The sequence below is a fragment of the Pleurodeles waltl genome, chromosome 1_2 (assembly GCF_031143425.1).
Source record: "Pleurodeles waltl isolate 20211129_DDA chromosome 1_2, aPleWal1.hap1.20221129, whole genome shotgun sequence".
Taxonomy (NCBI): domain Eukaryota; kingdom Metazoa; phylum Chordata; class Amphibia; order Caudata; family Salamandridae; genus Pleurodeles; species Pleurodeles waltl.
In genome coordinates this window covers 420062847-420207025 of record NC_090437.1, presented here as the reverse complement: position 1 = coordinate 420207025, position 144179 = coordinate 420062847, and positions in this window count along the sequence as shown.

The window sequence follows — 144179 nt, the reverse complement described above, 5'->3', positions numbered from 1 at the left end:
GTAAGCCACCCTGTTGTTACAGTATAGTCAATTGATGCGGCCCAGCTATGGTGATTTGCACCAACCATGGGGATGTGAGACCATGTGCATACACTTGGACTGCCATCCATATTTGGATTGTGGCTCAACTAATTCCAACAAACATCTTAAGATGTTAGCTGAGGGCACCTTACACCTTTTCACAATGTTTTCACATGTATCCAAAAAGATCAAGGAACACAATAATCCCACACATTCATAGTACTTCTGTGAACGCTTTCCTTCCACACTCACCAGACTCACATGAGACATATGTCTGAGCCACTTTGCTATTATCAATTTACGTGAAGGCATAGTGCATCAATGATCCCCTTATATTTCCCCAGCATTACACACAGTCAGCAAGTTAGCTGGCAGACATTGCACTAATCCTCTGATGTCACTACAGGGCATTTAATCGTGCACATTAACATAAGTCGTACTCACCAACAGTGCCACCAATCATGATTCCCAGGTGGTCCAAGAGATCCTGCTCCCTGGTGATGAGGTCAACCCACCGGTGCTTCAGCTGGTGGTCACTCCTCTGGCTGGCATGCACACGCCGCAGGTGATGCAGCACCTTTCCCCACCGGATTCTGCGCGCCTCTGTCGGATACCCCTAATTCACCCTGCCTGGATCCTGAGCAGCAAGAAATGCGTCACCAGCCAGATGAAGCCCCCCAACTCCTCTTCCCCCATCCTGCCAAGACGTGGTCTACCAGACATACTTATAAGTGATGATATGGAATAGGGGTAAAAGAAATAGAAAGGGGAAAAGGGGGAAAGTAGGGGTACGAAGACAGAAAAAAAGTAAACCTAAACACTAAACTAACAATACCCACAAGAGACTCCCACAAACAAGAAAAACACAAGATAAATGGACAAATGTAGACAAAACACAGTACTACAGTATACACAAACAATATTTATTTCACAATGGACTTTACAGATAGCACACAGGACAAAAACAGCACAAAATCTCAGGACAACACTCTCTACACAGCCACACAGTCTAGAAGGATCATAGACTGCAAAGTGAAAGTGAAAGTACACCCACTGTACATGACCTGTAAACAGGATATCCTATTACATCACTTCCTGTATGAAAAGTCCTGCCTTTTTTGCGTTATGCGTCATTTTTTGTTTACCAAAACTGTATTTGCGTCATTTTTTTTGGCGCACAGACGTGAATATTAACCTGCATCCACATAATGATACATGGACTGTACAAATATCTGGATGCAGGCTAAATTTCACTCCTGTGCGTAAAAAAAATGACGCAAATACAGTTTTGGTTGTCAAAAAATGACGCACAATGCTAGGGACGTCAAAATTACAGTGCATTAACTGGTTTGGGGCATTTTTACTTGTTTTTTGGTTATTTTACATTTGGAACACATCAGAGATTGGCTAATTGAAGACAGTATGGTGTTGATGGTGTATGTTCACATGTGTGACATCATACTGCAGCGGAACATCATCCACTACACCCTTCACAGTATTTTTACAGTTGGCTGACGCAATAGATGGTCATAAGTGTGGCCTACATATACGTGTTGCACAAATTGTGCATGTTTGGTATAAGGAGAGGATAGCAATGTGACACACATGTGTACAATACCTAAATGCCTTTGGCTCAAAGTGTGTGCTTTGACAACTAATGTGTTGGTTGACCAAGTGTGTGTGTATCACATGAAGCATAATTGTACATATGGTTGTATGAATGTGACGTCCATGTGTCCAATCCTTAGATGCAAGTCAAATTGAAAATGAGCGAGGGCATGTGTAAGTCGTACATGTAACAACACCCGTAAAGTGTACTTCCAGGTTTTAGGGTCACGTAGACACCACATGTGACATAGCATGCACCAGATGGATGGCAGACGCTTGTTCATGTCAATGGTCCACATTTTCTACATCCTATGTCCTAGAGTATTGGTAAGAGCTTCCTAGGCACTACTTGGAGAATCCCACAGTGAGTCATACACATGCATTGAGGAAGTGGGTACCATGTTGTTTGCACAGACAGACAAGGGTGAATCTCATATGTATGATGACACCACAGTTGAGGCCATAGAAGTGAGCCCCAACTATCAAGTGGCTGTGGTGGACCAGCATACAAGACAGCACGTGTCCACTTATTTCCAGTGATAAATTGCACATAGGTGTCTTGTTCATGTGTGTGGTCCAATGATGATCCTGTAGATTGTTTGGGGTGTAATTTGTCACAGTTCGGTCCAGGACTCATCATGAGTCAGTGGCAGCTATTCCTGTATCTACTGAGTATCCTTGGTTGATCAATGTGAGTAAAGTAGATGTGGACATGTGAACCAACATGTGGATGGTCCCACCCTGTCACTAAAGACGTGTAATGAGACAGTCAACAGGGCAACCTTGGTGTGCTGAGTGAGATAATGTCTCAGGTGTCATGTTCCGGCAGGTGTCATTACAACATTTGTACACAGGTTGGCCTCTGCACTTCCCACTGCATCTGGGAACATCATAGCCTCTGTGGTGATTATTCTTGCAGCTATTCACCACACACGGCCCATCACTATGTTGTGCGCACTGTGATGCTGTTTGTGAACTGTCATGGACCTGACATTTGTGTATTATTCATGGACATTATCAGAGGTTCTGGTTGTGCTGAAAGCCCCGTACCCAATCCCTGCCTACGGACCTGGGACACTGTCACACTTTGTCATTCATCCATAAATGCAACCCAGACAAGGGATGGGCCATGAATTTTGCTTTTCCAAGAGGATGTAACTCAAATGGTACAGTTAAAAGGCAGATGATGCTATACAATGTATTTGTGTATGCATGGAAGAAGCCCATGCCCAATGACCCCTGATGAATGGGAGGTTTGCTAACGCAAGTGTGGTACATATGTAGACACAGGGATACTTTAGTGTGACGCACAGAGTGTTGCCAGTCAGGCTGACAGAATGCAAGGTGATTCAGGATCCAGTTACTTGACAAGTTACGTAATCAGTGGTCTGACTGAGACTGTTTTGAGGACAAACTAGACAGTTGACATGTCAAACTGTGTACGTCCTGTGTTTTTGAAGGTGACAAATGAACCCAAGGGCTGTGTTACACGGCTTAATTAGTATCAATGGTTGACGGTGTATTTGACATAATGGCAACTCCTATGCTGTTCCAGGCATCATCAGGGGCAGTGCTTTTTGAAATGGGTGGTGTGCATGGAGGTGATCACAGGTGTGGGCTGCATCTGTTTCTCACCAGTCCTGTAGGTGAGACTTGCATTCTAAGGGCCAACAGACATTTTCATAAGGGGAAGCAATCGACATGTGCTAACAGGGCTTTGAAACTAGAAGACAGTGTATAAATTGACCCGACGTCATTGCAGTCAGATGTTCTATGACAATGGCATACCATAGGAAAGGGTGTAGCACACTGGTTTGCTAATGTTGGTCTGTGTGTGTAGAGGAGGTATTATCAGGGTACACATCTTAGTATTCCAGGGACCTCTTCCGACAGTTGGGTTGTGACCAGGTGCATGGGTGTGTCATTAGTTAGGAAATGGGCTGACGTACATGGAATGTCATGTGCGCAATGCATGTCATATGTGTGGCACTTGTGCTGTCTATGTTCTGCTTCTAAGGAACTCTAGTCACAGATAGTCCTTACAAATATTGGATGCAGTTGGACTTACTGCTGTCAATGGTCTGGTCAGGCATTCCTGTTAATGATGCCAAAGCACATTGACTGCCTCATGTATGAGGCTTGTTTTCCCCTTATTGAGTGATGGTGTCTTAGTTGTGTGCCATATGCTGCGTTGGATCTTGCTTTCAACATTTATGTGTGAAATAGTTGTGGTCCTCTGCTATTGGCCTTCAAAGGAGATATGTACATGATATATGCCATTAAGAGTATGTGTGTATGTGACCATTGTATGTTAGGCATCACATTAGGTCTGGGATGTTTCGTGTCCTACTCAGTATCTCAGCAATGCTCCATGAGGCAACACTCTTATTCTGATAAGTAGAGATGAAGGTGTGCAAAAAGGAATAGCCAGACCATGATATGGTGATTAGAATAGGTGTTTATTTCAATTTGTTAACTAAAGTGGTGAAGGTGATCATATTCAAAAGAAATTATTTACAATCTGTTGTCGCCTGCGTATACCAGCGGCTGTGTTCTGTTGTTACCCCTCCTGTTGCAGGCCAGCATCCTCCTCTTCCTCCTCTTCAGGCATGTCTGGCTCTGGTTCCAGGAGGGGAATGTTTCTTTTGATACAAATGTTGTGCAATATTGCACATGTGAGGATGATCCTACAGACCATCTCGGGGGAATATAGGAGGCTACCACCAGTGATGTCGAGGCAGCGGAACCTTGACTTGAGGATGCCGAAGGTCCGCTCGACAATGCTGCGTGTCCTCCTATGGGCGTCGTTGTATGCACGCTCTGCAGCAGTACTTGGGTTGCCAAATGGTGTCATAATCCATGGCTGGATGCCATACCCCCTATCAGCTACAAGAGAAAATGAATAGGATCAAGTTGATGTAGCTGGCACTATTGAAAAGATCTTTCATGGCAGTAGTTGTCTTGTGTTGTCTGTGACTTCTGTGTACTAATGTGGCATCCTATGCTTGTAGGCTGTACCATCTGAATTGTGTTGTTTCCTTGGCTGAAGAGTGTTTGTCTGCTAACCAGTTGTCAGCAGTATGTTTTGGGATTTGCAGTACAGTGTGCCCTCCCTAGCATTGTGACTTGTGATACAGGTGTCCGTGTGTCTTCACTGGGGGTGAGATGATAGTTCCATACACAGTTAAAATTGAAAGTGTTGTTAACACGTTCATATCAAAGTACCCTGGACATCCCATACCTTGAAACTTATGCAATGTATTAATGTAAAGGTCATTGGGACACTTACAATTTGCAAGGTGACATTTAGGCAACCTCACTCATTGACGTCTTAACATTAGGCTGTACAGTAATTTCCGATGTGTGACAGGTTCAATGGTGACTTAAGAAACATGGCTAGCGATGTCACGACCTCAGTGTGTTCCTGTTCACATGTTGCTGTTGTGGTGTATGCGTTGTGTGTCCTAGAGGGTTGCTATGCAGTGTGTATATAAGTAGGTTTTTGTACTTACCAACAAGTAGTCCATTGCCATACCGTCCATCCTGGAAGTGTTCATTGATGGTGCAGTGACGGAAGATGTATGAGTCATGGACACTCGCAGGATATTTTGCCAGGATGTTGGTGATCAATCCCTGGTGATCGACTATGGCCTGCACGTTGATGGAATGTGTGTGCTTCCTGTTGCGGTAGAGGTGTTTAGTTGAAGCAGGTGGCACAAGGCGTACATGTGTGCAGTCAATTGCACCAAGGACGTGTGGGAAGCCACTGATGAGGTAGAACCCCTGTTTTGTTTCCTGCTGCTTCTGCAGTGTGTTAGGGAAGTAGATGTGGTGGGGTGTCAGTCGAATGATGGCATCCAGTACTTTGGGCAAAAAGGCGGAGAATGATGGTTGTGATATTCCGCCAACCAGGGCACCAGTTGTTTGAAAAGAGCCACTTGCCAGCATGTGAAGTACTGCAAGCAGCTTTGTTTCTGTTGGGATGGTGCGGGGTGTCACCAAAGTGGGGGCCAACTGCTGTTCAATGTTGCACAGCAGCTGCTGAATGGCCTGCCAGTTCAACCGGTACCTCTGTATGATGTCGTGTTCCCTGAGGCCCTGAAGGGTGGTTCTTGGGCGGAATATCCTCTCCTGCCTTCTGTGCTGCCTTTGGGGTGCCTGCAGAGAATGGGTGAAGACATTAAAAGCACAGACAAGAGGCAATTCAGACTAGGCCCTATCACTGTGGAAGTGGGTCAGTTCCCCAGAGGGAACGACCTGAACAGGAGGATGTAAGGCAGAGTAGGCCCTGCAACAAACCAGCCTATTTCCTCAACCCTTCCTCGCCTGACAGACTAGGAAGACTCTCCCAGCTTTGGCTGAGTCTCCTGGCCTGTGGGCTAAGGGGGGGGGGGGCTTGTGTAAGGAAATGGCTCCCTGTTGCAGTTACCCCCCACTTTTTGCCTGATACTGATGCTGACTTGACTGAGAAGTGTGCTGGGACCCTGCTAACCAGGCCCCAGCACCAGTGTTCTTTCACCTAAAATGTACCATTGTTTCCACAATTGGCACACCTCTGGCACACAGATAAGTCCCCTGTAAAAGGTACCAGTGGTACCAAGGGCCCTGTGACCAGGTCCCTAAGGGCTGCAGCATATGTTGTGCCACCCTAAGGGACCCCTCACCTAACACATGCACACTGCCATTGCAGATTGTGGGGGTTATTCTAACTTTGGAGGAGTGTTAATCTGTCCCAAAAGTGACGGTAAAGTGACGGATATACCACCAGCCGTATTACGAGTTCCATAGGATATAATGGACTTGTAATACGGCTGGTGGTAAATCCGTCACTTTTCCGTCACTTTTGGGACGGATTAACACCTCCTCCAAAGTTAGAATAACCCCCTGTGTGTGTTGGTGGGGAGAAAAAGGCAAAGTCGACATGGCATCCCCCTCAGGATGCCATACACAGAAAATACTGCCTGTGGCATAGGTAAGTCACCCCTCTAGCAGGCCTTACAGCCCTAAGGCAGGGTGCACTATACCACAGGTGAGGGCATAGCTGCATGAGCAATATGCCCCTACAGTGTCTAAGTCTATTCTAAGACATTGTAAGTACAGTTGTGGCCATATTAAGTATATGGTCTGGGAGTTTGTCAAAAACGAACTCCACAGCTCCATAATGGCTACACTGAATACTGGGAAGTTTGGTATCAAACGTCTCAGAATAATAAACCCACACTTATGACAGTGTTGGATTAATTAAAAAATGGACACAGAGGGCATCTTAGAGATGCCCCCTGTATTTTACCCAATTGTGCAGTGCAGGACTGACTGGTCTGTGCCAGCCTGCTGCTGAGAGACGAGTTTCTGACCCCATGTGGTGAGGGCCTTTGTGCTCTCTGAGGACAGAAACAAAGCCTGCTCTGGGTGGAGGTGCTTCCCACCCCCCCTGCAAGAACTGTAACACAGCAGTGAGTCTCAAAGGCTCAGGCTTCGTGTTACAATGCCCCAGGGCACTCCAGCTAGTGGAGATGCCTGCCCCCTGGACACAGCCCCCACTTTTGGCGGCAAGTCCAGGAGAGATAATGAGAAAAACAAGGAGGAGTCACCCACCAGTCAGGACAGCCCCTAAGGTGTCCTGAGCTGAGGTGACCCCTGCCTTTAGAAATCCTCCATCTTGATTTTGGAGGATTCCTCCAATAGGAATAGGGATGTGCCCCCCTCCCCTCAGGGAGGAGGCACAAAGAGGGTGTAGCCACCCTCAAGGACAGTAGCCATTGGCTACTGCCCTCCCAGACCTTAAAAAAACCCTAAATTCAGTATTTAGGGACACCCAAGAACCCAGGAAATTAGATTCCTGCAACCTAAGACGAAGAAGGACTGCTGAGCTGACAATCCTGCAGAGAAGACGGAGACACCAACTGCTTTGGCCCCAGCTCTACCGGCCTGTCTCCCCACTTCAAGAAAAACTGCAACAGAAACGCGTTCCACAGGGTCCAGCAACCTCTGAAGCCTCAGAGGACTACCCTGCATCTAAAAGGACCAAGAACTCCAGAGTACAGAGGCTCTGCTCCAAAGAAGAAACATCTTTGCAACAAAGAAGCAACTTTTAAAGAACACACGTTTCCCGCCGGAAGCGTGAGACTTTGCACTCTGCACCCGACGCCCCTAGCTCGACCTGCGGAGAAACAACACTACAGGGAGGACTCCCCGGCGACTGCGACCCTGTGAGTAGCCAGAGTTGACCCCCCTGAGCCCTCCCAGCGACGCCTGCAGAGGGAATCCAGAGGCTCCCCCTGACCGCGACTGCCTGCTTCAAGGAACCCGACGCCTGGTAAAGACACTGCACCCGCAGCCCCCAGGACCTGAAGAATCCAACCTCCAGTGCAGGAGCGACCCCCAGGTGGCCCTCTCCCTTGCCCAGGTGGTGGCTACCCCGAGGAGCCCCCCCCTTGCCTGCCTGCTTCGCTGAAGAGACCCCTGGGTCCCCCATTGAACTCCATTGCAAACCCGACGCCTGTTTGCACTCTGCACCCGGCCGCCCCGTGCCGCTGAGGGTGTACTTTTTGTGCTGACTTGTGTCCCCACCGGTGCCCTACAAAAACCCCCTGGTCTGCCCTCCGAAGACGCGGGTACTTACCTGCTGGAAGACTGGAACCGGGGCACCCCCTTCTCCATTGAAGCCTATGTGTTTTGGGCACCACTTTGACCTCTACACCTGACCGGCCCTGAGCTGCTGGTGTGGTAACTTTTGGGTTGCTCTGAACCCCCACCGGTGGGCTACCTTGGACCCAACTTTGAACCCTGTAGGTGGTTTACTTACCTGCAAAACTAACAAACATTTACCTCCCCCAGGAACTGTTGAAAATTGCACTGTGTCCAGTTTTAAAATAGCTTATTGCCATTTGTGTGAAAACTGTATATGCTATTTTGCTAATTCAAAGTTCCTAACATTCCTAAGTGAAATACCTTTCATTTAAAGTATTGTTTGTAAATCTTGAACCGGTGGTTCTTAAAATAAACTAAGAAAATATATTTTTCTATATAAAAACCTATTGGCCTGGAATTGTCTTTGAGTGTGTGTTCCCCATTTATTGCCTGTGTGTGTACAACAAATGCTTAACACTACCCTCTGATAAGCCTACTGCTCGACCACACTACCACAAAATAGAGCATTAGAATTATCTCTTTTTGCCACTATCTTACCTCTAAGGGGAACCCTTGGACTCTGTGCATGCTATTTCTTACTTTGAAATAGTACATACAGAGCCAACTTCCTACAGCATGTCTACACAAACATTCACTCATGTACTGTGTTACACATGGCTCATCCCTAATCATCAGGGGTTGCTGTCAAAACCTAACACATTCACTTGGCAGTGTGACAGGCAGGATTATGCACTGTACTCACTCCCTTGTGGCTGCTGCCCTGTCCTCAAACGCCCATCAAGGTCTGGGTAGGCCACCACCAGAATGCGGGCCATTAGGGGGCTCATGATCTGACATGAGCCCCACCTACGTTGGGAGGACAGCCCCAGCTGGACCACTGCGATCTTCCGGGCCCAGCATCTCAGGTCCTCCCACCTCTTCCTACAGTGGGTCCTCTGCTGTCTGTGTACCCCCAGTATCTTCAACTTCCAGGTGATGGCTCTCCATAGCTCCTTCTTCTGATGGACGTTAACCTGCATGGATGCAAAAGACAGGTCAAGAGATTACAATCACAAGTTTTTACGCAAGTGGTTGAGACACATACATGTCAGAAACACCAAGCTAAAACTTTTCCGTTTACTAACACCCCACATGCCATTAAGTACAGGGACATGACTACAGGCAAATATATTTCCATCTGCTGACTAACCCACTACCCTGCTCAGGGCCTACAATGACTAAGCAAGCTTACTGATATCAGGTAGCCCATGCTCCAACAACATGTACTGTGATGTGAGCCACAATGAAATACTACACACCTGTGTGGCTCCTGAAGGGTAAACTCTTTAGGCCTGGATGGACCAACACATTCACACTCTGTGAGATTGACTCAATACATACAGTCCCACTGGCAACCAATATATTATAGACTTCACCATTACACTTGAGTGATTATTAAGGGGCTGGCATGGTAGGTACATAAAGATAAAGGTGATCATTACAACCCTGGCGGACGGTGATAAAGCGGCGGTAAGACCGCCAACAGGCCGGCGGAATTTTTTTTGCTATTACGACCGGGGCGGAAACCGCCAACAAAGACAGCCACTTTAACACTCCGACCGCCACGGCGGTACAAACAAACAGCATGGCGGTCACCGCCAACAGACAGGCGGAGGACAATGTACCACCCACACTATTATGACAGGCCAATCCGCCACCTTTTCCGGGGCGGATTCACTGCGGATAAAAACACGGCAGAAACAGGAATTCCGAAGGGAAAACGCTCACCTCTACATACCCTACGAGGAACGAGGACACCATGGACCCGGAACTCCAAATTCTACCTGCGATAGTCTTCCTGCTCCTCTACCAGGAGCACGAACGCCGGCGGCGAAGACCACGGTGAGTACTGCACCTATGACACAGGGGAGGGGGGAGGGAAAAGAGAGTGACACTGACACGCAGCACGCAACACCCCCACCCCCACCCACTACAACACACACACTAATGCATATTAATACATCACAGTTACCCCCTCCAAACCCCCCGGAAGAATACAAAGACAATAGAAAATGAGTGTAACCATTGTAATATATCAAAATCAAGTAGGCAGAAATATATATATACACCATGTACAAAATATATACCAAGCATAGTAGTCCAGGTAGTGCTCTAATTAAGTCCGTGGAACACTTGGACCACACGGTATGGGCGAGGCCCACACAAGATCCCCGACCATGACGGAGAGAACACTGCAGGGGCATCAGAGAGCAACTAAACAGGCACCTCAGGGGGAGGGAAAGGGGGGGCACCTCAGCCGCTTGAGTGCACGACGCCAAATCCACGAGGGGGCCACATGCCCACTGTTACATCCTGGGGAGTGCAAATCCACAGTCTCTCAAGTCTCTACAGTGGGTGGCTTGCCCACTGTTACATCCTGGGGAGTGCAAAGCCACAGTCTCTCAAGTCTCTACAGTGGGTGGGTTGCCCACTGTTCTATAAGTCTCTACAGTGGGTGGCTTGCTCACTGTTACATCCTGGGGAGTGCAAACCCACAGTCTCTCAAGTCTCTACAGTGGGTGGCTTGCCCACTGTTACATCCTGGAGAGTGCAAAGCCACAGTCTCTCAAGTGGATGACAGTCTCCACTGGTTCTGGAGGGGGCCTTGTGCCCAGAGTGCTTCATCCTGCTACGGACAGAGGTAGTGGATGGATCTCTCCACTGGTTCTGGAGGGGGCATGGTGCCCAGAGTGCTTCATCCTGCCAAGGACTGAGGTAGTGGATTGATCTCTCCACTGGTTCTGGAGGGGGCATGGTGCCCAGAGTGCTTCATCCTGCTAAGGACAGAGGTAGTGGATGACAGTCTCCACTGGTTCTGGAGGAGGCATGGTGCCCAGAGTGCTTCATCCTGCTAAGGACTGAGGTAGTGGATGGATCTCTCCACTGGTTCTGGAGGGGCCATGGTGCCCAGAGTGCTTCATCCTGCTAAAGACTGAGGTAGTGGATGGATCTCTCCACTGGTTCTGGATGGGGCATGGTGCCCAGAGTGCTTCATCCTGCTAAGGACTGAGGTAGTGGATGGATCTCTCCACTGGTTCTGGAAGGGGCATGGTGCCCAGAGTGCTTAATCCTGCTAAGGACTGAGGTAGTGGATGGATCTCTCCACTGGTTCTGGAGGGGGCATGGTGCCCAGAGTGCTTCATCCTTCTAAGGATTGAGGTAGTGGATGACAGTCTCCACTGGTTCTGGAGGGGGCATGGTGCCCAGAGTGCTTCATCCTGCTAAGGACTGAGGTAGTGGATGGATCTCTCCACTGGTTCTGGAGGGGCCATGGTGCCCAGAGTGCTTCATCCTGCTAAGGACTGAGGTAGTGGATGGATCTCTCCACTGGTCCTGGAGGGAGCATTGTGCCCAGAGTGCTTCATCCTGCTAAGGACTGAGGTAGTGGATGGATCTCTCCACTGGTTCCGGAGGGGGCATGGTGCCCAGAGTGCTTCATCCTGCTAAGGACTGAGGTAGTGGATGGATCTCTCCAATGGTTCTGGAGGGGGCATGGTGCCCAGAGTGCTTCATCCTGCTAAGGACAGAGGTAGTGGATGGATCTCTCCACTGGTTCTGGAGGGGGCATGGTGTCCAGCGTGCTTCATTCACCCCGTGACGGACTTAGTATTGTCAGTGCCCTTGCTGCTCATGGGCCAGCGGTGCTTGAGACGGAGGTGCCCTGTTCAGCGGTGCTTGAGCCGCCTGTTCAGCGGTGCTTGAGACGGCGGTGCCCTGTTCAGCGGTGCTTGAGGTGGCAGTGCCCTGTTCAGCGGTGCTTGAGACTGCGGTGTCCTGTTCAGAAGTTCTTGAGGCGGCGGTGCCCTGTTCAGCGGTGCTTGAGACGGCGGTGCCCTGTTCAGCGGTGCTTGAGGCGGCGGTGCCCTGTTCAGCTGTGCTTGAGGCGGCGGTGCCCTGTTCAGCGGTGCTTGGGGCGGCGGTGCCCTGTTCAGCGGTGCTTGAGGCAGCGGTGCCCTGTTCAGCGTGCTTGGGACGGCGGTGCCCTGTTCAGCGGTGATGCCCTGTTCAGCGGTGCTTGAGGCGGCGGTCTCCATTGCAGGGGCTCAGCTGCTGGCGGTCCTTCATGGCCCAGCGGGGCTTTTGCTGGCGGTCCTTCATGGCCCAACAGGGCTTTTGCTGGCGGTCCTTCATGGCCCAGCGGGGCTTTTGCTGGCGGTCCTTCATGGCCCTGCGGGGCTTTTGCTGGCGGTCCTTCATGGCCCAGCGGGGCTTGTGCTGGCAGTCCTTCATGGCCCAGCGGGGCTGGTGCTGGCGGTCCATCATGGCCCAGCGGAGCTGGTGCTGGCGGTCATTCATGGCCCAGCTGGGCTTGTGCTGGCGGTGGCCTCCTGGGCTTGTGTTGGCGGTGGCCTCCTGGGCAGCTGGGCTGGTGCTGGCGGTGGCCTCCTGGGCAGCTGGGCTTGTTCTGGCGGTGGCCTCCTGGGCAGCTGGGCTGGTGCTGGGGGTGGCGTCCTGGGCAGCTGGGCTGGTGCTGGCGGTGGCCTCCTGGGCTGCTGTGCTGGTGCTGGCGGTGGCCTCCTGGGCAGCGGGGATGATGGTGGTCTTCTCCGCCGTGCTGCTCTTCCCAGACTTGCCGGGTTTCTTGTGGCCCTTCCCCACCTTGGAAGGTGTCACAGCTGACTCCACACTCCCACCGGGACCCCTGGGAGCGGCTTTGGTGGCTGGAGTCTTCCCCCTCTCCCGCCGGGCACTGGCCAACTTCTGATGCTTGACAGGTGGGGGAATGTCTGTGCTGTGGCTCCGTGCCACACTGGCTGCCCTGGTGGCCGGTGCACTCCAGATTCCGGTGACTACAGGCACCACTGGTCCCGGAGATGTTGTGGCTGAGGTGCTAGTTCGGGACCTAGGAGACGGATGGGGTGGGGGAGGTGTGGGAAAGAGGCCAAGGTTGGACAGGAAAAGTTTTTGGGACACACTGGGACGGGTAGCTGGTGGGGGTTTGGGAGTGGAGGAAGAGGTGGTGGTTGTAGGAAGTGTCCGTTTGCTGACTTTGGGTGAAAGTGCATGCGCTGGAGGCTGTCGTGAGGTGGATGGCTGTTGGGTGGGTGTGTGCCTGCATTTGTGTATCTTGGGAGGGGGCGTCACAGACACAGTGGGAGAGGACACAGGGGACGTGTGAATGGTAGTGGGGGGGTGACTGCACGTGAGCTGGGTGTGGTGGTGGGTGTGCTGGAGAGGGACTTAGTGGCTGTAGAGGTAGTGCATGCAGGTGTGAGTGTAGACGAGACAGGGAGGGAGGAGGGAGATGAGGAGGAGGGGACACAGTGGAGGCAGTGGATGTCGGTGTGTCTGCATGTCTGTGATGCTTGCGTGAGTGCCTGTGGGATATGTGGTTCTTATGTTTGCCTGAGCTTCCCTTGTGTGTTGACGTGTGTGCATGCTGGTCTGTAGGTGTGCTTGGGATAGGCTGAGGTAGAGGGGATTGGGTCTGGGTGGAGGAAGTTGGAGGGGGGAGGCTAGAGACAGGGACGATGGCTGCCATCAGTGCTGAGGCCAGAGTCTGAAAAGCTCGCTGAAGGGCCGCCTGACCAGAATGAACGCCCTCCAGGAATACATTTGTTTGTTACAACTGCCTTTCTACACCCTGGATGGCATTCAAAATGGTAGACTGCCCAACAGTGGGGGACCTGAGGAGGGTAATGGCCTCCTCACTGAGGGCAGCAGGGGTAACTGGGGCAGGGCCTGAGGTGCCTGGGGCGAAGGTGATGGCCACCCTCCTGGGTGAGCGGGCACGGGACGAAGGCTGAGGGGCTGCTGAGAGGGCGGTGCTGCAAGGGGGGGTGGTGGCTGTACCTGTAGATGGGGGTGGCCCAGATGTTGCCACCACCACAAGGGAGCTCCCATCAGAGGACAAGTCATGGTCACTGGTCTCAGCTCCTGTCCCCGCCGTGGAGCTCCCCTCCATCCCACTGGTGAACTCCGAGACCGTAGTGTGGCCCTCCATGGCCATGTGGGATGCAGCCCCCTGGTGCTCCGGTACCACTGCTCCTCCACCTGATGATGCTAATGCACACAAGAACAGGGAGACCACAAAAAGGTGGGGGACGACAGAAGAAAGACATGTTGAGTGCATGCATTACCGCTACCATTGGCGGACACAACAGACACAGAAGCCCCCTGCACTACGCCGCGCTCTTGGGCTCCACTGTTCAATTCCTGGGAAATGGCCTACAAGGCTATGGACAACATCTGCACACATAGATGACACAGGGGCATGACTAGGTGTACTTGACACTCTACAGAGGTGGGGTGGGGTGCCACATGGCCTGCCTTACGGAGGGACCTTGCCTACGGAACTTGCCCTGGCCTAGGGAAACCCACAGCCCACCTCCCCCACCCAGACCCCTCCACTGCGCGCAAAGTCAGCAGAATGAGAGTGTACTCACCCCCTTGTTGCTGCTGTGATGCCCTCAAGCGCCCATCCAACTCCGGGTAGGCCACCGCCAGGATCCTGAACATCAGGGGGGTCATGGTGCGACGGGCACCCCTCCCACGTTGGGAGGCCATCCCCAGCTGAGCCTCCGCCGTCTTCTTGCTCCAGCGGCGAATGTCCTCCCATCTATCTGTGGTAGACCCCCAGGGTCTGGACGTCCTTGGCGATGGCACGCCAAATATGTTTTTTCTGATGGGCGCTGACCTACATGAATTGTACAGGGGGAAGAGAAAGTTATTACCAACTGCACCGTCAAAGTGATTGGCCCCCATCCCTAACCTTGCCATGTGGCACATTCATTCACCGTAGTTTCATGCACGCCGCACTCTCCCCCCTTCCTTCTTACATCCAGCCCTCTCCACACAGGCATAGCCCATACATCATTCTCCCAGTGTACTTACCTGTTTGTCTGGAGGACTGTAGAGTAGCGTGTACTGGGGGAGGACCCCATCCACGAGTTTCTCCAACTCCTCCGATGTGAAGGCAGGGGCCCTTTCCCCAGACACTCGAGCCATTGTCTCTTCCAGACAGAGGTCACAGCAGCACTTGCAGTGTAGGTCCTCTCCTGTCGAAGATCAGGTATTGAGTGATTGAACAGATAGAAAATGGCGGTCACGTCCGCGGCGGTGTGTACTGTCACCGCCGGCGTACATCGTCATTGGCTCCTGGGACCCATAGGGTCCAATGTTAACCAATGCAGCATTGCACCGCGGCCTTCGACCGCCTACCGCGACGGTGTACAACGCCAGCGCAGTTACCTCATATCCCATTGTCCCACTTTAGAGGTCAGGCAGCTGCCATTTCAGGGGCCCACATGGCTTCATTTTCAACTGCGTCACACATACCTAGGCCTAGACTCAACACACATACAGGCCACTTTTTGAGTATGAATGGTGTTCTGTGTAAACTGTGGGTACGTACCTCTGAGTTGTTTGACTTTGTGCTCGCTGTTGTCCTTCATAGGCACCGTCCGCTGGGACATGTGAGGAGATGGCGGCATCCTCAGGTGTACCGACCATTGGTGGACCTGTCGACAATGGAGGAAAGACATGTGATTATCACATACAGGCTTGACCGTTCCACAATCCAGGAACTGTGTACCCAGTTGGAGCCAGACCTGATGTCAGCTATCCGCCATCCCACAGGAATCCCCCCTGAAGTGCAGGTGCTGTCAGTGCTCCATTTCCTTGCAAATGGGTCATTTCAAACAACAGTGGCCATAGCATCAGGGATGTCCCAGCCTATGTTTTCCAACGTGTTGTCCAGAGTGTTGTCTGCCCTTCACATGCGGAGCTACATCGTTTTCCCTCAGGTGGAGGATTTGCCTATAGTGAAAGGTGATTTCTATGCCCTGGGACATATCCCCAACATCATAGGTGCCATTGATGGGACCCATATGGCTTTGGTCCCCCCCCACAGGAGTGAACAGGTGTACAGAAACCGGAAGAGTTATCATTCGATGAATGTACAGAGGGTATGTTTGGCAGACCAGTACATCTCCAATGTGAATGCCATGTTCCCTGGCTCAGTGCATGCCGCCTACATCATGCGAAATAGCAGCATCCCTTATGTGATGGGTCAACTCCAGAGGCACCGTGTGGCTATTAGGTGAGCACCTGGAAACTAGTCAGTGGGAATGGTTGTCTGGGTCTGGGGATATCCCTACAGGTTAGTACGTGTCTAACAGTTGTCCCTCGCCATTTGCAGGTGACTCTGGTTACCCCAACCTGTCATGGCTACTGACCCCAGTGAGGAATCCCAGGACAAGGGCAGAGGAACGCTACAATGAGGCCCATGGGCGAACTAGGAGGGTGATCGAGCAGACCTTTGGCCTCCTGAAGGCCAGGTTCCAGTGCCTCCATATGACAGGTAGATCCCTATTCTACTCACCAAAGAAGGTGTGCCAGATCATCGTGGCCTGCTGTATGCTTCACAACTTGGCTTTGCGACGACAGGTGCCTTTTCTGCAGGAGGATGGTCCAGATGGCGGTGTTGTGGCAGCTGTGGAGCCTGTGGACAGTGAAGACGAGGAAGCAGAGGAAGAAGACATGAACAACAGGGACTCAGTGATCCAGCAATATTTCCAGTGAGACACAGGTAAGAGTACAGACCTGCCTACTACATGTACTTAAACACTACTGCCTCTCTACTGTCTGTCGTTTTCACCCAGTGTATGGTCACTGAGTTGTCACTTTCCCTTAAGATTTCACAGATGTGGGTCCCACTGTGTGACATCTGCTTTGATTCCTCATGGACTAGAGCTGTGTGACGTAGGTATGTTGACATTACATTTGAATGAACATTTTGCCACTGTAATTGCTAATACACTATTTCGAAATCACCGACAGACTCCAGATTGTTTTGTGCTTTAAGTGTGTTTATTTAAGTGCTCAATATTGGAGGGGGTAGTAAAATGGTGAGGGGTGATGGTGGAGGAATGTCCATGGCAGAGTCCAGTCTATTAGTCTCACAGGTGCATTGTCCAAAGGGGCATAGGAAGTGGAGCTGGGGCAGTTTAATTATGGACAGGGTGACAAAGTGGGACAGTAGGATGACAATCAGGGTGGTCTCATTTCTTGGCGGGGGTCTTGGCATCGTTCTCTGTCTTGTTCCTGGATCTCAGGGACCGTTTGCGAGGTGGTTCTCCCTCTGCAGGGGGTGGGGTGTTGGTGTGGTGGTCCTGTGGCGGGGCGTCCTGTCCACTAGTGCCAGCAGAGGTGGTGGGCAGTTAATCGTCCATGCTAGTGTCAGGGGCCCCTTGTAGTGCCACAGTGTCCCTCCTGGTGTTGAGTACTTCCTTCAGCACCCCTACGATGGTGCCCAGGGTGGAGTTGATGGTTCTGAGTTCCTCCCTGAAGCCCCTATACTGTTCTTCCTGCAGGATCTGGGTCTCCTGAAACTTGGCCAGTACTGTTGCCATCGTCTCCTAGGAGTGGTGGTAGGCTCCCATGATGGAGGAGAGGGCCTCGTGGAGAGTGGGTTCCCTTGGCCTGTCCGCCCCCTGTCGCACAGCAGCCCTCCCAGTTCCCCTGTGTTCCTGGGCCTCCGTCCCCTGGACCGTGTGCCTACTACCACTGCCCCCAGGTCCCTGTTGTTGTTGGGGTGGTGGGTTAGCCTGGGTTCCCTGTAGTGGTGGACACACAGCTGAGTGACGTGTCCTGGGGACTGAGGTATGGGCCCGCTGGGTGGGTGCTGTGCTGGTGTTTCCAGAGGGGGGAAACTCTGTAGTGGCCTGTGACTGTGTCAGGGGAACCGACTGTCCAGAGGTCCCCGATGGGCCGGGCTGGTCATCTAGATCCAGTTGGACAGAGGTGCTGTCATCACTGTGGGCCTCTTCTGTTGGTGGTGTGGACATGTGTGGACCCTCCTGTCCGGTGACGTTGGGTAGGGATCCTGCAGGGGTATAAAAGGATGTTTATTACATCTGTGTGTGTCATGGTGTGCAATGGGTGGGTGACCGTGTACCCCAGTGCTTGCATTCCTGTGTGGGACATCATGTGATGATGGTTTAGGGGGGTGTATGGGTATGTGCAGTGGGCATGCTTTAGTGATGGGTGTCCATACTTTGTTGTTGCATGCAGGGCTTGGTGTTGGGATGTGTGGTTTGTGATGTTGGGACATTTGTGAGGAGTTGGAGTGCTGGGGGTGAGGGTGAGGGTGGGGGTATGTGCTGGCATGCAGGTAGGGTGGGGGATGTAATAGTTAAGATTTGTCTTACCAGAGTCTATTCCTCCACCTACTCCTGCGAGGCACTCAGGATGCAGAATCGCCAAGACCTGCTCCTCCCATGTTGTTAGTTGTGGGGGAGGAGGTGTGGGTCCGCCGCCAGTCCGCTGAACCGCCAGGTGGTGTCTTGAGACCACGGAACGCACCTTCCCCATAGGTCGTTCCACCTCTTCCTGATGTCCTCCCGATTTCTTGGGTGCTGTCCCACTGCGTTGACCCTGTCCACTATTCCTCTCCATAGCTCCATCTTCCTTGCAATGGAGGTGTGCTGCACCTGTGATCCGAATAGCTGTGGCTCTACCCGGACGATTTTATCCACCATGACCCTGAGCTCCTCCTCCGAGAACCTGGGGTGTCTTTGCCGTGCCATGGGGTGGTGTAGGTGATGTGTGGGGTGGAGTGTGGGGTGATAAGTGTGCTGATATGTTGCGGGGTGTTGTGTGAGGTGCGTGGAAGTTCTGTGGGTGATGGTGTTGTGTGCCTGTGGATGCTGTTGTTCTTTGTGGTGCTGTCTCTCTCTGGCTTTCGTTCGTGAATTGTTGTCGTAAGGGTTTGTGGGTGATGTGGGTGTGTGTTTTATATTGTATTGGGTGTGTGGGAGTGGTGTGTGTATGTGTATCAGGTGTGTGTATTTTGAATAGTCCAATGTGGTTGTGTTTTGTAAATGTGTGTGTATTTTGAGCACGGCAGTGTGTACCACCAATGGAATACCACGGTTTAAAGAGCGCCGCGTGGATTTGTGTGTCGTGATAGTGTGGGCGTGACGGTGGAGGTTTTGTTTTCACCAGTTTATCACTGACCTTTGGTGTTGTCGGACTTGTGTGGGTGTCTAGATTTTGGCGGATTCAGAACTGTGGGTCATAATAGCAGTGGCGGAATCCCGCGGCGGTGTGTTGGCAGTCTTCTGCACGGCGGTAAGCTGGATTTACCGCCAATGTTGTAATGAGGGCCAAAGTGTCTGCTTGTCCATGTGTGGACATGTGTCTTAGCAAATGTAGACTCGTCCCACTTCAGGGGGTGGGTTCTGTGGTATGTACCAGTACAACAAAACACTCATTTTGACAAATGTGTCCACCCTACAGAGGTGGCATCCAACATACAAATGCATGCCTTGTACAACTTCTGCTATGTGACCAAGCCACTGACTCACATATCATAGCCTCCCAGGAATTAACACACTGTCTGAACTATGGGACTGCCATTTGTTCAATAAGCAAGTAGGGAACAAATATGACCTGTGTGAAGGTGACAACAGAGCTGTGGGAGTAAGGGACCTGTCATGAGTCAAAGACACACATTGACAGTGATGCAAAATGCACATATGGGCTAATTTAATGATGTACCTCAGTACCCATTCCTAATCTAGTCAATGGTCTGAAGCATTCAGGGCAAGGTGTGCCACTAGAGGACCATATTGTCCACAAGCCAGGATCTGCTGGTGTACAGGGAGTTGGCACAGTGCCAGCGGTGCTTAGCCACAGTGACTCTCCCACAACCTAGACAAGGTCCTATACTGGGAGATACATTTGACAGGCCCTGGTCTCTGCAGGCTGAGCATACAGAACCTTCATGACACTCCATTTCCATCACTTCCATGCATGACAGTACAGCATGTGGCCATCAGTAATTTGTCATGTGGTATGTGTGGCAACCTGAAGGACAGAGTGAGTCAGGATCTAGATTCCAGACAGCAGTTTGGCAAGGCCAGATGTGGGTTGAAGGACTCGTGGCACTATACACGTTGCTTACAAGATCCTCAAATGACTCATACTAGATGCATACACAGCTCATGCTGTCATGCACATACATGTTGTCAAACATTTAGAATAATCATGAAGAATGAGATGTCATTGGATGGCAGTAAAGTCTCCTTACCTAGTTATGTGCATCCAACACAGGGAGTATCTCGGAATGCCGGACCTCAAAAACCTCACACAACACAATGTGACTGAACTTAACATATGGTACTGGCCACCAATACCTGCACATTGTACATCACACAGACTGCAACAACAGGCACACAAGAAGTCCAACTGGCACACAGGGGCACACTGTAGCCTGTGAGGAGGGAAAGGACGGTGAAGTACAGAGACAATTGTGCACATGAGCTACTTATCTGCCCCTCTGGTGAGCCACAGAGCTTTCCATACAGGAGTATGACCTCATTGACGTGCCTATCCAGCTCCTGTGGAGAGATGGTAGGGGCCCTGTCACCTGCTGGACGTGGCATGATTGCTTCCAGAGGTGGCACACATTAGCTCAGGTCATGGAGGTGTTGCTGGCTGCAGTGTCAGGAGTCAGGTGAGTGAATGTGCACAACATGGTGGTCACAGCGATCACATATGTGGTCGGCACTGCCGGAGGACACAGCCACTGGGCTGCGATTGCCAGAGGCAACAACATTAGTCTGTGGGTGTGTTTGCCACGTACCGTCAGTGCAACTTCCGCTGGTGGTTGTGGGTGGTCCTAATGTCCAGTGAAGTAGGTCAGGCATCATCCATTTTGGTGGCCTGAAATGCTGTATTGGGCGTTCTAAACTGTGTCACGCCTACAATACATGTTTTGTTGCATTACAAACATCCTTATCATGAGTTGTCATGTAGGTCCTTCTATTCAACAGCCATTGCAGTATGTTGCAGGGCATGGATAGCATTTTACAGCGGTGCATGGTCCACCACTGCAGGTGGTAATTTTGGACGTCGGAATATACAGTCACATTTTGAGGGGCAATTGTGCTGCACATCTATGAGTTTTGTTGAAATCCATATTTTGGACACGTGTTGAAATCCATGGGGGTCACATGTGACCCTTGTGTAGTTGGCAGCTGTGATGTGCACAGGGTTTCATGTCTATCCAGAAAGAAATGCTTTGTGACATGATATCATTGTCATGCATCATGTATGTTGTTGTGGACACACTGATTAATGTCACAAATCGTGTCTTGTCACACATAGGTACCCTGGGAAAGGGGAGGATGAGACAACCTCATATCTACTGTCCACTGCCAGACCTTCAGGCCGTGAAAAACACCATGTCATCATGTACTACCACCTGGATAGGAAAACAATAGTGGAGCCAGATGTGATACAAGCTATTAGTTATCCAAACTGCATACCACCCATTGTACGAGTTATGTCAGTATTGCACTTCCTAGCCACAGGGTCATTCCAACATATAGTGGCCTTATCTGCTGCTATGTCCCAACCTATGTTCAGTCTGGTGTTGAAGGATTTCCTCTCAGCAATGTTGAAACACATTGACAGCTTTATCAGGTTTCGTTGAAGGTTTAGCCAATGTGAAGCCTGACTTCTATGGTTTTGGGCACCTCCCACATGTGGTGGGGACCATTGATGGAACACATGTTGGATTTGTGCCACTGCAGGCCACTGAACAAGTCTACCAAAAAAGAAAGAACTTCCATTTCATCGACCTGCAAGTTGTCTATTTGACTGATCTCCACATTTCAAATGTCTGTGGTTGTTATCTGGGTTCAGCCCATGATTCCTTCATTAGGTGGAACAGCACCATACCGCAGCTGATGTCACAACTACACCCAGAGGTGGCCTGGCTGGTTGGTTAGTCATGTCTGTATTTGTTGTGTGTGAGCAATGTCAGGTGCTACATTCATGAAGTGAGTGACTAATTGTTGCATTTCTGTCCTATTCCTTGACAGGAGACTCAGAAATCCAAACCATCCTTGGTTGTTGATGCCACAGAGGAATCCAACTATGCCAGGGAAGGTCTTACCCAGGGGAAGTCAGTGATGCCCATGAAAGAACACGGAGGGAGACAGTGGAGTGGGCTTTAAAGGTCAGATTTCACTGCCTTGACTGGATTGGTCGAGCCCTCCTCTACTCACCCTTGAAAGTGTGTCAGATCACTGTTGCATACTGCATGCTCCACATCATCACCCTGTGGAGGAATATCCTATTCATCTCAGAGAAAGGGGAGCCTGCAGTGCCTCCAGGTGAGAGTCCTGAAATGCCAAATGAGGGTGACAGTGGTGAAGAGGAAGGAGCTGACTTACGGGAAGATCTCATCAAAAGCTACTTTTCATGATTGGAAGTATGCCTCATGTGATGTCATGACTGTGACTGTATAATGAACTGTAGTTGTGAGAATGTATGAAGTTGAGTATTTTAGAAATACCTAGGTAGCTGATAGTCTGCAAACTTCAGCCAAAGGCTGCTTGATAAGATAACTTTTGATACATCCCCACCCTGATGATGTTGCTTTATGTCAGTTTCCCTGCAATGTACTTTGTTTTCCAGTTGCTTGCTATGCGACTTGAGCCAAAGGTATGGTTTTAAGCCTATACTTCTTCTTTTGTTCTTTGCACATGTACCTTCACCATGTCATCTTCAAGTGTAATTTCAGAGTTGTGACACTGGCAGGTATCTGATGCTGCTCTTACGTACAAAGCGGACAGGGATTGTTCCAGGTAATGTAGGTTGCAGAGTTTGGATGTATGAGACCTGTACCAAGAGAGTTTGCACAGTGTTTGGGTGGAGGTACAGAAGTGCATATTAGTCATGTTTTGTTTCTTGTGGTAGGCCTGATGCATCATTTGTGTCATCATCTGGTCATACGATATGTAGTCCTAGCTTTTGACCAAGTCATTTCACCTTGACATTGGCTAAAGACAGTTTTTTCTCTGACCAATATATAGCTATAGATGTGTGTCATCATTGCACGCCAAAGTGCCTGAGCCCCAACACTGACATATGCTTGTATCATACCACCAGATGCATAAGCATTGGATTATGATGGGTTTGTGATCAAGGATGGTTGTACTGCCATCTGTATTTATCTTGGATACTGTGATGTTGGATTACTTTGGTGTGGTGTATGATAAGGCTCAAGCTGGTGACATCAACCACTTTAATGTGTCTGACAAATCCCTTCTTTTCCTGGTCTGGGGGTCTGTACCTTGAAATATGTACTTTGACTCAGCATGAGTCACACATTTTTGTTTCTAAAAGTCCTGACATATTGATAGTCCATGTGCTGTACACTGGAGTTCAATTTTTGGTTTGATCAGACACTTGTACTAATGTGTTTGTATGTAATGGTTGTAATACTGAGCTGTACACTGTGTACCTGTAACATATCCCTCCTTGCGCAAGTAGCTTGTGTCTTCATCTTATGGTTCACATGGTCTCACATCTCAGCATAGAAAATAATTGAAAATTAAGCACGCAGACAATGAGTTTGAGATAGATGAATTTATTACAATGCTAATGCAGAAAATACATTTGGGACAAGAAGAAACAAAAAAGTAAAGTGAAGGGCTCAGTCATGGTGAATGAATTCATTGGAGGAGATGCCACACCATTGGGAGTCCAAAGTCAAGAGTACCTCTCCCATTAGTCAACAGAGTGAATGTGTGGCACGCAAAAGAGGTCCTTTTAGGAAGAGGTCACTTGCTGGCAGTGATGGGTGTCTTGCCATTCGCATTTCCTGGATTCTTCGCTAGACATCCCCACTTGTGCACTGGAGGGGATCAGCTGCTACAGATATGGGTATCTGGGGCTGGTTCTTCGTCTGGCAGGGCCTCTCTTCTAGTGGCTGGCACCGATGTAGATGTGCCTGGTGTTGATAAGCCAAAGGAAGGATTAGACTCTTGTTGAAAAGCCCTGCTCAGGGTGGTGCAAATGTCCCTCAGCACCCCTGTTAGGGAGGCCATGTTGGTATTGTGGGCATCCATCTGTTCTCGCATATCTCTGTGCATGTCCCTATGTAGCTGCTTGAGTTCCCAGAATTCAATCAAAACCTGGGCCATCACGCCTTGATATTCCTGATAGACCCTCAAAATGTGGCTGATGGTGTGCTGTCTAACCATGAGAGGGACAATTAGATTATATGGTCCAATGTACAGCCTTTTTACAGTTCAATAACTACAACAGTGCTTTCCAGATACTTACGAAAAAGTACCACAGTACATTGTGAACTATTTAAAAATATATACATCAATTAAAATACTTTTTCCTAACTCTACAGATTTTGCTAACCTGCCTCATTTCTTCCTATAAATTGCAAAAAAGATAATAAGCTATATTTGATGATTAAAAACACAGAACAAAGGCAAAGTATGGCCTAAACAATTATGGCTGCCTTTTTTTTTTTGCAAGGCCGTTGATTAACCAATAATATTGTGTTTCGTCATCTCCATGTACGGTTTTCTGCCGTGACCCAATATATCACTACGTTTTTCTCCCTTTTTACATAAAAACAACTGAACAAATTCAGATCAAATAACAAAAATTAACCCTTACCACACTATGATCTGTATTCCTGCCAAATTTCATGTAAATCCGTTCAGCCACTTTGTAGGTACATCTGTTTAAAAAGTCTATGGAAAGTGCATTGATGGAAAAAATATGTTTTGGGACCCCCCTCCATGCCCCATTTTTTATTTGTACCCCATTAACTAATCACCACAAAACTTTGCATCAGCCACCAATGTAAAAAAATTAATAGGTCTGCAAAGTGGGGATTTATAAAACTGTGACAGTTGTTATTATGCAAAACTCTGAGGAATTCCTGTCTCTGTGAATCCTAACTATAACTACAAAGTGGTGGGATAGATAGATAGATAGATAGATAGATAGATAGATAGATAGATAGATAGATAGATAGATTTTTATGATGTTATCCTGCAATTGGTGTATTGCACGAGGAACCTAAAATATCTTTATCGTCTACACAAAATGCATTTGTGCATTTGAGGTGCTTATTGCGTATTTACAGTGTAGCACTTCACAACAAATTTTTTAAGCAATCTTTTTGTGTAGGAAAATTATACTGCATGGATCAGATTTCGTGCTTTGCACGGATAACACACCAGTTCTGCACCGGTGTTTGCATTTACCAATTATTTACCAGCTAGTGCACAAAAAGTGCTCAAATGTCGTTTTGCACTGATGCATCAGCACAGCTGACATTTTGCATTGGTCGGCACTGCAGGTATCTACGCAATATCATCCGTGTTACCAGTACACACTTCCTCTGTCTCTGATGCGTGGCTTGTTCTTAGCTCCAACTCATAAAAGAGATTATGTAAGGTACTAAGCTTCCGAAAGTGGGCACACGTCAGAATCGGAAGCAGGGTAAGTTTACTCAGCAAGAAAATTGAAAAAGAGGATTACAACGGGGCTGTTGCTTTTCTTGTATTGACAGAGCTTTGTTTAAAACAACAGTCTTAAGAAAACCCCATGGGCTTCTATTCCACCCTCGAGGACACCAGATAAGTGTGAAGTGTCGGAAATCCCCCCTATTGAGACACTCGCAACATGACACTAAGAGACAGAACAATGTCCAGCAGTGCTGCTTCCTGTCTTTTCTGACGAAAGGACCGTGCCCTGCAGGACTTACTACGTTCCTCTTAGTGCCCAAACCACAGGTGATAATCTGCAATTAATGACAGAATCTTCTTTTTATATCACACAGTTTTACTGGTTTTTCCAAATAAACAGACTGGCAAATGGGTATATTAAACTTGACTACGTCACAGCCGGACATCAATAGTACATTTTCCTAAAAAGTTCTATATTCTGAAACTAACCATTCTTTCCTCCTCGAGATATTTAACTCTGGCGTACTGGATGAATATTGCCATTCGCTTATAAAGCCAGAGCAGCAAATATCCGGACGGAAACCAAAGGCGAAAAAGAGAAGTGAAAGTAAAAAAGGAAAGCGAAGTAGATGGACTAGTGATAGATAATGGTCTAGGATTGGTTAAGAGGAAGGAGCATGCAAGAATCATGGTCCAAAATGAAATATTCATCTCAGTGCTTAATTTGTAAATAAAAACGTACCGGTGCTCAAAACCCTCCTCTGAAACACAAGTGTGCGAACACGAAATACTGAGACAGCGTAATCCTAAAGCCATCTCGGAACTCTTCAATCCATTTACAGCCCCTCCCTGCGCCTTCAGTTCGCGTTTGCAGCTTTCTGTTTCCTCCCATTGTGACGCGTTTTCGTTTTTCTCTTCCTCCGTCTTTTCCATATGTGTCTTGCTCGCATTAAATGCTTAAGCAGAAAAATAAGTGCCCAGCACCGGAAACCACAAGCACAAAGTAAGCACTGATTCCTCTCTTACTTGTTAACTCACCGTATTTTTTATTCATGACCTACTGGTTCTGGTAGAAACAAAGAGCCCAATTTATAAAGATAAATTTGCGATTTTGTGTAAGTTTGATATTTTTTTTGCATCCCCAAACTATGAGTTAATAGTAAAGTCTGTCATGGCTTTTTATGTGCCGAATTCTTCGTCCTGACTGAAGGCTATATATCTTGGTTTTCAAAGCAAATCTTTTCTGTAGTCATCTCAGTGATTAATTGCATCAAAGCAATTGTCAGCAAGCAAAATAAACAGAAGCAAACATTTAGGCGTAACAAAAAATAAAAAGACCTTGTGTGGCACCTGCCTTAGGAAGGAACACAACTGTGGGAAATCGGGAACATTGAAACTAACAAATCATAATCACTAAGAGGCTCATGCAAAAACTGCATTTTGTAGTGAGGAAAGTAGTGCTACAGTGGTACTACTTACCTACTAGAAAATGCTGGTCACTAGCCTATAGGTGGAGAGCTCCACCTCTTCTATCCTTAATGTGTTAACTTTTCTGCCTCAGTGGCAGAGATCTCGACACTCATATCCTTACACTTCAGCAGAACATGTGAGCGGGACAAGGGAAGTAGCTGAAAAATAAGGAATATTTACTTCAAAAAGGGAGGGATTTAGGGGAACGTAAAAGTATTTAAGGAGGATCAGGCTACTACACCCACCCACTGACAGGCGTAAAAATGCCAGTTTTGCTAAGGGGGCTTGCGTGCCCTCCTACTTGTCTTCGTCTTTAGCCCAGACTATCAAGGTGATGGCCAATCTGGAGGGCAGGGATTTCATCTCAGCACTTTTAAAGTGATGTGCAATCATATGGTGGGAGTGAAAGGAGCATGTAAACAGCAGGCGAAACTGGAAGGCCACAGCTACATATTCTAGAAAGCTCTTCCTTCGTCACAAAATTCCTCCTGGCATTATCTCCCAGCATTTCCTACATGTGCATTAGCAGAAAACACACATCCGTGGTGCTGCTCTCCTGTTAAATAGCACGCAGCACCATGGAGATTTCTATTTTTACATTGACAGTTGGCAAAGGAGCAGAGGATACCGTTGTCAGCTGAACATCCAGGAAACCCTTGACCTGCAGCTGGAAGTAGAGACCCATTGTGACGGGCTGGAAGTCAGGCCTCTGAAGTTGATTCAATCCCTGACGTCAGAGAAAACTATCAAATAGGCAGCAAGTTTCCAAGAACCTGTTTCCTTGCTCAATTGAGGGCCCATGGTACCTTTCTCTGTTGTGGCACAGGAGGTGCTTAATTTGAGCCAGTTTGCCAGTTGGGGCCACCTGCACTCATTGTTGGTAACCATCACCTATTTTTCTTCCTCAGACATTCTCCCAGAGCAAGAGAGGGAAATATCACAAATGAGACAGGATGCAGAAGAGAAAGACTGAAAAACTGTCATAAAAGGGGAAAGCAAGAACCAGTAAGAGTAATATAAATGAGAAGGGGATGTCTAGTAGTGGATTAAGAAGCTTTGGTATTCGGCACAATGATACAGCAGGCTTCTGAGAAGAGCTCTGGGCACTGACACTCATTGTTCTACAAATTAGGCACTGGAAATAGGAGCTAAAGAGCTGAAAGGCGAAGAGTGGAACTTGGTGGCAGAGGTTAGGGAGATCCAGCTATTAATACACATTGTTTGTCCTGCTGTGCACAATAAGAACTGCTTTCATTTCTTTGGTTCCCTGTGTCTGAAGCCATACTTACCATGTTCTTTATCGGCATTAAGCTGAGTAGTAGTATTTTCCTCTAGTAAATATGCTGTTCTTATGATAAGCTAGTGGCCATGGACTTAGGTTTCAATGGAGAAGCAGATGCAGTGACACTGGGTCTAGAAGTCTTAGGGGTTCACTGCACCCCAATTAGGTTATTACTTTCTATCCTTCTCCAGCTGTGGCAAGGAACACTATCTCACTGGCACAGTCTATTTAATGAACCAAGATGAAAACATATCTTCAGATTCCAGGGCACCCAAAGAAAAACATTTCTGAACCTCAGTATTCTTTCAACTGAACAATCAAGTAAACAGAGGTTAATCTAGTTGCCATAATTATGCGCAAATTAAAAATAAACTGGAGGTTCTTGAAACAAAATTACTTCAGCACGCACCCTCTCCTGGCACCGCCCATCTACCAACCATCTGCGTGATTTCCTAGCAGTTTATACACTGACACTAAACTAACATACAGCAAACCTCTGCACTGCCAACAGAATAACAACATATCAAGGGAACGCAGTGAATAGAGTTGGGCATATTATGTAGCACAAATAGGGGAGATGTCCTCAGAAACAAGGGCAATACCTCACTTCATAATGTCTTGGGAAAGAGCGTAATTCACAATGTTCTGAAATTCAGCTTTAATGTGAATGATGTGGGTGTCTGTGACATGTATTTCTTAAAGGGCTCCTAGAGTTGGAGAGCAAAGGGAAGAGCTCAGTGCTTAATTTGTAAAAGAAAGAGTGCTGGTGCCCAGAACTCTGGCTGGAAGCCTGTGGCCGGTTTCAATTAAACGGCGGCTTGCCGAATACCAAGACTGACAGTCTTAAACTCACCTCATTTCTCTTTATTCCACTATCAGATACCCCCTAGTCCTCTAGCCGACTCTTGCAGGTTCCTGCTTCCCCTTTTGTGACAATTTTGCAGCTTTCTCTTCCTCCATCTTTCCTATCTGTGTGTTTCCCTCTCTTGCACTCGGTACATATCTGAAGCGGAAAAATAAGTGCAGGTCTCCCAAAAATAAGTCCTGGTGGCCCCCACTGGACAAATCAAGCTCACATTGGGCACTGGATGACTCTCAAAATGAAAACACGGAGGTTTTGAGATCGTTTTATTGGCGCATGAGGGAGCAAAAATCTGCCAGTGGAGAAAATCTCATACCTCGATCCCACAGACACAGAACCCCCTGAGTGCTAGTTGCCAGGAGCAGGGAGCACTTGCTGCCCTGGAGATCGAGTAGAGAATAGTTTTGTTAAATGCATTGGTATAGCACTTACTAATACATGTATAGTTATGCAGCGCTTAAAAGGGTTCCAAATCTAGATAACAGCAAGCTCATTGAGGACTGTGTGTCAAAAAATGAAAAATCCGTATTAGCTGCAAATCCTGAAAGACAGATTACCGAATTGTGGGACATTTAGGGACTGTGTAACATGAAGTAGAGGGCTGCGAGATTCAGCTTGGCTCCTTCTTTCCCAGTCCTGCTCGGTACCTAGACCCCAGGTAGGAGGAGTATACCTACTGTGCAAGTTCCTGCTACTAACTACATCAGGGCTGCGATAGGAGTACTAGGGAGCAGGATCAGGAGAGACTACTTGGTAGAGCAGAGCTGCCTGTCCCCTTTGTAGAAAAAGTGGACGGGAGTGAAGCTATCGCTAGTGCAACTGGTACAGTAGCACCAGTGTCCATTGGTGTTAGGGGGCCATTGTTCTATAATTATGGGTTGTTCTTTCTACCATAGGAGGGGATGGGGAGCCCATTTTCCTTTGTTGTATAAGGTCCTGCTGCATTTCTTGCCACGTTGCTGGTGGCAACATTTTCACTAAGGCACTTCATTCTTTTAGAGCATATCTACTCATTTTTTATGATGTTCATGGCTTGTATTTGAAATCGTTTTTAAGCATTTGCTCTTCTTTCATTTCACATTTTTATGGATTAGCCAATTCCTTCTATATTTCTTTGGTTTACCGTCTTTTGAGACTGGAGTGCCAATTTGTCACTGCTTTACTTTACAGTTATGTAGCTTAGACAAATTACCATGTTGCTTTTACTACTGTGATTTGTCTCTTCTCCCTCATTGTACCATGTGTCCCTTTTATGCTGTATGCGCTTGTGCTTTTTTTCGATGTTTGGTCCATCACATAGAGGTTTTTGCCTTCAGAAGCAAAAGTCTAGATATTTCCCAGGTTGTAGAACAGGATATATTTTTACGGTGATGACTGTTTTATATTTATGGAGGTTGTTGTCATTACTGAAAGGGTGCCAACATTATTTTTTTTTAAATATACCTTGTCTCATTTTTTTTTCCTTTTGCAGGGAGCAGCATGTCGTCTGCCCAGCTTCCAACATGCCCAGCTCTTGCATATCTCAAGGAATTTCAATCCCTCTAATTATTATATCTATAACTAATACCCAATTCAAATGCACTTTTTCGATCAACTGCAGGTAAATTTGATACTGGCAAGAATCAAATGTGTTGGTCATGTTACATGTGTCATCAGCAGGTGCATTAACCCCTCTGCTATCTGAGGTTGAACCCTGTTTGTATGTACACAGACACAAAGATAAATACATACATATATCTCTACTCTTATGCTGTTGAACGCTATACTATCTTGCTTAGAGTCAAACCTGTGGCCTGTAGGTTACCCATAGATGCCTGCAGCAAAAAGTTAGCCCCCCGAATTAACTCTGTGGAATCAAAATTTGTGATAAAAACAATTTAGAATTTGCTTACCTCGGTGAGCGACCTAAACACACCATCTTAGGTTTCAAGAATTCTCTCTTGCGAAAATTGTGAAAAAGGGGCTCAAATATTCCACTTTAAAGTACAATTTTCACACAAATGTGCTCAAAACCTATGGGCTCCAAAAAAAAACAGTTATTCATTTGTTAAGATCTTTTGTTGTGTGCCAAACAAAAGAAGTCGGACAGAAATGAGAAGTTGATCACATCTTTTTCAAAACATGCTCGCACACCCGTATGTCCAAAACTATCTCCACTGTGCCATGGCTAGCATTTTGTAATAGGTGCCCACCACATACTTTGGGAAACCACCTTCTGCGAAACATTACAAACAATATACCAGTGCCAGATTTTGCCACTGTGAAAAAAGGTCTTGTTTTTGTACATGGTTAGCCCCCACTTTTTGCCTGCTGTATGATATAGCCTAGAAATTGTAGTGCCCAGAGGCACTGCTAACCATGTTCCCTGGGCCAGAGCTCTTTCTCTAAAACTGTTGTGATGCATTTGCATAATTGGATACACCTTTAGCTACCACCATAAGTCCCTAGTACAAGGTACTTAGGTAGCCAGGGCATGAGGTACTATGGGTGGGTGCCACCCTTGAGGGGTATGCATCCAGATGCTCCCAGCACTGCCATTGCAGGCTGGGTGTACTGGTGCAAACCTAAAACACAAACTTGACATGGCACACTGCCTGTGTGCCCTGTCCACCATGCACTGCATATACTACGGGTAAAACACCCCTCTGGCAGATCTTACAGCCCTAAGGCAGGGAGAACCTTGTCATATGTGAGGGCATAGCTGTATGAACAATATGCCCCCATAGTGTCTTTGCCATACCTGGGACATAGTGAGTGAACAGAACAGCCATTTTAATACATGTGCTGGACACTGGTAAACATGAGTTTCCCAGTTACATGATGGCCACTCTGAACCCTGGGTTGTTTAGTATCAAACAACTCAGAATAATAAAACCAAACTAGTACCAGTATTGGATTTATACTTAAATGTACGCAGGGGTCACCTTAGTGGTGCCAGTGGTGCCCCCTGCAAAAGCTAACTACACTGGCATGGTTGCCAATTGGTTCTATCCAACCTGCCACCTCCAGAACCCAGTCTACAAACCTTGGGTGAGAGGTTGTAAAACAATGCTCTTCCTGGGTGGAGGTGCTAACACTCCCTCCCTCAGGAATGTGCACTGCCATGGGGGCGAGCTTCAAAAGGCTTACCGCCTTTGAAACTTGACCCCGAGCCTTCTGCTAGCAGCAGATGATCAACCCCTTTGCAGACTCCCACTTTTGGCAGGAGCAATGGCAGGAAACTACACAAGGGGTAGGAGGAGTGGTCCCACCTGGCCTGCACCACCCCTAAAATGTTGCCTGTGAGGTGGACACTCCATTTTATTTTCCCTCATTCTTAGATGGAAGAAAAATAGCCAATCAGGGAGAGGGAAGTGACCCTTCCCACAGGAAGTGGTCACTATTGTGAGTGAAGCCACCCAAAGGTGGGTGTGCCATTGAACACTACCAGGTTTCCCCTAAAACTCCTGCTTAATTCAGTATTTAGTGGGTATCCCTAGATCAGGTAATCAGATTCAATGGACCAAAAGAAGACCAGCACAAAGAAGGTTCAAGGCACGAGAAATGTGGACCTGCTGCACAAAGAAAAAGTGCCAAACCTTGCCTGCTTCACCCAGGACTCGACAGTTGCCACTGAGGAGCTGCTGGACAACAGAAAAAAATCTAAAGGACCCCAGAGGATCTCCAGGCTTTGAAAATCGCCCCAGACCTCCTTCCAGAGTGGAGGTACCACTCTGCAACAAGCAGAAACCAGAAAAACAGTGAGGGTCACTTCACTGACCAGCTGCTAACTCCTGAACCAGAAGTCACAGCTGGACCCAATGAAACATCTACAACCATGAGGAAAAAAGCAAATTTGTCAAGTTTGGTGGCACTGCACCCTCCAGTGGTTGGACCGTGCCAATACCCTGGGTATTGGTCAGCTGACGATGGACACCAGTAAAACCAGCCCGACTAGGGATGAAAAAGGACCAGGATGAAGCCCCAGTCAGTGTGTGAGTTGCATGATTGATACTGTGAGTACAACAAATGCTTTGCACTTCTCCAAAATTGTCCCAACTGCTCGACCAAGCTGCCTTAAAGATCAGAGCATTAGGTGATCTAGTTTTTACCTCTGTAAACCAACTTGTGGTTGCCTGGCCCCCCACACAGTGTACATAGCTTTGCACACTCTCCAAATTGCCTTTAGTTAATTATTTTGATTCGTAATTTACTAAACATTTTCTCACATTTTTAAAGTAATTGTTAGGGCCCTGGTTAGGTCTCTACAACTTTAGCAAAACGTTTTTTAAAAGTCTTTACTTTAATTGGCCTATGCAAAAAGGGGATTCTAAATTTCTAAAAAGGTCCCAACTTTAGTAAGGTAAAAAGACAGATGCAGAGACCCAGAACCAGGAGCTCAACCTGGAACGGTATGAGGCATGTAACTATGATCAATTAAGGAGACTCTGAAGGCTGTACCAAATTCATACCGGAAAAAGCAAAGCCCCAGTGCAGAGAAGCATATGTTTCTGGTGGCCCAGTATGAAAAAGATTACCCCCCAGATGATGGAGAAGATGATGCATCTGTGGTGGTGAAGAAGATCCTGTGGATAATAGGGATGAAGGTAGCTCCTCTTCCACCAGGAGCCCTAGAGCATCCACAGAAACAGACCTAGACATTGCCAGGCTGACCAATAGACTGGCCTTAGAGAGTCACCTCTTGGAAATAGAGAAACAGAGAAACGAGTTGGGCCTAGGACCCATCTCTGGTAGCAGCATAAACATGTTGATAGAGAAATCTTTAAACATCAAACCCCTAAAAAGAGTTGTCGCTCCCTGCACTGAAGGGGATGATATAGTTATATGGTTTTCTGCCTTTGAAAGAGCCTGCATTGGATGGAAAACTGAGAAAAAGCATTGTGGCACACTGTTGTGGGAGGCATTCTCAGGAAAGTGCAGGGATAAACTCCTGACACTGAGTGCGGCAGATTCTGAATTCTACGACCTCATGAAGGATACCCTGATTTAGGGCTTTGGGTTTACAAATGAGGAGTACGGAATAAAGTTCAGAGAGGCTCAAAAGACCCAGAGCCAAACCTGGGTAGACCTTTGTGGACTATTCAGTAAAAATGCTGGGCGGTTGGTTAGCTGGAAATAAGGTACGAGATTATGATGGGCTGTATAAACTGTTCATGAAAGAGTATCTGCTGAGTAATTGTTTCAATGATAGGCTACATCAATATCTGGTAGACCTGGGTCTACTTCCCCTCAAGAATTGGGGAAGAAGGCAGACCATTGGGTCAAAACAAGGGTGACCAAAACTACCACTGGTGGAGGAGAACAAAAGAAAGAGGCCAAAAAGCACCCCCAAGGGAAAGATGGGAGCCAAAGCAAAAATAACAAAGAATCTTCTCAAGGCCCTCAAAAACCTGTACAAGTGGGTGGGTCCAGAGACTCCTTACACTCTAGTGGTGAGTACAAAGGCAGACACTTTGATCCCAGCAAGACTTGGTGCCATGATTGCAAAATGAAAGTGCTCCAAACTGGAGACTCTAGCTGTAAAAACAGAAATAATGCCTTTAGTCAGTCTGTAGTAAATGCAGTTGCCAATCTCCAGATGGGATCAGAGGTGTGGGCTGACCATGTCAGTGACCCCACAGAGGCAACATTAGTCACTGAGTGTGGGGTAGAATTATCCTGTGCTGCCTGACCAAGTAATATGTAAAAATACAGACAGCACCCTTTGATTAATGGGGATAAAGTGAAAGCACTGAAGGACACAGGGGCTAGTTTTGACATGGTAACTCAGTACTTGGTCCACTCAAATCAGTTCTTGGTAGAGAGGTCTTATCCTATCATTAATACTGACGAGACAAAGTTCCATCCCAGGGCTATGGTAACCTTTGATTGGGGGAGGGTGGTGCAAAAAGAAGTGGTTGTGTCCTCATCCATCCCAGTAGATTGCCTGCTTGGAAATGACCTGGAGCATTCCCCCTGGGCCGATGTAGAACTGAAAACCCATGCAGCAATGCTAGGGAACCATGAGTGGGCATGTGTCAAGTCAAGGGCACAAAGCAAACTTCAGAGAGAAAAGGGAGAGCTGGATCCTAAAATAGTGGGCCAGCCTCCCAAGAGAAAAGGCAAGAAGACTAGGTGACCAGCTTCAAAACAGATCCCAAATCAGGATCCCTCTTCCTAGGAGTCAACCTTATTGGATGGATCCGAGCCTGAAAAGCTTGGGCTTTACCACCCAGAGCTCTTGATCCCAGGAGGACTCTCCAGGGACAATCTGTGCCAGGGGCAGAGGACCTCCTCCACTCTTGAAGGCCTGAGGCAGCAAGCTGCACAGAAAGAGTTAGGGAATGTCAGTTTTACCAACAGGGTTTATTGGGAGGAGGAGCTCCTGTACACTGAGGCCAGACACCTCAAGCCTGGTGCAGGCAGAAGGATGGTAGTGCCCCAGCAGTTCAGAAAATTTCACCTCACTCTAACCCATGACATTCCCCTAGCTAGGCATCTAGGCCACAATAAAACTTGGAGTAGGTTAGTTAACCACTTTTATTGACCAGGAATGTCTTAAAAAGTGAAGGACTTTTGTCAGTACTGCCCCACCTGTCAGGCCAGTGGCAAAGTAGGTAGGTACTTTAAGGCCCCCTTAATGCCACTACCTGTGGTTGGAGTACACTTTGAAAGGGTAGTGGTCACCATTGTTTGCCCCCTTGACCCTGAAACAGCATCAGGACAGGGTAGGGTTCTCTAAGTAGGTGTTTTCAGGCAGAGGTTCATACTTCATTCTGCATACGTAAAACATATATGGAAGGAACGTGGGGTGACCTATAATTTCACCACCCCATACCATCCACAAACAAATGGGCTGGTTGAGAGATTTAACCAGACCCTAAAAGGCATGATTGGAGGACTCCCTGAAAAGCTCAGGATGAAATGGGATGTCCTGCTTCCTGTGCCACCCTGTTAGAGGTCCACTGTGTCTTGTTAGGGAAGGCTGGGAGAAGCCTCTCAAAGAGCACAAGCAAGATAATGTGGACTATGTGCTCAGTCTACATTTAAGAATGGCACAGTACATGGAGAAAACCAGCAAAAATCTTCAGGCCAGCCAGGAGCTACAAAAGCTCTGGTATGACCAGAAAGCTGCTATGGTGGAGGTCCAACCAGAGCAGAAAGTTTGGGTGTTGGAGTTTTTTGCTCCAAGGGCCCTCCAGGACAAATGGTCAGGGCCCTATCCCATACTTTAGAGAAAACGGGAAGTCACTTATCTAGTTGACCCGGGCAGTTGCAGAAACCCCGAAAGAATCACCCATGTCATCCGCCTAAAACCCTTCTATGACAGAGCTGATGTGACTATGCTCATGGTTACTGATGAGGGACAGGAAGATGAGAGTAAGCCTCTCCCTGAGCTCCTCTCCCGCAACTCACAAGATGGTTCTGTGGATGAGGTGGTCTTATCATACACACTCACAGAACAACAGCAAACTGATTGCAAGCAAGTTCTCATCCAGTATGCTGAGATGTTCTCTCTGACCCCTGGAGAGACAAACTGCTGTACCCATGAGATGGACACTAGAGACAGCTTGATTGTCAAGAACAAGATTCACAGTCAGACCATGTCAGAGAGAGTATTCAATCAGCAGTGAAAAAGATGCTGGATTTGGGTGTCATTAAATCCTCTGAAAGTCCCTGGGCTAGCCAAGTAGTTTTAATCCCTAAACCTCACTCCATAGAAGAGAAAAAGGAAATTAGGTTTTGTGTGAACTACAGGGGCCTCAATTCTGATACAGAAACTGATGCACACCCAACTCCAAGAGTTGATGAGCTCATAGACCGACTAGGGACAGCCAAATATCTGAGTACTTTTGATTTAACATCTGTGTACTGGCAGATTGGCCTGACCCCAGGAGCAAAAGGGAGGTCATCATTTTTGACTCCTAGTGGGTATTATCAGTATACTGTTATGCCCTTTGGATTAAAAAATGCACACGCCACCTTCCAGAGAATTGTGAACCAACTCTTGCTGGCCCGGAAACTTTTAGTGCAGCTTATCTGGATGTGATAGTTGCATATAGTTCTACCTGGCAGGATCACCTGATCCACCTAGGCAAGGTCCTTGAGTCTCTGCACCAGGCAGGTCTCACTATCAAGGCCAGTAAATGCCAGGCAGGGTAGGGAAAAGTTGTTAACCTTGGTCACCTGGTTGGTGGAGGTCTAGTGCAACTTCTCCAACCCAAGATTCAGATTATTCTGGCTTTGGAAGCTCCCACAACCCAGACACAAGTCAGAGCATTCCTTGGCTTAATTGGGTACTATAGGAGATTTGTGAAAGACTATGGCACTATAGTTGCCCCCTCACAGAACTAACCTCCAAGAAAATGCCCCAAAAGGTTAACTGGACAGTGAGTTGTCAAAATCCTTTGATACTCCAAAGGAAGCTATGTGCTCTGCTCCAGACCTACTAGCACCAGACTACTCCAGGCAATTCACAGTCCAGATGCTTCTGAAATGGTGATAGGAGCAGTCCTTTCCCAGAAAAAAAACTATGATGGACATAACCAAACAGTTGCTTTTATGAGCAAGAAACTACTCACTAGGGAACAATATTGGAGTGCCACAGAGGGAAGCTTTTGCTATGCTTTGGGCTCTGAAGAAGCTGAGACCACAACTGTTTGGCTCTCACTTCATAGATCAGATTGACCACAGGCCTCCCAGATGGCTACAACAGATGAAGGGTGAAAACCTCAAACTGCTTAGGTGGTCCATTTCTCTACAGGGAATGGACTTTCAAGTGGAACACACTCCTGGGACTGCCCATGCCAATGCAGATGGCCTTTCCAGATTCTTCCACTTAGATGATGAAGACTCACCAAGGAAAGGGTTGGCTCATCCCCTTTTGTTTGGCAAGGAGGTAGTGTGAGAAAAGGCCTCTTTTTTTTACATGGTTAGCCCCCACTTTGTTGCCTGATATATGATGTAGCTTGGAAGTTGTACTACCTAAGGCCCCTGCTAACCAGGTTTCCTGGCCCAGAGCTCTTTCCCTAAAACTGTTGAGATGCATTAGCACAATTGGATACACATTTAGCTTCCACTATAAGTCCCTGGTTTTATATGTAATTTTAAAGCATACCCACCATTGACTCCTATATGCGTAATTACAAACAAGAAGGCTAATTTTATTAAACTTAAAAAATTCATAACTTAAAAGGTGCTTACCCGAGTTTGTTGATCTTGGTCTTAATTTTTTTAGAAAAATCTGAAATATTTTTCTAAATTGGTCTTGAGTTATTTTTTTGAGTGTGTGTCTTGATTTATTGATACTGTGAGTACAACAAATGCTTTGCACTTCTCCAAGATTAGTCTAACTGCTCGGCCAGGCTCCCATAAAAATTAAAGCATCAAGTGGTCTAGTTTTCACCTCTGTAAACCAATGTGGTCTGCACAGTGTACCAAGTTTTACACACTAAATAGAGGGCCAGCCTCCTACAAGAGAACAAGAACCAGGAGCTCAACCTGGCCACTTACCAGGCATTTAGCTGTAACCAGTTAAGGATGCTTTATAGACTGAATCAGATTCATACTAGAAAAAGCTCCAGTGCAGATAAGCTTAGGTGTCTGGTGGCCCAAGGATGAAAAATACAACTCCACAGATGAATTAGATGATGAAGTATCTGGGGGAAGAAGAGGACCCTGTGGGAAATGGGGATTAGGGTACCTCCTTCACCCAAAGCACCAGTGCACCCACAGAGGAAGACCTGGCCTTAGCCAGGCTGATCAAAAGATTAGCCTTGGAGAGTAAGCTGTTGGAACCTGAAAGACAGAGAAAAGAGTTGGGCCTAGGACCCATCTCTGGTGACATCATCCAAGTATTGAAAGAGAGATCTTTCAGTATTAAACTCCCAAAAGGAATTGTCCCTCCCTTCACTGAAGGCGATGATATAGTGAACTGATTTTCTGCCTTTGAAAGAAAGTGCGTTGGGTGGGAAAGTGAGAAAAAGCATTGAGGCACACTGTTATGGAGTTATTCTCAGGAAAATGCAAGGATAGTCTCCTGACACTGAATGAGGCAGATTTTAAATCCTGTTACCTCATGAAGGATACCCTGCTTGGGGGCTTTATATTTACAACTGAAGAGTACCACATAGAGTTCATGGAGCCTCAAAAAACCCATAGCCAAACCTGGGTAGAGTTTGTGGATTGTGGACTATTCAGTAAAAATGCTGGGAGGTTGGTTAGCTGGGAACAAGGTACAAGATTATGATGGGCTGCATAACCTATTCATGAAAGAGCATCTACTGAGTAATTGTTACAATGAGAGGCTGCATCAATACCTGCTAGACCAAGGTACACTTTCCCCTCAAGAGTTGGGGAGGAAAGCAGACGACTGGGTCAAAACAAGTGTAACCAAAAATACCACTAGTGGGGGAGACCAAAAAACAAGAGTCCAAAAAGCCCCCCCAAAGGAAAGATGGGTGCCAAAGCAAAAATAAAGAGTCTTCTCAAGGTCCCCAAAAACCTGCAAAGGAGGGTGAGCCCTGAGACTCCTCACAGTCTAGGGGTGGGTACAAAGGAAAGAACTTTGACCCCAACAAGGCTTGGTTCTATGACTGCAAAAAAAGAGGGCACCAAACTGGAGATCCTAGCTGTAAAAACAAAAATAATGCCTCTAACCAACCTGCAGTAAATGCGCTTGCTAATCTATGTCAGTGATGCTACAGAGGCAACATTAGTCACTTAGGAAGGGGTAGGCTTATCCTATGCTGCCTGGCAAAGTAATATGCAAAAATACAGGCACCACCCTTTGATTAATGGGGAGAAAGTGAAAGCTCTGATGGACTCAGGAGCTAATGTTACCATGGTAACTCAGCACTTGGTCCATTCAAATCAGTACCTGGTAAGGAAGTCTCACCCTGTCACCAATGCTGACAATGAGACAAAGTTCCATCTCATGCCTATGGTAACCTTTGATTGGAGGGGAGTAGTACAGCAAAAAGAAGTGGTTGTGTCCTCACCCATCCCAGTAGATTGCCTGCTTGGAAATGACCTGGAGCATTCCCCTTGGGCTGAAGTAAAATTGAGGACCCATGCAGTCATGCTTGGGATCCCACAATGGGCCTGTGTCAAGAATAGAGCACAGAGTAAACTTCAGAAAGAAAAAGGAGAGTTGGGTCCTGAAACAGTGTACCAGCCTCCCAAGAGAAAGGGACAAAAGAGTGCGGAACCAGCTTCCCAACAGATCACAAGTCAGAACCCCTCTTCCCTGGAAGAGGAGTTGCCATTTCCAGAGGGAACTGAGCCTGCAGAGCTTAGGCCTTACCACCCAGAGCTCCTAGGCCCAGCAGGACCCTCTAGGTAGGATCTGTGCCAGGGGCCTAGAACCTGTCCAACCTTTGAAGGCCTGAGGCAGCTAGCTGCACAGCAAAAACAGGGTAGTTTCAGTGGGACCCACAGGGTTTATCGGAGGATGGGCTCCTGTATACTGAGACCAGAGACCTCAAGTCAAGGGCAACCAGGAGGGTGGTAGTAACGCAACAGTTCAGGGAGTTTATCCTCACACTAGCCCATGACCTTCCCCTAGCTGGGAATTTGGGCTAAAACAAACATTAGAGTAGGTTGGTGTAGGGAAGTACCATCCTTCTTGGCCTGTTACCCCCAATTTTTACCTGTTTGTCAGTGTGTTTTTACTGTGTCACTGGGATCCTGCTAGTCAGGACCCCAGTGCGCATAGTTTGTGGCCTAAATGTCAGTATGTGTTACTGTGTTGTCAGTATGCTTAACTGTGTCACTGGAGGCCTGCTAATCAAAACTCCAGTGCTTATGCTCTTTCTGCTCTCCAAATATGTCACTATAGTCTAGTGACACCATATTCCAATCCAGATTGGCACACTGGACCCCCCTTATAAGTCCTTAGTATATGGTACCTAGGTATCCAGGGAATTGGGGTTCCAAGAGATCCTTGTGGGCTGCAGCATTTATTTTGCCACCCATAAGGAGCTCATACAAACACTCCTTCAGAACTGCCATTGCAGCCTGAGTAAAATAGTGCAAACACTATTTCACAGCCATTTTCACTGCACCAGGTAACTTATAAGTCACCTACATGCCTAACCTTCAGTTACTGAAGGCTAGGTGCAAAGGTATTATGTGTGAGGGCACCCTTGCACTAGCAAAGGTACCCCGATATTGTCCAAGACCAATTTCCCAGACTTCGTGAGTGCGGGAACACCATTATAAGCGTGCACTACATATATGTCAATACATATATGTAGCGTCACAATGGTAACTCCGAATATGGCCAAGTGAGGTGCCTAAGGTTGAAAAACTGTGCCCCCAATCTGATTCTGGTATTGAAGGGCCAATTCCATGCACCCTGGGGGCTCCAGCACGGACCCCCGGTGCTGCCAAACCAGCTCTCCAAGGTTTCCACTGCAGCCCCAGCTGCTGCCACCTCACAGACATGTTTCTGCCCTCCTGTGGATTGAGCAGGTCAATCCCAGGAAGGAAGAACAATGAATTTCCTTTAGCAGAGGGGTGTTATACCCTCTCCCATTGGAAATGGGGGTTACAGGCATGGAAAGGGTATCCTCCCCGAGCCTCTAGAAATGTTTTGAAGGGCACAAACGGTGCCCTCCTTGCATTATCCAGTCTACACGGGTTCAGGGACCCCCAGTCCCTGCTTTGGTGCGAAACTGGACAAAGTAAAGGGGAGTGAACGCTCCCCTGTCCATCACCACCCCAGGGGTGGTGCCCAGAGCTTCCCCAGAGTGTCCCTGGTATAAGCCATCTTGGATTCCAAGGCGTTGGGACCCTCTGGGAGCATCTGAGTTACCAGTGCCAGCAGGTGACGTCAGAGACCCCTCCTGATAGGTGCATACCTGGTTAGGTAGCCAATCCCCCTCTCAAGGCTATTTAGGGTCTCTCCTCTGGGTGTTTCCTGAGATTCTGTTTGCAAGACTCCACCAGGACTTCTCTGCATCCTCTGCTTCAGCTTCTGACTGTTGGATCAACCGCAGACTGTTTCAGGAACACTCTAACTGCAACAAAGTATCTAAGAAGGCTGCTGCGACCCTGCAACTTTAGCTCCTGCAACAGTTACCAGGTTGTGCACGCTCTGAGGACTGCCTGTCTTCATTCTGCACCAGCAGGACCAAAGGAATGTCCTGTTGAGTGAGGGAGTCACTATGCTGCTTCAGCAGGCACCTCTCTGCAGTGACAGCTGGTACTCTGGGACTCCTCTCCTGTTGACAAGCATGATCCATGGAACACAGGTGGTGGACCGAAGTGATCCTGACTGTCCAAAGGTCCACCTGTCCAAATTTGGTGGAGGTAAGGGCTTGCCTCCCCCTTCCAGACAATATCCCTGTGAACTGTGTGTTCTACAGCTCCTTGGGCTTCTGTGCGCTTCTTCTAGAAATCCTTCATGAACAGCGTAGCCCAGTTCCCCAGCACCCTATTCTGCAACGCTCGGCTTCCTGAGTTGTTCTCTGGTGGTTTGGGATCCCTTTGTGTAGTGCTGTGATGACCACATTTTGCAACTCCTTTGTCCCTGTGTTCTGGGACTCCAGTGGGTGCTGTCTGGTCTTCTGAGGGCACTCTAAAGTGCTCAGAGGCCCCTCTGTCTCCTCAGTCTGGGTTGAGGCACCCAGGTCTCTTCTGGGCGCAGGTAACGCCATTTCCCGCCAACCACGGCATTTGCATGAGCCAAGGCTTGTTGGCGGAATCAGCCTGCATCCAACGACTCGACATGGGGCATCTCTTGCACCAAGCAGCAACCTGCAGCTGTCTTCTTTGGTGCATTTCTGACTTCTTCTCCCAACCGGAGGGTCCACTTTTGTACCTTCATCCAGGTTAGCAGGGGCTCCTGTTTTTCCTGGACTCTTCATTGACTTCTGGACTTGGTCTACTCTCTCCGCAGATCTTCCGGTCCAGGAATCCATCATTGGTGTCTTGCAGTCTTGGTTGATTTTTTGCATAATCCGTTATCATGACTTCTAGTATGTTCTGAGGAAACTTGCTGTACTTTACTCCTGTTTTCCTGGGCTCTGGGGTGGGGTACTTTACTTACCTTTGGTGTTTTCTTACACACTCAGCTCCTTTCTACACACTATCCTTGCCTAGGGGGGAACCGACATTCGCATTCCACTTTTTTTTATATATGGTTTGTGTTACCCCTAGGCCCATTTCAACCTGTTGTGTTTTTCACTGTTTGCACTATTCTATGACTGTTTACTTACCTGATGTTCATTACTAGTCTATATATTATGTATAATAATTACCTCAAGAGTAATATAGCCTCTAAGATATTTTTGGCCTTGTGTCACTAAATTAAAGTACCTTTATTTTTGGTAACACTGAGTATTGTATTTCTTGTGTATAAGTACTGTGTGACTATAGTGTTATTGGAAGAGCTTTGAATGTCTCCTAGTTTAGCCTTGGCTGCTCTGCTACAGCTACCCCTAGACCGCCTAAGCTGCTAGACACTGCCTACATTTCACTAAGGTGGATCACTGGACCTGGTATGAGGTGTAAGTACCTCTGGTACCCACTACAAACTAGGCCAGCTTCTCACAGTTGGTTAAACACTTCTACTGGCCAGGAATGTCTCTAAAAGTGGAGGACTTTTGTCAGTCCTACACTACCTGCCAAACCAGTGGCAAGGCAGGGGGACACTTAAAGGCCCACTTAATGACACTACCTGTGGTTGGGGTTCCCTTTTAGAGGGAAGGGGTTGATATTGGCAGCCCTCAAACAGCATCAGGACAAAGATATATCCTATTGGTAGTGGATCATGCCACTAGATATGCAGTGTCTATACCCCTTAGAACATTACTGCTCCTGTAGTTGCAAAAGCACTCCTGGCTATTTATACCAGATTAGGGTTCCTTAAGGAGGTTGTATCAGACAGAGGTTCAAACATCATGTCTGCATAATTGAAACGCATGTGGAAGGAATGTGGTGTGACTGGTAAGTTCACTACCCCATACCATCCTCAAACAAATGAGTTAGTTGAAAGGCTTAACCAGACCCTAAAAGGCATGATTGGAGAACTTCCTGAAAAGGGGTGTCTTACTTCCAAATCCCCTTTGTGCCTACAGGGAAGTGTCACAAAAGGAAGTAGGATTGCCTCCATTTGCACTTTTGTTTGGGCATCCTATTAGGGGACCACTAAGTCTTGTAAAGGAAGACTGGGAGAAACCTCTCAAGCAAGAAATTGTGGACTAGGTACTTGGCCTACATTCAAGGATGACAGAGTACATGGCGAACACAAGCCAAAATCTTCAGTACAGCCAGGAGCTGCAAAAGCTGTGGTATGACCAAAAAGCTGCTATGGTTGAGTTCAAACCAGGGCAGAAAGTTTGGGTATTAGAGCCTGTTGTTCCAAGCGCTCTCCAGGAAAAATGGTCTTGGCCCTCTTCCATTCTTCAAAAGAAAGGGGAAGTCGCCTATTTGGTGCACTTAGGCAGTTGCAAAACCCCAAAAGAATCATAAATGTCAACCGCCTAAAACCCTATTATGACAGAGCTGATGTGTCCATGCTCATGGTAACAGATTAGAGAAAGGAAGAAGAAAGTGAACTTCTCCCTGATCTCCTCTCTGGCAACCCACAAGATGGATCGGTGGATGAAGTGGTCTTATCAGACTCCCTCATAGAACAACAGCAGGCTGATTGCGGGCAATTCCTCAATCAGTATGCTGAACTATTCTCCCTGACCCCTGGGAAGACTGATTGGTGTACCCAAGATGTGGACATCGGTGACAGCTTGTCTGTCAAAAACAAAATTTACAGACAGTCAGACAATGCCAGGGAGACCATACAAGTTGAAGTCAAAAAGATGTATGATTTGGATGTTATTGAACCCTCAGAGAGCTCATGGGCTAGCTCAGTAGTTTTAGTCCCCAAACCTCACTCAAAAGGAGAGACAAAAGGAGATGAGGTTTTGTGTGGATTACAGGGGCTTCAATTCTGTAACCAAAACTGATGCACACCCAATCCCAAGAGCTCATGAGCTCATTGACAGACCAGGGACAGCCACATGTCTGAGTACTTCTGATTTGACATCAGGGTATTGGCAGCTTGGCCTGACCCCAGGAGCCAAAATGAGGTCAGCATTCTCCACTCCTAGAGGGCATTATCATTTCACTGTTATGCCCCTTTGGATTAAAGAATACACTTGCCACCTTCCAAAGGTTGATGAACCAAGTCCTTGCTGGGCTGGAATCCATTGGCGCAGCTTACCTAAATAACATAGCTGTCTATGGCTCTACCTGACAGGATCAGCTGATCCACCAAGGAAAGTTTCTTAAGGCTCTGCAAAAGGCTGGCCTCTCTATCAAGACTAGTAAGAGCCAGATAGGAGAGGGTAAATTTGTTTACCTGGGCACCCTGGTTGATGGAGGTCAAGTTTGACCCCTCCAACCCAAGATTAAGACCATTCTGGCTTGGGAAGCTCCTGCAACCCAGACACAGGTCAAGCATTCCAAGTCTCGACTGGAGATTTGTGAAGGTTTTCGGCACCATAGTTGCTCACCTCACAGAATTAACCTCCAAGAAAATGCCCAAAAAGATTAAGCGGACAGTGAGTTGTCAAAAGGCTTTTGACTGTCTGAAGAGCTCTATGTGGTCTGCTCCAGTCCTTCAAGCTCTAGATTACTCCAGACATTTTTTGTCAAAATAGATGCCTCAGAACTAGGGGAAGAAGCAGTCCTAGCCCAGAAAAGGATGAAGAACATGACCAGCCTGTTACTTTTATAAGCAGACGACTACTCCCTAGGGAACACAAATGGAGTGCCTTAGAGAGGGGAGCCTTTGCTGTGGTTTGGGCCCTGAAGAAGATGAGCCCATGTCTGTTTGTCTCTAACTCCATAGTTCAGACAGACCACAGACCTCTCAGATGGCTACAACAAATGAAGCATGAAAATACCAAACTGCTTAGATGATCCATCTCTCTTCAGGCAATGAAGTTTCAAGTTGAACACAGACTGAGACTACCCATGCCAATGCAGATGGCCTTTCCAGGTTTTTCCACCTAGATGATGAAGACTCACTAGGGAAAGGGTAGTCTCATGCTCTTTTGTTGGGGAGTGGGGGGGTAGTATGAGAAAAAGTTGTTTTTGTCGTGGTTTGTCCCCACTTTTTACCTGGTATTTGTGATAATCTCAAAGTTGTTAGTGCCCAGGGCCCCTGCTAACCAGGTTCCCTGAGCCAGATCTCTGTCCCTAAAACTGTTGTGAGGCATTGATACAATTGGCAACACCTTTAGCTACCACTATAAGCCCCTAGTAAATGGTACTCAGGTACCCAGTGCATGGGGTAACTAAGGGCAGGCCCCTAAGGGCAGAAGCACAGATTGTGCAATGCTTCAGAAGCACCCAGCACTGCGATTGCAGGCTGAGTGTTCTGATGCAATCCTACAAGACAAAATTGACATGGCACACAGACTGTTTGCCCTGTCCACTGCACACAGCATTCACAATAGGTAAGTCACCCCTCTGGCAGGCCTTCCAGCCCTAAGGCAGGGTGCACTATGTTGTATGTGTGGGCATAGATGCATGAGCAATATGCCCCTACTGTGTCCTTACCAAACCTGGGACATAGTAAGTGAACAGAGCAACTATTTTAATACATGTGCTGGACACTGGTCAGTACAAGTTTCACAGCTACTCTGAACCCTGGGTTGCTTAGCATCAAACAGCTCAGAATGATAAATCCCAACTGGTACCAGTATTAGATTTATTCCAAAATGTACCCATAGAGGTGCCCATAGAGGTGCTCCCTGCAAAAGCAAACTACCCTGGCATCGTTGCTGGCCAGTTTGCAACCAGCCTGCCACCACCAGACAGGATGCTAGAACTTGAGGGGGGAGATGCTGCTCTCTGGGTCCCAGAACAAAGCCCTACCTGGGTGAAGGTGCCAAAACCCCCTCCTTCAGGAATGCTCACTGCCCTGCTGGCGAGCTTCAAAGGGCTTACCACCCTTGAAACTCGACCCCAAGCCTGCTTCTAGCAGCAGATGCCCCCCCCCCTTTGCAAACCCCCACTTTTGGTGGGAGCAATGGCTTTAAAAACACACAAAGGATAGGAGGAGTGGACAGCCCCAGCATGCACCACCCCTAAGGTGTTGCATGGAGGTACCACTCCATTTCATTTTCCTCCATCTTGCATGGAAGGAAAATAGCCAATCAGGTGTAGGGAAGTGACCACTTCCCACAAGAAGTGGTCACTTAGTGGGTGTAGCCACCCTAATGTAGGTGGCCCCATTGATCACTTCTAGGCACTCCCCTAAATGCCCATAAAATACATTATTGAGTGGGCATCCCTAAACCAAGAACTCAGATTCCATGGAAAAAAGGAGACCAGCAACAAAGAAGAGCCAATGAACTGAAGTCCTGCTGCACAAAGAAAAGGCATCAAATCCTGCCTGCTGCACCCAGGACTAGACAATCGCTGCTAAGGGGTTACTTAGACACTGGACAAACTCTTCAAACTCTCAGAGGACCTCCACTCTTCTATAATTGCCAAAGTTCTCCCTTCACTAACTGGCTACTGACCAAAGAACTAGACTCTGCAGGCAAACTCCACCAGAGGACAAATCCTGCAAGTGTGTCAAGTTTGATGGCACTGCGCTCTCCAGTTGCCAAACAGTGCCATAGCTCTAGGTACTGGTCACCTCATCGATTTGCTCTGCCACCGGCTGCCTTGAGCCCGGCATGATGATCCAGCTGTGCACTAAGGGTCCCTACCCCTTATGACCTCGACAATCCAAGGGGACCCACCGGACTTACCTATAAGTCCACCTGTGCAGTGCTTTTCCAAATGGTCCCCCGCAGTGGCCCAGCACCAGCTCCAACAACTTTCTGCAGCTGCTTCTGCCGAAACCAGGAGCCACCTGAACTTCTCCAGCTGGTCCATAGTGCCCACCGATATCCTCGACATACCTGTGAAAGGAGACATTGGTAAACGCCTTGCCTGATTTTATGTGCATTTTTTAAAAATTTCTCTGTTGAGTCTCATGGTGCGTAATTACGCACAAAAGTCTATTTGTATTAATCTTCAAAAATTCATAACTTAAAAAGTACCTACCCGAATTTGATGTTCTTTGTCTTAAAAACCTGAAGTATTTTTGTAAATTGGTCTTGAGTTATTCTTTTGAGTGTGTGTCTTGCTTTATTGATACTGTAAGTACAAAAAAATGCTTTGCACTTCTCCAAGATTAGCCTAACTGCTCGACCAAGCTACCATAAAAATAAGAGCATTAGGTGGTCTAGTTTTTACCTCTGTAAACCAATGTGTGGTTGCCTGGACCCCCTGCACAGTGTATCTAGTTTGCACACTACATGGCGGGCCAGCCTCTTACAAGGTGAATGAAAATGAGGTGCAGGATTCTTAGAACAGGACAAGAAGTCTTCACTGTGGGATGTGTGGTAGGAGAACTGAGAGAAAGCTTGTGGAGTCAAAGCAAGTCAGTGAAAGAAAAAGGAAAGAATGAGACGAGGTATGTGAGAAGTGTTGGTGGAAAGGGGATGGTGGTTCAAAACGTTTGACGTTATGTTATGTTGTTGAAAGTTGATTGTTTAAGACACTGTTCTAATAAAGTGTCCTTTTATGCTTTATGGTGGCAATGGGTGTATTATTTCACACTGAGCACTCCATAAAGTATGCGAAACAAGACATTTGTCCAGGAAGACTTTCAAAGATCTCTCTCGAGATCAGTACTGCATTTACATAATGCATATTCTTCAGGGCCCTCTATTAAGGAGCAATATGCCCGTTGCCTGCCAGTTCACGTGGTATTTTCAGTTCCTAGAGGATCATGTCAATACTAGACATTGCTTAACAGTTAAGATATATCTTGAGGCCTAAGACCACTCTGAAATAATAAGTTGTGTTTATTACCTGGGTAAAGGCTGAGCTAAAGCATTCGAATCATTGATTTCATTAGGCTGCCTGAAGCCTTTTTTGTATTTTGTCAGGACGTTGTTAACAATCACTGACAAATCCAGTAGGTCATGTATTTGATAGACGTAGGCATATTTTTCACTTTGCCAGAACTTGTTACTGATGCAACGTAGCAGCAGCAAAAAATAAACAGCAAAATTGCCCCGGCATGATGACGTGTATGTATGCATGCATTAACATGTATGAGCAGGATTACGTAATGATGCACATATACATTATGATGTTGCAACATCAGAAATGCCTAATAGAGGGAGAAGTGGTCTAGCAGCAACATTGCAGCGTATGGGTCCTCCAAAAAAGAAAAAAAAGAAAAAAAATGCTATGGGTAGAGGAACAGGGAGACGTGGGTAGCTGGGAGTGAGACCTAATAAATGCAGAGCAGGATGGAATATGGGAAGCAATGGAGCAGATACTTGTATAAAAAGCTGTGTGGGATCGAATAGTGCAAGGAGAGTAGAACAAGAAAACGAAAACGCATGCACTTCCAAGGAGTACAGGAACACAAATAAAAATATACTTCCTTGATGACAACTGTGAAAGGATACAAGTTAGAATGGTATAGAAAGTATGGTGGCAGGGACAAACTTAAAAAGAGGAAGGAAAGGCATTGTTTAAGATACAAGTAAATTAAACTGACAAGAAAGCCAATCAGTGATAGACAAAGGGCAGACCCAAAGCCCATTGTAAATACTGATATTGTACACATTAGGTCTTTCAGTACAAGCTGATAGGTGAAACCTAAAAATTGATATGACGACATACTAGTGACGATGTCATGCTGAACATCTAAGCGTAAATTCACGTTTTATGTCCGGAAACTTTGAATTCAACTCACAAATTAAGTTAGCCACACCTAGTATCACATCAGGTTAAGTTTACCCGTTATGGATTTAGCCAGACATTACGTAAGAGCCCAAGGCTCATCCTGCATCTGAATACTCATGAAGGAAAGTCTTACCTTGCTGCTGAAGCGGCTATTTATCTGGTCTCCTCTCTTTAGCGATTAGTCAGGGCTCCCACAAAAGATGTGGGCAACTTCCAGGCCCCGCTTTTTAGCTAGCTAATCTAGATCCCTTGGCATGGCCTCTACACATGCTTGAGCAAGCCCCTCCTTCTCAGATAGGCTAGACTCGGGTGCACCTATGGGCTGGGTGTTGAGAGTGATATGTTTTTTGAGTGAAGCCAAAACACCATTAACTCCAACATCACAAATGTCATTTTGTATGTATAAACCTTACTTTAAGAGTACACCTTTGAGTGTAAGTGTACATTTTTAGAACCAGGGTTGCAGAGGCCATATTGCAAACTGCATTCCTAAATTTAAATTCTCTGCGATTTAATTTATATTTTCCTTAACCACCTGCACACACACATTACTTGATAGTACTTGTATTGCTAACATGACAATCTTCTTTGATATCATTTATTTCTATCAATGTTATCCTAGTAACTTGATTTCCTTTTCATGTGCCTGCTGTTATCTAACACCCAAGGTACCACCATGGTCTAACATACACACACACACACACACATATACTTACTGATATGATGTTTTACCCACCTCTATTCATCATTACATCTATCATTGTGGCATTCATGTTTATGTTCCACCCAACAAACAAAGCATAGAGCACGAGACAATGGAAGGTTCAGTGTACTTCAACCTTTGACTTACCTCTTTGTGACTGGCAGCATTCTGTTCCTGCTCAATGTGCTTTTGCACACAAAAGTGGTCACCTTGTACAATTTTACAAAAAACATTCACAAACAATAAAAACATTAACAATGCTAAAAGTAGGAAGCCGACAACAGACACAATGGCTTTCACAAAGCTTTTCATCTTTCATCTTCCAGGTTGCTTCAATATTATGATGATCTTTGAATACTGTTTCTAGAGAGAGATGCCAGTTTCAATTCTGTAGTGCCCTTTGCCCATTTATACACATCTGGATAGTTAATAGGTATGGTAGCTGGTCAAAGTGCCAAAAAGAGCTACCTCTTTCATTGAAATACAAAAAATTGGGAATTTATTTTGTGACGTTTTTAATAGTACCATGAACTTGTTTAGTTCCATTTTATTAAACGTATGACAGTCATACTTAAACTGCTTTTCAATTGGTTTGACCGGTCTAAGGCCCTCATTACAACCCTGGCGGTCGGTGCAGAAGTGGCAGTAATACAGCAAACATGCCGGTGGTAAATAAAATGAAATTACAAGCATGGCGGTTACCGCCATGCCAAACTGCCACTTCTCCACTCCGACCGCCAGGGTGGTAACGATCGCTGGGCTGGAGACTTCGGTCTCCAGCCCAGTGGCCGTCACTACACCACAGGTGGTATCACGACCCCGCATACCGCCATGGATTTCGTGGGGCTCTGTACCACCACGAAATCCATGGCGGTAGGCACTATCAGTTCCCTGGCACTGATAGGGGTCTCCCCCCCCTCCCCAGATTCCTCCACCCAAACCCACGACCCCCCTACAACCCCCCAAAGGTGGCAGGACCCCCCTCCCCACACCCCACAAAACATTTACACACACACACCCCACCCCCAAACACGCACACTCACACACCTACTACACATACACGCACACATGCACACAGACATAAACACACACATTTCCCATACACACAACACCCCCCGCATGCATACACGCACTCACACACCCCCTCTACACACTCACACACACACCCCCATGCACGCACACAACACATAACACATCCCACCCCCCGGGAGGGAACGGGATCCATGGGGGCTGCTCCGCCGCCAGCTCCCCGTCACCGGAAAACCGCCACACCGAATCCTGGGATGTATTTGGTGGGCGGTGTTCTGATGACGTGGCGGTGGAGGTGGAGCAGCCTCCACTTCACCGCCGACCGCCAGTATAGCTGCTGGCGGCTCTCCGTCCGGTAACGGGCGTGGGGCTGCCAGCAGTCATGATACGCTGTGCGGAAAAACGCCTGCACTGGCAGTCTTCAGCACGGCAGTACCTCAGCGGTCTTTGAAAAAGACCGCTGAGGTCCAAATGAGGCCCTAAGTGTCATTTCTAATCTTTAAATCTAATATGTTTTATTTTCAAAGAGCAGTTCCTGGACTGTATAAGTAATCCAAGGGATTTACAATTATTTTTATTTGTAGAATATATAGGATGCTAACCTGGATGCAAGGGGCAGCTGAGTATTCGACCCAGTGCAGCACCCTGCTCAGCACACTATATCATATGAAATAGTATAAGGGGACCCGCAAAGCTGTTTAAAGCTACCAGCATGCTGAAAATCATAAAATTGCATGTGTGACTCTTATACTTCATCATCCAACACACTTCTATGTGCTGCATCCCATTACACAATAACCGCACCATGGTGGTCATCACCACAAAATGGAAATACGTTTCAGCTAGGATCAAAACAAAAACAACATCCTTCTAACCACACACCCTAAATAGGGTTATAGAGTGTATGGGGGACACTTACCTGGCTGGGGGTGGGTTTTACATCATACCATGGTGGAGCAAGATCAGTAAATAGAGAAGGTAAGCACACTGGCAATCACTCAGGTTAGTCTCCCAATCCATCAGTCTTTTGCTCACCATGCCACCTCAGTGCCAGGGGTCGCCAGGGGCAAGGCAAGGGGTGCAGCTCGGACCCCTAAATGATGTATAAGAGTTCAGTTTCTTATCCTACTAATTATAATAGGTATGAGCATTAGTTTTACCCTGTAATTGAAGCATTTTGCGATCTTTCTGTCCAATACATGTGGCAAACATTTTGCGAAGACAGAACACGGCAGGCATTTGATGTTAAAAGTCCATTTCACCTAATAAAATAATTTTCCAGTTTAATCAGAATTGTAACCAAAAATGCTCTTGTGTACACGGGGATGTCTTGGCGCAGCTCAGGATGGATTGCTTTTACAGATTATTATAGTTGAGGCTATTTAAGGTCGTATATGCCATGCGTGGTCCTACTTTTGATTCACAGCGTGAGGCGGGTTGTGAGCTTTTCTGTGTTGCCATTTGCTCTGTGTAAAGTTGTTTAACGTGATGTTTAGTTTAGAGCTTACTTTTGCACAGTGTATGCAGGGATCTTAATGCTTTATTTGTCTTTTATTGTTTCAGCTTTATTTGTGTATTATAAGTTAAATAAGGTGTGTTTTTTAGTGTGCTCATCATATATGCTGTTTTTCTGTTCTTTTAAGCTCTTGTACATTGTTGTGCTGCTGTTATTTGTGAGGGGAAATATGTGTTATCCTATCTTCGGTCCTAGCCGTGTGGAATGTTGTGAGTCACGTGGAATGTGAGGCGTGATTAGTGCAAGTGTTCTATCCCTGTCAGTTGTAGTTTTTGTCTGCAGGTGGGAGGACTGCGCTCCTGGTAGGATTTCCTTACTTGTGACGTGTTTCTTAATAAAGTGTTCCTGCACCTTCCTGCCGCCTCAGTCTTTCTAATAGCGCCCAGCCTCAAAATGCAACACAGAACACTGCCGTTGAAGCACTTCGAACATCCCCCTCCACCAAAAAAATAACACAAAAGATTCTGAAGTTGCCACTAATGTCCTGGAGAGGTTTTAACACCCATAATGTACATCAGCTGGGCAGAGCCTCCAACGATGAGCTGGAAACTGTTGGAAACGGACACTCTGCACGGGTTTCAAGCTCATCGGGCGCTCACTGGCTCGTCACTAGGTGGCCAGCTGATTTGGTGTGGGTGTGACCCAAGTAAGCTGGCGGGGCAGATATTTGGGTACATTTCTTCAGGATATAATAAAAAAACTAAATAATCACAAATGCAATGACTAAAAAGGCACAACATTAAATTGCTTAGTGCGTGTGGGGAGATTTAGCAAACCTCTCGTTGGCTCATTTAATACCTAACATGATCAGACAAGTGCCTTTTTTCAACCTTTATGAAATACAATGGAATACAAGAAATGCATTATAACAAGAGTTCTCATGTCTTACTTCCAATAGTTTGTAGTATGTTATACATGTTATGTTATGTAAGATATTATTTATGACCTGTCTTTCGTTCACTTTAGCGTCTCGCGAGATGTGACATTGAAACACACTCTGAGCCGTGGCGTTAGTGTCGCGTTTCCTGCCATTTTGAAGTCTAGTTTATTATACATCTCTCTGTAAAACCTCATCTGAGAAGAAGACTGTCCCCAATGTGCGGTGCCGGGGGTGGAAAGTTCCTGCTCAAACTGTATGAAGAAGGCTGCATCACGAGTCGGAGGTGTAAGGACAAAGTTGGCAGTCTGTCCCAATGAACATTGCTGTCTGTGTGTTGAAGCCAAGAATCGAGGCTCGCGTTGTCAGTATTTCCGAAGGTCCCTCCTGTAGCCGAAATGTCACCACGGTTCGTTAGCTTGCATGCAGTTTAATAGTATTTAGAAAGCTCTCTGCAGCTACATCATTTTATGGAAAATGCGAATCATATGCCAAAAAAGTCCTCTCTCTGTTACTTCAGTTAAGCTGAATATTTCAGTCTAAATGTAAATGGCTTAGGTAATTAATCTCCAGGTCCCCTTGCCTCCAATTGGCCCTGAACAGTTACGCTAACGTATAGTTTTCTTGTTATGTCCTCTTTTCTAAAAAAAAAATCACTTTTGAAAACAGATTTGAGTATCACCAAGAGCTAAACAAAAGCCTGGATAGAGTCTTTAAAAAAAAATCTTATTTTAATGGTGCATTTAAGTAGAGAGCTGGCTTTCACAGAAGTTTCTTCTTATCAAGTTTCTTCAATTTTCTAAACACAATCCTGATACATGAAAGTTCATGCAAGAAAATGAAATAAAGGGACTGACAAATTATATTTTTCTTGGAAAAAATTGTGGCCATCAGGATTCATTGGCTTTTTTGGTCGTAGTCAGAGTCTCACCTTTCATGCCAACCACTCTTTGGCTCCAGGTCTTTGTCTTGTCCGAAACTTTTCGGGTTTATTTTCTATAAGCATTTGGCTGTATTTCGGGAACTCATATGTAACTGAGCTGATAATCTATATAGGAGGAAAGTAACAGAAAATATGAATAAAACAATTTTTCTCTTTTAGTGTTGGGTTTTTAAATGTGAGTGGAATAAAATGATTAGTGGCATAGCGGAGACACAGAGAGTGGATAGCAGGGTGTAATAATGGTTGTTGGGGTTACCAGGGGAAGGAAGAAAAACGATCACATTAAACAAATGAGAGACAAGAAGAGTGAAAAAGGTAGGGGGAAAAAGTGAGCGATTCCTATGGTTTTCAGGCCCCATAGTAATTAAAAACAGACATTGAAATGGGGCATTAACTTTACCAGCAAGGACACTGATGGATTTCTAAACAATGGATGTAAAAAACATTAAAATAGTTCATGTCAGCAATTTAGTTCCTGCTTTTATTTCACATTTTACTTAATTCCCTAAAGTGTTAGCTATTTCTAGAATGTTGTGCTTCTGTATGTTTTTTTTGTGTAGCATATTGCTCTTGTATAGTGCACACTTAATTGAGTCGCCTCTCAATATTTATAACGGGCCGCAATTGAGAGCTCTGGAGTTGAGGCTGAAGGAAGTGTGAGTTTGGGCCACATGAGAACAGCATATACCACAAAGACATATTTTGGTGTGAAAAAGGTTGCTTTATTGAAAACAGGTGTCCATCACATGTAACCCTAGGCCTTATACCTCACAAAACTATTAACCTCGCTATACATGAGATCACCTACAATTGCCAATCCTCCCCACCCCTAACAGTCCCACCCCCCAGATCGTATCCTACCAATATCTTAATCCTACGCTAATGCACAATTGAAAATGGTAACCTTTCCTTTCCCCTATTGTTTAACCTATATCTCCCAACATCTATCTATCTATAACTCTTAAGCATCACTTTTGTTATCCTGCCTCCATTTTGTGTCCTTTCATTGACACTTTTCCTTATATCCTGAAATCGCCTATAGCAACAACAATCAGTTTCATTTTAAAACTTTGACAACTCATAGGCCAACGGCCACTCATAAAAAGGCACCTCTTTGACTTTTTCTGAACCCCCAACTAGGGCTAATCACTTAATGCGTGCACAGTCAATGCTCTAGTCAAACTCTCTTTTATCTGCATGAGATAAAGCTCCATTCTGTAGCAAAACAAATGCATCCCATCAACCTAAAAGATTTCCACAGCATCACACTTCAAGTCCAGGTGTTTTACTCTACCTAAATTCTCTTCCCTGCAGAAAGACATCATCGCCCTATTAATTTTTTGCCTGGCTTTGTCAATGGCTGCAGGCCTCTTTGTCCCCCTCCATGCTCTTCTCAGAATGAATTCCATCCAAATTATGTAACGACCCAACCATTGCTGTCTAATTTCATTTAGATCCCTCTTCATTTCCTTCAACAAAGCCAAACCCTTCATTTCCACCATGTCATTTTCACCTTAATGGAGGACCAGCACATCAGGGCAGCAATGATTACACATCTTAGCATTCAAACAGTGTAACACTCCCCTACATCGCATACCCCTTTACCATATCATGAAACTCTAAACAAAAGTTGATAAAGACCAAGTTAGAGCTGTGACCTTTCTGTACTTCATGCCTCTCCACCCATTTTATGAAGGAATGTCCCACAATCCGCAATACCAACAGAACACCCCTCACCCTTCTCCATTTTTAAGGAGAGGAAGACAATGAAGGGAACAGTGAGTCCAGTGTGAGGCCCTCAATCAAAGAGTGACCAGGAGCATGTTTCAGGAGTTTCTGCCTTAGACGAGCAAGGACTGAACCTGGTCATGAACCTCTCATATATTGCTCTGTCAGAACAACGAGAGTCCTGAACAAAGGCTTAGGGTTTGTTCCCACAAATGTGGTGAATACTTTCCAATTGAGGCAAGAGCTAGCAGAACCTTTTTAGGATGGTACATCTTAGGATTTGTTTTTTACACTAAAGGAGAAGTATCCACACAGCAGGTTGACACAGCTCTGTGACCAAGATCTACTTTTGTACCGATGCTGTCACAACTACCACCAGAGGTGGCAGCATTTGAGCAGGTGCTAATACATGATATGGAGGAAATGAGAATAACTGTGGATCAACCTTTCAAAACCCTATCAAGAGTTGAGATGCAAGCTATACAAGAACTCAAGCAGAATCCCAATAAAGTCATAAAACCTGCTGACAGGGGTGGATCAACTGTAATTCAGACAAAGGAGACCTATGAAGAGGAATGCTTATGTTTACTATCAGATGAAAGCAATTATAGAATTCTGCCAGCTGATCTGACACTGGAAATGCAGAAGGCGATTGGTGCACTGGTTAATGAAGCAGTGAACAATGGCTGGATCTCCCACATTGAGGGGCCATGTAAATAAAGGCCAGGTATCCCATACTTCTACTTGTTATCAAAAGTACACAAACCTACAAGACCTCCTCCGGGCGCCCAATAGTATCAGGATTAGGTTCACTATTGGAACCCCTGTCAAAAGTTTGTGACATTTTTCTGAAACCATTAGTTTACAGAATGTAATCCTATGTGAAGGACACAAGGGACGTTCTGAACCCCATCAAGGACATGGAATTCAATTCAGAAACAGAATTTCTGGTGGGGCTGGATAGCGAATCCCTTTATACTAACATCCCTCAGATGGAGACACTGAGGGTAATTGAGGACGTCTTGTACCAACAAGACGGGGAGTCCCAGACACCTAGATCCTATATACTGGACTGGGCATGAATAGCTCTGACTAAGAACTTTTTTTAATTTAATGGGACCATTTACCTTCAAACCCACTGGGCATCCATGGGCATCACATTTACACCAAGCCTGGCGTGTCTGTATGTTTCAGAATTTGAGAAGGAATTCATATTTGGGCCAGGCAAGCCATGGACAGAACATATTAGACTCTGGCTTCGTTTCATACATGATGTCCTACTAATATGGAGAGGTGGTAGGAGCTCTATAAACCAATTCCTGGAGTGGATGAATAGCAGGAGTCCTCTCTTATGTTTCACCTCTGCTATTTCCAAAATGTTACTTCTGTTCCTGAACCTGAAAGTAACGGCAAGGGAGGGAAGACTGAAACCAAGAGTGTACCATAAACCAACCAATAGAAATATTCTCCTTTCCTTCCACAGATTTCATCCAAAGTCTCTAAGGGAAAACTGCCTATATGGGCAGTTCCTGTGACTCCAGAGGAACTACTCAGAAATGGGGAACTTCAAGGAGGAGTCCTGGAAACTTGAGGAAAATTTGGAGGAGAGGGACTACCCGCAATGAGTGGTAAAACCGGGCACGGGAGAGAGCCAGGAATTGCAATAGAGATTTGCTACTGGAGCCGAGGGAACGACCTAAAGTAAACAGACCAACATGTGTAACAACATTTAGCACAGCATGTGATCATGTTAAATGGTTGATTACAAAGAATTGGCGTATCCTTAACTCTAATGGTTTGGACTTAAAGACACCTATATTTTTATTTAAGAAGAGTGCTAGTATTAGGGATACACTTGTTCATACGAGGCCCGAGATACAGCCCTTAATCAGGAATCAGGATGTGGGATCTTCCCCCAGTAATGGGCCACACAGCATGTGGCTCATTTGGTGTTTATTCATTGACAAGGAGTTTGAAAACAGTGGAGGTGGGACTGAGTTACCCGTGAGTGAAGACAAAACCTACTAACTGTACCTCAGAGAATGTCATTTCTTTGATTCAATGTCCATGTAATCTCTTATATTTAGGGATGACAACAAGTAAAGTAAAAACTAGAATTATGGAACATAGAAGTAACATCAAATGAAAAAAAGTCACAACAAAATTTACATCTCATTTTTTGGAGAAGAGACACACGGTTGAGGATATTGCATGGACAGTACTGGATAAGGGTTAGCAATGTGAAAGATATAAAAACATTTCTGTATAAACATGAACAAAAGTGTATATACCATATCTGTTTCCATGAAAGAGGATTAACTGATGATATCTTGTGGCATCAGCTAAACTGACTCTGAGAACATTGTTAGAATGAGAACATGTAGGGAGGGGCAAGAGTGATTTTGTGCTATCCTCCGTTGATAGGAATGGAAGCACCTTGACCCTCATTTTATAAGGAAAACAAATAAGGAATTGTAGGAAGCTGGCCTGGCTTATAGTGGGTACCTGAGGGTACTTACACCTTGTGCCAGGTCCAGTTATCCCTTATTAGTACATTAATAGTGTTCTAGCAGCTTAGGCTGATAGAGGTAGCTAAAGCAGAGCAGCTTAGGCTGAACTAGGAGACATGCAAAGCTCCTACTATACCACTTATATCTTATAGTACTATATCACAAGAAACACAATACTCTGAGTTACTAAAAATAAAGGTACTTTATTTTAGTGACAATGTGCCAAAAATATCTCTGAGGATATACTCCCTTAGGAGGTAAGTAAAATACACAAAATATACACACAAACCAAAATCAGGTAAGTAAAACAGTCAGAAAGTAGTGCAAACACTGTAGAATACAATAGGATGCAATAGGCCTAGGGGCAACACAAACCATATACTAAGAAAGTGGAATGCGAACCAGGAATGGACCCCTAGGCTAGTGTAGGGTGTAGAGGGTCGCTCGGAGAGTAAGAAAACACTAAGGGTGTCCAAGATACCCCACCCCAAGACCCTGGAAAGTAGGAGTAAGGTACTACTATTTCCCCAGAAACACACTAAACTCGTGATAGAGGATTTTGCAAAGACCACAACAGACTGCAAAGCACTGAAGACGGATTCCTGGACCTGAGGACCTGCAAAGGAAGGTGACCAAGTCCAAGAGTCGTGAAAGTGTCCGGGGGGGCAGGAGCCCCCTAAACCCGGATTAAGGTGCAAAATGGCTGCATCTGGATGGATGAAGCTGAAGATTCTGCAACAACAAAAGGTGCTAGGAACTTCTCCTTTGTGTAGAAGATGTCCCACGGAGTGCTGGAGCGTGCAGAGTTGTTTCTTTGGCAAAAGACTGCAAACAAGCTTTGCTAGCTGCAAGAGTCATGGTTGAAGAAAAAGGGCGCTGCCCAGGCCCAGGCCCAGGAAGGACCAGGATGTCGCCACTTGGGAAAGGAGGCAGAGGGGGCCCTCAGCAACGTAGAGAGCCCATGCACAAGAAGATAGCACCCACAAATGTCCTTGCACACGGGTTCAAGAAGACTGAGCACAACGGTCAACTCAACACTACAAAAGAGGGTCCCATGAAGCCGGAGGTCAACTCAGGAAGTTGAGCAATGTAGGACGGAGTGCTGGGGACCTGGGCTGTGCTGTGCATGAAGGATTCCTTAGAAATATTCACAGAAGCCCTAGCAGCTGCAGTTCACGTGGTGCACAGGATTACTGTCTGGAGAGGGGAGGCAAGGACTTACCTCATCCAAATTTGGACAGTTGGACCAGTGGATAGTCCAAGTCACTTTGGTCCACAACCTGTGCTCCAGGGGCCACGCTCGTCAGGATGAGAGGGGTCCCAGAGTACTGGTGAAGCTGAAGTTTGGTGCCTGCTGGAGCAGGGGGAAGATTCCGTCATCCCACAGGAGATTTCTTCGTGGCTTCCAGTGCAGGATGAAGGCAGGCAGCCCCCAAAGCATGCACCACCAGGAAACAGTTGAGAAAGCTGGCAGGATTAGGCGCTACAATGTTGCTGGTAGTCTTCTTGCTACTTTGTTGCAGGTTTACAGGAGTCGTGGAGCAGTCAGCGGTCGATCCTTGGCAGAAGTCAAAGAGAGAGGTGCAGAGGAACTCTAGTGAATTCTTGCAAGTTGTTATCTGAGCTGAGGAAAAACCCACAGGAGAGACCCTAAATAGCCGTCAGAGGAGGATTGGCCACCTAGAGAGGTAAGCACCTATCAGGAGGGGTCTCTGATGTCACCTGCTGGCACTGGACACTCAGAGGCCTCCAGAGTGCCCTCACACCTCTGGATTCAAGATGGCAGTGGTCTGAGACACACTGGAGGAGCTCTGGGCACCACCCCTGGGGTGGTGATGGATGAGGGAGTGGTCACTCCCCTTTCCTTTGTCCAGTTTGCACCAGAGCAGGGGCTGGGGGTTCCCTAAACCAGTGTAGACTGGTTTATGCAAGGAGGGCACCATCGGTGCCCTTCAAAGCATTTCCAGAGGCTGGTAGGGGCTACCCCCCCAGCCTTTAACACATATTTCCAAAGGGAGAGGGTGTAACACCCTTTCTCAGAGGAAATCCTTTGTTCTGCCTTCCTGGGCCTGGGCTGCCCAGACCCCAGGAGGGAAGAACTCTGTCTGTGGGGTGGCAGCAGCAGTAGCTGCAGAGAAAACCCCAGAGAGCTGGTTTGGCAGTACCCGGGGTCCATAGTGGAGCCCCGGGGATACATGGAATTGGCTCCCCAATACCAGATTTGAATTGGGGGGACAGTTCCATGATCTTAGACATGTTACATGGCCATGTTCAGAGTTACCATTGTGAAGTTACACATAGCTATTGAGCTATATGTAGTGCACATGTGTAATGGTGTCCCCGCACTCAAAGTCCGGGGAAATTGCCCTGAACTATGTGGGGGTACCTTTGCTAGTGCAAGGGTGCCCTCACACTTAGTAACTTTGCACCTAACCTTTACCAAGTGAAGGTTAGGTGACTTATAAGTTACTTAAGTGCAGTGAAAAATGTCTGTGAATTTAACGTGTGCATTATTTCACTCAGGCTGCAGTGGCAGTCCTGTGTAAGACTTGTCTGAGCTCCCTATGGGTGGCAAAATAAATGCTGCAGCCCATAGGGATCTCCTGGAACCCCAATACCCTGGGTACCTAGGTACCACATACTAGGGAATTATAAGGGTGTTCCATTGTGCCAATTGAAATTGGTAAAAGTGGTCACTAGCCTGTAGTGACAAATTTAAAGGCAGAGAGAGCATAAGCACTGAGGTTCTGTTTAGCAGAGCCTCAGTGACACAGTTAGGCACTACACAGGTATACACATTTAGGCCACAAACTATGCGCACTGGGGTCCAGGCTAGCAGGGTCCCAGTGAGACAAATAAAACACACTGACAAATAGGGTTTTCACTATGAGCACTGGGGTCTTGGCTAGCAGGATCCCAGTGAGACAGTAAAAAAACACACTGACATATACTCACAAACAGGCCAAAAGTGGGGGTAACAATGCTAGAAAGAGGCTTCCTTCTCACAGGACTGTCCCTGATTGAATGATGAATTTATCTGGGGCAGGGAGGGGTTAACAAACTTGAATCACCACAGCAAACTAGGACCACCAGAACTATGTATACATACTTATCTGGGGATAAATGCCCTGGGAGTGGCTAGCAGTTTTCTAAAATGTGTCGAAGTATATTAAATTAGTTCCAAGATGGTTGGAGTTGGGTGACGACAGACTGGGAGGTCCCTGTGATGGAGACCCATTATTTCTCTGAGAGGTAAAGTCCCAGAGTATTTAATTCATCCTATGGCATAATATCAAAGCATTTGCGATGTCGGGGAGGTGAATTACAAAAAATGGGGAGTATAAATGTAAAAGTATGGTAGAATAGTTTAATGTGTGGTTCTGCATAATTAAATGCTCTTGGAGGCTCTCGGATACATTAACTGTTTGCCTGCACCTGCTTAAGAATAAATATTTCAGTTCCAAGATGGCGGAACTGTTTTATTGTTGTGGTAATTATGAACCCCCCATGGGACACTCCTCTCAAACCCACATGGTGGATACAGCCCTGCCCCGAACTGGGGCTGACAGAAAAAGGAAGTATGTGCACTTGCTCTGGTACCTTCACAGAGTGGAATGGGGTGGTGGGACCCGTCCCTTGATAAAGTGAGTACGGGGATGACTGATTAGTTACTGGGGAATATGCCTGAGATGGCGAAGCAGGGTTTGAAGACAGAAGATACTCTTGTATGTGGCTCTGTTTGTCTGATATGACCAGTACTTGGAGGGGTCATGAGCAGCACATGGTGAAAGGAGAGTCAGGATCAAACAGGTAGGAAAAATCCTGTTTCACGGCTGATTCATTGAGGGGATACTCCAGAGTTAAAACATTGAGCCCTTATATCCGATGGGGGTCCGCATTCATGGGCTGAAAGAGAAGTCAAGACAACAGGGCATTAAGTAGTTGAGGAATTTAATGGAGGCAAGAATATTAACTGATTGGGCTTTTTGTACATCTCTTTCCTATATAACAGTGTGTGACTACAAGGAGGCTCTCCCACAGGCACTCCAATTTTAGAGAAATCAAAAATGAAAGTTGGTGAGTAAAACCTGATGTATTTTACAGAATACACTGAAACATTTCACAGAGTTCTTGGGTGATATGCTTTTGCGTTGATGGGATGACCAGGTTTGGACAACAAGTCAGACAGAGGGGGTTCTGTCTATGTAATCTCTTATATAGTGCACTGTGTGTGATGTCAGATTTGAATGAACCATTTCATGGTTATTGCACCATGGATTGATGCTTGGAAATATGTGTAGTTATTTTCTACATTGTTTGTTTTTCTATGTTTACTTTAGGAACGTCCATGTGTGTTTACTGATAAGGACTATTAAGGTCACCACATCTCAATTCCTTAGACCATGATTACAGGTACGGGGTGTTAAAAAGGACGAATCTCATGTCCTGAAGAAGGCCGACCAACCCAGGTGGGCGATGCTGAACGGCCAAGACACGATGACATGTGAGCAGATGGTAGGGCTAAAAGGGCATTAAAATCCCAATTTTATTGCTGCAATATTTTTTTAATCCTGTCCAGGGAGTCTATGAGTAAAATTTGAGTAGGACCCCTATGACATAGTTCTATTCATTTTGTGTGCATGTTCTGCAGAGTAGATCCCCATATGTGTGTTTTTTATTGTTTTTTTCCCAATACCCTACTGCTTCATTCCTGATGTTGGTCTGTACAGGGATTTTGGAGCAAGCCCAATGATGAAGCATGCCACTACTAGTGGGCGAGGGCAATCTTTAAAGAACCTTGCGAATTTCCACTGATAGGTGCTCTGAAAGTTGTCTGAGCATCACGTTTTCTTGGTTCTCCCAGGCTGTGTGTTTATATCCCACAATCCAGACAGACAGTGGTGCTACTTCTGGGCCCGCCAAAACACCAACAAAAAAAACAAATGAGAGTAGGTGAAACACACCATTTCATTGTTTGTCCCCCTCAAACCTCACATATTTCATGTAACCTGCTGAGGACCACCTCTCCAAATCCATAATCTGTTTTCTATCCCTAACCCACCTTGCTGCTTCCGTAGCCATCCCTAGCTTGAAGGAATGGGTGCCAAATGCACCTGGATCTTCTCCCAGCAACACCAGAGCCCTTCTAAAAAACGCCAGTATTTGGAAGGCCATCACCTTGGCCCCAGGTTCATGAAAGATGACCTCCCTGAGCAAGCAATAACTGACACTCCACAACTTTTCACCCCACTGGACGGGGCACAGGTCATGGGAGGTTTTATACTTCAGCATCACTTTCTTCCCTTGCGATCGCTTATCTGTTTTTGACTTGAAGAGGGGAAGCTCAATGCCATCCCTTGCCCACATGACATTGTCCCACTTAAAAGCCCCAAACTCCTCCCCCAGCAACTCTGACTCCCAAAAGGCTCTGAAGAGTATCCACAACATCAGAGTGGAAAACAGTAACATCTTCCTCTCCCAATCACAAACTGGCAGCAGAGATGCCACAACATATCCGAACAAAGGGCACAACAGTGATCTCTGTTGTGTCCACCTACAGCCCTGTGCCCAGCCCTCAAGAATTTGCTTTCCCAATTCTCAAGCCGATGGGGCATAGGCCCAGAAAGGCTTGCCCATAAAGAAAATCCCCACCAGTTTCTCTGTTATGGTAACCCTGGCGGGGAAACGTCCGGAACAACAATGTTGTTTACATCACAGGTGGAACGATGCTTGCCGGAACAATGCAGGGATTTTTCTCTGCCTTAACTACGCATGTGCTGAACAACGCACATGCGTGGTTAAGGCAGAGAAAAAGGGAGAGGGTATTGAGAGAGGAAACGGTCAGGTAAGTGGGGCTGGGCCAGGGTTGGGGCAGTTGGTGCATTTTTTTTTAAGGTGTGGGGGGTCGGGGTAGTTAAGTTTATTTAGAGCGAGAGTCAGGATAGTTATTTTTCTAGGGCGGGCGGGGGGTCCGGGATAGTTATTTTTTTAGGGTGAGTGGGGGGTCGGGTAGTTATGTTTTTAGGGCGGGTAGGGGGTTAGGGTAGTAGTGTTTTTAGGGTAGGTGGTGGGGGTTGGGGTACTTGTGTTTTGAGGGTGCGTGGGGTAGTTATGTTTTTTGGGCGGGTGGTGGGGGATGGGGTACTTGTGTTTTTAGGGTAGGTTGGGGCGGGGTAGTTATATTTTCGGGTGAGTGGGGGGTTGGGGTAGTTGTGTTTTTAGGGCAGGTGATAGGGGGTCGGGGTAGTTGTCTTTTTAGGGCAGGTGTCAGATAGTTATGTTTTTAGGGTGGTTCAGGATAGTTATGTTTCAAGGGAGGGCAAGGGGGGTCAGGGTGGTAGTGTTTTTAGTGCAGGTGGTGGGGGTATGGGTAATTATGTTTTTAGGGTGGGTGGTGCCATTTTGTTTTATGGGGCAGGAGTGGGAGGGTCAGGGTAGTTATGTTTTTAGGGCATGTGTTGGGGGCCGGGGTAGTTACTTTTTTTAGGGCAGGTGGTGGGGGTCAGATAGCTATCTTTTTAGGGCCGGTGGTGCCATTTTTTATATAAGGGGAGGGGGTGGGGGTCAGGATAGTTATGTATTTAGGGCAGGTGGTGGGGGTCAGGGTAGTTATGTTTTTAGGGTGGGTGGTGGGGGGTCAGGGTATTTATGTTTTTTAGGGCAGGTGATGGGAGTCAGGGTAGTTATGTTTTTTGGGACAGGTAGGGGGTGCGGGTTAGTAGTGTTTTTAGGGCAGGTGGGGGGCAGGGTAGTTAAGTTTTATGGGTGGGTGGGGGTCAGGGTAGATGTGTTTTTATGGTGGGTGGTGGGGGTCGGTGTACTTGTGTTTTTAGGGTGGGGGTCAGGGTAGTTATGTTTTTAGGGCGGGTGGGGGTCGGGGTACTTGTGTTTTTAGGGCGGGTGGGGGGTCGGGTAGTTGTTTTTTTAGGGCGGGGGTCAGGTAGTTATGTTTTTAGGGCGGGTGGGGGGATGGCATGCTAGAACCACGAATGCCGTTCCACACATACCTTTACTAGGCATGCTTTTACAAAGAAAAATCGTTGTCAAGGCATGTGTGATAAAGGCATGCGTAGAAACAATGCGGTCGTTGTTCCGACTGCTTTGTTCAGGCATGGTGGTTCTCGCATTAGTTGTTCCATCATACATTCCCCTTCGAAAGGCCCTTTCCAATCAAATTCAAGACGAACTGTACTGCATCCTCATCTCTTCTCCAACCTGCTGGTCTTCTCTGCCCACTGCTCAGTCTGAACTCATCCCACGCCTGTGCATATGGTTTCCATGTTTACTCCGCCAACAACCGTACCACCAGCTGGGACATCTTTGTCTTCTATGCTCCAGAAATCTGCTGAAAGCGGCATCTTGTGCCCATCAGCCTCAGAGGCCAGCCCATGGAATCCCTCCAACTTTGAATGAGACAGAGCCTCCACAATGTAATTGTCCACACCTGGCACACGTTTCACCTTGAGCATAATATTGTATCTCAAGCAGACCAACACAAAATCCCTCAGAAGCTTCAGAACTTGGGCATCACTAGCTGACTGTCTGTTCATGACATGCACCATGGCTATATAGTCCACGCAGAAAATAACTTTTCTGTGGGATAACTCTCTCCCCCGTTGTGACACGGCCACCACCAGTGAAAAAAAATTCCCTCCATCCTTCCATTTTGAGGGCCACTCTTCAGCACACCATCTCGCCACCCAGTACAGGTTAAAACTGGTGCCCGACACGTCGGAGTAGATTTGAACATTCAATTCCCATTCTTTGGCCATCATCAAAGGTATCCTATTGAATTCCTCCAAGAAATGATGCCACGTGCAAATCCTCCTGCGTTCCCGTGGACAACCTGACACGATAATGCGGCTGAGACAAACCTACCAAGGGCAATCCCAAGTGCCAACAAAATGTCCTTCTTGATCTGACTACTCTACAAGTAAAGTTTAGATGTCTAAGCAAAAGCTGCACTTCTCACACCATTACCTTTTCTTTTAACAACACAGAGTCCACCACAGCCGCATGTAGAGGCTCTTTGTGCATGGGTAAGTATACTTTCATAGATACCAAATCCAGTTCAAAGCCAAGAAGCGATAAAGCTGCGCTAAGTGAAACTGTTGTCACTTGTGCTGACGGAACCCCAATGTCATCCATGAGCTCCTGAAACTTACCAGCTGCTGCTGGCAGTCCAAGGAACTGGGCTGACCCACAAAGAAGAAATCATCCAAATGTGTGATTGAAGAACGTCCTGTGTGCTATATGAACAACCATTGTTGAAAGGAGCTGAACTGCTCAAACAGGAGGCATGATATTCAACAACCCATCGGTAAGGACGTATCCACGTATCATTGACTGTCAAACTGAATGCCCAGTAGCTGGAAATTGTCAGGGTGTACTGACAACAGCCTAAAAACTGGCTTGAGGTCGCTCTTGGCCATATGTGCTCCTCTTCCCATCCGCTCAACCGATGACATTGCAACATCTACAGAGGAATATGGCACCGATGCCATTTCGTCCACTATGAAATCATTCACTGAGTTCCCTTCAGGCCAGAACAAGTGTTTTATCAGCTGAAACAGACCCTTCTCCTTTGGCACCACGCCAATTGGGGATACAATGAGGTCTGCCATGGGCCAATCCCCAAACGGGCCCACCATCCTGCCTTCCTGTATCTCTTTGTCCAGTTTGTCTATCACCACCATTTTCTGTGTCTTGACAGATTTTAGATTGTTGGCCAGTTGTTGCAGCTACAGCCCCTCATAACTTAACCGGAAACCCCAACGGAAGCCAACAATTTAGTGTCTTCACAGTGATTGTAGTTTGCTGACCAAAAGTCCAGTCCGTCCAATTTAATTGGAATATAAGCCCTTCCCACTGCCCCTTGATATCCCCAACCTCCCCAAACTTCTGTGTTCTGAGCAAACACGGAGCCCCTCACTCTGACTCTTGGAATGTGTTCCCCAACCCCCCTCGAGTGGGATGCCCCTAAAAGGCACGGTAAACAGTTGGGAGCCCACTAGATTCTAATATAGTTTTACCGAATTTTGAAGGTCCCATCGTGTGTTGCCACCGATCACAGTGAATCTCCCCCATTTAATTTCAATATCAAGCACCAAGCGCGCCCTGAACTTATCATCATATTGAGTCCAAGTGTAACCCTCATATGTGATCTGGGCTTTTCTGATCACTTCCATGTATTTGAGGAGCACCACACATTGCTCTGGGTGCTTTTCGCAATGAACACTTGCAAAAATCAAGATGGCCGCTGCCCAGTTCTCGATTGTCATTGGTACCTTAGATCTTCTCTGACAATTTGTATTTCTCCTCCTTTGATCTCTCCTTTGCTTGCAGTTCTCTATGTAGGAGTTTTAACACTCCACATAGTCACCTTTGCAGATATTTTTATTCGCGGAGAGGATAAGTTGCAACTCAAATAGTTTTGTCACCCCCTATATAAAGGCAGTTTCTTAATCTTTAATTTCTTACTCTCCATTGCCTCTGTGCACCTTCCTTGACCTGTCCGCCCAAGTCCCTCATCGGCCATGGCAGCCTATACAGCCTGACCCTGAGGTGGTTCACTCTGTTTAACCACTCCATCTCCCTTCGAGCTCTGCCCAGTGAAAGGTCTGTCAAGTGTCCCCCTGTTTCACCTGCCTATTCCTCTGTCCCAACCCCAGAGTCCCACACATACAAATCTTTCCTCAACCAAGGCTCCCCAGTTTTGCCCCTTCTTGTGTTCACCCCCGGTGATACCATCACCATAAGTGCCCCTTCTGTTTTGTCACCTTTATCTGGCATTAAGGTCGGTGTCCGCACCGGTGCCTGCCGCCCATCCTGTCCTCTTTCATGGTGCCTCACTGACCTCATGCCATGCTTCACCTGCAAAACACAAGACACAACCATGTTATCCTGCATAGCCCCCCTCCCACTGCATGCACCTTCACACTACCACTGTTGCTCCTCTCCCCCCAGAGGGACATGATTCAACAGCTCACCTTCCTCAAGTCTCCACTCAGGAGACTTGAGGAAGTGTATTTTCAGTCCCCAATTCATCCACACCATACAACACAGAAACATACAGCAAACTCTGCTGAGCAACTTCACACTGCTGCATGCTTGTGTTCCCCATGGAGTGCCAGGGGGCCGCCTGCCGGCCACCTGGCATACTCACCGCCACTCTTTGATCAGAATCTGAGATGTCCTTTCCAGAGGCTGTACAGAACCATCAGGTTTGAAGCACCGCCAAGGCCACCCTAGACCTTCTTATAGCAGTGATGTCGCTGTCCCATGTCGCTGTCTGGCTGGCCACCATGAGCTTGTCTTCTCTTACCCTCAGGGCAGTGGAGCTGCATGAAGCTCTCCTGAGTCTGAATGCACACCATTATGGTGTACCTGTAGGAATGAAGAGAGGTCCAGAGATCTGGTATCCAACCTACTCACCACTTGACCACCCTCCACTTTGGGGAACCAACACCACCGTCCAGAACACTCTTAACCCACCTACTCAACTGGGACCACATCTGGCACCTGCTCGGTCCACTGTGAAGGGCCAACCACGGGGTTTCGCCCCAACTGCATATCTGCACAGATTGGCCCCTACTCCTAGATGGACCCGCCACTCTCTTACTCTCTGTGTGAGTATACCCTCTTAGGAGGTTGGGGATTAACCTCCCGAGTCGTAACCCTGCCCTCCCCCCCAGGCTTCCCAAAATCACTGTCCTTGCCAATCCCGTCATCCCCTTTACTCAGCTACAAAGTACAACACCAAGAGGGCTAAGGCCAGCCCCCTTCCTGACTCCTCAATTGTGCTCTGCATCAGACTCTATTCTGCCTCCTCACTTCCCACTGTGTCCATCCTCTCAATGGCACCACTCTGACCTGTTAGCCACCCTCCCTCCTCTGACGATCTGTGCCACAACCCAGTAGGGGCCCTATCGAGCCTTCCATCCCTCGTTATTGACATCGCCGGCCACCTACTACTACCCTCATTACCCCATGTGTGGTGCCCGCCCTCCCCAGCACCCTTTGCCTGTCTCTTAGCCCCCCTGCATCCCTGGCTAAATCCTCCCATATGGCACCCCTCTTTGCCCCAGTAGCTTTCTGAAACAAGGACCCTCCAAAAATAAATATGCCCCTAAGTTCATGTGTTTAAGCTGCACCCTTAGGGGCATATTTATACTCCGTTTGCGCCAAATTTGCGTCGTTTTTTTCGACGCAAATTCGGCGCAAAACTAACGCCATATTTATACTTTGGCGCTAGACACGTCTAGCGCCAAAGTATGAGTAAAGAGCGTCATTTTTTAGCGTGAACGCCTTCCTTGCGTTAATGAGATGCAAGGTAGGCGTTCCCGTCCAAAAAAATGACTTGCGCCACTTTTTAACGCCTGGGTCAGGGCAGGCGTTAAGGGACCTGTGGGCTCAAAATGAGCCCACAGCTGCCCTCCCATGCCCCCAGGGACCCCCCCTGCCACCCTTGCCCACCCCAGGAGGACACCCAAGGATGGAGGGACCCACCCCAGGGACATTCAGGTAAGTATAAATATTTTTTTAAAATATTTTTTTGTGGCATAGGGGGGCCTGATTTGTGCCCCCCTACATGCCTCAATGCCCAATGACCATGCCCAGGGGACATAAGTCCCCTGGGCATGGCCATTGGGCAAGGGGGCATGACTCCTGTCTTTACTAAGACAGGAGTCATGTAAATGGCGTCTGGGCGTCGTTAAAAATGGCGCAAATCGGGTGGAGGCGTCAACCTGACTTGCACCATTTTTAAGACGCCCTAGCGCCATTTTTCCCTACGCCGGCGCTGCCTGGTGTACGTGGTTTTTTTCCACGCACACCAGGCAGCGCCGGTCTGTTTGCGCCGGCTAACGCCATTCAATAAATACGGCGCCCGCATGGCGCTTCAGAATGGCGTTACCCGGCGCAAAATTTGTTGACGCTAAACTGCGTTAGCGCAGTTTAGCGTCAAAAAGTATAAATACGGGCCTTAATGACAGAGTATGACGCTTAAAGGCCCGGAAAAGAGGCAAATTACCTTTGATCTTTGAAGTTTTTGTTGTGATACTTCTAAAGTTTGCAAACCTTTTCACTTTTCTACATCCATGTAAAAATTGTGGATTTTTCACTAATTGATGTACACGTATCCTCATTTAATTCTAACAAAGTGACTCTGCAAACAAATAAGCTTCACAGAAAATAATTTTCTTCTGTTACGACATGCGATTGTGCATGGAAAAGCTATGAAAAAGGTAAACTAGAGGAAAAAACTGCTTGTGTTTTCCAGCTTGGTGTGTTTGGTTAGAGAGAAATGTTTCTCTCAGTGATAAAGATTAAGTAATATGCTCTGCTATGGAATAGGTGAAGGTAAGCCAGGAAACTTTGCAAAGCGTGAAAATCAGAACTTTAAAAAAACTTTTCCGGCATGAAAAAGCTTCTTATATTTGCTCTGTCCAGTGTAGAGATGGGGAATCTATTTTTTGTGTAGCATTAATCAGTGGATGTTGTTCAGATCCATTAATACACCACAGAAGATACTGTTACCCCAAACTACATAGCCTCAGAAAGTTTTTCAAAACGACTGCACAGAAAGTCTGAGAAAATTCTCAGAGCAGTTGCCATCCTGTCTCCATTACGTCCATTGGATTGGTGCTGCATGTGTGTTAGATCTGCTGGAGATAAGCCAGACTAACACTGCAATAATTCTATACAATTTATAAACAAATGCAGAAATTCGCAGATCAGAATGAGGGCTAGTGGCTAGATCACTAGGCAAAAATGCATACAAGTACTCATTGAGAAAGGACTATAACTCACAGCCTTGCCCATATATGATTAGTGTAACTCCAAGGGGTATTGAACCAGGGATCAATTAACAAGCCTTAGGGTAGCCAATTGGTCTTACTTTGCTAATGCGGTACTCCCCATCATTGACTTTGCCAATGCTGGATGTTTTTAAAATGTCCTGCGCTGGCAAAGTCAACAGTGGCAAAGTCTATTTTAAACTCCTATTTGTTTAATCATTTCAAGTTGACTTCCACGTTGCGGGACATGATGCTATGCATAACGAGATGATGCTTCATGGCAGTCACCTTGAAAGTATTGAAAAGAATGTTTTCATACTTTCACGATGGCCACAATGTTGTTTAACACAATGTGACGTGATGCAATGTGGTGGCAGTATTGAAATTATGAATTCATCAGTGCCGCTAAAATCATTGAAGTCATATGACAAACTTGCTGATGCTTGATCTGTTCAGCTTTTTCAGCCTTTTATATTTTGTTCACATCTGCAAAGAGGTAGTGCTGGCGAAGCGCAGGCTGGAACCCATGCCATTTGCCTAGAGCTGACTGAGCACCTCTGAAGGCTTTGTGCAGGACTTTGGATGCTTAATGGATGGAAGCAGGACATGCTGCGCACGGCTAAACACAGTGCACATGTATGTCCAAAATATGCAATAAAAATAATTTAAGTTCTATATTAAAGAGAAGCTACAGTTGATTATTCGGGATGTAAAATAGCTTTTGTAATGAAAAACTGAACAGCACTCTCAAACGTTTGTGGCTCAGGGGACTAATGTATCCACGATAGACCTCTGTGTTCCACCTCATGGCCGCAGATTTGAATGCCAGCAGGCACACTCAATCGTTCATTCCTCTCAAGTCAATAAAATGAATTCCATTGAGATGGGCTGTCATTTAAAGGGACGTTTTAATTATAATTAAAGTTCTAAAAATTACTCAAATGTGTCAATTAAGTTAAGCAATGCAACCATAACAATCCCAATGCACTTTTGATGATGTCACACAATTTCACAAAGACATCATCTATTATGGGAATAAATTAATTGAAGATGCTTTGTGGAGCTGTGGACACTCAGAACTAAAGTGTAGGGGTTGGAAGAAGGTCAGGCCCTGCATGAAGTGTGATCTGGGTAGGTTCGTCCTTTACGTATAATGGATTAGCAGCAGAGGGCCTGGTTTGTGGTTAGGATGTGAGTGCTAACCTATCCATCGCATATTGTTTACTGTTGTATTGGACTGCGGCCTCAGCAATCATTCTCATGCAGTGTGAGGTCATGGCAGATTATTGGGGGAATTGTGTTTGCACTGGTTACCATAACATGAATTTGGGTAGGTTTTTAGTTTTATATATGCTCACAGAACAAACACTCCTCTACACAGACTTCACCAGAAGACAGTGCCTTTGTTGTAGTGGCCTTGACTTTTTGATACAAGCCACTGGTCAATTCAATAGCTTATGCCGAGTATCCATTAAGCACGTGGGTGCAAGGAAGCACTAAATTCATTCGTTTTTAAGGTCAAGAAATTGAATTGAGGCAACAACCAATGTTTGTGAGCTATACCCGGTAGTTGTTTTTGCACATTATATGAGCAGACAAAGCAGAGAGTAATGTACAAAGGAATAGGCCATTGGCCACAGTAATCAAATGAATTGCCATCCATGGACAATGCGAGGGGTGGGTAAGATGGACAAAACCTCTGTTCCTCACCCTTGAGCAAGAGGAGGGGTCTAGTGGGCAGAAATTCGATCTCCGCCACTGGGCAAGGTGGGGGAAGTATAAATAACTGTCTCTGTGTTTGGGAAAGGCAGGGAGGATAAAATAAATAAATCTGGGCAATCATTGGTCCTTGAGGTAAATGTTAGAGAGAAGAAACAAACCTCCAGGCCCTTAGGCAAAGCAGCAAGGACCACATGACTCTAGAGAGCTAACAACTGCCACAGTTAAAGTGAAGCATCACCCATTTCCTTCCACTAACCTTAGGCAAGGCTGGAAAGGAAGCTAAAATCCTGCACTTGGACAAGGAAGGGGAGATTAAAACGGGATATGACTCACTGGCCACTCAGCATGCCTGGTGTCTCTTTGTTTTCCACCCAGGTCTTGTGATAAGGCTAAGATATGGTTGTAATTTCCTGGTCTTTTCCTGGCCCATAGGATAAGGGATCAAATACTGTTTTCACATCACCCTATCTGTGGAGAGGTTTAGGTAACAAAATGTTGGCTCTCCTATTGGGCTGCTACCATTTTTTCCAGATCTGGTGTCTCCTGCCCTGGACCTCTGTCACTCTCTTTTTGGTGAGTGAAGGAGGATCAAAGCTGCTAACAGCTCCATGGTGGGTGAAAAGAGTGTTCACCCTCATTTCATTTCCAACACGTTGTAGTTGAGAAAATGAAAGAACTAAGATGATTCTGAGAGAGATCACGTTTTATTAATTAGTGGCATTGAAGTAGCATATGGCAGCTAATAAATCCGTAGTTTAAAAGCTTAATAGAGAAAAATAATGCAGAAATGAAAACGAGCAAGTTTAAATGTGGTGGACATTTTGTGCCTTTTGTATTCTGACACCATGTTTAACATGAAAATATTTTGCATTCATAAATGTGTGAATTATTAACAAATATTAACATGAGAGTATTATTTCCAAGTAGAAACAGCAGAATTAAAATGTATTTTGAATAAATACATTGATTTCATTATAAATTAAATGTTTAGAAATTAAAAAATAAGTACATGTTTAAAACTGCTTTGACATAACATAAATAATGTTTAATAAAATAGTTTGTTTGCATATTTGATTTGAATTCATGGATGGGCAATTGGTTTTATTAATGTTTGAATGTATTAATGTGCATTTAGGTTTTTTAACTTGACTAGGCCTTAAGATTCATTTTGCCAGTAGTTATGGAAAATTGTATTTGTTCACGCTGCCCTTTAACCTGATTTATTTCTCCAGGCAACAGATGTGATGCTGAATGTTTGACTGTATTCCAGGAGAAGAGCATTTTCAAGTTTAGGTAATGTAGCAATATTTGTTCTAACTTCTGAGTTGCACAGGCAGCTTCATGAAGCTTGTGTGAAAGAAGATTAGTTTAGCTTATTGTGTGCCATGGGAAAGGAAATGTTAGTTGCAGATTATTAGAAAATGTAATATTTTAGTAGAACCATATGAAGTCATAGTGGAAACAATGGACTATTGCTGAAAGAATTTCATAAAGTATCAGAACTTAGTGGTGCGTTCTACAATTATTGGATGCTGAAACTGACGCCCACTGTGTGCCCACCAGATGAACCAATCAAATGGATTTTGGTTATTTTAATTAGTGAAGAACTTTGGAACAGAAATCAGATCCCCTCTGAAGTTTCTTGAAGTCAGTTCTCTCTTGTCTTGAAGCTGTCTAGAACTCTGTTTTAATTCTGCTCTCTCACATTTCACATCATTCAATGCTTACTGCTGCCCCATGAGGAGAGGCATAACCAAGTGTGGTCTTTTGTTTCCCTTTTTCAATTAGTAACTTAAACCAGCATATTTTTATAGTTAGTCACCCTGGTTAGTTTTTTCCCAAATTATTTTTGTCCTCTTTTATTTTTGCCTTGACCGCATGTCTTATCCCGTTCCCACACACGCAAGTCGCAATTCTGGTTAGTGCTAAGAATGGTCCAGCTCTGAAAACTGAAATCTGAAATTGAGTGTTAAAACTGTATTTCGATTATTTTCTGTTGTCATCATCATCAGCTTTGAAATCTGATAATAATGTGCATATTGTATTGTTGCTAATCTATATTATTCTTTTAGAATATCTAACTGTATTGATGTTTAGTAGGTTGAATCTTTTCAGATGCTCCTGTCAGCCTATGATCTTCTAGTTTTGCGCACCATTTATGTGACATTGATTTTGTGATTGTTATAAAGCTTTGAAACTTTATTCAGTTTGGAGTTTTGTTTTAGTGTTGAATTAGTCATGGTGTTCAATATTGTTTATTGGGTTTTGTTATTGATTTGTGATTGTTGTTTGATTCTACCAACTGACTTTGTCATCAAGTCTAAAGGTTCAGTCAATCTCTGACGGAATGCATTTACGATGATATCTCACCGGTGAAATGCCCCAACAATTTGGGAGAAGAGTTAATGGTTTTGTCATGTGAGGACTAGAGTTAGGAATGGTTATGTCTTGTGAAGAGTAGAGTCAGAATCTTCCCACATTGTGAGTTGTTCTTGATGTAGTGTAAGGGTTGATGAAATCTCAGCATTGTGTTACAAGTGTACGCTATGTATTTTGAGTAGGGTTTGCACCTGCAGTGCTTTGGCGGTGAAGTGTGATGTATGAGTATATAGGACTTTGAGTACTCAAGGTAGTTGAGTAGATAATTGGCATACTCCAACGTGTGAGGGTAGGGGAGTTGGGGAACTCCAAGTAAATATGGCACTTTGTGCTCAAATATTGCGCACTTGGTTGATGTTGTTGACTGGTCCTGCGTGACTTAAGGCTCCGGACTATGTACACCTGTATGGAGATACTTGGTTAATTTATTTTCTGCAGGTAAGGTGTTGGTCTATTGAGAGCTGTCAAAAACACCATTAGTAGTATTTCCCTTGAGTTTGGTGTGTTTTTGGTTGGTATTAGGTGAATCCTGGTTGCACATGGAGGATCCATACTAATCGGAGTGAAGTATGTGGGTCAAATCTTACTTGCATTTGTGAGAAAGCCATAGCCGGAAGAGTAGCTGTTTGTGCCAAAAGGCCACAGTCGAAATTTCCGTACAGCTTCTGAAGTGTTTGAGTTTTACCCATAGTGAGCAGACAGGTTTTTGTGCTCTCAATATTTTGGATTTAGGTTTTGTGTGAGAGGTGTATGAGACGGCTCTGAGGTAAATAGCAGCTGCTGAACGGAAGGAGTGTGACATCATTTGGTCTGCTCTGGGATAGGTCACTTGGTGAGAAAAGCCACACACAGATTGGTGGACAAGACTGGGTGCTATAGGTTGTGAACAGCTCATGAATAGGATTGTAGGATTGAAAATTACTTCATGGTTTCGTAGATTTTGCGTTTGTGAATTAGATTTGTGTAAAAATTTAGTTTTTCAAAGCTTTAAGGAGTGGGTTGAGAGGAGATGCTTTTATTCCAGTTAGGGAAGGTGGGGCTATTTTATCTGACGGTACACCAGCATTCGAGGTAAAGGAAGAAAGAGGAGTTTCAGCATGTCTCTGGTTAAATCAATGGTGCAAATTAACTGAGAAGGGAAGGAACTTTAGCTTTTCCTAGTTATGGAATATTTAATTTGAGAATTTTAGAGAATCTGATGAGGCGGATGTATGAGTCAAAGCCCCTGTCTAGACCTGCACAGTTTGAGGCAGTTGCTATTTGGGAATTCGCTGTGAGACAAAAAAAAACTCAGAAATTCAAAAAGAGAATGAGGAAAGCAGAAAAGACACTAGCAGAAGCTAGATGGGATGTAGAACAGAAAATATGGAGACTAAATACATTACATGCAGTGAAATTGTTTCCAGCAATTTCTCAGGAAAATGATGGAAGTGTTAAGTCTAAAGCTAAAAAGAAATCTGAAGAAGATACAGAACAGATATTGGGTGAAAACGAAATGGTAGCAGATGTTGAGAGTGATTCAGATGATGAATTCATAACTGAATTGTTGTAGAATTGTCCCCCACCTTATAATGCAGTTGAATCACTAAATCAGAATGTAATCCCAAATGTTGCCACAGCTCCAGTGGGACAAAGCCTGGTTCAGATCATTCCGAATGTGGCACAGGTACCAGCTTTTTTTCCGACAAATTCCAAATTTTAACAAAGTTCAAAATGTGCCAGTTCTAGTTATGCCAAAGACAATTCAGAATGCGGGAATGACTGAGTTTGAGTCCACAACTAATGTATAGACTGCACGATTTGTGAATCAGAAACAGACCTTGCCTAAGTATTCGCTAGTAATGACACTGCAGAATGTTGCCCCAAGTCAGTCAAATCAGGAGTGTAGTACAGTATTGTGTGGCCAAAGAAAAGGATTATTGTTACCGCAAAGTCAGTCGAATTTGTCAGGTCCAGAAGCATTAACGGTTCCTGTAACCATAGGTCCAGTAGTCCCATTGTATGCTCAGGGTAATAACGAGAGTGGTCCCCAGATTCCAAATCCTGTATCAGTAATTAATACATTTTTCTGACTAACTATAGAAATGGAGGGACTGAGCACTATGGTGTCAGCCATGACACCTATGAATTATTTCAATTCAAACCAGTCACATAATGGAGTTGCTCCACTGATTTATGTGACATGTCTCCCATGCTCAATGGGATAATCTGTGATGGCTCAAGTTATAAGCACCCCATGCAATTTACCACAGTTTGTGCCTGAAACAATGATAGTAATATTAGTTTACAAGGTTTGACAGTCCTTCTATTGACTGAATGGTTAGATAATTTGAGTGGAGCATCAGCTTCAGGAAATACGCCTGAGGGAGAAAGGACATTGGCTATGGACAGATTCAAATTGGATTGAAGCAACCCTAGAATTAGACAAATTGGATTTGTACAATGAAAATGAATTATGCTTCATGTGCAAGGATGTTACTCTTAGAGCAGGACATGTTTATGGGAAATTACCTAATTTGGCTGAGAAATATGGAATTGAGATGGATAAATCAAACAGTTGAAGAAGAGTTACAGATTAGAATTTGATTTGAGAGACATTGCAAACATGAGAACACCTGTAATGAAAATTGACATTAAGGAATTAATCCAGAATATTCAAACATGGGAAGCCTTAGATAAATGGGAAGGTCGATGGGCAGAGAAAAGAGATCAGAAGAAGAAGCCGACTGCATCTTCAAATGATGCACAGCAGGCTGGAGGAATTGTAAAAATCATGCCAATGAGAGAAATTCCAGGAGGAAATTTTGTTCATGTCCCCTGGAGTAGAAGTGACATACTGTCATTTACAAATGATTACCCAAAGTTGATGGAGAACCTAGTGGACTGGCACCAGCAAATGGAGTGCTGTAGGAGGCTGGCCTGGTTTGCAGTGGGTACCTTGGGTATTTAAACCTTACATCAGGTCCAGTTATCCCTTATTAGTGAAATGTACTAGTGTTCTAGCAGCTTAGGCTGATAGAGGTAGCTATAGCAGAGCAGCTTAGGCTGAACTAGGAGACATGCAAAGCTCCTGCAATACCACTTATAGTTACACAGTACTTATACACAAGTGAATACAATACTCAGTGTTACCAAAAATAAAGGTAGTTTATTCGGGTGACACAAGGCGAAAAATATCTTAGAAGCAATACTTCTTCTGGAGGTAAGTATTATGCACAATATATACACTAAACACCAAAATAAGGTGAGTAATTAGATATAGGATAGTGGAAACAATAGTAAATGCTATAGAATGCAATGGGAGAAAATAGGTCTAGGAGCAACACAAATCATATACTAAGAACGTGGAATGCGAATCACGAATTCCCCCCTAGACAACTGTAGTGTGTAGAGAATCGCTGGGAGAGTAAGAATACAGTAAAGGTAAGTAAATTACCACATCCCAGAGCCCAGAAAAGCAGGAGTAAAGTACTGCAAGTTTCCTTAGGACACACTACAAGTCGTGATTAGAGTTATTGCAAGAACCAAGCAAGACTGCAACAACAAATGGTGGATTCCTGGATCTGAAGACCTGTAAAGGAAAGAGACCAAGTCCAGAAGTTGAACGAAGTTCCAGGAAGGACAGGATTACCTGCCAACCCAGAAGAGGGTGCAAAAGAAGAGTCCCCAGTTGGATGAAGACTGCAGAAATGCACCCAAGGAAAATGTCAGTGGGTTCCTGCATGATGCACTGGATGTCCCACAGAGAAAGGTTGGATGCAGGCGAGTTTTGGCACTGGATCCGTCCAACAAGCCTTGGTTCCGGCAAAGTCGCATTTTGTGTCAAGTAGGTGCTATCTGGACCCTGGAGGGACCTGGGGGCCTCAACTCTGTGTGAGGAGGAAGCAGGGCTCTGAGCATTTTAGAGAGCCCTCAGAACACCGGATAGCACCCACAGGAGTCCCAGGACATGGGGACAAAGGAGGTGCAAAATGCAGTTGGTGCAGCACTACAAAGGAGGGTCCCACGCCCCCCGGAGGTCAACTCATTGAGTTGAGCGTTACAGGATGGAGTGCTGGGGACCTGGGCTAGGCTGTGCATGACGGAATTTAGCAAATAGTGCACCGAGGCCTCAGGAGGTGAAGAAGATGCAATGCACAGGTGTACTGTCGTTCTCGAGGAAGGCATGGTCTTACCTCCTCCAAATTGGGACAGCAGGACCTCAGGACAGTCTGTGTCGATGGGGTCCACCCTCTGTGTTCCAAGGAGCACGCTTATCACCAGGTGAGGAGTTTAAGAGACCTGGTCGTCAACTTAGAAGGTGCCTGCTTCAGCAGGGGAGTGACTCTGTCACTCCACAGGAGATTTCTACGGTCCTTCTGGTGCAGGGTGAAGACAGGGAGTCCTCAGAGCGTGCACACCATGGAAACTGTTGCAGTTGCTGGCTGGAGCTGAAGTTACAGAGGAAAAGTAGCCCTTCTGGATACTTTTTTGCTGTTACAGTGGTTCCTGGAGCACTCTGCGGTTGATTTGAAGTTAGAGGATGAAGTAGTAGTTGCAGAGGATTCCTGATGGAAACTTGCAAGTAGAATCTGAAGAGAACCCACAGGAGAGACCCTAAATAGCCCTGAGAGGGGGATTGGCTACCTTATCAGGGATGGACCTATCAGGAGGGGTCTCTGATGTCACCTGCTGGCACTGGCCACTCAGACGCCTCCAGAGTGTCCCCACAGCTTGCAAAGCAAGATGGCTGAAGCCTGGAACACACTGGAGGAGCTCTGGGCACCACCCCTATGGTGGTGATGGACAGGGGAGTGCTCACTATCCTTTCCTTTGTCCAGTTTTACGCCAGAGCAGGGACAAGGGGTCCCTGAACTGGTTTAGACTGGCTTATGCAAGGAGGGCACCATCCTTGCCCTTCAAAGCATTTCCAGAGGCTGGGGGAGGCTACCCCTCCCCAGCTTGTAACATCTATTTCCGAAGGGAGAGGGTATAACATCTTGCTCCCAAAGGAAATGCTTTGTTCTGCCTTCCTGGGACTGAGCTGCTCAGACCCCAGGAGGGCAGAACCCTGTCAGTGAGGTGGCAGCAGCTGTAGCTGCATTGCAAGCCTCAGAGAGCTGGTTTAGCAGCACTGGGGGTCCATGGTGGAGCCCCCAGGATTCATGGAATTGGCTCTCCAATACCAGATTTTGAATGGGGGACAATTCCATGATCTTAGACACCTTACATGGCCGTATTTGTGGTTAATATTGTGAAGCTACATATAGGTATTGACCTATATGTAGTGCACACGTGCAATGGCGTCCCGCACTCACAAAGTTCTGGGAATTGGCCCTGAACTATGTGGGGGCACCTTTGCTAGTGCAAGGGTGCCCTCACACTTAGTAACTTTGCACCTAGCCTTCATTAAATGAAGGTTAGACATATAGGTGACTTATAAGTTTCTTAAGTGCAGATGAAAATGGCTGTGAAATAATGTGTGAACTATTTTACACAGGATGCAGTGGCAGTCCTGTGAAAGGGTTTGTCTGAGCTCCTTATGGGTGGCAAAATAAATTCTGCAGCCCATAATGATCTCCTGAAACCCCAGTGTCCTGGGTACCGAGGTGCTATATACTAGGGACTTATAAGGAGGTCCAATCTTCTAATTGAAATTGGTCAATTAAGTCACTAGCCTATAGTGACAAATGTAAAAGCAGAGAGAGCATAAGCACCGAGGTTCTAATTAGCAGAGGCTCAGTGACACAGTTAAGCACTATACAGACACTGTCAAAGTCACCAGATCCTCGGGGTCTGCACACATTCCCAACACGTCCACCACTGAACAGCTCCAAGACTCTGTTAGATGAATCACAGAGGCTGAGAGAGTTCAAGAGGGGAAGAGGGGATTAGGAAGGGAACAGCTGGAAGGAGACCTGTGGGAAGCAAAAGATTAAACAACACAAAATCAGATTCAAAACGACATTTAGATTAATAAAACCTCTCTGTTGAATCTAGGATTCAATATTACTTGGAACATGAAGTCACACTCTATTGAGTCCAGAGTTCTATGACATTCGGAACATGAAATAACACTCTGTTGAATCTAGAGTTCAGAGATACTCAGAACATGAAATAACACTCTGTTGAGTCTAGAGTTCAGTGATACTCTGAACATGAAATAACACCCTGTTGAGCCTAGAGTTCAGTGACACTCGGAACATGAGATAACACACTGTTGAGTCTAGAGTTCAGTGATACTTGAAACATGAAATAACACTCTGTTGAATCTAGAGTTCAGAGATACTCAGAACATGAAATAACACTCTGTTGAGTCTAGAGTTCAGTGATACTCGGAACATGAAATAACACTCTGTTGAGTCTAGAGTTCAGTGATACTCTGAACATGAAATAACACTCTGTTGAGTCTAGAGTTCTGTGATACTCGGAACATGAAATAACACCTAAACTAAGGAAACATGAATGGCCTAGAACTAGTCTTTAATTAGGCCTCACTAAATCTAGGTACCTGGAAAAGAATCAAAAATGGTTAGTACAATGTTCCATATGGAATTTTCATGAATTGAAACATACTGTTCTAGGAATACAAGAACCTTCCAGTGTCCCAGAACAAACACAGCCTCATTACATGAGGATAGAGGCCATCCAAACATTCCTTGGAAAACAATAGGAATTGTACTAAAGACCTTACATGCACATAGAGTATAACATCCAGAATTCTAGCACTTTAGATTCTTAGAATGCAAGAACATGAATTGCACACATTGTGGATTTCCACAAGAATTTGTAAATGGCATGAAATAGTTGCGCACAATGAATAACATGAATTAAGCACAAGAAATGAATCACGCGTCTTGCCGATTCGAATGCCACCAAGTGAGTGACGTAAAATGGTAGCACACAATGAATAACATGGATTAAGCACAGGAAATGAATCGCCCATCTTGCTGATTCGAATACCACCACGTGAATGCCATGAAATGGTAACGCACAATGAATATCATGAATTAGACACAAGAAATGAATCGCGCTTCTTGCGGATTCGAAGGCCCCCATGTGAATGGCAAGAAATGGTAGCAAGAACAATGAATATCATGAATTAGACACAAGAAAAGAATTGCGCGTCTTGCCGATTCGAATGCCACCAAGTGAATGCCGTAAAATGGTAGTGTACAATGAGTAACATCAATTAAGCACAGGAAACGAATCACGCGTCTTGCCGATTCAAATGCAATCTTGTAAATGCCATAAATGGTTGCGCGCAATGAATATCTAGATTTGTACTCGAGTAAAGAATCGCGCGTCTTGCCGATTCGAATGCACCCTTGTAAATGCCATAAGATGGTTGCGCACAATGAATATCTAGATTTGTACTCGAGTAAAGAATTGCGCGTCTTGCCGATTCGAATGCACCCTTGTAAATGCCATAAAATGGTTGCGCACAATGAATATCTAGATTTGTACTCAAGTAAAGAATCGCGTGTCTTGCCGATTCAAATGCAACCTTGTAAATGCCATAAAATGGTTGCACAGAATGAATATTGTAATTTGTATACGAGAAAAGAATTGCGCGTCTAGCCAATTCGAATGCCTGCAAGTAAATGCCATTAAACATCAAGCGCACTTTCACACGCACAAGAGCAAAATAGATTTATCATACTAATTAGGCCCAAGAACTCGAAATCCTTCGAGAACGGGATCGGGGGCCCAGCCCGACCTCCGTCTTACCGCCCTGATCAAGAATCACCCAGCAAAGTGAAAGGGCGAGGCCTGGAAGATCAAAGTGGGCCTCCTGAACAGGAGCTCAGGAAGTTGCTGCTACTCTGCACCGAGACCTCGGAATAGTGAGCACGTGGAGCTGAGCTGGCTTCCTTATATAGAGTCTTGGCCCAGCCCACAAACCACACCCAGGCATGCTGCAGAGGAAGTTTCTAGAAGGCCCTGGAAAGGGACCACACCCTGACACACTCTGAAAGCCTGCAGCAATACATTACAAATGAACAGTATTTACAAGCACCTTAAATATAAGTCTTCAGGATTAAACTCTGTAATGCAAAAGGTTAAACAACAGCATATCAACATAATGCATGATTTACGTCACATCATAAGTGCGGGGTTTTTGCATTCCAGTCGCCCGTAGAGCGCGCACTGCCCAGATGTTGACAGACACATACATTGGGCCATTAACTATGAGCACTGGGGTCCTGACCAGCAGGATCCCAGTGAGACAGGCAAACATATACTGACATACAGATAAAAATGGGGGTAAGATGCCAAGAAAGATGGTACTTTCCTACAAGTGCCCGTGGGAAGATTTAAATATTTTATTTGGGATTGTGGTTCCAGCAGATTTGTGGGTTGAGTTTAAGAGGAGTGTTGATTGGTCAATGCGTGAACCTTCGAGAGATCCAGTAACAGGTGCACCATCTGAAGAGGTGATGAAGGCTTATCACAAAGTGATTTAGTTTCTGAAAACTAGAGTATCCCCTCAAGATATTGATTGGCAAAGAATTGACAGGACATGTCAAGAAGCAAAGGAGTGTCTTCACGCATATTATGAGAGGGTGCTGAAAGCATTCAGACAATAGAGTGGCACAGAAATTATTGAGCCAAGAGACATGGTTGATTTTGTGTTCAGATTTGTTCAAGGATTGAAGCCTGAAATTAGCAACATGATTGAAAGTCACTTTATTTGCTGTCAAGGAAAGCCAATTGATGAAGTGCTGCAGTACACAAAATACTGTAGTGATGAGATTGACATGAACAAGAAAAATTTGAAGGAAAAGGTAATGGTGATGCAGATTAAATCAGCCCAAGCAGCATGAATGCAGAGATCAGAGGGTATTGTGAATGCAGGAGGAATGCAAGGGATGCAACAGCAGGGCAATATGGTGCCTCAGTCCAGAGGTAGAGGTGGTGGAGTTCAAGTAGATCCAAATGTGAATGTGGCTGATGTTCAGAACATGAAGAAAATGCTACCTTGTCATGCAGGCGGCAGCATCGGACATTGCAAACAGGAGTGTATTTTTAGTAATGTAAATAATTTGGTACAAAGTGGTGGTTTTGCGCAGATGGTTGACAACAGTCAGTTTGAAAATCAGAGTGTCCAAAGACCCCAAATCAAAGCATGAATGTCCCAAACGGAGCAGTCCATATGCAGGTTCCCCAGCAACAAGTACAAACTCCCTAACAGCAAATTCATGTCCCACAGCAAATGCGGATACCACAGGCTCCGATGCCACAGCAACTGGTGATGGTTCCTCAGCAGAATGTGAACCAAAGATGATAAAGTGAGTGAAGAATGCCTGAGCGAGAGTTCGGAAGAGAAAGAATGTGTGTTGGCTGCCTCACTGGAGGTAGATCAGCATGGTCCTTATGTGAATGCAAGTGTGATGGGTCATGATGTTTCTTTCCTGGTTGACACAGGAGCAACACGTTCCAATATCAGATCTGCAGAAGTCCCAGATCTGCCCCTTTCAGGAAGGACAGTTCAGGTTGTAGGAGTAGCAAACTAGCACTTGGTGAACCCAGTTACAAAGCCTATTCCAGTCAAGATAGGCACACTTGAAGGTCTGCGTCAATTTGAAGGTTGAGATTCAAGACCTGTGAGTCTGCTAGGAAGAGACTTGCTATGCCAATTGAACTGTTCTATTAATTTTACACAAGAAGGAATAGAAATTCAAGCCAATAGTGATGATGACACTTTTAGTCAAACTGGTGAGGTGTATCTTCTCATTACATTGCTTCCTGCCATGACAGTTGATGACTCGCCTGAGGAATTACAAGAGACAGTAATACTGAGAGTTTGGTGTCTCTCTGGAAAAGATATTGGACTTATTCCAGATGTTGATCCAGTCAAAGTAACAGTGAAGCCAAACACAGTTTTCCCCAGAACACTACACTATCATAAGACTCCAGAAGTTATTGAAGGTATTACCCCAGTAATTGTGCATTCTGTTGAGCAGGGTGTGCTAAAAGAAGTGATGAGCAGCACATATATTTCACCAATTATGGGTTTTCGATAGCCAACTAGGAAATATTACATAGTTCAGGATTTAAGAAAGGTGAACAAAATTGTAAGAGCCTGTTGTCCCATAGTGTCAAATCCATCAGTGATTTTATTTCACATTCCATGTGAAGCAGAGTGGTTTTCAGTGATTGATTTGTCACAAGCATTTTTCTCAGTGCCATTGCACAAGGATAGCCAGTTCCTGTTTTGTTTCCGATTTGACAATCGTGTGTATTCTTGGTGTCGTACTCCGCAGGGGTTTTCAGAACCACCATCCATTTTCAATCAGATCCTGATGAAGAATTTAGAGTCTTTGAGCATACCATTTCAGTCTGCTTTAGTGCAGTACACTGATGACCTGATGGTTGCGTCCAATGCTCGAGAAGCTTGCAAACAAGATACCACAGTGTTATTGAATCATTTGGGTGAAAATGGACAGAATGTTTTCCCTGCTAAATGAAAGTACTGTCAGAAAGAAGTGAGGTGTTTAAGTCACCAAATTGAGAAAGATGCAAGGGAAGTGTCCAGAGAGAGAGAGCTGCAGCAATTATATAAATGAATCCCCCAGTTACACAGAGAGATGTCATAATGTTTTTGGGAATGTTGAGCTATTGTTGCCAATGGATCCCGAATTTCTCAGTCATTTCCAAACCGTTGCAGAAATTGTCACACAAAGAAGTCACAGATCCAGTCCCCTTCTATGATGAATGCATAAGTGATTTTACTGAGTTTAGAGAGAGTTTGAACAAGGCCCCAGATTTGGGAATGCTTGATTACAAGAAAGGTTTTGCACTGTTATATCATGAGTGTGATGGTTGTGCTCTTTCTGTTTTAACACAGTTACATGGAGAAACGAGCAGGCTAGTGCCATATTTTTTTGCCACATTGGATCCTTTTGCTGCTGCTTTACCCGGCAATCTGAAAGCGGTGGAGTCTGCTGGAGTGAGTATTAGCCAAAGAGAAGACATTGTGATGGGACATCCTTTAACTGTTTTTGTCCCTCACTCAGTCAAGATCCTTTTGAGTCGCTCGAAAACCAAATATTTTATCAGTGCCCGTCTTACTAGGTATGAACCAGTGATTCTTGGGTTCTCATGAAGAGGTGTTCAAGTTGGAACCCTGCCACATTAATACCTGCAAATGTTGAGGGTTGATGGGGAATCTGATGGAGTAGGTCAGAATACCTCGGAGCTCCGAGGAGCCGGCCCTCATCCGACCCATCCTGCAGATGTAAGGCCCTCCACAGGGATCCCCATCCATCTTATAAGACCTGTGGGGGTCCCGGGAGGTGGCAAGCTGGTGCGGGAAGTTCTGGCACGAGGCCAGTAGGAGTGGCCCACTAGTGGCACAGAGCACCACAAGGGCACCAAAGATGACAGCCACCTTCCCTCAGATCAGAGGGGAGACCGTGGGCCGCTGCTGAGCCCATGGTGGAGAGCTGGTGCATCACAGGGGCCACAGCAGTGGTAGCAGCAATGGCCATACCAGGAACTGTGGTGAGGAGAAAATACCGGCCTATGAACAGGAGTTCTCAGGTGCAGCAACGTGGACCCTCACGGGCCAGAGCGCTGACAGACCGCAGGTATGGAGTGGCACCCTCCCCCTTCCTCTTTGAAAACTGATTGTACGGCATTGCCTTTTACCTCCTCGTAAAGAAAAATCACATGTGCGCTGGGTGTGCCGGGGGGAACCAGATCACATTTGCAGCTGCCACCCCCACACGGACATATTGCTGTGAAAAGAGCTGAGGGTCCCCCCATAAGCTGTAAGAGAGAAGGGGGTCCCTTGTGGCACTTGAACTGGAGTGGGGATGCCAAGCTGCAGGGGAAGCAATTCCCCCTCCTCCCAGTTTGAATACTTCACCGGGGGGAAAAAGAGTGGAGAGAGGGAGGACGGTGCTGACTATCTGTTGGGCCTTGTCAACCGCTAGAGGAATGGTGCGCGAGATCTGTGATCATGTTGATCAATGGGTGACCAGGGAACCACCAAAGAGCCTTCTGTGGGGGGAAGAGAAAAGTGTGGGACCCCCAGATATAAAGTGCCTGAGCCTTGAACTCTGGGGACACAGGCTTAAAGACAAGGAAAGAAGGGTACATAGGACACACAAGGAAAGAACAAATGAGTGGAAGCAGTCAAACCACAGCCACAGGGCCACTGATGTGAAAAGGCGGTAGTGCCTAGAGGAAACGAAAGAACACTTCATCTTAGCGCAGCATGACTGACTGCGCCCGAAAACCATGGTTAAGCCTAATAAAAAGTGCAGCACAATAGCGGGAGGCCAGATGAGGGGATCCCAGATCTCTGAAATGGAAACGCAGAATGACCACCCTGATTTGGGGAAAACACACCCAGCTCCCACACTTCAAGATGTGCTGCAGGCAATTGTGGCCTCCCGAGAAGCCTTGTAGCTAAAGATAGACGCTATGAGTATCGATCTTGGGCTTTTATAAGATTATCATAGATGCCTGGCAGAAAGAGTGACTTTGACGAAAAGGAACCTTTTGGCGATGACCCTTGTGGTGACTGAGTCCAGTAATACGCTGAATGACATGGAACACCGCCTGTAAGCACTGGAGGTAGGGCTGAAGACAGTGAAAATAGAGCCTGCAGCAATAACATCCAAGTGGTGGGCCTCCCAGAGAGAGTGGTGAGGGGGTATCTGGAGACATGGATTGTTCAGGAGATAGTCCCAGAAGGTCTGTCCCCATTTTTTGCTTTTGAACGGGCACATCGGGTTCCAGCCGGAACGCCTCATATGGGGGCGCTGCCATGCACGCTAGTGGCAAAACTACTACACTTTAGAGATCGGGATCATATCCTCTGACGAGCCCATCAAAAGGACAACCTAATGATTGAAAACCATAAATTGCTAATTTTCCCAGACTTTTCCAAAGAAATGCACCACTAATGGGCGGCCTTCGACACAGTGAAAAATAAGTTGCGAGAAATGGGAGTGGCATATTCCATGCAGTTTTCAGCACCATGGGAGTGCAATTCTTCCTCACTCCACAGGAGACATGGTCCTGGCCCTAGTGAGGAACCAACCACTGAGAAAAGAAAGTGCTGAGCATGATCCCAGAGGAGGGGAAGATAGGCGTTGATGTGATCCCCCACAGCAGCAAAGGCTGAAAGTGGATGAAGAGGTGGCTTCCATCAGTGGGAAGATGCCTGGAGAGCGAACACCACCTCTGCCAAAAACTATAGCAAGCTCAGACTCGAACAGTGACTCAAATATATTGCTCCCCTCCAGTGAGGGCTTACCATTGCCGACCCCCCGCACTGCTGATGATCTGATATGATAAGTTCTCAATGAGAGCGTTGATGAACTGACTATTAGCGGGACAAGCACTCAATAGGCATAATCCTAGGGGACTGGTGCAAGCTCCTATACTATTTAACACATATCCCTATGATGGAGGGGTACAGGTTATTACATGCAAAATGTTGATTGAAATCAGATGGGGGCTGGGCTCCTTGAGGGCCTACTATTGCTTAGTGTTATCTCCCTGGACATTTTATACTTAATTAGAACTGTTGATTAATCTTAAGTTTGGATGGGTGGAATGTTTCTCCCTGTCCCTGGGTGTGGGAATTGGGTTGACAGTTTCTAAGTTTTAGTTGGGGAGTGTTGGGTTTCACCGCTGGGATGGGAATTGAAGGCAATCTATGCTTGGATGATGTGGGGAGCACTGTGCAATCTCTTATTGAATGAGGGGATGAATGGACTACTACCCAATAAAATGACCACTTACTTATGGAAAGCAAACAATGGTATAAGATAATAACCTGGAACGTCATGAACACACATACATTAGCTAAGCGATACAAGGTTTTCACATACTTGCAGAGGCGGGAGTGGATATTGCATTTTTGCAAGAGATGAATATCACTGCCAAAGAGGGCGCGGCCTTGCAGCGACCGTGGCGGGGGCAACTATATTACACAACATTCTCTGCTTATGCACAGGGAGTATTGATATGGATTAGGGCGAGCCTGCCTTTCTCGCTTGTGCGCACTGAGGTGAACCCAAAGGAGAGATACGTGGCAGTGATGGGTAGACTAGAAGGGCAGGACATCTCACTAGTCAACATCTATAGTCCCAATATCAATCAGACACTCTTCTTTGTTCTATTGACAACACAGGTTATCTCATATATTAACCCCGAGATGGATCGCTCTCACCCGCCCTTGCTAGACTTGCCTGCACACAGAGTGGCGAATGTGCTGACAGTATGACGAGAACACTAGGGGTTCTGGGACAGCTGGCACATTCTCCACTCTTTAGAGAGGGATTTTTATTTTTTCTCAAAGATGCATGAGTTGCATGTCCTACTAGATTTTTCTCTGTGCTCCCCGGACCAGACCTCGTATGTACATTATCAGATCTTAACCCGGTGTTGCTTCGACTGACCTGCGAGAGACCACTCGCACCGGTTCTGAACTGGAGGCTGAGGCTGGAATTACTGTAGGACTGCCCCTTTCAGCAAACGGCATGCCAACAAATATAGAACTATTTTGTAGACAGCGAGGGCTCGGACTCTTGCATGGAATAGAAAGCGTTCAAGGTGGTGATTGGAGGGCATTGTATCTTGAGACTGTGGGGGTTCACTCCTCTTTACTAAGGGATATTAGTGATGCTGAGCCTAAGCTCCGCTCTTTGGAATCAGATAGGCTGGGCAACCCAGACTTGGAGCCACGATTGCAGGAGGCCCAGGAAAAGGTGGCGGAGCTCACAGAGCGACTCTGCCCCTTCGACTATAGGGCATGTACTGCAAGGGCACATACTGAAGGAGATCGAGCGGGGAGACTGCTGGCTTGGCTTGCATATCCAGCTCGGAGAAGCTCATTGATAGTGAAATTAAATTTGAACTTGGGGACACCTCTAGAGACTCAGGAGGAAATAAATGCCTACTTTGCTGCTTTTTATCGGTCTTTATACCGTAGCAGACCTTCAGTTGACACCACTCAATGAACTAGATTCCCGTGAGATATCTCAGTTTCCCACAAGAGGTAGAAGCCCTGGGGGAAGAAATTACTTTGTCTGAGGTTCTATGTGTCATTAAAAGAATGGCCTTGGCAAAGTACCAGGGTCAGATGGCCTGCCAATTGAATTATATAGGACTTATTCAATAGCGCTGACCCCGATATTAGAGAAGATGTTTAATGAGGCGTGTACGCTTGTATATCTGCCTCCAGCTATAGAGAGGCAGTGATCATTCAGTTGCTTAAGCCGACGAAAGTGGCCGCAGAAGTGGGAGCATATCGACCCCTTTCTATGCCAAATGTTGATTACAAGATTTTTAGTGGCATTTTGGCCATTTCAGCTTTTTCCCTTTATGACCATGCTAATCCACCCTGATCAAACAGGTTATATCCCCAAATGCGGTACCGCTGTTAACATTAGACTACTTTTGGCTATACTTGCTGATACTTCATATGACCAGACGACAGCCGCTATATTATCTATAGACTTTGAAAAGGCATTTGAAAGCCTCAAATGGGAATACCTGTATGAGGTCATGACTCACATGGGACTCCGGCAGGGATTTGTGAACTGGACAAGACTTTTATATACTAAGCCCACAGCCAGAGTGCGGACGGTACAGACTATCTCAGAGATTTTTGGGGCGGAGCGGCCCTTATCCTCCTAGACCTTTTGGCTGCCTTCAACACCGTCTGCCACCATACCCTTTGCACACGCCTCCACGACGCAGGGATCCACCACAAAGCCGTGGACTGGATCACATCCTTCCTCTCTGGCAGAACCCAAAGAGTCCACCTCCCTCCCTTCCTTTCTAAAGCCACCGAGACCATCTGCGGTGTTCCCCAAGGAACCTCACTCAGCCAGACCCTTTTTAACATCTACATGGCACCACTCGCCAACATTGTCCGATCACACAACCTCAACATCATCTCCTACGCTGATGACACCCAGCTGATCCTCTCACTCACTAAGGACCCCGCCACCGCCAAAATCAACCTCCACGACGGAATAAAGGCCATCGCCAACTGGATGGAGAGCAGCCGCCTGAAAATGAACTCAGACAAGATGGAGATCCTCATCTTCGGTGCCAACCCCTCCGCCTGAGATGACTCCTGGTGGCCGGCCACCCTAGGAACCGCACCGATGCCCACCAACCACGCATGCAACCTAGGATTCATCCTGGACTTATCACTCACTATGACCCAGCAAGTCAACGCTGTCTCATCTTTCTGCTTCAACACCCTCCGCATGCTCCACAAGATCTTCAGGTGGATCCCAACCGAAACCAGAAGGACAGTCACCCAGGCCCTTGTCAGCAGCAGACTGGACTATGGCAATGCTCTCTTCGTGGGAACCACGGGCAAGCTCCAAAAAAACATGCAACGTATTGAGAACGCCTCCCACGCCTCATCCTCGACATCCCACGTTGCAGCCACATCTCAACCCACCTGAGAGATCTACACTGGCTCCCCGTCAACAAGAGGATTTCGTTCAAGCTCCTCACCCACAAAGCGCTCCACAACGCTGGCCCTGCTTACCTCAATGAGCGACTCACCTTCTACACTCCCAACCATCAACTCCGCTCTGCCAACCTTGCCCTCACCACCGTTCCTCGCATCCACCGAACTACACCCGGCGGCAGATCGTTCTCCCACCTCGCCGCCAATACCAGGAACTCCCTCCCCGTCCACCTATGACAGACCCAGGACCTGCTGACCTTCAGAAAACGCCTCAAGACCTGGCTGTTTGAGCAGTAGCACCTCCCCCACACCCCTCAGCGCCTTGAGACCCTAGCGGGTGAGTAGCACGCTCTACAAATGACTGATTGATTGATTGAGACTTTTAAATACTAAGTCCACAGGCAGAGTGCGGACAGTACAAACTATCTCAGAGAGTTTTGGGGAGCAGCGGGCATGAGACAGGGATGGATGTCCACTATCCCTCTTGCTTTTTGCTATCGCCATGGGGACCCTGGCGGTGTTGGCCAGGTCAGGAACCTTTTTTGAGGGCTTTGCAGCAAGAGAAGACATGCAGCGCACTGCATCATACGCTGCCGAACTTTTACTATTCTTACGAGATACAGGGAGAGACTTACAGGGGGATAGATCCTTGCTGGAGAACTTTTCAGAAGTCTCCGGACTTAAGAGTAAGTTGGTCCAAAACTAAATTATTCCCTATTGAAGAAACCAGGATCCCAGTTGATTTGCCCAGGTACTTGGAGGTGGAGCCCCAATGCATACCATATCTGGGGGTGAAAATTTACCAAACTGCTCTGGTTATTTTGAGAGTAATTACGGGTTAGGCGTCTGAAACTGGAAGGCATCCATAGCCTTTTGGCAGACGCTTCCTATCTCAGTGGTGGGCAGGATTGCCTTCTTGAAAACGGTGGCTCAACCTCAGTTGCTGTATTTATTCAGAACACTCCCACTGTGGGTGCCCCAATATTACTTTAATGAACTAACCACTTAGTATGGCATTTATATGGTGCAATGGGCGGTGGCAAGTGGCATATGATATACTCTAATGTCCAGTGTGACAGGAAAGGCTGGCAGCCTAGGACTTTGAATTATACTACTTGGGCAGCCCAATTGCGGTGGCTTGCCAGATGGCTGACAAGTAGGCGACATTGGGACGGGCCCATGGATGGGTTTATACCAACACAACAAGCATTGCTCAGGCTGATCCTACCAGAGTGCACCTGCAGGTTATAAGACCATGCAGAAATGTTGGAGGGCAGTTATGAAAAAATTGGATATTCAATTGCCATATTCCCCAGAGCTGCCCCTTTCTGTCTTGCCGCTGCTGAGGTAGGAATGAATTGGCATGGCTTGGCAACATGGATTGCAGCGGGCATAACTTACCTGGGTGACTTATTTCGAGATGGAGTTCTGGCCCCCTTTTAGACGTTCAGTGAGGAATATAGACTACTGGGGGGTCAAATTTTGAAACAAGGGGCAGCACTTGCAATCATACGTACACACTGGGGAATGGGTAACGTGGAACCGCTTACCCACACATGTTGTTCCTATGTTCTACAAGCAGCACGGACATTCAAAGCGATTACTTGTCCATACTGACATTTACAAACGGAGACGCTCTGGCCATTAGATGGGGTAAGGGCCGAGTGGGAGACAGACCCGGGCACCCCTATTTCAGAGACAGATTGGGAGGGCATATTGGGGAGAATCCCCAGAGTCACTAGAAATGCCAGATTTAGACTCATTAATTTCTATATCCTACACAGAGCATATTTACATATAGACAGGATTAATAGATATTTCAACACTTAAGAAGCAACATGCTATTGTTGCAGAGAAGTGGGTGCGCAGTTGATACATATGATGTGGACATGTCCAGCTTTAACTACATACTGTACGCAGGTTGTCGAGCACCTTGCAGAGATTCTCAACAAAAACCATTCCAACTACACTTGCCCATTGCTTATTGCACTGGTACCCACATACTACTAAGAATAAAATCACCAGCAGATTTCAGGATCTGGGCTTTCTATTAGCCTAAAGGGAAATCACTAGAAAATGGAAAAACCCCAAAGGCCCTTACCTTCAGTCATGGGAAAAGGAATTGGAGAGATGGGCAGAATATGAGGGGACCCTGCTGCGTAGAGAGGCATAAAAGGGGAGAGAAACAATGGAAAACGCGCAGGCCCGGGACCTGCTGGTTATATCCCTGAAAAAAAAACAAGGGGTCTAGAGAGAGAGGGAATTTCTACATGGAGAGTATCAGGGACAATTACAGAGAATAATAGTTAAACAACACTTAAACTGTTCACCCACTACAACTCAAAGAAACATCTTAGTAGAACTGCCGCACCACACCAGTGGGGGCGGGGGTGCAAATGAAACCCCAAATGTAGACAAATGAGCATGGAACAGAGTAAAGTGATATGTGCAATTACTGCAAATGTATAAGGATAATGTTGAAATCTGATAATGTAGTGGGAATATGTGATCGAAGACTGCATTGCTAGATACAAGGGGGGGGGAGTTAATGATTGTTTAATTGCTGTTATAAAAAAAGCTAGTAAAATGTGGTTTAAAAAAAAAAAATGAATGCCTGTAAATGTTGATGATGCATTTGATGTTAATGAAATGGAACATGACTGCTTTTATGTTAGTGAACTGTGCACCAAACCCAGACCTGATATTCAAGATACTCCTCTAGAGGAGAATGACTAAGTTGTCTTTGTTGATGGCTCCTGTTTAAGAGATAGTGAAGGTACTCCGAGAGCCGCTTATGCAGTTTGCACACTCAGGAGTAGTCGAAGCTTCATGGCTTCAAGGAGTCATTTTAGCCCAAGTAGCTGAATTGGTTGCTCTTACAAGAGTATGCTGCCTGTCCGAGCAGCTCAAAGTGACAATATTCACAAATAGCCAATATGGATTTAGTGTTATGCACAACTTCGGTCAGTTATGACACCAGTGAGGTTTCATGACCTCATCTGAATCACCTATTTGAAATGGCAAAATAATTCATGATTTATTAAAAGTGTCACAGTTACCCAAAAAGATTGCGGTTGTGAAATGCACAGCACATGTTAAATCAAATGACTATGTAACGTTGGGTAATGCCTATGCTGACCAAATTTCCAGATAGTGTGCTCTTCATTGCTTCACCTTCTATCAAGAATGGAGTAATGAAAGTGACACCAGTGAGAAAAATCTAAACTTCTAGCTGTCAATGGTTGAAACCTGGGACGAAGTTAAGAGGATGCAGGAAGAGGCAACGGAGAAAGAACACAGAGGTTGGATAAAAGCAGGTTGTGCTCAAAGAGAGGGAGATGATGTCTGGATTTCAAATTAAGGGAAATTCGTGTTGCCAGATTGCTTGCTGAATTTGATGGTGAGATATTATCATGGTCAGGATCATCTTGGCAGAGATGCAATGATTTGCACATTCAAACAGACATGGTTTAACCCCAAATTTAGATTGGTTGCGGAAGCGGTTTGACATAGATGTGTTGAATGCCAGCAAAACAATGTAGGGAAACGCAGAGTGGTTAATCTGAGCCACATAGGTAGATCGGGAGGGCCATTTAACGGAATACAACTTGACTTCATTGAGATGCCTGCCTGCCTGCAATGAATTGAAATGTGTGTTACTTATTGTGTGTGTGTTCTCTAAGTGAATCGAGGCTTGTTCAACACGTAGAAATTATAGTCTCACTGTAGCTAAGCTGCTGCTCCAGGAACAGATGCCATGTTACCTGTGACTTCTTTGGAATCAGATCTAGGAACACAATTTAATAATGAGATCATAAAGTTGTTGTGTACAGTACTGAACATTGAGCAAAGATTGCACTGCAGTTATAGACCATAGGCATCTGGATTGGTGGATTAAGTGAATGGTACACTGAAATCTTGATTAGCAAAGGTTTGTGCCTCAACAGCAGTGAATTGGCCTGATGCATTGCCACTTGTCCTGATGAGCATGCATAGCACCCCTGACAGGAAGGCAGGACTGTCATCCCATGAATTCCTAATGGGTTGTGCAGTGAGACTGCCAGCAGTACATGCAAATGTAAATGTGAACATAACAGATGACTTAGTGCTGGATTATTGCAAAGGTCCAGCTCATGTGGTTCACTCTTTGTCTCATCGGGTTGAAGCAGCAACAGTTCAACCAGACCAAGACCAGTGTCACAGCCTGAAAGCTGGGGAGTGGATGTTGGTTAAGAAGCATGTGTGGAAGACTTGCCTAGAGCCAAGGTGGAAAGGTCCATATCAAGTTATCCTGGTAACTACGACAGCTGTGAATTGTGCTGGTCTTCCAAACTGGATCCATGCAAGCCACACAGGAACAGTTCTGTGTCCTCTTGAAAGCACTGAGTCTGATCCTGGAAGAGTGGATGCTGATGAAGAATGTGTTCGGCTTGACCAAGCTGTGAGGACGAAACCAGCAGCTGAAGCAGAAAACGTGCAAAGTGTTAAAGGCACAAGCGGTCTGCATACAGATAAAGGCAAAGACAAAAATACAAATAAAGGCGCAGACAAAAGTGCAAGCAGCCTGCATCCAGAGAAGAGTGCAGGAGAGCAAATTCAAAGTCAAAATCAGCTGATTCCTGCCAGTACAGCAAATGTTGTGAAAGCATTTGCACCCGGAAATAAACTTTGAAAGGAGACAAATGGCATGCAGCTGCACATGAACAGGTTGCTGATAAACTCTAATCAGTAACAGAAGCAGTCAAAGATTCAAATCAGAGTGAAGATGAAGATTGTTGGTAAGGAAAACGGAAAGAAAAAGAGTGCCTAGTCACAGATACTCTTCACCTGAATGGATCTATGTTGTCACAAATGAATGGGAGAACGAGTTTATGGCCTTTTGTTTTGAGAATGCAGTGGAATATTCTGGAACTTGAAATTGCATTTGAACTGAGTTTTTAAATGACCTTGCCAATTGACCAACAAAGACATTATACTCTGGAAGTATTGATCAGTGATCATCAAACTGTGTTCCATTGAAATTGAACATTTGAACTGATTTTGATTACGTTTGCTGAGTTTGAGAACTTTGTTGAAGATCGAGATCTGCTTTAAAAAGTGCAAAGAGACTTTGAAAGAACATTTTTGTTTTTGAATTTTACTCGCTTTTTACTTTTTTTTTATTTATCTTTTTCTTTTCTTCTTAGATCCTACAGAAGCCATGTATCCTGGACAGGGGAACACGGTGAATGTAAATATGTGTGCATTGCTTTGATCATAGTATGTATGAATGCATGTATTTTACTGATTGCAGAAATGAGTGCTTCAATGAAAGGGAAGGTTCAAGCACAGCAACTCCAGTGCTGAGAATGACAACATCTAAGCAGGATAAGTTTTATAAGGATGAGAGTTTGCTTCATTTAGATGACACAAAAGGAAATTTATTTTTCAATGTGCATTATAGCTTGCTGTATGAGTATGTTGATACGATGAATGTGCGTGATTGTTATGTGTGTACACAAATTCCGTCACCAGTACAAGAAGGAATCACACATCACAGCTTACCTCTCATTTATGGGATTAGTTGCAGTCTATTATTAACACAATATTTTTACTCTAATTTTGATGTGGTTTTCTCTTTTGTTCCCATTAATCAGCATTTGAGCAACAATGCAAAAGCTAGAAACACAGACATAGTAGGAGAATTATTTGAGCCTACACTGACATTTGGCACAGCATTTGTACACCGGAATAACCTGACATGTATTCTCACACAGGTAGAAAAGGAGTTTATTAACCAAGTAGATGAATGAAGAGAAACAATGAAAGAAAGGATAGAGAAGGGTATAGTTAGGAAAAAGAGGTCATTTCACAACACACCTGATATACAAGGACGCTTAGTTTTAGACTATCAACATGTAGGAAAGCTTTATGTATATGTAGGCCACAATTAAAAGCTGACAATAAGTTTGTAGGTACAATTGAATGTAGACATGTATTTTTGTTTAAGAGTGTAAGGGATTTTATGCTAAATGGACAAGACCCCGCAGTACCTGGTGCATATTACATCTGTGGTAAGAATGCTTATTACATGCTGCCGAAAGGCTGATATGGTGCATGCTCTTTGGGAGTGGTTTTCCCAAAAACTCACCAAGTGGACAACATTGACAATCCAGAGACACCTAACATGAGATTTAAGATAGGAGCAATTAGTTCAGAGATTACAGGAGATATTTTAGAGCTATTATTCCATCAGTGGGACTGATCTTGAATGACATAAAGATAAGGAAGTTATAAACAATTGTAGATAAGATGTCAACTGATTTTTCAGGTGCACTGCTGCTAATGAACGCAGAAATGGTTGCTGCAAGGTCTATGATTGTTCTGAATCGCCATGCGTTAGACATTCTTTTAGCAAAGGAGGGCAGAGTCTGAAAGTTTTAAAATCACAGCACTGCTACACTGATATTCCTAACCACAACAAGCAGATAAAGAGATATTAATCTAATCTGACAAGTCTGAGAAATGACTTAAGTGACCTAACGGAGAAAAATGTTTGGGAAACAGTAGGTGAAGGATTTTCTAAGGTAGGATCTTGGTTTGGTGACTTGGGAAATGGTTTTGTGAAGATGATCCTGAAACCTTTACTTATTATGACACTGTGCATAATTTGTGCACTTGGATTTTACAAAGCATATCATTTCTGGAAAAGCCAAAAAGCAAAAAATAAACATAAGAGGGTAGAAATGGAAATGGAGAATAGATACTATCAGTCAGTGAAGGGATTTAACCATTATTGCAAACCTAGATTAATGTGTTGTAAAACTACAAGGTTCAAGAGGAAAGATTAAAAGAGATCAAGTTTTGTTAATCAATTAGTGGCACAGAAGTAGCATATGCCAGCTAGTAAATCCTTAGTTTAAAAGCTTAACCAAGAAAAATAATGTAGAAATGAAAATGAGCAAGTTCAAAATGTGGTGGACATTTTGTGCCTACCTTTCGTATTCTGACACCATGTTTAACATGAAAATATTTTGCATTCATAAATGTGGGAATTAATAATGAATATATTAATGAATATAAACATGAGAGTATTATTTCCAAGTAGAAACAGTAGAATTACAATTTATTTTGAATAAATACATTGATTTCAATATGAATTACGTGTTTAGAAAGAAAAAAATAGACATGTTTAAAACTGCGTTGACATAACATGAATAATGATTAATAAATAGTTTGTTTGAATATTTGATTTGAATTCATGGGTGCACATTAGGTTTCATTAATGGTATGAATGTATTAATGCTTATTTAGGTTTCTTAACTTGACAAGGCCCTAAGATTCATTTTGCAAGCAGTTATGGAAAATTGTATTTGTTCACACTGCCCTCTAACCTGAATTTTTTTGTCTAGGCAGTAAATGTGATGTTGAATGTTCTATTGTATTCCAGGAAAAGAGCATGTTTCACGTTTTGTTAATGTAACAATATTTGTTCTAACTGCTGAGTTGCACAGGAAGATTTATGAAGCTTGTGTGAAAGAATATTAGTTTAGTTTATTGTGTAGCTGGGAAAGGAAATGTTAGTTGTAGATTATTAGAAAATGGAATATTTTAGTAGAACCATATGAAGTCACAGTAGAAACAATGGATTATTGCTGAGAGAATTTAATAAAATATCAGAATTTGGTGGTGCCATCTACAATTATTGGATGCTGAAACTGACACCCACTGTGTGCCCACCAGATGGACCAATTAAATGGATTTTGGTTATTTTAATTAGTGAAGAACTTTGGAACAGAAGTAGATCCCCTCTGAACTTTCTTGAAGTCATCCCACTCTTGTCTTGAAGCAGTCTAGAGCTTTGTTTTAATTCTGTTGTCTCACATTTCTGTTCTAAGTTACCTGATGAGTTTTCTCATCATAGTCTCAACTGCCCTATTCCGTTTTGTGGTTCAGTACTAATAAGGCCAACTAATTCTGAACTGCTGATTTGACCTATGTGCAGCTTATGTTCTGCACTGTACTGATGCTGCTGCAAACCGACGCTGGAAGAAGGTGAATGCTCTGCACAATAAATCAACGCTTACTGTTGTCCCATGAGGAAAGGAATAACTAAGTGTGGTTTCTTGTTTCCATTTTTCAATTCGTAACTTACACCAGCATATTTTTATAGTTAGTTACCCTAGTTAGTTGTTTTCTAAATTATTTTTGTTTCAGTTATTTTTGTTTTTGCCCGCATGTGTTAGTTTGTTTCCACACATGCAAGTCACAATTCTGGCTAGTGTTAGGAATGGTCCAGCTCTGAAAACTGAAATTGACTTTTAGAACTGTATTTTGATTATCTTCAGATGTCACCATCATCGGCTCTGAAATCTGATAATAATGTGCATATTGTTGCTAACCTATAATATTGTTTTGGAGTGTCAAACTACATTGATGTTTAGTAGGTTGAATCTTTTCAGACGATTTGGTCACCCTATGATCTTCATGTATGCTTATAATTTATTTTTGCGCACCATATATGTGACATTGATTTTGGTATTGTGATAAAGCTTTGAAACTTTATTCAGTTTGGAGATTTGTTTTAGCGTTGAATAATTCATGGCGTTGAATATTGTTTATTGGGTTTAATGTTATTGATTTGTGGTTGTTTGATCCTAACTACTGACTTCGTCATCAGATCCAAAGGTTCAGTCGACCTCTGAGAGTGAGTATTAATGATGATATCCAACCTGTGGAACACACCCAAAAGTCCCTTCTGTGAGTGTCCCCTTTTTAGCCCCAGAATGTAGAAAACAAATATGATGCATAAGCCCCCCCATGTCATCAGGTAATCTTTAAAGCAACATTCTTGAACCACTCATTGAAAATGAAGAAATAATAGATAAATCTACTGTTCCTTCACTAATAGCTGTAGGCCCCAATGTCTTCAGGGAATCGTAGGTTAATATTTCTGACCAAGTATGAAAATAAAGAGATGGCTTCTGCTGTAGGGGCATATGCACTGCAGGCTTGTAGATATGGATAAATAGTGATTGCTTGTACTGGGTAAAGTGTTAACTATATAGAGCTATGAAAAGAGTTTTAATTGTTTCTTTCTGCCGAAGGCTTGTGATGAATTGATCCAATGAGACAATACGTAACACTGACATCAAGAAAGGTTGAACCACCATTGATTCAGCACTGGTGGTGATTTTATCAGATTGCAGTTTTGTATATGTGCCTGGTACAAATTAATGTCCTACGAGACTGTGCTACATAGTTTAATGTGAGCACATTTGTATCTGCACCAGGGAGGTTACCTGTAAAATTTGATGCACTGAAGGGGTTTTTCAAATGAACACATAGGGATGTTTGGAAAAACATATAAGAAATACATGTAATAAGTTTTTATTTCATAGTTTGATTAGTACACAACTCGTGTAAATGTATGTCATGGCTGATAAAACTGCGAGAAACAGCCAAATGAATAAATTATTCCCTCCTTAGTTAATGACACTAAGAATGAGAGATGGTCTTTATTAATGTGAGTTTTTCTGTATCCCAGACCCTCTACCTTTGGAGTTTTTTATCATGATGGAATGAGGAGTGTGTGGTCTCTCTGTTGTCTTGAGGCGCAGGAAGGTTGGGAGAGGTTTTTTGTTGGATGTGAATAAAATAGTAAAATACACACTAACGCCTAGGAGGATGGTAGGAGCAAGAGAGATCTTTCCATATAGTCGGTCATTAAAATTAAAAGACAAATATTCTCTGTCTTTTCCATAACCGGAATAAATAGCCAATTTTGCACCAACCTTGCAATTTGCATTTTAGAAAACGATGGGGCTTATTTAAAAGGCCCTTGCACCACCTCAGTGTCATTTTTTTAATGTTGCGATGGCGCAAAAACAACTCCAAATCTGCAAAGTGACTCTAGAGGCCTCTAAAGTCACTTTTCCCCCCTGAGCGCAATCTACCGGCAATGATATGCAAGGTAGGCATTCCCAGGTAAAAAGCAACGCAGAACTGACACAGTGAAATTTACAACCAGGGATGGCTCCTCCGCTAAGGCGGAGGAGCGTCACCCCACTGCTTTGTGCAGTGAAGAAAAAGGAAAAATAAAATGATAACAAAACATTATCATTGTATTTTTCCTCAGGAGCCAGGTTAAGGTGGGGTGGGGCAGGGCTGGGCTGGAGGAGAAGGACTGGAGGAGGAGTGGTGAGTGCATCATAAGCGTGCATGGCCAAACAGTCATGCACATTTAGCATTTCTCTACCCAGCTGTACTGCACAGCTGGGAGGAGAAAGTGCAAAGGGTTCCACTCCCTGCCTGAGCTCTGAAGTAGGCCATTCAGACCAATCACAATACTGCTGTTATGCTGGTGACAGCAGCATCGTGATTAGAGGGGAGTCTGGAAGCCTGTGTGCTTCTGGGAGTCGGGGAAGAAAGGGGGACGAAGGAGTGACGGAACCATCTCTCCTGACATAAAAAGTAAGTGGTTTTTTTTTATATACCCTCGCCATGCCCGTTGAGAAGTAGCTGCCACTGTTTACAACATTTCACTGCATCGTGCTGTGACTTCACTGTGTCAAAAATGTAACACCTGCTCAGAGTAGGCATTAAACTGACGCAGGGCTTTTTCCTATGGGAACCTTCCACTTATTTCTGTAATAGCATCATTTTTTGGCGCTAGTCCAGCATTGCATCAGGTTAGCACCAACAGATGCATCAGAATTTCTGACACCTCTGTGGAAATATGTGCCATGGAGCTCTGTATTATAAATACAACTCAACCATGGTGTTGTTAGGGAACTGCTAGGCAGCACAAGAAATCTAATGCATCAGAACTGATGCATCAGTTTGTTGTAAATGAGGCCCAATGATTGATAAGTAGGACGACCAGGCTTTTCAGATTTGCTGGGATAGTCTCAGTTTTCACCTTTTGTCTGAAAAATGTCAGTAAATTTATCAAATGTCCTGGGTTTCAGAGCAGGTCCACTAAACATAGAGAGAAGCAAGCCTTCATATGTTTTAGCCAGAATTAGTTAGCAACCTGTAGCAGTAAGCAACTTAGTTAACACAGGTGATTCCTTCTGTAAAAGCTGCATGTAACTCCTGCTTCATTCTCATAGTGTTTTTATGTTGGTGTGCACTGTCAATTGTCATCATCTCCACTGTGAAGCAAAATTGTAGTCCTACTTTATTGTTTCTGGAATGCCCGGGTCATCCTTGGGATAAGGGATGGAATTGTGGGTGAGAAGAAAGCCCTTTACGTACGGTGCCATGATTCTATTCCAGGCTAACTGAATTCCTACAAACACTCTCAATTTTTCTTGTAGGCATCAATGCACTATACAATACAAAACTAAAACACTCATTAAAAAGTTTGAAGATTGGGAAAAAAGTAATGATTTCGCTTTCCCATACGCCCATTTTTAGGTTTGCAAAGATTGCTACAGTGGCCCTCGTATAGCCAAGTTGACAGACATGACTCGTCATAACTGCATCAGCGATGTGAGCAACTACTGTGATCTGTGCAACATCAGTGGTGTGTGAGGTGTTGCAAAAAGGTTTGTGGCTAAACTTTTTGAGTCAGTGGAAGTGATTATGTTGCCCTTACTTTCATGAAAATAGTGCTAAATATTTAGGCCCGGAAAAATAAGATTTATTGTTTGGGTTATGTCACTTTTCTGACGCACCTGACGCAAAATCCATTTTGACATATACTGAATCCTTCTAAATCGATTTAAGTGGCTTTGAGCGTTTTAGTAAAAAGTAAGAAATGCAAAACAGAGCATAGCACTAGCAGGTGTTACTTTGAGTCAGGTAGGAGTTACATGGGTGGAGCATGGATGTTCCCCATCCACCCATGTATTTTGATGCCATGCTATGTTTACAAGCACTTGTAAAGCTGAGCTTGCACCAAAATGGTGCACCTACCCAATAGATGTGTAACAAGCAGGGGCATAGCTTGATCAGGAGGAGAGAGTGTGAGATTCAGATTTCCCAACAATCACACTTCCATATATTGTTAAAATACATCATACAACAAGCAGGGCACATGAGAAGGGCTTAAGAGGCAGAGGAGAATGAGAGGAACGGGGGAGAGAAAACATTGCAGTTTGTAAAACAACAAGCACTTTTGAAGACTATCAAAACAGAGAGAGCGTGTGTACGTTTTTTCTGTGTCTATGTAAAAATCCCACAGACACCTCACCGTACCCAACTGAAATCACCTGCACCCAAGTATTCACCAGAAGATTCATTTATTAGGAGGGTGTAACATCTCAAACATCCCGAATGAAGTTACAAACCTGGTAAGAAGGAGAAATGTCTACATTTCTACCTGTTACTTCCTGTATACATGTCTACTGCATTGTGGGATTGTTTTTTGCAGAAATGTATTACTTCCGGCACAAAACAAATCCTGCCCATAACACAGCCACTTATGCACCATGACGCTAGGGTGCCTGCACTGACACTATGCTGCCTGAAATGCACGAGAGCTGGGAAAGAGCAGAAGAGTGACATGTCTTAATAAAAATGGCGCATTTCTGCTCTTTCTCTATCGCACATCAAAAGGCAGCAAGTCCCCTTGCTGCGTTACCTGAAATAATAGTAAATCTGACCCTAAATTTCTAAGACGCGCAGTGATGCAGAACATTTGGCCACTGAACAAACAATTACCAAATGTAAGTACTGCTTATTAAAATATCGAAGTACAAGGTGGGTGGAACAGAAGAAACGTACTGCAAAATTCAAAAACACTGAAGGCTCAATTTGGGAAAATTTTTACGTTTTATGTTTTCACGCTGCTGAAAAATTAGCTGCTTTCAGTTCCTAAAAGGTGGACTCATCCTTCTATAGTGGGTAAATGGGCACAATGGATTACTTCGTAGTAACAGGTTTTATTTCACAGCTGTGAGAAATGGAATACATGTGGTATAAAGCATATATGAAAACAAGTTATCATTACGTGTTGGTAATTTTATTTAAATAGTATATTTCTGTCAGAAGGAAGTCTCATACAGTTTACCTACCAGCTCCGCCCCTAGAAGACTTCAGGTTATGATCGGAAACTTCACCTCAAATTAGGAATCAAGGGCCAGATGTACGAAAGGGTTTTACCCATTCTGTGTCTATGGGAAAATGTGTTTGTACATATGGCCCCAAATGAGCAAGGAGGAGGGAAAAAGTCAGAATCTTTTTGACAGAATAATAGCAGCAACGCCGCTATTGACCCCGTCAACAGAACAATATCTTTACCGTGAGTGAGCCAAATGGCTGGATGCAGAATTAAAGTGATGAGCCGTCAAAGTAACCTTTCCCCAGGGGAGGCTCCTATTCATTTTACTGACATTATAATATGGGGTTCTCAAGAAGGATTTGTCACCACTGGCATCCTGTTGTATGCGGAGCTTCTCTGAGGAAGTAACCTGCACTTTACATGGGACAATCAGCTTATGGATGCAATTACTGTTAGTCACGGTGAAGAATGTATGTTAAGCTGCTTATCTCAACATTGCCAAACAGCTTCAGGAACATTCACAGTTTATAGTATAAAAGGCAATGATTCGGTTATTTCTCTATGAAAAGTTACTTGAATGTCCAATCTCTTTCCCAGGTCCAGATTTTTATTGTTTGTAAAGGGTTCATTTCTCAGATTGTAAGTGACAATTGGCAGATGCAAGGAAGACGTGTATTTAAGAGAAATCTATACTTCTGAATGTGTTTGCTTCTTGCGAAAGACTGCCAAATTGGCTATGAGAAGATCTGCATGTTATGAACTGAAGGAGCTTATGTCATCAGATGGGTGTACATTGTTGCAGTTGCCATGTGGAGCTACCGAAAAATGCGAAGCTTTTCATGTAAAGTTTGCCCATTTAAAGTTGCCCATTTCCAAGTAACCAGGCATGGGTCCTGATTACGAGTGAGGAGGAATTATGTGTGGAAAATTCAGACGGCTGAAATTTCCATTACCTTCTAGGATCTCCTCACATAATTTGTCCTGTTACAAGTGAAACCGTATGGATTGGGGAGTAGCTATGAAGACTCGGGTTTACCAGGCAGAATTTGACTAGTCCATGGGATGTAACACAGACTTTTGCCACCTGCTCTGAGCAGGTGGCAAATGTCTGTAAGGCAGTTGGTTTGGAGCAGGAGAGGGAGTGGTGTAGTAAGGATGGAGGAGGGAAGAAGGGGAGAATGGAACCTTGCAAAGAGGGAGCATCACATGCTCTGACCTTTCTTTGATGGAGAGTCAAACAGGGACAGATTACCGGGGCCAGGCTGCCCTGCACTACAGGCTTGCCCCAAGACAATCAAGGTATGGGAACATCACCAAATTATGATTCAGCGAAGCAGAATACTTTCTGGTTATTATATTGTGACATCTCGAAATTCCTTCGGCAATTTCCTGAACCCACACCTCAGGGCCACTGTGATAATATTTATTGAGTTCAGGTTTAAGAAGCAGCTCTCCGAAAATATATGAAGCAAATAGCAAAATACCTGGGCCTCACTGAACTAGCTTATGCTCCTTTCAAATGTACATAATAGATCAACCATGCCCACAGATAAAAATATAATCAAATGAATTCGAAGGTGTAAGTTACTTATTTCATACATTGTATGGCTATAATCGCTTGCATACTCTTGTATATGATTGTTACTACGTAAAAAGTACTTAAAAAACATTTTTTGTATGTGTGAGTCTTTAATCTACAAATGTTCCTTCTACTTCATATCCAGACCTACGCTGTCATTTGGTGCATAACTCTACTCTGCAATGTTAATGCAATTTAGCCAGAACTTAAGTATTTCTCAATATCATGCTACATATCTGTGAGTAGGGTGTTCATTTGGGAAAGCCTAGTTTGCTTAGAATGAAGAATCTTTTCGCACTGAAGCATTCAAAGCAAACACATATGAGAGATAGGAAGATCATGCCCAAGCACTGAACTTGTGCTAGATTGTGCCAGTGCCATAACGGTGTTTGAATATTCAAGAATATGTTATATTCCTGCTGCCAATCGGGAGGCTAATCAGACCAGGTACCTCGCAATATCTAAATGAGGAACTCTGAGTAAAGCGAACCACATCATAGGCTTGCTCCTGTTTCATACAAAGCAAAGTTTTCAGTTCATGACCAGGAATTGAGCCAAGAATAGCACCTTGCTGTGATGTGCTTGGTCTACCATTAATCCTGTTTGGTGCATAGGGTTCTTAGAACAATTGAACAGACTTGTACTACCTAGTTTAGTCTCTGTTCGGGTTATGTCACAAAGCGTGTGGATTAAAACAATCTTTTCTGAAATAAGAGCGGAAACAATCAAAGCAACACAAGATTATGTGTTTGTGAATTCCTACTGTAACTATTACACTGCTTCAAAGCACAGTACACTTTTTAAATATATATATATATATATATATATATATATATATATATATATATATATATATATATATATATATATGTTTGTAAAGGTCTAGACCATGGAGCCCTCAAATAGCTCAATATACAAGCCATGTGCAAAACAAACGCTAGATCTGTTTTCTTCACCTATCTTTGATAGTGTGGGACACAGGCATTTGGAATATTGATATGGGCTTTTTATCACGAGGTTTGTTATTTAGAAGTTAATAATAAACCAAAATGGCAGTCCATCGTTAACTCCATGGTACATGTGAATTAAAAATTACAAAACAAATAAACCCAGAGGCATATCGATAATCTGATTGCAGAACTTCTAGTCTGGTGAATTTATTTCATGATGGTGGCCAAAAACCCAAGTGGTGGTTCGTGGGGAAAATATGTCAGGTCTTATCAATACCAAGTGAAGAAATGCTTGACATTATTATTAGGTAATTAAAGTTGACTCAAAATAAAATGCAATTATTTTACGAACATCAATATTATACTGAATAAACACCATTATACAATGTATGATTACGTTTTGCATTCCTGAATTACGTAGGGTCCTGTTTAGAGTATGGCAGATTGGATACTCAGTCAAAATGTGCTGAATATCCTGTTCACTGTATTAAAGTGCTGTAAGCTAAAATGGACTTGTAATATGGCAGCTGAAGCATCTGTCTCTTATGACTGAATATCCCGTCTGCCATACTCTAAATAAGGCCCCTAGTTTCATAATGATCACTAGTTGAATTTGTCATGGCTTGGCAATTTTTATACATTAGAGACAAACACATTAGAGAATAAAGGATAAATCGAGCAAACATCCAAAAACATGTTACAACTGATTTTAGCACTCCTCACTCTCGATACCCCTGTTATTCTCTGGTGCTTCAACAGATTCACAGATATCTTTAAAGAATCTTGTATAACTGTAGGAGGCTGGCCATCTATGTAGTGTGCAAAACTAGGCACACTGTGCAGAGGGTCCGGGCAACCACATGTTGGTTTACAGAGATAAAAACTAGACCACCTAATGCTTTAATTTTTAAGGTAGCTTGATCGAGCAGTTAGGTTAATCTTGGAGAAATGCTAAGCATTTGTTGTACTCACAGTATCAATACATCAAAACACACACTCAAAAGAATAAGTCAAGGCAAATTTACAAAAATACTTCAGATTTTTATAAACATTTTAAGACCAAAATCATCACAATCGGATAAGTACTTTTTAAGTTAGGAATTTTTCAATTTAAATTTTTAATAAAACAAGTCTTTTTTATGCGTAATTACGCACCATAGAAATCAAAGGTGGATATGCTTTAAAATTACATATAAAATCAGGCAGCGCATTTACCAAGTTTTCCATTTGAAAGTACTAAAGGTCATTGATGGCCACTATTGATCAGCTGCAGAAGTTTGGGCGACTCCCGGTTTCAGCGGGAGCAGTGAGAAGAAGTCTTTAGAGCAGGTGCCTAGGCCCTGCGAAGGGACCCTTGGAAAAGAGCTGAACAGGTGGACTTAAAGGTAAGTCCGGTGGGTTGCCTTTGGACTGTCAAGATCGCAAGGGGTGGAGGACCCTTAGAGGCATCTGGATCTTTGGTGCAAGGCACAGGGAGGCTGGGTGTAGAACGAATTGGTGAGCCAGGAGCTGTGTGCAGATATGACCTTTGGAAGCAGGAGGAAGGTCGCTTTGAGGGTCGCTTACAGATCAGCAGAGGCACTCTGGTGGGTGGTCCCGCTGGTTTCTGAAGTCCCTTGACTGGGGCTCCTCTTGGTCCTTTTTAGAGTCCAGAGTGGACTGTTCTTCTGGCTGTCTGACATTAGTGGACCAGTACCTGGAGCTATTACACGGTTTGGCCACTAGAGGGCGCAGTGCACCAAATTGGCACAGTTGCAGGGTTTGTCCTCACTGTCCGTCGGTTTAGTACATTGTTCTTGTGCAGCAGAACTTCAGTTCTCGAGCCTTGTGTCTTCTTTGTTGCTGGTCTTCTTTTGTCTGTGAAATCTAATTTCTTGTTCTAGGGATGCCCACTAAATACTGTATTTAGTGGGCAATTACAGGAATACCTAGTAGTGACCAATGGGTCATTTATCGTAGAGTGACTACACCCACTAAGTGACCACATCCTGTGGGCAGAGGTCACTTCCTCACACCTGATTGGCTATGTTCCTTCCATGCAAGATGGAGGGAAATGAAATCGAGGGGTCACCTCACATGCAACACCTCTGGTGGGAGGTCCTGGTGTTTCCTGAAGTCACTTGAAGAAGGCTTCCTCCTGGTCTTTTTTACAGTCTGAAGTGGACTGTCCTTCTTGGTGTCCGATGTGAAGTGATCACTACCCAGGGCAATGGTACAGTTTGCCTCAGAGGACGCAGTGTCACCAAACTCGGCACACTTGCAGGGTTTGCCCACACAGTGCAATGGGTGGAGTTTAGTCTGGCTGCAAAATCCGGTTCGGCAATCAGCAGCCAGTCAGTGAAGTGGACCTCACAGGCTTTTGGGTTCCTTGTGGTTGTTGAGTTATGCCTTCACTCTGAAGGAAGATCATTGGTAATTTTCAAAAGCATGGAGGTCATCTGGGGATTTCTAGAGTCCATCCAATACCCAAAGAGCCCCTCAGCGGTGAGTGTCGATTCCTGGGTGCAGCAGGCAGGGTTTGGCACCTTTTCATTGTGCATCAGGTTTTCAGTTCTCGAACCTTGGGTCTTCTTTCTTGCTGGTCTTCTTGTGTCCTCAGAAACTGATTTCTTGGTCTAGGGATGCCCATTGAATACTGTATTTAGTGGGCATTTTAGGGGGTACCTAGTAGTGACCAATAGGTCATCTACCTTAGGTTAGCTACACCTACTAAGTGACCACTTCCTGTGGGCAGAGGTCACTTCCCTACACCTGATTGGCTATTTTCCTTCCATGCAAGATGATGGGAAATGAAATGGAGAGGTCACCTCTCATGCAAAACCTTAGGGGTGGTGTGAGCTGCAGATGACCATTCCTCCTGTTCTTTTAGTCATTTCCCACAGTTGCGCCCTCCAAAAGTGGAGGTTTGCAATCAGGGCTGCCATCTGCTGTGAGCAGCAGGCTTGGGGGTTGAGTTTCAAGGACGGTAAGCCCTTTGGAACTCAGTAGCAGGGCAGTGCACATTCCTGAGGGACGGATGTTTACACCTCAACCCAGGAAGGGCTTTGTTCTCGGACAAAGAGAGCAGGATCTCTTACCCCAGGGTTCCAGAATCTTGTCTAGTGGTGGCAGGCTGGTTCTGACCAGTCAGCAACCATGCCAGGGTAGTTAGCTTTTGCAGGGGCACCTCTAAGTTGCCCCCTGGGTACATATTCGGATAAATCCATTTCTGGTACCAGCTTGGATTTACCATTCTGAGTTGTTTGATACAAAACAACCCAGGATTCAGAGGAGCCATCATGTAGCTGTGAAATTCGTACTGACCTGTGTCAAGCACATGTATTAAAATGGCCCCTCTGTTCACTAACTATGTCCCAGGTTTGGCAAGCACACAGTAGGGGTATATTGCTCATGCATTTATGCCCACACAAGCAGTATAGTGCACCCTGTCTTAAGGCTGGAAGGCCTGCAAGAGGGGTGACTTACCTATATTGCACGGAGTGTGTAATGGACAGGGCACACAGGCTGTGTGCCATGTCAGGTTTGCATTTTAGAATTCCAGCAGAACACTCAGCCTGCAATGGCAATGCCGAGAGCATATGGATGCATGGCCCTTGAGGGTGGCACAATCTTTGCTGCTGCCCTCAGGAGCCTACCCTAAGTACCTAAGTACCATTTACTAGGGAGTTATAGTGTCAGCTAAAGGTGTTGCTAATGGTATCTATCCCTTTGAAAATTTAGGGAAGAACACTGGCACAGGGGACCTGTTTAGTAGGATCCCAGTGCCCTCCAGTCCAAATTGCATCCAGAAACCAAGCAAAAAGTGTGGAAGGGTACGGCAACAAGGTACCAGGTTCCCACACAACTCCCCCCAGCCCACAGGCCCTGAATCAGCAGCAACCAATATATATTTATATTGGTTAACAATCTGGACTGGTTCGATGTGGTCAAGGAAAATATCCCAAAGGGATATCAGACCTAGGATGGGGAGTCTGTAATGCACTTGCCACAGTAGAGTTTTTTATATTGGTTTGTAAGCTTTGGTAAATAATGCCATCAGTATTGTTGCTGTAGCACTGAGACAGTAGCGCTGATGTTAGCATATGCAGATGCTATCCCTTCATGAGTTGCCCTTATTAAATCTAACCTAGCTCCCTCATTAGGAATATGTCTATCTCCAACTCCAGGCATAAAAACCATATAAATGTTATCTTTAGTATGGATTTAGGACTATTTAGAGGAAAAGCCTCTTTCTATGTTGCTTGTTGCACTTGCAAAATGTTTGCATCAATCTTGGCTTGAGATCAAGTTACAGCAGCCACCTTTGAGGTTTGCACTGTTGTCTGTGCTGCAGTTCACTTTAGTATTAATTACTTCATTTTAATGGAACATGGTGTGTTTTATGTGGACCAAAGGAAGCTTGTCCTATAGAGTAGGTACCTTTCCCCAAAGCTGTTTAATTTTATTTGAGTTTCCTTTTCAATCTATGAATCCATTCAGGCACCAGTATGGAAAATCCCCACAATAACATTAGACAATAAGGGCCTCATTACGGCCCTGGCGGCCGGCGGTACACTGGCGGTAACACTGCCAACTGCAACTAACTGCAAGGCTTCCCCAGGCGGTCATAATCCCCAACCACCAGCTTGTCCATGGCAGTAAACACCTCCATGGAAAGGCTGGCGGTAAGGGGGACTCGGGGTGCACTTGGCATGGGCAGTGCAGGGGCCCCAGGCACAGCCCCATCGCGCATTTCACTGCCCGAATTTCGGGCATTGACATGCGCAACGGGTGCTGCTGCACCCGCTGCACATCAATTGCTCTATTATGAGCCAGCTGCAATGTTGATGTGACCTTTCTGCTGGCCCAGCAGAAAAGTCATAATAGAGAGCCACAAATACTGCCAGCACTGGCAGTATAGTGGTGCCCGCTGCTTCGGTGGTCTTTTTGTAAGACCGCCGAAGTTGTAATGAAGGCCTGAGTGCTGACCTGACACAATAAGTATAGGAACAGATGATCAGCCTTCTCTATGACAAGTAACAGGTAATGCTTTTCTTCAAGCTGTGCAGTGGAGTCACCCAAGACCTTGGTGTGTGTTCATAGCTCTTTGAAGTTGCCATTATCAAAAATGTCCTGAATTGCAGCACACATGTTAAAGTATTTCGGCTTATTGCTGACCACAGGCTATGCAAAGCCATACTTGCAGAACACATTCCTATACTCATGGATAGGTAAAACTTTAACATTTTGTGGATTATTATGTGTGTATTGCAAAACGTTTTTGTGCAGAGTGTGGGATCATATTCAAATTTTACACTAATAGCATTTATAGAAGTGGCCCACTGCACCCAATGCATGTATATTGCAAGTGCATTAGGAAACCTACTTTTGTTGTTGCTTCTAGTGTAGGCATTGGAAAAAGTATAATGATTTGTTTTCCATTTCCCAAAGAGCACTATTTCAGTAAGCAGTCTGTTCTGCAGTGAGAATTGTCTCAGTTGGAGTAAAGTGATCCTCTGCAGGGGGGTACAGATGTGATTTGTGAGCTATGGGCATTGTCTTTCCTTCTTTGTACACTACATATGTGTAGCCTGAAGTGTGGGGAATAGCCATAGTTATTAGATTTGTTTTCCTATCTCTAGTCTGTAAATATTTAGGGCCTGATTTATGAAAAGTTAGCACCGCCTTTACATTATTTTATAGTTATATATAGTTATATTTTATAAGTTTGTGCCTCTTTTGCGTAAAAATATGATGTAAAGGCAGTGCCACCTTTTCATAAATCAGACCCTTAGTGTGACGAAGGGGATTATTAGTTGGAGGAGATGTGAGTCCTCTCTAACTAATAATGACACAATTTTGTAGTAGGTCCAGGTAGGTCTCAATAATTTACACCTGAGCTCATCCCTTGGTAGCTGTTGCCCATAGCAGACAGGATTAACTCTGGAGAAACATGTACAGCAATTATCAGTTTCATAACAGTTAAAAAGTAGACAACACATCCCAATAAAAATTCCACTAAGTTTGTGAAAATGAAGAACATTTTAATGAACAATTAGACACCAAAGTGACAAAATTCTGGTGTGAACTGAAGATATGATTTTTTCAAAGCTTTAAGTAATTCTAGCACCAAAATGTGCAAAGACCCTGTCGCAATTATCTGGTTGCACTAGGCTAAGTCCAAGTCAAAAGTTCAGGCTGACCATTGCTGATCAGAAACAGGGATCAGATTTTCCCCAATAGAAAGTTTACCTTCTGACTTTGTCTTTATCTGGAGGAAATTCCTCATTGACAGGGTCATTGAAGGGTCAGCACGCAGGTTGGATCCAAGGAGGGCTCAACCACCATTGCTTGCTAGGGTCCTAGTTGCCAACCTTGTTTCCTGAGGGAAAACTTGTTACAGCTGGCATCAAAGACATTAACGCTGAGAGTAGACAAAGTCCAGACCCTGTGCCCAGGAAGGTCTCATCAGTAGTCAGAAACTGTTCAAAGTCACCCTTCATGAAGGCCCTCTATGTTTGAACTCAGAAATATTTTCTGTAAGTGAAAATCTTTTAAATGGTGGAAGACCGCAAGTTGAATCGGACTGGCTATTCAGCATCGATGGCTGCAGATTCAGCATTGACCATGGTCTCTTCTGGCTCTCTGGAGCTAAAGTTTTTAAGTGTCCAGTTTTGCAGGCTTTACGTAAGGGTGAGCAGAACTCATGGAATTTGACTCCGTGGAATTTCATGGAGTTACAAAAAACTCTGCGAGATTCACCGGAGTTCTGCGGAAATAGGCACATCTGCTCACACTGTGATTTACCATTGGAAGCTCTTTCTATGCTGAAAAATCAGCGCAAATGGCACCAATAGCTATGCTAAAGGGTGCAGCTACTCAAGTTGATTTCGCTTCCACTTAAGTAGATTTTCTAATCAAGCAGCAGCCTTCTGACTACAAATGGTCAAGACCACCTGCAGCCACCTCAGTTGGAAAAATCTCACCGGATGCCCTCATGGTGACCAAAATCACACTAGGGATGCCAAATCTCTCTGGTGCTCGCCAGCTTACCATTTTGGAACCACAAGTGAGAAAAAATTATTTTGCATGGCGATTGGTGGAATTCTGCCAGAACGCCGCATTAAAATTGTAATGTCGGCAAAATTCCACCAATTCCACAGGCGGTACTGAATATTTTGCCCACCCCTAGTTTTAAGGTTGGAGAAGTACACTCTGACACAAGCCAAGGTTTTTGGAATTTTGTGGGCACCACTTGGGGGATAGGCCTCACTATCCTAGAAGCCAGGGTACAATGCAAATCCAGTTGAAACTGGTCAGCTTGAACATGCCATCCATTCATGAAACTCAGTATTGCAATCAGCAACAATGCCTATTTTAGTACTGAGTACCACCTTCAACTTATATATGTACTTTCTATTGTTGTAGATTTGTCAGATGCTTGACTTATAAAATATTATCCCCCATTCTAAATTCTGTTCTTTGAATCTCATGTTTAATGAATTTGTTTGTTAAATGCTGAAAATGGTCCAAGTAGCTCCTGTTCCAATATGAGTAAACTTAAGGGAAATTATTCAAGGATCTAGAAAATATTTAGCCCTGCAGCCTGGTGCCAAATGATACCGTGTCTTTAAAATCACTACTGAACTTGGCTGAGAAATAGGTTTTCTAGACCCCTTGGCACTAAGGACTTAGGCTCTCATTACGAGGCTGGCGGTCACCAGACCGCCAGCCTCACTGTGGCGGTCTTACCGCTGTGGACCCAGTGGTAAAGACGGCCACATTATGAGTTGTGGGGCTTGGCAGAAGCTAAACTGCCACAATGCTGCCTGGCTGCTAGTGCGGTCGTACCAATGCGGCCGGCGGTGAGCACCTCCAGCCCGGCAGCAGGCCCCAGTCTGCTGGCCGAATTATGAGGCTGCAGACGCCAGGCTTTCTGTGGCGGTCACTCTGCATGAAAAACCTCACTGTAATGCACCCGGCCACAGGGATCCTCATTCTTGTTGCCGGCACACACATGCACACATGTCTCCACACCTCCATGCACCCCCACACCTGTCCACACACTTCCATACACCCCTCCACCCATCCCCACACTTCCATACACCCCCCACAGTACACATCCATCCAAACACCGACACCCGCCTTCCGCGTGCACCACATACATACATTCACTCCCCCTCCACCCTGCACCACGTACATACACTCACTCCTCCCTGCATGGCATACATACACTCACTCACCCCTCCCCTTCCCCCTGCACAGCATACATACACTCACTCCCCCTACCTCCTTCACCACATACATACACTCCCCCACTCTCCCCGTTCACTCACACACACACTCCCACTCCCTGTCTACTTACACAAACGCATGCACACACGCACCAACAAACACCCCTCTCCTCCTCATCCACAAACACTCATTCACCCCACCCCATCTGCAAACAATCGCTCACACACGCACCCCATCCACATTCACTCACACCCTCACCCCTTCCACGTATTCATACATTAACACACTGCCCCTCCATATATGCACACTTGCACACATGCAGCCCCACCCACTCGCAGACTTGCATACAGACACCTCAACTCACTTGTTCTCAAGCACGCACTCATACTCCCCCATTCGCACACATACACGCGCACACCACACATATGCACGCAACACTCCCCACCCCCCCTTTCAGACAATTACTTTACCTTGTCTGGCGAGCTGGTCGTTCGGGAGGGTATGGGTTCTGGCAGTTTTGCACTGCCAGCACCACTACGCCAGCAAGACTCCACCAAGCCGTATTATGGCTTGCAATACAGCAGGTGGAGTCTTGCTGACGTGGTGGGGCTGGCGATGCACCCACCTCTTCAATTCCGTTGGCAAGGCAGATGGAGTTGGACTTCCGCTCCTCGCATGACTCCTAATGTGGCGGTCAGCAGACCACCAGCACTGGCAGTCTGCTGGCTGGAGCGGTTTCGGCGGTCTTTGAAAAAGACCGCCAATGTCGTAATGAGGGCCTTAGTCAGTGTGCCAACCCGAGACAGAAACCCAGTTGGACTACAACCACCCCACAACCCACTGAGAAATATTTGAGTGAGATGTGTTTCAGGTAACTATTAATCCCATGAGAAATTACATTTATAGTTAATGGATTACAATCCCCCTTTCATTAAGTAAGAGCACAATCAATAACACTAGGAAACAATGGAAACATTTTAAAGATTTATTTTTAAAATTAAAACCCTTTCCTAGTGCAGACAATATGAATTGTTACTATAGTAAATGCTAAACAGAATGCTAGCTACAACACTTACCAAAAACGTGAACAACAAATAATACTCCAACAAATTTACTGTATAACTTTATAACAATTCCTCCCTCACTTTAGTATTGACTAAACTACTCTTAGCACTAAAAGAAAAGCATTATTTGCATTTCAGAGATGATTCACATGTGCATACCTGTTAAAAGCTTTTTTTGTTCAACATAATAGCAAGCCATGCTATTCTTGTATTGTGTTAGCAGCTACACTGACGAGAACAGCAATAGAAGGCTTAATGCATTCCAGTTAGTCTTCAGCAACAATAGCTAATGTGATTCTGCATGCCCTGTCTCATTTGTGTGTGATGTTTGGCACAAAGTATCCTCCCACACTTCACACCCACTGCTTAGCTTATATAACACTATTTAGTCATTGTTGAATCTTTCAGAATAAACAATTAGCAGAAGGTGGCCTGATGCACCTTTTCTTATTTTTACTCTGCAAGACTGTGTCCCTTTAAACAATAGAAATACACAAAACTCATATTTACTGGCTTTCCATGAAACCTTGTTCAGAACTTAACATATTCTAAAGCAGCACCCTCAGATTGAATTAAATACTTCAAATATATTTGAGTAGACTTGACTATTACACTATACAGAAATGGTTTAAACCAAATATACATTCTACATTAATCACAAGCTTCCACTTAAAGGGGGATAGCTAGAAGAGAAAAAACATAATAATTATAACACCTCAACAAGTGAGTTAGTTGTTTGCATCAATATGTGAGAGCTTTATGTGCCCAGATGGAAGCAGACAAGGTAGTCATGTCTTCAGATTTAACAGAACTGCTTTCACAGGTGCCATGGACATTGTGGCCCACTGAGGTCAACGACATGGGATTTACTTCCTCAATAGAATTAGTAAAGGTGAAGGTTGACCCTCAGAAGAAGTTAACCAGAGTACCTCACTACTTGCTGAAACCTGAGGCAGAAGAATGGATCTGCCTTTAAAGAGCATGTCAATCTAGGAGTTTTTGTACCTAATGTTAGATGTAACACCCCAATCCTCATGAGAAGCAAGACAAAGAAATCCAGAATGTACAGGTTTGTCCAATGCCTTACAGCTGTTAATAATTAGCTATCCCAAGTTTCCCTGTGATCTCCAACCCCACCACTAGCTTTTCTTGCATCCCCGCAAATTGCCACTGGTTCAGTGTGGTTGAACTTTGCTCTGCTTTCTTCTTTATTTTTATACATGAGGAGTGCCAGTATTTCTTCTTGGTCACATTCTGAGGTTCTCAGCTGTTATAGACCCCACTCCTTTACGAATGTACAGCCTCCTTCAATATTTTCCCAGGCCCTAGAGAAGGATTTGGGCACTTTGGGTTCCCCTGGATTCTACTCTAATCCAATATGTGGACAATATATTGTTGACATCTGTTTCACTATATCAGTACAAGGTGGATTCAGTCTATCTCCTCACCAACTTGGCTATTAAAGGGCACAAGGCTTCAAAAGAAATATTGCTATGACTTCCGCAAGTGTGACATCTTGGTCATGAAATCTCTGTTGGCAAACGCCACCAGTTTTCTGAATGAGTTAAAGCCATATATAAGTTGATCCTCCTCTCCCAGATGCATACTTTTTTGGGACTGTCTGGATACTGTAGACAGTGGATTATGAGCTACGCCAAAGTAGTAAAACCTTTGCAAGAGTATGTTCAAACTAATTTCCCTGAACCCTTGGTAGTGGTCTAGTGTAGCTGAAAATGCATTTACAAAAATTAAACAAATCCTGACTTCTACATCCACTCTAGGGCTCCCTAAATATGCTAAACCTTTGACTTTGTCATGAACGGAATGGATTAGCCCTTGAAGTGTAGGTACAGAGGCATGGGGAAAAAAAACATTTAGCTTATTACTCTTCAGTTCTGGGGCAAATTGCAGGAGGTTTGCCACCATATTTATGGTCTGTGGTGGCAGCTGTAAATCTTATTGAAGTTTCTGAGAATATTATGTTGGGTTCTGCCTTAACTGCTGCTGTACCCCATTTCATTTTGTGGTTGCGCTCCTCCAGACTACAAAAACCCAACACCTCTCCAGCCCCAATTTCTCAGTATAAAATGTTGTCTGCTTCCCACATTTCCTTCGTCCGTTGTATCGCTTTGAACTCTGCTTCTCTAATGCCCATGAGTTAGGATGGCGATCCCCATGATTGTGTCCTGGGCACTACCCATGTTACTAAAACCTGGATTGACTTGACTAATGTGCTGAAAACTGACTGTGAGTTAATGCATTTTGTGAATGGTTCATGTCTAGAAACAATGAGGTATTCCTAGTTGCGTGGTATGCTGAATGTATTGCGTATGAAATTGGGGGGCGTTGCCATTTACCAACTGTAAAAACATTTCCAGTTCAAGTAGCAGAGCTTGTTGTTCTCACTCAAGCTTGCATCCTAGCTAAGGAAAAGACTGTTGCTATATACCCGGCTTAGAGTATATATATTTGGAGTGATGCATGACTTTAGGCTCCTCTGGATGCAAGAGGTTTTCTTACCTCAGCCAGAACTCCCTTTAAGAATGGGCAATATTCTCAAAACCTTTTAAATGCTTTGTAATTAACAAAGGAGATGGTAGAGGTATAGTGCACTGCAGACCAGAACCCTCCTGACAATGTTGTAAGGGTCACTGCCCTAGCCAATACATACTTCATTGGCTAAAACTGCTGATGTTGCATTGTATGTTTTGAGAATCAATCTATTTCCTTATAAACTGTAAGAGATTTGTCTCAGTTGCAAGACCAAGGATCTGAAAAGAAATAGTTCTGGAAAAAACAGACAACTCAGGGGGTGTGGAGAGATAGCAATGGGCATGTGGTTGCACCTCAATTTCTACTCCCCAACCTCACCAGGAGCATCCCACATTCGTAGAACCAGAATGATACCTGCTACTATGACTCATTGGTGTGCACCCTTCTTTTGTTCCATAGCCCAGTGTTATTGCCAACACTGCACTGTCTTCCTGACACACAATGTTGGAAATGGGATCAAGGCCAGCTCTGTTGCCCACCCTCCCCTTTGGGGCCCCTTAGTGCACATCCCTACAGACTTTATTCAGATGCCTAAATGTGTCAACTATTCTTTCAGCCTATGTATGTTTTCTGGGTTGGTAGAAGTGTACCCCTGTGCCCATGCAGATGCGGTCATGGTAGCTTAGCAGTTACTCAGAATTTGTATCCCTTGATTTGGAGTACTGTACCAAATCAGCAGTGAATGCAGAACACACATTTTGTGTCTGGAGTTCTGCAGGCAGTAAGACCCTGGGAATAGGCCAACATTTGTATTGTGTCTTTCATCCAGAGTCCGCTGGCAAAGTTGAAAGAAGTAATGGTACTCTTAAGAACAAGAAAGCAAAGATATTGGCGGAGAGGCTGATGCCCTGTAGTTAGTATTATGGTCATGAGATCAATCCATCCCCAAAGTGGAAAACTGAGCCTGCACAAAATATTCATGGGCCGATCAAAGATGCTCACCTCAAATCCTCGTCTCCACTGCCAAGCTGGATTCACAGTTAAATGATGATGCAGTCTTACAATATTTAAGAAAGCTTATAAAATGTCTTTAACATTTCAGTTGTCAGTGCAAGCAGCCTCATCTGAGTGTCTGAGAGAGGCCAGGCATTCTCTCCAACACAGTGACAGGGTCTATGTTTGTGTGTATCAGAGGAAGATTGCATTACCGCTTTACAACACTTCATCCCATTCATAGAAAACATATAAACAGTGCTGTCACTATTACTGACATTGGGATCTGCTTCCGTGTCCTAGTTGTCTTTGGAGCTTTGTTGAATTTGTAATTACTTTTTTTTAAACAGTTTTGAGCCTGATTGATTGATAGTACTACTGGAGTAGATGTTGGTGTGACTTTGGTGAATACTCATTGTGGGTATGTTTTAGTATTGCTTGTACCTCCTTATGCTGCTCCTTGGTTTTCCCTTTACTCCAGTTGTTTTGTAGTACATATTCCCAATTTTAGAGCCCAATACATTAGACTCTACCACATTTAAACCGAAATCGAAATCTTGGCATGTTCTCCACACCTATAGTAGAGGACTCTGCACATAAGAGAGAGGGTGGGCATAGGTTAATGTTCCTGAGTGGAGGTTAGTTAATAGCATTGTGGGTGCCTATTGGAGCACTAGTGGACTACTACTCTGTACACTCAAAATACTTTGGTGTAGAGGCTCCATCATTTCATTCATTTGTTTATCCACTCATTGATTCTTTCTGCCTTTTGATATGAAACTCACCCTTTCAAGCAAACCTCTTCGGAAGATAACTAACTCAATGTCCAATCACACCTGAAAATGTGTAGTTCCTGCTTTTTCCTCTCCACTATATACCCTCTTCTACTCACAAGCCTGCACCTACCTTTGCTGTCCCAGTCCTCTCTGTAAGCCTTATCCCCAAACCAATCCCCTCTCTACTGCAAACTTTTACCTGTAATGATGTGTCCCTTCTCTCCCTGTTTACTATTCCTTTTGTCAGCACTACTCACCATAACCCCAACTAACCATATTACACTCTGTTTTTTTGTAGCAAAGTTTAGAGTCTATGGCCCTCATTACAACAGTGGCACTAAATCCCGCTTACCGCCGTGCAGAAGACCGCCAACACACCGCGGCGGCAGTGGAATACCGCTACAGCTATTACGACCCACTGCCCGGAATCCGCCAAAAACCAGACAACCAGACACCCACACAAGTCCGCCACACCAAAGGTCAGTAATAAACTGTCGATAACAAAACCTCCACCATCACGCCAACAGGAATACGCCCACACTATCATGACCCACAAATCCACGTGGCGGTCTTTCAACCGTGGTATTCCATTGGCGGTACACACCGCAGCGCTCAAAATACACACACACTTACAAAACACAACCACATTGGACAATTCCAAATAAACACACTGGATACACATACCACACACCACTCCCACACTCAATACAATATAAAACACACACCCACATCACCCACAAACCCCTACGACAAAAATTGAGAAAGAAGCCCAGAGAGAGACACCACCAGAAACAACACTAGCATCCACAGGCACACAACACCATCACTCACACAACATCCATGCACCTCAGACAACACACACAAACACATCCCCTCACACATCACAACATACACCACCTCACACCACCCACACCACACCATGGCACCCCAAAGACACCCCAAGTTCTCTGAGAAGGAGCTCAGGGTCATGGTGGAGGAAATGTCTTCATCCAGGTAGAGCCACAGCTATTCGAATCACAGGTGCAGCACACCTCCATAGCTAGGAAGATGGAGTTATGGCGTAGAATCGTAGACAGAGTCAACGCTGTGGGACAGCATCCAAGAACACGAGATGACATCAGGAAGAGGTGGAACGACCTACGGGGGAAGGTGCGTTCCGTGGTCTCAAGATACCAGATTGCAGTACAGAGGACTGGCGGCGGACCCCCACCTTCTCCCCCACAACTAACAACATGGGAGGAGCAGGTCTTGGCTATACTTCATCCTGAGGGCCTCGCAGGAGTAGCAGGAGGAATGGACTCTGGTAAGTCAAATCTTAACTATTACATCCCCCACCCTACCTGCATGCTATCTCATACCCCACCCTCACCCTCACCCACATCACTCCAACACCTCACAAATGTCCCACTATCACAACCCACACATCCCAACACCAAGCCCTGCATGCAACACCAAAGCATGGACACCCATCACCAAAGCATGTCCACTACAGATACACACACAGACCCCAAACCTATTATCACACAAGGTCCTACACAAGAATGCAAGCACTGGAGTACATGGTCACCCACCCATTGCACACAATGGCACACACAGATGCAATAATCATGCCTTTACATCCCTGCAGGACCCCTACCCAATGTCACCGGACAGGAGGTTCCAGACATGTCCACTCCCCCCACAGAAGAGGCCCACAGTGATGACAGCAGCTCTGTACAGCTGGATCAAGATGACCAGCCCGGCCCATCTGGGACCTCGGGACAGTGGGTTCCCCACACACTGGCACATGCCACCACAGAGCCTCCTCCCTCAGGAAACACCAGCACAGCACCCACCCAGCGGGCCCATCCCTCTGTCCCCAGGACACATCAAGCAGCAGCGTGTCCACCACTACAGGGAACCCAGGCAAACCCACCACACCAAGAATATCAGGGACCTAACACAGTTCAGGGGACAGAGGCACGGGAAAACAGGGGAACTAGGAGGACTGCAGTGCGACAGGGGGAGGACAGGCCCAGGGAACCCACTCTCCACGAGGCCCTCTCCAACCTCATGGGAGCGTACCATCATTCCCAGGAGACGATGGCAACGGTACTGGCCAAGTTGCAGGAGACCCAGCGGCTGCAGGAGGAACAGTATCTGGGGATCAGGGAGGAACTTAAGTCCATCAACACCACCCTGGTCACCATTGTAGGGGTGCTGAAGGACCTTATCGACACCAGGAGGGACACTGTGGCACAACAAGGGGCCCCTGACACTAGCCCGGATGATGAACAGCCCACCACCTCCGCCGGCGCTAGTGGACAGGAGGCACCGTCACAGGACCACAACACCAGCACCCCACCCCCTGCAGAAGGAGAACCACCCCGCAAACGGTCCCTGGTCAGTCTGTGCTTTCACAAATGTGTATTTGCAATAACTATGGACTGTAGCAATGTCGATTGTATTGTCAACATACCGATGTAACACAGCTCTAGTCCATGAGGTAATATAGCAGAAGGCACACAGTGGGACCCACATCTGTGAAATGGAAAGGCAAAGTGACAAGTCAAGGTCCATACACTGAGTGAAAGTGACAGACATATGATGGGTCTAACAATTATATGAGAGGTGTGAGGCAGTGACATCTTCTTACCTGCGTCTCACTGGAAGTATTGCTGGATAACGTTGTTTCTGTTGTCGATATCCTCTTCTTCTGCCTCCTCTTCTTCACTGTCCACAGGCTCCACAGCTGCCACAGGACCTCCATTTGGACCATCCTCCTGCAGAAAAGGCACCTGTCATCACACAGCCAGGTTGTGCAGCATACAGCAGGCCACAATGATCTGGCACACCCCTTTGGTGAGTAGTAGAGAGAACCACCTGTCATATGGAGGCACCGGAACCTGGCCTTCAGGAGGCCAAAGGTCCTTTCGATCGCTCTCCAGTTCGCCAATGTGCCTCATTGTAGCGTTCCTCTGCCCTTGTCCTGGGATTTCTCACTGGGGTCAGTAGCCATGACAGGTTGGGGTACCCAAAGTCACCTGCAAACGTCGAGGGACAACTGTTAGACACACACTAACCCTTAGGGACAACCCCAGACCCAGACAACTGTTCACAGGGTATAGGGTCCTTGTCCTCACCTATTAGCTACACACGGGGCCTCTGGAGTTGCCCCATCACATAAGGGATCCTGCTATTCCTCAGAATGTAAGCGTCATGCACTGAGCCAGGAAACTTGGCATTCACATGAGAGATGTACTGGTCGGCCAAACACACCCTCTGCACATTTATTGAATGGTAGCTCTTCCGGTTTCTGTACACCTGTTCACTCCTGCGGGGGGGTATCATCAATGGCACCTATGATGTTGGGGATATGTCCCAGGGCATAGAAGTCACCTTTCACTGTAGGCAAATCCTCCACCTGAGGGAAAACGATGTAGATGTGCATGTGTTTAAGCAGGGCAGACAACACTCTGGACAACAAGTTTGAGAACATAGGCTGGGACATCCCTGATGCAATGGCCACTGTTGTTTGAAAAGACCCACTTGCCAGGAAATGGAGTACTGACAGGACCTGCACTAGATGGGGGATTCCTGTGGGAAGGCGGATTGCTGACATCAGGTCTGGCTCCAACTGGGCACACAGTTCCTGGATTGTTGCACAATCAAGTCTGTAGGTGACTATTATGTGTCTCTCTTTCATTGTTGAAGGGCCCACCAGTGGTCTGTACACCGGAGGATGCCGGCATATTACCACCTGCCCCAGCGGACGTGCCCTATGGAGGAAAACAGCGAGCAGAGAGTCAGCCAACACTGAGGTATTACTAAATGTCATTAGCAAACATTTGTAAATCGGCAATGTGCCTGTTACTTTGTGTATGCAAGACCTAGATAGGTGTGACACAGTTAATATAATGCCAGGTGGGCCCTTGAAATGGCGGCTGTCTGACCTGTAAGGTGGGACAAGGGGATATGAGGTAACTGCACTGGCGTTCTACACCGTCGCAGTAGGCGGTCAAAGACCGCAGCGCAATCCTGCATTGGTTAACATTGGACCTTATGGGTCCCAGGAGCCAATGACGATGTACGCCAGTGGTGACGGTACGCACCGCCGCGGACGTGACCAGCATTTTCTGTCTGTTCACTCACTTGATACCTGACCTTCGACGGGAGAGGACTTACACTGCAAGTGCTGCTGTGACCTCAGTCTGGAAGCGACGATGGCTCATGTGTCTGGGGAAAGGGACCCCGCCTTCACTTCGGAGGAGTTGGAGAAGTTAGTGGATGGGGTCCTCCCCCAGTACACACTACTCTACTATCCTCCAGACAAACAGGTGAGTACACTGTGAGCATGCTGCATGGGCAATGCCTGTTTGGAGTGGTGTGGATGGAAGATACATGGGGTGGGGGACTGAGGCCTGCATGTGCAGATGGTGAGTGTATGGGTGCAGGGCAAGGGTAGGAACGTGGGCCCATGACTATGATGGTCTGGATGGTTAATGTTTTTCCTTTTCCCCTATACTATTCCTCTAGGTCTGCTCCCACCAGAAGAAGGATATTTGGGGTGCCATCGCCAAGGACGTCCGGACCCTGGGGGTCCACCATAGACAGAGCACCCACTGCCATAAAAGATGGGAGGACATTCGCCACTGGAGCAAGAAGACAACGGAGGCCCAGCTGGGGATGGCCTCCCAACGTGGGAGGGGTGCCCGTCGCACCATGCCCCCCCTGATGTTCTGGATCCTGCCGGTGGCGTATCCGGAGTTGGATGGGTGCTTGAGGGCATCACAGCAGCTACAAGGGGGTTAGTACCGTCACATCCATCTAACTCTGCGCGCATTACGAGGTGTCTGGGTGGGGGAGGTGGGCAGTGGGTTACCCTAGGCCAGTGCGAGCTTTGTAGGCAAGGACCCTTTGTGAGGCAGGTTATGTGGCACCCCAACTCCACCAGTGGTAAGAGCCATCTACACCTAGTCAGGCTCCTGTGACTTCCATATGTGCAGCAATCGGGCATAGGCCTTGTACCCCATGGGCATGTGATTAATCTAGGAACTCTAAGTGCATGGTGTAGTGCAGAGGGCTGCTGTGTCTGTAGTGTCCGCCAATGGTAGTGGTATTGCATGCACTGAACATGTATTTCTTCTGTCTTTCCCCCACCCTTTTTGTGGTCTCCCTGTTCTTGTGTGCAATAGCATCATCAGGTGGAGAAGCAGTGGCACCCGAGCAGGAGGGAGCTGCATCCCACTTGGCCCTGGAGGGTGAGACAACGGAGTCTGAAGCCACCAGTGGGACGGAGGGCGAGGGGAGCATCACTGCAGGGACAGGAGGTGACATCAGCGACAGCGACTCCTCCTCTGATGGGAGCTCCCTTGCGGTGGCTGGCCCCTCTGTGCCCCCCGCATCAACAGGTACAGCCGCCACTTTCCCACCAGCACCGCCCTCCCAGCAGCTCCTCAGCGTGTGTCCCGTGCCCGCTCACCCAGGAGGGTGGGCATCTCCTTCGCCCCAGGCACCTCAGGCCCTGCCCCAGTCAGCCCTGCTGCCCTTAGTGAGGAGGCTATTGACCTCCTGAGATCCCTCACTGTTGGGAAATCTACCATTGTGAATGCCATCCAGGGTGTTGAGAGGCATTTGCCACAAACAAATGCATACCTGGAGGGCATTCATTCTGGCCAGGCAGCCCAACAGAAAGCATTTCAGGCTCAGGCCTCAGCACTGATGGCAGCCATTGTCCCTGTGTCCAGCCTCCCCCCTTCAACTTCCTCCACCCAGACCCAATCCCCTGAACCTCAGCCTATCCCAGGCACACCATCAGACCAGCATGCACACACCTCATCACACAAGAGTGGCTCAGGCGAACAGAAGCACCACACATCCCACAGGCACTCACACAAGCATCATTCCCATGCAGACATACCAACATCCACTGCCTCCACTGTGTCCCCCTCCTCCACGTCGTCTTCCTCCGTCCTTGTCTCATCTCCACTCACACCTGCATGCACAACATCTTCAGCCACTACCTCCATCACCAGCACACCCATCACCACACACCTCTCACATGCACTCAACACCCCCACTACCATTCACACATCCCCTGTGTCCTCTACCAGTGTGTCTGTGAGCCCTCCTCCCAAAGTACACAAACGCAGGCACACACTACCCCAACAGCCATCCACCTCACAACAGCCTCCAGCCCATGCACCTTCACCCAAAATCAGCAATCGTACAACTCCTACAACTACTACCTGTAGGAGGCTGGACTGGCTTGTAGTGAGTACCAAGGGGTACTTGCACCTTGCACCAGGCCCAGTTATCCCTTATCAGTGTATAGGGTGTCTAGCAGCTTAGGCTGATAGATAATGGTAGCTTAGCAGAGCAGCTTAGGCTGAACTAGGAGACGTGTGAAGCTACTACAGTACCACTTAGTGTCATATGCACAATATCATAAGAAAACACAATACACAGTTATACTAAAAATAAAGGTACTTTATTTTTATGACAATATGCCAAAGTATCTTAGAGTGTACCCTCAGTGAGAGGATAGGAAATATACACAAGATATATATACACAATAGCAAAAATATGCAGTATAGTCTTAGAAAACAGTGCAAACAATGTATAGTTACAATAGGATGCAATGGGGAAACATAGGGATAGGGGCAACACAAACCATATACTCCAAAAGTGGAATGCGAACCACGAATGGACCCCAAACCTATGTGACCTTGTAGAGGGTCGCTGGGACTATTAGAAAATAGTGAGAGTTAGAAAAATAACCCTCCCCAAGACCCTGAAAAGTGAGTGCAAAGTGCACCCAAGTTCCCCTAAGGACAAAATAGTCGTGTTAGAGGGAAAATGCAAGGAAAACACAAATCAGCAATGCAACAACGATGGATTCCTGACTGAGGGTACCTGTGGAACAAGGGGACCAAGTCCAAAAGTCACAAGCAGCTCGGAGATGGGCAGATGCCCAAGAAATGCCAGCGGTTGGTGCAAAGAAGCTCTTACTAGGCTGAAGAACTGTGAATACTGCAGGAACGACAAGGGCTAGAGACTTCCCCTTTGGAGGATGGATCCCCCACGCCTTGGAGAGTCGTGCAGAAGTGTTTTCCCGCCGGATGGACGCCAACAAGCCTTGCTACACGCAAATCGTGCGTTTTGCGTTTTTGGACGCTGCTGGGGCCCAGGAGGGACCAGGAGGTCGCAAATTGGACCTGCAGAGAGAGGGGACGTCGAGCAAGACAAAGAGCCCTCACTGAAGCAGGTAGCACCCGGAAAAGTGCCAGAAACAGGCACTACGAGGATGCGTGAAACGGTGCTCGCCGAAGTTGCACAAAGGAGTCCCACGTCGCCGGAGACCAACTTAGAAAGTCGTGCAATGCAGGTTAGAGTGCCGTGGACCCAGGTTTGGCTGTGCATGAAGGATTTCCGCCGGAAGTGCACAGGGGCCGGAGTAGCTTGCAAAGTCGCGGTTCCCAGCAATGCAGCCCAGCGAGGTGAGGCAAGGACTTACCTCCACCAAACTTGGGCTGAAGAGTCACTGGACTGTGGGGGTCACTTGGACGGTGTCGCTGGATTCGAGGGACCTCGCTCGTCGTGCTGAGAGGAGACCCAAGGGACCGGTAATGCAGCTTTTTGGTGCCTGCGGTTGCAGGGGGAAGATTCCGTCGACCCACGGGAGATTTCTTCGGAGCTTCTGGTGCAGAGAGGAGGCAGACTACCCCCACAGCATGCACAAGCAGGAAAACAGTCGAGAAGGCGGCAGCGTTACAGAGTTGCAGTAGTCGTCTTTGCTACTATGTTGCAGGTTTGCAGGCTTCCAGCGCGGTCAGCGGTCGATTCCTTATCAGAAGATGAAGAGGGAGATGCAGAGGAACTCGGCTGAGCTCATGCATTCGTTATCTAAAGTTTCCCCAGAGACAGAGACCCTAAATAGCCAGAAAAGAGGGTTTGGCTACCTAGGAGAGAGGAAAGGCTACTAACACCTGAAGGAGCCTATCAGCAGGAGTCTCTGACGTCACCTGGTGGCACTGGCCACTCAGAGCAGTCCAGTGTGCCAGCAGCACCTCTGTTTCCAAGATGGCAGAGGTCTGGAGCACACTGGAGGAGCTCTGGACACCTCCCAGGGGAGGTGCAGGTCAGGGGAGTGGTCACTCCCCTTTCCTTTGTCCAGTTTCGCGCCAGAGCAGGGGCTAAGGGGTCCCTGAACCGGTGTAGACTGGCTTATGCAGAATTGGGCACCTCTGTGCCCAACAAAGCATTTCCAGAGGCTGGGGGAGGCTACTCCTCCCCTGCCTTCACACCATTTTCCAAAGGGAGAGGGTGTCACACCCTCTCTCAGAGGAAGTTCTTTGTTCTGCCATCCTGGGCCAGGCCTGGCTGGACCCCAGGAGGGCAGCTGCCTGTCTGAGGGGTTGGCAGCAGCAGCAGCTGCAGTGAAACCCCAGGAAGGGCAGTCTGGCAGTACCAGGGTCTGTGCTACAGACCACTGGGATCATGGAATTGTACCAACAATGCCAGGATGGCATAGAGGGGGCAATTCCATGATCATAGACATGTTACATGGCCATATTCGGAGTTACCATGGTGAAGCTACATATAGGTAGTGACCTATATGTAGTGCATGCGTGTAATGGTGTCCCCGCACTCACAAAGTTCAGTGAATTGGCTCTGAACAATGTGGGGGCACCTTGGCTAGTGCCAGGGTGTCCTCACACTAAGTAACTTTGCACCTAACCTTTACCAGGTAAAGGTTAGACATATAGGTGACTTATAAGTTACTTAAGTGCAGTGTAAAATGGCTGTGAAATAACGTGGACGTTATTTCACTCAGGCTGCAGTGGCAGGCCTGTGTAAGAATTGTCAGAGCTCCCTATGGGTGGCAAAAGAAATGCTGCAGCCCATAGGGATCTCCTGGAACCCCAATACCCTGGGTACCTCAGTACCATATACTAGGGAATTATAAGGGTGTTCCAGTAAGCCAATGTAAATTGGTAAAAATGGTCACTAGCCTGTCAGTGACAATTTGGAAGTAATGAGAGAGCATAACCACTGAGGTTCTGGTTAGCAGAGCCTCAGTGAGACAGTTAGGCACCACACAGGGAACATATACATGCACACCTATGAGCACTGGGGCCCTGTGTGACAGGGTCCCAGTGACACATACATATAGGCCACAAACCTATGAGCACTGGGGTCCTGACCAGCAGGATCCCAGTGACACATAACAAACATACTGAAAACATAGTGTTTTCACTATGAGCACTGAGGCCTGGCTATCAGGATCCCAGTGAGACAGTGAAAACAGTGACAAACACCCTGACATACACTCACAAACAGGCCAAAAGTGGGGGTAACAAGGCTAGAAAGAGGCTACCTTCTCACACTACCTCTTCCTTAACTCCCAAACCCACTCCATCTACCCGTTCCAGTGTGTGTAAAATTGTTTCCTGGCTAACATTGACCTCTTCCCTACACCTCCCCACCGTCCGTCCCCTAGGCCAGGCTTTCCAGGTCCCAACCCAGCACCTCAGCCACCACCTCACCAGACACAGTGGTCCCAGCAACAGCGGGCTTTTGGAGTGCGCCAAGCATCAGGGCAGCCAGTGTGCCACAGAGTGAGGGCAAGGACATTCCGCCACCTGCAAAAGTAAAAAAGTTGCCCACATCCCGGAGGGAGAAGCTGAAAACACCTGCCACCAAGGGCTCTGGGAAAACAAAAAGGTATAGTGGAAAGACAGCTGCGCCACCAACCAAGGAAGGGAAGGGCCAAAAAATCAAGGGCAGGTCTGGAGAGGGCATGGTGGCACCGACTATGGGACCAGTGTCACATCTTCTGTCCACGTCGATACCAACCGGTACGGAGGAGAAGACCGCGACCTGCACTGCCACCAGCACCGCAGTCGCTGAGCCTGCCACCAGCACCGCAGTCACTGAGCCCGCCACCAGCACCGCCGCCACAGAGCCCGCCACCAGCACTGCCACCACAGAGCCCGCCACCAGCACCACCACCAGCATCGCCGCCACAGAGTCAGCCACTAGCACCGCCACCACAGAGCCCGCCCCCAGCACCGATGCCACAGAGGCCGCCGCAAACACCGCTGCCACACAGTCCGCCCCCAGCACCGATGCCACAGAGGCCGCCGCAAGCACTGCTGCCACAGAGTCCGCTGCCAGCACCGATGCCACAGAGGCCGCCGCAAGTGCAGCCGCTACTGACACCGCCGCAAGCACTGCCAGCGGCCCTGCAACATCCTGAGCCAGTGGCACCACCGCAGACTGTGAGCCATTACTTCTTAGAGATGCATATAAAACAAGCAGCTCTATATGTTGTTATCCAGGTTGAAATAGTATGTTATGGTGTGTGTTGGAATCAATACAGTATTGTTGTTAATTAATTATTAAGGATAACCTCACTAAATTATATTGCCTGTATTATGAATAATTCAAACTGCAAAAACGCCATGTTTCACTAAATGTTTTTCTTATTTGTTTATTTTCAGGTGCACAAAAGAAATCACCCACAGTACTGCCAGATAGAAGGATAGCACAAAGTGACGTCACCACAACATGTGACTCCTCTGCTTCCACATGTGCAGCTAAGTGACAATTGACAGAGCTTAAAAATGGCTCCAAAGAAAGGTGCTACCGAGAAAGTGGACGGTGAGGATGAGAAGAAGTAGCTTGCCACCACTGGCCTGCTACCCTCCTCCCTTTTCAGGCAACATTGTCTGCCTGCTGCACTGCCCTCTATACAGCTGGCTGGGAGCATCACTCCTGCATTAACAATGGCACCACCCCAGCCGAAGCCCAAGCCAAAGTCTCTCAGTGAGACAGCCACTGAAATCATGATGACAAGCAGTGAGTCTGATTTGGAATTTTCTCAACCGCAAACTAGTACTCAATCATATCAGGAAACTGAGCAGAGTGGAAAACAACAGGAGGTGCAGCCAGAAATAGTTCTTCCTAAAGTAGGGGCAGAACAGGAGATTGAGGTTCCTGCTGAGGAAGACGTACATTTTCTTGAACCATTGGCTAACCCATTTCCAGCAAGAAAAAGAAAGGGTACTCTACCTTCTTCGCCAAGCCCCCCTTCTGATGATCTGGACAGTAGTTGGACCCCAGCTGAGTCCATGTTCCCCAAAAAAGACATGGGGAACGGAAAGTTCCTAGAAGCCTTAGAATTATACAAGGGGAGGAGAAGCCAGTCATTTTCATGGAAGCTGGCTCAGAGGACATCAACATTACACTTCTTATTTACCCTGTTCAAATGTATGTGGCACTGGTTCCACCACCACTGCCAGCTTCCATATTTGCAAGGCACCCACTGAGGCCTGCATCCACCACTACCTAGGTTGAAGTACACGCTGTTGAAAGGCAATCGTCAACACACCCACTTACCTATAGTTCTTTAGGCATTGGCAGTGGAACCAGTGGTACGCTAAAAAAGTTCTTCTGCCTAGTTTGGGACTTATTTATGATTAGTAAGCAGGAGGATAACATTGCAATAAGCTCTATTTGCCCCACAAATGTTTGTTGAGGTAAGCCTGGTTCACACTATGGTAAAGGAAGCCAAACGATGCACATGAAAACACATCATGAATTCTGGTGGGAGGAGCACCTTAAAAAATTGCTGCATAAGGTGATGGTGATGAGAGAGGAGAATCATCTCTGATCACAGTGGGAGGTGAGGAGGAAGAAGAGGGGACGGCTTTATACAAGCCATGTTCCCAGCAGTGCACCAACAGCATTACCCACATCAGCAACCTCAAAATAGCACAAGACTCATATTGAGACAGCACTTCATACAGTGACGACTAAACCAAGACACACATTGAGTCTTCAACCTCCCAGTCCCCTCAGGAAGTCAAATGCATCTGTGGCACCACATGTGAAAAAAATATGAGCTACTGTTATGGGCAGGAGGAGCCCTATGAATGCAACCACCCAACAGCATGGTTCACAATGGGATGCTAGCTAAAATGTTAGCCTTTTTCTTTTGTGGAAGGAGTGTGATTTTTAGAATTTGTGATGACCATCTGCCCAAAATGGAAGGAGCCCAGCTGGATCTATTTTGCCAGAGTTGCTGTTCTAACGCTCCATCACAATGTAGTGCAATTGGTTGGCCAAGCTTTGCAGCAGAGAGCTGTTCACACTATCCACCTGATCACAGACCTGTGGACCAGTTGTCAAACAACTGATTACATGTGTATAGCTGCATGATGGATCTCTTTTGTGAGGGTTAGGCAAGAGCTATCTGCACTGAAGAAAACATTAAAGGCATTCAGCAGCATGCAACAGTAGCGATGTTCACCATGGAGATTTTCCATATGGCTGCAAACATCTTGGGAGACTTTAACAGCAAGGTATTTGAACTGGTGAGACCCAGAGGTCTCAGAATTTGATTTGTTTCCACATACAATGTCAGTAAAATAGTGAAGGCCATGGCGGATGGTGGAAATTTCACATATTGTGCAGGACTTTCTCAAAAAAGAAGTGTAGGAAGCTGGGTTCTGGGTGTCGTAGCCCCCTCCCTAATTTTGTGCCTTTATTAGATGCAGCTTTGACTGAAGTACACTGGGTTCCTGCTAACCAGGTCCCCAGTGCCAATGTTTCTTCCCTGAAAACCTGAAACATGACACCTGGTCACTGGCCCCCCAAGTGAATTGGCCTTTGAGCCCCCTATAAGTTCTAAGTAAATAGTACTTCTGGTACCTAGGGCATGGATACTGAAGAAGGCCCCTGAGAGCTGCAGCACAACGTTTGCCACTCTGAGAGAACCAGCACCAATCCTATACAGACTGCCATTGCAGGCTGCGTGACAAGGCGCTTCTAAAATTGAAAACACGATATGGCACATAGCCTGTGTACCATGTCCCTCAAAACACTTTATGTAATATACATAACTCACCCCTCGAGCAGCCTTACAGCCCTAAGGCAAGGTGCATTATATTATATGTAAGGGCATATCTGCATAAGACATAGTCAGTGTACGGAAAGTAATTTTAAATGCATGTGCTGGACACTAGTCACTGCGAGTTCCCCAGCTACATGATGGCTTCTCTGAATCCTGGGATGTTTGGTATCAAACATCACAGAATAATAAACCCACACTGAATCCAATGATGGATTTATTAATAAATGCATGCAGATGACACCTTAGAGGTGGCCCCTGAAAACCTACCAGCTACTGATGTGTTGACTGACTAGTCCTGAGCAGTTCAGCCACAACAGCCACATTTCTGGACCACTTTGGTGAGAACCAGTGCTCTTGAGACCCAGAGACAAAAGCCTGCAATGAGTGGAGGTGTTACCTCCTCTCCCAGGCAGGATGGACATTCCAGGGCAGGGAGCTTCAAAGGCCTTGCTACCTTTGTAATGCAGCCCAGGTTTCCCCAGATGGTGGAGATGACTAACCCCTCTGTCCTGACCCCGCTTTTGGCATCAGTACAGGTGGAAAATATAGTTAAATTAGGAGGACGGCCCACTTCATGCCAGTCCTACCCCTAAGGTGGATGAGCAAAAGTGAACGCTTCTTTTTAAATTCCTCCATCTTTTTTGGAATAAATTAGGCCACTAGGATTAGGGTTATACCCACTTCTCAGCAGAAGCGGTCATAAAAAGTAGGTAGTCACCCTGAAGGTGATTAGCCCATTGGCTACCACCTGGCACTCCCTGTAACACCCCTAAATTCAGTATTTAGGTGGCACCCCTGAATCCTTGAACTTAGATTCCTGATGACCTATAAGAACTGGTTGCTACAGAGACGCATCAGCAGAGAAGACTGCAGACACCAACTGTAGGAAAGTACCATCTTTTTGGCATGTTACCCCCAATTTCTGCCTGATGTCAGTGTGTTTGGCTGTCACTGGGATCCTGATAACCAGGACCCCAGTGCTTATGCTCTCTTTCCTCTCAAATTTGTCATTACATACTGGTAACCCAGTTTTCATCACAAATTGTCTAACTGGTGCCCTCTTTTAAGTCCCTAGTACATGGTACTTAGGTACCCAGGGCATTGGGGTTGCAGGGATTTCCTATGGGCTGCAGCATTACTTTTGCCACCCATAGGGAGCCTATGCAAAGGCTTCTACAGGACTGCCGTTGCAGCCTGTGTGAAATGGTGCATGCACCATTTCACAACCATTTACACTGCACCGGATCACTTATGAGTCACCTATATGTCAGGCCTTCCAATCCTGAAGGCTGGGTGCAAAGTACCTGTGTGTGAGGACACCCCTGCACTAGCAGAGGTGTTCCCATATCATCCAGGTCCATTTTCCCAGACTTCGTGGGCGCGGGCCGCCATTTTACGCGTGCACTGGCCAAGGTCAATACCGATGTCCAGCTTCACAATGGTAACTCCGAATATGGCTTTGTAAGGTGTCTAACATCTGGGAATTGTACCCCAATACTGATTCTGGTATTGGTTTTACAATTCCATGCACTCCAGGGGCTCCATAGTGGACCCCCAGTACTGCCATACCAGCCTTATGAGGTTTTCCAGGCAGCCCCAGCTCCTGGCATCTCATAAACAGGTTTCTGCCCTCTTGTTGCTTGAGCAGCTCAAACCCAAGAAGGCAGAACAATGCATTTCCATTGGGAGAGGGGGTTACACCCTCTCTCTTTGGAAATAGGTGTTACAGGCATGGGAGGGGTAGCCTCCCAGAGCCTCTGGAAATGCTTTGATGGGCACAGATGGTGCCTTATTTGCATAATCCAGTCTACACGAGTTCAGGGAGCCCCAGTCCCTGCTCTGGTGCGAAACTGGACAAAGGAAAGGGGAGTGACCAATCTCCGGTGCATCACCACCCCTGGGGTGGTGCCCAGAGCTCTTCCAGAGTATCCCTGTGTTTTGCCATCTTGTATTCCAAGGTAGTGGGGCACTCTGGGAGAATATGAGTGACCAGTGCCAGCAGGTGACGTCAGAGCCCTCCCCTGATAGGTGCTTACCTGTGTAGCTGACCAATCCCCTTTTCAGAGCTATTTAGGGTCACTCTCTGGGGTGTTTCCTCAGATTCGGATTGAAAGACTCCAGCAGGAATCCTTTTGCATCATTTACTTCACCTTCTACCGAATAAACTGCACCTGGACCCTCCAGGAACTCCACAAACTGCAACAATGAAGCAAAGACAACTTCTGCAACAATGTATCTTCAGCTCCCGCCAGCAACTGCAACTGTTTCCAGGTCGTGCATCCTCCGAGGACTACCTGACTTCAGCCTGCACCAGAAGAACAAAGGAATCTCCCTTGGACTGAAGGAGTCACTTCCCTGCTTCAGCAGGCACCCCTCTTCAGTGACAACCGGTGGCATGAGTCCCCTCCCTTGATGAAGTGAATGGATCCAGCAACACTGGTGGTGGACCTACATTGTCCTGACGGTCCTAAGGTCCAGCTGTCCAACTTTGGTGGAGGTATGAGCCTGCCTCCCGACGCAAGACAGTACCCTCATACCCCTTGTGATTTGCAGTTGCCAAGGCTTGTGTGCGACCTTCCACAGAGTTCTTTGTGTACAGCACAGCTCCCACCCCTAGAGCTCCCTCTTGTGACGCACAGCTTCCTGAGTGGTTCTCTGGCAGCATGGGATCCCTTTGTGTCGTGCTGCATGGACGTCTATTTGCACCTTCTTTGTCCCCCTGCTGTGGGACTCCTGTGCATGCTGTCTGGTCAAATGCAAAAAGTACACTGTTCCTAACTCTAGCGTGCTCACCCCGGGTCTTCGCCGAGGGTAGGTTTCCCGAATCGAGGACGCCTATTTCAAAAAGCAATAGGCTGGATCGTGCTACTCCCCAAGGGGCCCCCCATACGAAGAGGGCGGGGCGACCTTTTTTTGAGACTCTTGACGGGACAGTTTACTCAAAATGTAAGTGACTGGTACCTATTTTCTCTCACACACATAATTGTTTAGTGATATCTCTTATATATAGCCAGGAGAAGTCAAGTTAGATATAGGTCCTGATGAAGCGTTAGAGGATCTTTCACGACCACATTTACGCGAAACATGTTGACCAGACCCTAGGGGTCAGGTGACAATTTCCCAGTACTCCAGGCTTTTAAAGTGGTTGAGCATTATTCTCATTGTCCACTTAATTATGTTTTTAATCTTGATCGTGACCCCTTTTGATTGCTAGTAAACAGATTAGTTTAGGGGTCTCTAATCAATCTTAATATATTTTTTCCACTCTCCTGCCATATTAAGTGCCTGACCTTTTTGACTCAACGGCAGTCATCATATATAAAAAGATCTCCGGCAAAGAGCCCCCGAAAGGGGAGCACGTCAGACATTGCACCAGCCGGTCTGACGAAGAGCTTCCCGATGATGAAGCATGACACCCTTCGGGTGTGTGAGGGCTCTAGCTCCTAAACTTTAATCGTTCACCCTAGAGTTAGGAACAGTGTACTTTTTGCATTTGATTAGTCATATTGGGAGTACGTACACTGGACCTTCAATTCTCCCGATCCCTCTCTTTTTCGATACATGCTGTCTGGTCTTCTGAGGGTTTTCTGACTTGCTGAGAGCCCCCTCTGTCTCTTCCTCCTGGGTAGAGGGCACCAGGTTCCTCCTGGTCCCAGGCAGTGCTATTTTCCTTTAACCGCAAGCTTTGTGTATGCCAAGGCTTGTTGGCGGAATCCAGCTACTCAAACCAGATGCAATCATCTATCCCGTGTAGACATCATCTGCACCAACCAGGAACCCGCATACGTCTTCTTGGGTGCAGTACTGACAGTTCTTCTTCACCGGTGGTTCTTCTTTGCACCTTTATCCAGGTTAGCAGGGGCTCCTGTTCTCCCTGGACTCTTCAGTGCTTATTGGACTAGGTTTCCGTCTTCCACAGGTCTTGAGGTCTAGGAATCCATTGTTGGTGTCTTGCAATCTCTTCTGATTCTTGCATAATCTTCTATCATGACTTTTTGTGTGTTCTAGATAACTTACTATGACTTACTCCTGTTTTCCTGGGCTCTGGGGTTGGTTCTATTACTTACCTTTGGTGTTTTCTTACACTCCCAGTGCCCCTCTACACACGACACTTGCAGAGGTGGGAAACCAACTTTCGCATTCCACTATTTTTGTATATGGTTTGTGTACCCTAGGCCCATTGCAACCTAATGTGATTTTCACTATTTGCACTGTTTTCCAACAGTTTTTTCGGCTATTTCTGCATTCTAGTGTATATACTATGTATATTACTTGCCTCCTAAGGGAGTATAGTCTCTAGGGTATTTTTGTATAGTGCTACTAAAAATAAAGTAGCTTATTTTTGTAACACTGAGTATTTTCTTTCATGTGTGTGAGTACTGTGTGACTACAGTGGTATTGCGAGAGCTTTGCATGTCTCCTAGATAAGCCTTGGCTGCTCATCTACAGCTACCCCTAGACAGTCTGGCTTCTAGACACTGACTACATTTCACTGGTAAGGGATAACTGGACCTGGTAAAAGGTGTAGGTACCTTTGGACCCACTACAAACCAGACCATCCTCCTACATTCAACTGACTTGACCCAAGTACTACTGGCCTGTCTGCAGCCCTCAATCATCATGCACCAAATGTCAACTCTCCTGCAGGCCAGCAACCTCCAAAGCTTTGGGAGGACTGCCTGCCTTTGAAAAATATCAAGATTTCCTAACAAGAGCGGACCTGTTCAGTAGGAAACCAACTTTAATAGAAAAGAACTCTGCCCTGAGAAACCGCCTCCGGACCCATCTCTGCACCCGATGCCTATGGCCTGAGTCCAAGAGGCCCACTGGTCCTGCAAGGGCTTCCCAAGACTCTGCCTCAAAGCCTGCACCTCAAATTGGGGACTCACCTTGACCATGGCCTGCCCAGTAAGCTTTTCCAACGCCAAAGGATACCCCTGCACCTGGAGCCCCTAGGTCTTGGGGAACTGGACCATCAGTGTCGCTATGTCCCCTAGCATCAGAACTTACCTGGGCAGCTGTGGGCTTTCTTCATACAGCCTCCTGGCCTGACCCATTTTCCAAAACGGATCTCCCCCATTGACTTGCATTGGGCGACCAACGCTGTGTTGGCACTCTGCACCCGACTGCTCCTGTGCCGCTGAGGGTGTTTGTTTGGTACTGCCCTGTGGCCTTTCCTGTGCTTCCCTCAACCCCAGGAGATTGACCTCTGGCATCACTTTACTCACCTGTGAGCAGCGCATCTTCAGTTACCCTCAGTCTCTATTGGTTATTATTGGGCACCCAACGCTGTGTTGGCACTCGGCATCTGGCCACCCCGTGCTACTGAGTTGTTCTTACCTCAACCCCAGGAGATCTACCCCTGACACTGCTTTACTCACCCATGCGCAGCGCATTTTCGTTCACCCCAGTTTCCTTGGGTTAACATTGGGCACCCAACTCCAAATTTGACCTCTGCAACTGGCTGTCCCTGTGCCGCTGTGGATGCAGTGTGGGTTCACTCTTAGTACTGATTTGAACCTTGCCTGTATTGACCTAAAATCCTGAGGACTGGATTTGTAAGTCATGTAGTTACCTGCAAAACTGCATTCTTGTTTTCCTCCCATAGGTCACCATTGCTGAACTGGAAAATTGCACTGTGTTGATTTTTTAAACTGCAAAGTATTTATCTTTTAAAAACTGCACACCTTATAACGAAGTTCTTTGATTCAAAGCATATATGAAAGCAAATGTTATTTTTCTAAATTGGTCTTGCATTCATTCATTGAGTGTGTGTCTCATTTATTGCCTCAGTGAGTAAAATAAATGCCTAACATGTATAACATGACTCCTTAATAAGCAGAACTGCTCGCCCACACTACCACAAATAGAACATTAGTCCTATCTACCTTCGCATCTACTATACCAATTGGGGATCCACTGAACTTTTTGCACAGTGTACTTCATTTTAGTGCACTGCATAGATAGCCAGCTTTCCAGAGGAAGACTTAGGGGGTCATTATGACCCCAGCGGTAGGTGATAATGTGCCGGTAGTACCGCCAACAGGCTGGTGGTACATGCCGCCACATTATGACATTGGCGGGTTGGCTGCAGCCAACCCGCCAATTTACCACTCCGACCGTCATGGTGGTAGCAGCCACCGGGCCGGAGATAACAATCTCCAGCCAGGCGTTTGCTATTGTACTGCCGGCAGCATTTTGACCCTGCCTATCGCCATGGTTTTCGTGGCGTTCGTTACGCCATAAAAACTATGGTGGTAGGCCCTACCAGTGACAGGGAATGCCTTCCCTGTCACTGGTAAGAGGCTCCCCACCCCCCCAAACACTCCCCAGATGCCCTTTACCCCCCTTCCAATCCCTCACCCCTTCAGTCACACACACTCGCGAACACGCACCATGCATACACACACTCACACTGGCATACATGGATTCATTCACTCATGCATCCATTTATTCTCACACACATCGGTACACACATTCACACTGACACGCAGACATGCATTCACATATCCCTTCTTACACGCATTCTCACACATGCATACACCCACGCAAACAACACTACACACACAGTCACATTCATGCACACAACCTCACACACACACACACAGACTGCACCCCATACCCCACTTCCCTGTCGGAAACCCAACTTACCTGCATCCAGGGGTCTTCCGGCAGGGAACAGGACTGGGTGCTGCTACCGCCAGCAGCACCCTCCAGCAGAACACCGCCAGGCCGTATTATTTGTCATAATACGGCTGGCAGTGGTCTACTGGCGTGGCACTGCTGGTGGTAGCAGCGCCACCTTAACATCATCTGCCAGTATGGCCACAGCCAGATTTCCGCCCTTCTTGTGGTGGAAATTCATCTGTGGTCATAATCTGGCAGACAGATGGTAGCAGCAACAACGGTCTTTTGGCAGCCATCATCGCGGCAGTAGGCAGCATTTACTTCCATTGTTGAAATGAGGGCCATAGTCAGAAACATACTGAACATCTGCAGAATAATCTGCACTCACTCCAGTCATTCTTTTAAAGCCCTGATACAGGGGGTGCCAACATGTTGGAACTCAACCGACTACATTTTGCAACATCTGTTTGTGCAGTACAGATCGATCATCGACTTTCAAAGAGGAGGGGATGCTACTGGGAAAACAAATGACCATGGATGTGGACAAATGAACCCAAGTCAAATGCCTGACGCAAGTGCTACTTCCTTTTGAGGGTTTCACACAGGAAGTCAGAACGGACGACAATGCAAAGAGCCAAGCTGTTCCATTTTCCTATATGGGAAAGGACCAGTTAAAAGGGGTGTTGCAAAGGTTCATCAGTGTGAACAGCAACAGAGAAGCACATGAGTTGGTTGAGAGCTTAATCCTTTGCTTGGCTGTTAATCCAAGGCTGTAAAGAGAGATTGTGTCTTCCAAAGAGTACATCTGTGCCACAATACTTGTCTACTGTACAAACAAATACTGGCCACTTTCATACCTTTTTCAGAAGGAGATGTATCACATATAAAACATGGATTGTTGTGCATTTTCACTGCACTTAATTAACTTATAAGTCACCTATATGTCTAACCTTCATTTACTGAAGGCTAGGTGCAAAGTTACTAAGTGTGAGCGCATCCTTGCACTAGCAAAGGTGCCCCCACGCTGTCCAGAGCCAATTCCCCGGACTTTGTGAGTGTGGGGATACCATTACATGTGTGCACTACATATAGGTCCATACCTAGATGTAGTTTCACAATGGTAACTCTGAATATGGCCATGTGAGGTGTCTAAGATCATGGAATTGTCCCCCCATTCCAAATCTGGTATGGGGGCAATCCCATGCATCCCGGGGGCTCCATCATGGCCACCCAGTACTGCCAAATCAGCTCTCAGAGGCTTACGCTGGAGCTACAGCTGCTGCCACCTCACAGACAGGTTTCTGCCCTCCTGGGGTCTGAGCAGCTCAGTACCAGGAAGGCAGAACAATGCATTTCCTTTGGGAGGAGGGTGTTATACCCTCTCCCTTTGGAAATAGGTGTTACAGGCTTGGGAGGGGTAGCCTCCCAGAGCCTCTGGAAATGCTTTGAAGAGCACAGATGGTGCCCTCCCTGCATAAGCCAGTATACACCAGTTCAGGAACCCCCAGTCCTTGCTCTGGCACAAAACTGGACAAAGGAAAGGGGAGTGACCACAACCCTGTCCATCACCATGACAGGAGTGGTGCCCAGAGCTCCTCCAGTGTGTCCCTGGCATTAGCCATCTTGTTTTCCAAGGTGTGGGGACACTCTGGAGATCTCTGAGTGGCCAGTGCCAGCAGGTGACAACAGAGACCCCCCGGATAGGTGTATACCTGGGTAGGTAGCCAATCCAATTCTCAGGGCAATTTAGGGTCTTTCCAGTGGGTTCCTCTTCAGATTCAGATTGCAAGACTCCTCCAGGAATCCTCTGCATCCTCTGCTTCAGCTTCTGACCGTTGGATCAAAGGCAGACTGCTCCAGGAACTGCTGTAACTGCAACAGAGTATCCAGGACTACTTCAGCTCTAGCCAGCATTTGCAACAGTTTCCAAGGTGTGCACACACTGAGGACTCCCTGTCTTCACCCTGCACCAGAAGAACCAAAGGAATCTCCTGTGGAGTTACGGAGTCACTTCCTTGCTCCTGCAGGCACCTTCTGTGATGACGGATGTTTTTCTGGGACTCCTCTCCTGACGACGAGCGTGCTCCCTGGAACACAGGTGGTGGACCAACATGACCCAGACTGTCCTAAGGTCCATCTGTCCAAGTTTGGTGGAGGTAAGAGCTTGCCTTTCTGGTTTGCGACAGTACCCCTGTGCACCACATCATCTCGAGGTCCTTGGGCTTCTGTGCACTTCTTCTGAGAATTCTTAGTGCACAGTGTGGCCCAGGTCCCCAGCACTCCATCCTGTGACGCACAACTCACTGAGTTGTTCTCCGGCGGCATGGGGCCTTCTTTTGTTGTGCTACACCAACTGCAATTTGCACCTTCTTTGTCCCCATGTCCTGGGTCGCCTGTGTGTGTCTGCCTTGTCATCTCTGGGCTCTCTCCAGTGTTGGGACCCCCTCTCTGCCTCCTCAGTCCAAGTTGAGGCCCCCAGGTCCCTCCTGGGTCCAGACAGCGCCATTTTGATGCAAACCGCGACCTTGCTTGAACCAAGGCTTTTTGGACAAATCCAGTGATGCAAACAGCCTGCATCCAACATCTCGACGTGGGACATCCTCTGCACCACGCAGAAACCCACAGCCATCTTCTTCGGTGCTCCTCTGCAGACTTCTTGTAACCGGAGAGTCCTCTTTTGCAGAATCTTCTAGGTTGGGAGGGGCGCCTGTCCTTCCTGGAATCCTCTGCAACTTCTGGACTTGGTCTACTCTGTTCACAGGTCTTCAGGTCCAGGAATCCACCATTTGTTGCTTGCAGTCTTGCATGGTTCTTGCAATAACTCTTATCACAACTTGTAGTGGGTCCTGAGGAAACTTGCAGTACTTTACTCCTACTTTCCTTGGCTTTTGAGTGGGGTATTTTACTTATCTTTGGTGTTTTCTTCCAATCCCAGAGCCCCTCTACACACTACACTTGCCTAGGGGGGAATTAATGATTTGCTTTCCACTTTCTTAGTATATGGTTTGTGTTGCCCCTAGGCCTATTGAATTCTATTGCATTG